This window comes from Toxorhynchites rutilus, chromosome 3 (assembly GCF_029784135.1).
Source record: "Toxorhynchites rutilus septentrionalis strain SRP chromosome 3, ASM2978413v1, whole genome shotgun sequence".
NCBI classification, from domain to species: Eukaryota; Metazoa; Arthropoda; class Insecta; order Diptera; family Culicidae; genus Toxorhynchites; species Toxorhynchites rutilus.
This window is the reverse complement of record NC_073746.1, coordinates 95,391,434-95,535,612: the sequence shown is the minus strand read 5'-3', so window position 1 is coordinate 95,535,612 and position 144,179 is coordinate 95,391,434. Positions and strand designations below refer to the sequence as shown.

At 38.6% G+C, this 144,179-nt stretch overlaps 1 protein-coding gene and 2 pseudogenes across 1 annotated transcript; 2 read left to right on the top strand and 1 right to left on the bottom strand.

Annotated features, from left to right (window-relative positions):
- The first annotated feature begins 7,515 nt into the window (after positions 1 to 7,515).
- On the top strand, positions 7,516 to 7,644 carry LOC129780783 (U4 spliceosomal RNA; annotated as a pseudogene).
- Positions 7,645 to 13,680: 6,036 nt separating this feature from the next.
- On the top strand, positions 13,681 to 13,809 carry LOC129780782 (U4 spliceosomal RNA; annotated as a pseudogene).
- Positions 13,810 to 32,882: 19,073 nt separating this feature from the next.
- LOC129778788 (LIM/homeobox protein Lhx9-like) lies at positions 32,883 to 124,338 on the bottom strand. Its single transcript, XM_055785898.1, has 7 exons — positions 123,705 to 124,338; positions 85,548 to 86,069; positions 85,343 to 85,477; positions 69,879 to 70,079; positions 69,485 to 69,711; positions 37,277 to 37,515; positions 32,883 to 34,154 (listed from the first exon to the last, which is right to left on the bottom strand). Exons 2-7 carry the CDS (start codon positions 85,724 to 85,726, stop codon positions 33,924 to 33,926), a joined length of 1,212 nt encoding a protein of 403 aa, XP_055641873.1. The 5' UTR covers positions 85,727 to 86,069; positions 123,705 to 124,338; the 3' UTR covers positions 32,883 to 33,923.
- Positions 124,339 to 144,179: the final 19,841 nt, after the last annotated feature.

Genomic DNA, 144,179 nt, shown 5'->3' with positions numbered 1-144,179 from the left:
CCTGAACGAGCATCACGCGGATGGGAAGTACGTCTTCTGGCCGGACAAGGCGTCTTCCCATTACGCCAAGAAGACGCTGGCGTATCTTGAGGAGAAAAAGATACCGTTCATGCCGAAAGATCGTAACCCAACAAACTTGCCCCAGTGCCGCCCAATAGAGGATTTCTTTGGCTCACTCAGTGCCCTAGTGTATAAAAACAATTGGAGAGCCAAGGACACGAAGCAACTGACTACAAGAATCCGGAATTGTATCCGGAAAATGGACGTAAGTGCCGTACAACGTTCTTGTGAGAGCATCGCGACAAAGTTGCGTCGAACAGCAGACCACGGCCCTTACTCAAACATTCACTGACATTTTTTTGAAGAAAATACATTATGTTATAAATAAAAAATACTGAAATCGATGAAAAAAAAAATTTTTTTTTATATGTGATTGAAAAAAATCCCATTTTTTATTTAACACCCGTTAGTGGCAAGTTCAATTTTTGGATTTTCGTTTTACACCCTAAACTCTTTTGTCAATCTTAGTGCCTCCTCACAATGAAACACATGTCCTAATACATTGTATAAAACAAACGTTTCAATCTATCTGTTCAACTTTGCATTCGGTATCTTGTTTAGTTACAAATACATAATCATAAGATTATAGTGAATGTGATTCTACGAAATGCCCGGAGAACATTTCACCTTGTTCCCGTAACACAGGTCTTGAATGGCGTTAACGTTCCCTGTGGAACTTTTGCCATCTCAACGTATGCATTAACTAACGTCATTTATTAATACTTATTTGAGATTTCTGAAACCAAATAACACGCCTTGAATGTATTCCGAGGAGCAACCTCTCGGAACAGTGCAAGTCGAAGGAAATTTCTCTGACGAAAAATCCCCCGTCCAGAACGGGAATCGAACCCGAACACCCGGCATGATAATATGAGATGCTAACCACTCGGCCACGGGTGCACAACCGAAGTACATACCAAGTACATACCATGAAATTTCAGCCACATTTGCCACTGAAATAATGTCTGACTCGAAAACATTAAAATTGAGAAATGTTCCATTCATTTAGCGTTTTTCATCCTTTCTCGTACACTAATTCTGTAAAGGTTTAGCATATCATATTATTCATTAATATTTTTTTGAATTTTCGAACTAATCCAATTAGTATTTGACAAAAAATGTTTCATCCAGTCACGCCTTGAATCTTCCATTCATCTTTCCGCCTGATTTTCTTTCTCCTTGACGATAAGTGTTTAAAGCAAATCGTTTTCGTGCTCCCATTAACTGTTTTATCGTCTGCACCAGTTTTTTTTCAATTGTGGAAAGAGGACTGTGGCAGTAATTTGTCATAATTCATTCGATTTCAGAATCCTTCCTGTCGGAAATGTTTTACGCTTGGTGCAATCAGTACTGGCTGAAGACGAGTCTTAACATCTGATCAGAAAGTTTAACTGTTCGAACTCACCATTTCAATGAAAACAAAATATTTAGATTTGCGCCCGCGAGCGGACACATAGCGAACCCAAATGTCGTAAATTGAATTATTCGGTATTTGGCTAATTGGCTTACTTTTCGACGAATGTGGTTTTTCGTTGGAATTCTGCGGAGAAAAAAAACCAACATCTCTGCTTCTCGTGTTTGCTTCCGATCCCAAGGTTCAACTCATATGTTGTTTTTGTGCCCTCTACGAACCTCCATTTTGATTTCTTCGCAAGAAACCCGTTCCTGGTTCGTCTGCCGAACCCTATAGGTTATAATTCTGCTATCTAACAATTATGTAAATATGGGCAAAAAATACAACCGAAACAAAGGAATCTCGCCTGCCGAAAGCGAGTAAAAAACGCGGATTGGAAGCAACGAAATCCGTGTGTAATCTTCATTTGTTCTCTCAGATTTCCTCCGACCATTTCCTTTCGTTGGTGTTCGGGCTCCCGCAGCAGAAACGTGAAGAAGAGTCGTGTATCGTGCACTTCTTCTCGTTTCCAGTGGCTACCATGTATCGCGATTTCTTGGAGTTTTTTTTTTCTGGCTACAGAGCGTCGGAACGTTGGCAGGAGGAAGGAAGCACTTTCGAACTTTTGCGGATAACCATAATTCTCTATTGTCTTGAGATCTGGAGGATTTAGAGCGCTGCTGCTGCTGGTTTGCTCCTGTTGGCCCTACGTAGGGACCATACGAACAACGTACGAAGGTATGCAAGAGATCGAACGGTCGGTCTGCCTTAATTGGATGCAAATTCCATTTTGAATTTTTAGGCACGAAAATGTTCGACCTTATAGCTAATCGATTCGGTTATGACGATAACAGTAGCACAATTTGGCGAGCAAAGCGGAAGAAGGTATTTCTCGCGAATGGTGTATGTTTTTCTTTTGTTATTGTTACTGTTGTTTTCAAGATCGCTTCGGTTGACCGTAAGTTGGTTCCCAGAAGGGTTTCGAACATGAACGATTTCTCATGAAATTGTTTCAGAAATAAATATTGAACAGTTTTGTCTTGGGTTAAGCCTATATTCGAAGTAATTTCGTACGTCTGAATTGAAGTGTCTTGTTAATATAAGAAATTACTCTTATCTGGAAAACATTTTTGACCAAACGACTGGAGAATTCATCAAAACAGTGTGTCTACATACGTCCGGTCAAAGTTAACCCATGTTGTTGCCTCTTGAACCCATTCGTCGTCCAACGCAATTTGGTTGTGTTTTTTGCGGGTCCAAATTGAGCCAAATATAGAGGAGATGTGTCTGAAACGCGCCTGCCGGGCAATTTGACCCGCCTGATTTTCTCGTAAACCTGCTAGAATAGAAATGCAATGGATATAGGCAATCGTGCTAGTCAATGATAGAATCCCACCATGCAAGTTTTACATTTGTAACATGTTTTAAAAGAATAAAAAAATAGTTTTTTTGGAAGCGATTTTCGACGTAATTTTCTACATCATTTCTGTAAGGTTTTTGTTGCTTGCAACCGATTCAGAGGCGATAACTGTGGGTCATATTTATTGAGTCGAGTTCCCAGTGAATATCTCAGATGAAGAAAATGGTAAGAAAGGATTCTTTTCTCTCTCAATTTGATATTTCCGTATGGCATACCCTCGATCGGGGCAATTTGCTCGCTTTCGGCCGTAAACATTCTCACGAGAGAAATAGCTTGTATGTGAGGGATGCCAGATGATTTTTTCAAATATCTCTGCATGGCACGAATAAATGTCTTCAAATGTAATAAAAAATGAGCAAACCATCAGGATATTTCTAAATCATGTTCGATAAATCACTCAAATAATTGATTTCACATACTTTGAAATGACCTCAGTATCTATCTATCTATATATATATATATATATATATATATATATATATATAAAAATGGAGTGATGTCTGTCTGTCTGTCTGATTCTTATAGACTCGGAAACTACTGAACCGATCGACATGAAAATTGGTATGTAGGGGTTTTTGGGGCCGGGGAAGGTTTTCGTGATATTTTGAGACCCCTCCCCCCTCTCTAAGGGGGGCTGCCATACAAATGAAACACAAATTTCTGCATTACTCGGAAATTAACCAAGCAAACGAAACCAAAGTTGGCATGTGAAAGTTTTAGGGTGCAATAAATGTTTCTATGATGGTTAGACAGTCCTTCCCCCACTCAAAGGGGGGGCTGCCATACAAATGAAACACAAATTTCTGCATTACTCGAGAATTAATCAAGCAAATGAAACCAAATTTGGCATGTGGAGGTTTTAGGATGCAATAAATGTTTCTATGGTAATAAGATACTCCTTCCCCCTCTCTTAGAGGGGGCTGCCATACAAATGAAACACAATTTTTTGCATTACTCGGAAATTAATCAATCAAACGAAACCAAAGTTGGCATGTGAAAGTTTTAGGGTACAATAAATGTTTCTATGATGGTTAGACAGTCCTTCCCCCACTCAAAGGGGGGGCTGCCATACAAATGAAACACAAATTTCTGCATTACTCGAGAATTAATCAAGCAAATGAAACCAAATTTGGCATTTTAGGATGCAATAAATGTTTCTATGGTGTTAAGATACTCCTTCCTCCTCTCTTAGAGGGGGCTGCCGTACAAATGAAACACAAATTATTGCATTACCCGAGAATTAATCAAGCAAATTAAACCAAATTAGGCATATGGAAACTTTAGGGTGCAATGAATGTTTCTATGGTGGTTAGATACCCCTCCCCCCTCTCTTAGGGGTGGCTGCCATACAAATAAAACACAAATTTCTGCATTACTCGAGAATTAATCAAGTAAATGGGCGGGACGAAGTTTGCCGGGTTAGCTAGTATATATATAAATGGATTTCTGTCTGTTTGTCTGTCTGTCTGATTCTTATGGACTCGGAAGCTACTGAACCGATCAACATGAAAATCGGTATGGGGCTGTCCACATACCACGTGGACAACTTTAGGGGGGAGGGGGTAAGAAAATCTCCACGCATATCCACGGAGAGGCGGGAGGGGGTATACACTGAGTCCACGTGGACAGGTAGATTATTTTGTTTGAATGTGAAGGTTTTACGGGGCACGAAACGTTTCTATGGTGAATACACTTATCCCCCCTTCTAAGGGGGGCTGCCATACAAACGAAACACAAACTTCGAGAACTAATCAAGCACAATTTGGGATGTGAGGGTTTGTGGATATGAGAAATTTTTCTATGATGGTATTACACCCCTCCATACATGACAATTGAAAATTTTCGGAAAACTCTGAAGGAAAAAGGGAAAATTCGGAAAATTAAATTCCCATATGTTTTACAATTACATAGTGACAAGTGCCGTTAGTCCATTTGATGTTTGCGCTAACGAAATTGATCTTTGTTCGAAACTGGAAATGGATTTTAATGTGATGAAACACACTCCTATATCTTCTTCTATCTATACAAAAAAAAAGGATCGCCGGATGTCAATAAACAAATTTTGGGCGGGACGAAGTTTGCCGGGTCAGCTAGTGTTTTCATAAAATTAAATGTCTTGAAAACGAAAACATGTCTTCACATCTGGCATCTATATAATGTGCTCAGAGAATGCAGGAAAACAAGAGCGCGGACTGGAGAATTAATGCACGAATACTGGGAGAACACGCTCATCGGAGGAACGGTTTCTTCTCTTCGCTGGTGGGCATGAATGGAATAGATTGATGGAATCTCTCATTCATACAAGCTGTTTCTCTGCGTTTTATAGTCTCTGAGAGAAACAACTCGTGGCCATATTATATTTCTGCTGGGCTATTTTGCACCGTATGATTGGAAATTTAGAATTTGGGCGCCTTACAAAATAAAATTCGTAGCACTTTTGTTATTCAGTATTTAAAATACAGAACGATTACAGATGACTGAGGGATAACTAATCTACGTACTGACGTAGTTGTTATCCTCAATTTTAAGAGCACGGTCAAGATAAATCCATTCTCGCTTAGAGGGTGCGTATTACGTACTTCTCCTATATTAGAAAGATTTGAAAAATATTGTCCATTTTTATAGCTGTAAAAAACTGAAATAAGCGATTTTGTATTCCCTCTTGATATTGTTGACCACTACCGTTCTATGCATAGTTGTCCCATGTTCCAAAATCAGCTACTGAGAAAAACGCAATCAAAATTTTCTAGTATATTTGTCTACTAAAAGCTTCAAGCATTTCAATTTAGCAATATACCGGGTTTTTCAATAGCAGTAAACTATGGTTTAATGAAATGTGAAAGACTTCTCATTTGAATCAATCAAGCTTGATTACGGGTTTCATAATTCATAGTGGAACAGATATGTTGGGGGGAAAGAAATCCATTATTTTTTCGGTGGATTGCTGTAATAATCGATATTTCGCGTTGTATAAGTGTGATGAACTGAACAGTTTCGTGATTACTTGTAACTTACAATGAGTGGTACAAATAATTCAGTTGAACGTGCGTCGAAAATTGCCATCAACAAAGAGGAAATACGCAATAAAGGTCTTCGTAGCCACATTGATTGCGCGTTCAGGGCCCTCAATTGACCATCTTTGCGTTGCAATAGAAAAACTACGTACACGCAACAATCATCAGTGATATGGAGATCGATTCACGGTCGGAGTCCTGGCCTCTCTCCGTCTATACAAGCTCTGCCTGCAACAATAAATATCGAACAGTTGGGTATTAATAACACAACATATCAACTGTCTGCGGTTTAATATATAATTTGAAGATGCGGTAAACATGTAATATATACCGTAATGCTTTTGAATCCGGACAGCTTTTTAGTCCCGACTCTTTTGACGTAGGATTACGTCTTTCGGGATCATATTACGATCGATTTTCATATTGAAAAACGAAAATCGATCGTATTGTGAAAAAAGTCAAATTTAAAATGTTTACTGTCCAGATATTTCATGATGGATCGATGAGATTTTTGCGTCAATCGATTTCGACACTCCATAAAATTTTTACATTGAATAAAATAGTATGTTTCATGAAACTAACTTCCAAAAATTGAACAATCTTCATCGTTATCCAAACGGAAATTCCGTGTTCTTATTGTTCGAAATCTTCCTATTGTTTTCACAATTATTGGTCAGTCATTTCCTGATAGATTTTCGATAGTTTTGCATCAATCGATTTCGGTACTTCAAAACAATTCATTACAGTAAAAATGAATAAAATAATATATTTTAAGAAACTATGAATATCTCATAGGAATATTTTTCTAGGAAGCACAAACCCGCCCAATTCCAGCTTCACCTATCCGGCAAAACGATCCAACACTATGTTTTTAAAATACCTGGGTGTATATTTTGATTCTAAGTGTACCTGGGGGAGACACATTGCGTATTTGAAACAGAAATGCCAGCAAAGAATCAATTTTCTCCAAACAATAACCGGAACATGGTGGGGTGCCCATCCAGGAGACCTTATTCAGTTGTACAAAACAACGATATTATCAGTGTTGGAATATGGCAGTTTTTGCTTCCGATCAGCTGCCAGGATTCATATTCTCAAGCTGGAGAGGATACAATATCGTTGCTTGCGTATAGCCATGGGGTGTTTGCATTCGACACATACGATGAGTCTCGAAGTTTTGGCAGGAGTACCCCCGCTTACTCTTCGGTTCACAGAATTATCCTACAGATTTCTCATCCGTTGCAAGATCATGAATCCATTGGTGATTGATAACTTCGAAAATCTACTCCAACTGACTCCTCAGTCAAGTTTTATGTCTTTATACCATGAGTACCTTACCCACGACGTGCACCCTTCACCAGGCATCTCCAACCAAGTTTGCTTCCCATACTTCTGCAATTCCTCTGTCATTTTTGATCTGTCCATGCGACAAAAAATCCATGGAATCCCAGATCACCTACGCTCCGATTCTATTCCGCCGATATTTTCGGCAGAATATGGGAAAGTTGGATCTGATAAAATGTTCTTTACTGACGGTGTCGCCGCACGGATCATGCCTTTAGAGCGTGATTCATGGCGAGAACGATAGAGCGGATGCTTAGATCGCGCTCTATCCTAAATACACAGAATAGCTTGCGCAGTGGCTTTATCGTAACTAATGAGGTTTTTCCGAAGTGCGATTATTGCTAGCTGAAAACCTAAATATCATAAAACTCCTCCGGCCAGCGATAACCCGCCGGGAAGGAGAACAAAACAAAAATAAGCAAAACGACGTAATGTGTTTACGATCAGAGCCTATCTCCGATCGTAAATACCGAAGGACGGGAGAAATCCCAAAAAGAGAGCACTATGGGTGCTATAAACGGAGCCTATCTCCGAGCTAGGACAATAAGTAATAAAACGGAGAGGAAAAGATAACACGCCTGCGAGCGTGTTAATAATCATCCCTCGTTCGCCCGTCTGGCTTAGAATAAATAATTGTAATTTTCTCTCTCTTATGCTACGCCCTTCTGGGGTAGATAAGAAGGCAATGTCTGTAACAAATTAATGTATATAAGAGAAAACTTGAACAGAATAAACGCACTCTCAACTGGACACTCTCAACCATACCACGGACGTAGGAGCGTCGTGGCGAAGTACCGAACCCCTCTTTTTTGTCATAAACGTATCACAACCCTGGACATCGCCCGAGCATCCTGGACACCATCGGGAGCACCCTGGACATCATCGCCGGCAGATCCCAGCGCAACAAGCGCTGGTAAGTATTGAACACCCCTCCTCCAAAGATCCGAAATTCCAACCACCCTTCCTCTCCCTTTTCCTTCCCTTGGCTCCGCCCGGCCAAACTCCCAAGTGACGCGGTACTACCGGATCGCACCAGTAGGCGCATACTCGTTATGCGCTCTACGTGATCTGGCCTACCACATAGCGTCCAGTAAAGGGCTTTCCCTTCGTGTCATCAGCACGATCTCGAACTGCAGCCACATTTGGTGGCTCCAGAGAGGATCTTTCCTCCAGCGTAATCAGCACGATACCCTGCAGCCACATTTGGTGGCTCCAGAGAGGATCTTTCCTCCAGCGTAATCAGCACGATACCCTGCAGCCACATTTGGTGGCTCCAGAGAGGAGTCTTTTCCTAAAGACACTGTACGAACTCACAACACGCTCGGTTGAGTTGAGAATCCTGTTAAATTGATTTGCGCCCGTCGTTGAACGGAGAGGTTCGGTCTTGTAAAAGACGAACAAGGTGAGGTTGTCTGTGGACATCACCATTTAGCCAAGAGGCAAATTGCGCATTTCAAGAAACAGAAATTAGGTCCTGAAAGACGGACAAATTAGGCCGTAGAAATCGGCATCTTGTTGAAACAAGTCCAGCTTTATAAACAGACCGATCGCCAGTCAGGCATAGTTGGACGAAGGCAACCAGGCGCCTCGTCAACATCAACTGTAATCCGGTCACGAGGGCCGGAAGACGAATATTGTGCAACGTTTGAAATCAGCGTAGGCAACTAGGCGCCACGCTTGGTTTAAGACAAGGCGAAGGCAACCAGGCGCCTCGCCACTTGCGCATTATAACACAGTTTAAACATCGAGTGACGGCAACCAGGCTCCTCACTCAGGAATAATGATATCAAGCTTTACGAGATCATCACGCCCGTGCTGTGATGCATGTGGCAAGAAAATTGAACTAGACAATCTGGTCCAATGCAGACAGTGCAAAAGGAATTATCATCATTCCTGTGTAGGACATACACCCACTGAAGAGGAAACCTATTTAGTATGCTCGCTTTGTTCCCCTACCAAAACAAACGAAAGTGAGGGAAAGGCACAGGCACCTGCAGCGTCTCATCCCTCAACTAATTCGAGGGAACAAAAACAGATAGAGGAGCTGACGAGTCTAGTTACACAACTAACAGAGATGCATGTTAGCGAACGCAACAACATGCTAAATCTAAGAGGTGAAATAGTAACAATGCAGGCATCACTCAACGCTTTAGTCGTGGGCGCAACGACAATAGCAACACAGCGACAAACAGAATTACCATGCTCTCCGGCGCAAGCGCAGTCAACTGAACCCCTAATCAATATCTCCGGGCAACAACGTGACCGAGCAACGATTCAAACACCACTACCAATGAGATCCGGTCCATCAATTGGCTGGGAGCAGAGTGCAATGATGCCAGCTCCACAGCATGGAGATTTTACGATTCTAATGAAGAGGCAAGCTTTGACTCCCTTGCCAAAATTCAGCGGGTCGCCCAAAGATTGGGCTAAATTCAAAAGGATCTACGAAGTCAGCACGAGAGAATGTGCGTTTTCCAATCATGAAAATCTCTCCAGACTTGAAGCTGCCCTTGAAGGACGCGCAGCTAGAAGCGTGCAGCAACTATTTATAAACTCGGAAAATGTTCCGAGTATAATAGAGAGACTAGAGGAAAATTTCGGAAACCCTAAATTCATATATGAGGAACTACTGCACGATCTACAGAAGCTTAAAAGAGAAAGTAGATCAATAATAATCGAAATGTCAGATGCTTTAGAAAATATGGTGGCAAACATGACGATCATAAATCAAAGAGGTTACCTACTAGATGCGAGGTTAATAGAAGACCTAGTTAAGAGACTACCTTATAACCTGCAAATAGAATGGACACGCCATAGAACGACGACTGGTGATGCCCCATCTTTAGAAGAAATGAGTAACTGGCTGAAACCTCACGCCAAAATAATGAGGAATATGGCTTCTCCTCTACCTTCTACAGATAGAAGCCAGATACATGTCCATCAAGAGATGCCACGCATGAAATGTCCGGTTTGCTCGAATAACCATAAAATCTTCGATTGCACGGAATTTAAGAACTCCAACATCCAAAAAAGATGTCGATTGGCAGTACAATGTAAAATATGTTTCGGATGTCTAGGCACCGGACATATGGTTAAAGATTGCAGACGATCTAGGAGGTGCGGCTTGAGTGGATGTAACAAGCACCACCACAGAATGTTACACTCGAATCCAGACATGGAACCAACACCTCGTAATACGTCCGCTACAGTTCCGCTTGAAGCCAACTGCAATATTCACAAGTCCTCAGCAAACGAGATATACTACCAGGTGATTCCAGTAACACTTCAACACGGAAGGCATTCAGTCGATACATATGCCTTCCTAGACACAGGGTCTTCCCTGACATTGCTAGATGAGGAAATGGCAAACTCCTTGGACCTATACGGCAGAGAAGAACCACTACAATTAAAATGGACACAGGACGTGTCTCGAAACGAGCTGAACAGTAGAAAAGTACAAGTTCGCATTCAGGGGTCGTCCAGAAGGTCGTACCGACTTGACGGTGTAAGAACCATTAAAAACTTACAACTTCCGACTCAGACAATGAACTACAAAGCAATGGCTACAAAATATCCGCATTTGGAAAACCTTCCGATCGAAAGCTACGAGCTTGCAAGGCCAACAATTCTCATAGGGCTGAATCAAAGCCATTTGCTTACCGCCATGGAAACAAGAAGGGGAAGTGACAATGACCCAATAGCAGTCCGAAGTAAGCTTGGATGGTTTATTTTCGGTAATGTCAGATCAATTTATCAAAACGATCATGAACTATTGCAACACGATAAAGAACTACGAGATATGATGGCTGCGCACTTCTCAATCGATGAATTTAGCATCAGACAACCAATAAGAGTCAACGACAACCCCTTGCCCTTAGAACCGGTCAACAAGTATACCACCGCGAGTTCTAACAACGTAATGCTGATAACCTCGACCGAAGATAAATCAAAAAAATCAACGCGAAAAAAAAGACGTAGAAATAAGACTACAACAAAAGGCATTTCTAAATCTTGGTTCAACATCTCACGTATATTGAAAATAATGATGTTGTTCGTAATGTCGTTCACGTTGATCAACGCTATATCCATAAAACCCGTTGACAAAGACGGTCTAATGTTCGACCACGAAGGAACGTGCTTATTACATAGAGGCATATGGCAAACAAATATACAAACCAACGTAGTGCCCGATGAAGACATTGAAGTAATTAACTCGATACGGAATAATGTGACAGTAGCGATGAAAGACATGGAGTTTGTCATCGAAGACTCTCTCCTAGAGCAAATTGCAACATCTGTTGAACGTTTATGCGATGATGCGATTGATGAGATCAAGCAGACAACGAGAACTAAACGAAGCAAAGGGTTCTTCGGTTTTTTGGCGGACTTAATATTTGGTAGCGACGATATGGAAAACGAGCTACAGGCAATGAGGGTTCATGAAGACGAAAAAATTCACCAAATATCGGAGTCAATGGTAAAAATGAATACCAAGGCGTCCAAAATGGGAGAACAGCTTAACGAGAGATACTATAAATTGTACAAAGACATGACTCAATTAAAACAATTATATTCTGCGGATAAGGTTCAAAGGTTACGAACAACGATGTTAGAAACCACGATATTGGCACGAGAAGTTATCGATGGAACATTGAATAGATATAGGAAAGTTCGAACGTTTCCTTTGTCCGTCGACGAACTAGCCCAAACCAGAAAAAACATTTCACAAGCGTTGCCAACTGGTTACATTGTCCTGGATCACCCATCAGCCGTAAAATACAACACGCGTGTAGTCAACGGCTCCCTCATAATTACCATGACGAGTGTTGTCATCAACAAAGTTGAGTTCGAGGTATTTAAGATAATACCGATCCCACGGGCTGAGAATGGCTCAATTATTGTAACAGAACATGATCGCATCGCGGTAGGCCACAACCAAGACTTCTTCTACCCATCGATCGAACTAACAAAACTGAATGATACGCATTTAATTACGGTTCAACCAGAACTGAGTAAGGAAGTGGATTGCGTAGCGGCTGTCATACTGCATATCGCAAGTACCCGCAAATGTGCAACAAAACTGTTAACCACGCCTTACGCTATGATGGAGACACTGTCCACTCCTAATACCGTTTTATACTATGCATCCGATACAAAGGCAATAGTTATACATTACGACAACGTGGTAATGTCACCACCTTATGAGGCAGCAGTAGTAACTCTCCAGCCAGATTGCCGTATACAATCCAACAACAAAACGATACATGCAAGTTTAAATGGCATGAACAAGAAGATTGCAACATACTTCAAATCTAAATACCAGGTGGCCGATCACCTATTGGACGAATTCAATGACGCCGTAAAAGATGTGGTGGAGCCGAAGCCCGATAATCCCTACGATAACAACGCTATGATAACCGTGTACAACGGTTTGGATCCCTTCCATCCGAAATCGAAGTATCTTTGGAGGAACGCCGCCCTTTTCGTAAGCATACTAATGATTATAATCGGGATCATTTATCTACGTTGCTGCAGACGAAGATGCTGCACCAGATCCAGAGCCACAGCAGGACCCGATGTCCATATCCGAATGGACAACCTATTGAACCGGCAACAATTAGAAGACACAGCGCTTTAAAACCAAGCATTGGAGGGACGTTCAATGAAGCAAGGCGGCATGCCGAAGAATTGAAGAGAAAAAGTGATTTAAAACTCTGTTAGACCATAAGTACACAAAATGTAAAATAGAAGAAAATAATTGAATATGAAATAATTGTAGTCAAAATGAGGAATCTGACAATGAATAAGAAATATAAGCAACAAAGGGTTGCATAAACTGACGAGAAGATATGTCGTCTAATGTAATAGTAAAAAAAAATATAATTTGTTCAGTGAAAGAAGCAATTAGGCGCCGTTGTATGGCTATTAAAGTACATAAAGTTGAAGACTCTTCTATGGATAGAAGAAGTATTGAATTTGAAAATTGAATACTCCTGCGAGAGTAAAATGAAGTGTAACACAAAGCTAAAATGAATAGGATTTGCATTGTAAATGAATCTGAAGGCAAAGTGGCTAATAAATTGTAACGAAGCAAAGAATGAATTTATAACACACCATGTATGAAGAATAAACGGAAGTCATCCGCTCATAGCAAACGAATTGCATTGTATAACTTCAGGTTAGGAAATTGAACGTAAGAAAAACATAATATTGAAAAGAGAATATAAGATGAAACAATTGCGAATTATACAGTAATAAAAGATACAGCATCAGAAGCATAGAAGAAAAAATTATTAGAAACAGATGCGGCGTAGCTCAATTGGTAAATCTGCCTTACGCGATTTACGAGGGCCGGTATGTCGCCGCACGGATCATGCCTTTAGAGCGTGATTCATGGCGAGAACGATAGAGCGGATGCTTAGATCGCGCTCTATCCTAAATACACAGAATAGCTTGCGCAGTGGCTTTATCGTAACTAATGAGGTTTTTCCGAAGTGCGATTATTGCTAGCTGAAAACCTAAATATCATAAAACTCCTCCGGCCAGCGATAACCCGCCGGGAAGGAGAACAAAACAAAAATAAGCAAAACGACGTAATGTGTTTACGATCAGAGCCTATCTCCGATCGTAAATACCGAAGGACGGGAGAAATCCCAAAAAGAGAGCACTATGGGTGCTATAAACGGAGCCTATCTCCGAGCTAGGACAATAAGTAATAAAACGGAGAGGAAAAGATAACACGCCTGCGAGCGTGTTAATAATCATCCCTCGTTCGCCCGTCTGGCTTAGAATAAATAATTGTAATTTTCTCTCTCTTATGCTACGCCCTTCTGGGGTAGATAAGAAGGCAATGTCTGTAACAAATTAATGTATATAAGAGAAAACTTGAACAGAATAAACGCACTCTCAACTGGACACTCTCAACCATACCACGGACGTAGGAGCGTCGTGGCGAAGTACCGAACCCCTCTTTTTTGTCATAAACGTATCACAACCCTGGACATCGCCCGAGCATCCTGGACACCATCGGGAGCACCCTGGACATCATCGCCGGCAGATCCCAGCGCAACAAGCGCTGGTAAGTATTGAACACCCCTCCTCCAAAGATCCGAAATTCCAACCACCCTTCCTCTCCCTTTTCCTTCCCTTGGCTCCGCCCGGCCAAACTCCCAAGTGACGCGGTACTACCGGATCGCACCAGTAGGCGCATACTCGTTATGCGCTCTACGTGATCTGGCCTACCACATAGCGTCCAGTAAAGGGCTTTCCCTTCGTGTCATCAGCACGATCTCGAACTGCAGCCACATTTGGTGGCTCCAGAGAGGATCTTTCCTCCAGCGTAATCAGCACGATACCCTGCAGCCACATTTGGTGGCTCCAGAGAGGATCTTTCCTCCAGCGTAATCAGCACGATACCCTGCAGCCACAGACGGTTCATTCATAAACGGGTCCACTGGCTTCGGCATCTTCAATGAAAATTCCAGTGCCTCTTTCAAACTCAAAGATCCTTGTTCCGTGTATGTCGCTGAACTGGGTGCGATATATTACGCATTAGGGATCATTGAAACATTGCCCATCGACCACTATTTTATTTTTTCAGACAGTCTCAGCTCAATAGAGGCAATCCGCTCAATGAAAGTTGATAAACGCTCATCTTATTTCCTAACAAGAATAAGACAACTATTGAGTGTTTTGGTCGAAAAATTATTCAAGATTACCTTAGCATGGGTTCCCTCTCATTGCACGATTCCGGGGAATGAGAAAGCGGACTCGCTAGCTAAGGTGGGCGCTTTAGAAGGCACACTTTTTGAAAGGCAAATTGCTTATAATGAATTTTTCCACATTCCTCGTCAGTATACGCTCGTAAGTTGGCAGCGCATGTGGAGTGGTGATGAGTTCGGTCGTTGGTTACACACGATTATCCCTAAGGTCTCGACGAGTGCATGGTTCAAGGGATTGAATGTAGGTCGTGATTTCATTCGCTTGATATCTCGGCTTATGTCCAATCACTACAACCTAAACGCGCATCTCTATCGCATTGGGCTCGCAGCAAACAATCTTTGTGATTGTGGCGATGGCTACCACGACATCGAGCATGCTGTCTGGTCGTGTATTCGGTTCCATGCTGCTCGCTCTCAGCTCTCTAGAGCACTGAGAGCACAAGGCAGACAATCGGATATCCCCGTCCGGGATATCTTAGGTAGCCGGGATCCTGATCTTCTGCTTCATCTATACCATCTATACCAAAATCATCGATGTCAACGTTTAATGATGTTTCCTTCGTTGTGTCCCTGTTTCATATCCCTCCTATTCGATCTAAAAACTTTTACTTAGTCGCGGCAATACATACACACACTCTTTGCAGATGCACGGGCCGAAGGTTGTGCAGTCCACTGATCATTCAACAAGAGCCAAAGGTTGTACCAAAGGTCATGACAACTCTACACGAGCTGATGATTGCGCCGGCTAGTGACCATTCTATCCTGGATTCCTCGAGTCGAGAAAGATGCACCACGCTAGATATGAGGTACAGACTAGGGGGGCGTTGCTGATTAATGGTCAGCTGCATCCCAATAGGAAGTATCCCGTGTCGGGCACACGTACAGAGCATCGAAGACTGCAACATACCAATTATGAGAACACTTGTAATACTAACCTCGAGCCAACCGCGAGTAATCGGTTACATATTACTAACATAGTTGTAAGACAAAAATTGTCAAAATATTGGACTCCCGGCCCCGTCAGGCTAACGCCACATGTGCCTTAATAAAATATATATTTTGGAAAAAAAAAGAAACTATCAAACAATATAAAAATCTCAAGCATTATCTAAATGGAAATCACGCGTTCTGATTGGTCGATTCGCAATCAAAACCAAGGTGCCTGGGGAGATCGGCATTGCAAACACATACAAGTTGTGGGAACATTTGTCCCCACCGGAATGTGTTGGCCCGGGCGAGTCAAACTTCGCTGTCCATTGCGCAATTTTCGCAATGCGAATGATACTGTTTTAATAAAAAAAGTGAGAAAATTATTCATGTAAACAACTTTATTTACGTTAATTCATATTAGTCATAAATATTTCTATTAAATTATTTTTACGTTCAGTTATATTAGGTTGGGGAAAAAGTAATCATGGTTGAGTAAAATTCAAAACTATTTTAAATATACTTCGGATTGTCCGATTTGGGTCAAATATGCACCGTTTTGTTGTAAAATATATTGCCATTCTAAAGGTAGTTTATAATGTTTCTATCATAGAAGTCTTGGTCCTCATTGATGAAAAAACCTAGCAATAGATTTTTACAATCTTCTTTTGATCGCAATTTTTTATCACGCTGGAAATTTTGCAATGCGAGAAAAAGGTGATAGTCACTTGGTGTCTGGTCCGGACTATATGATGAATGCATTAAAACATCCCAATTAAGCCCTCGGAATTGTGTGACTTTGCGTTGTCCTGATGGAACACAACGTTTCTGGGTCTGAGCCTAGGGGCACGGACGGGATCTTGACATAAGACCAGGGATGCCAACCTTCCTGATTTTTCAGGATTTCAGGACGCTCCCTGATATTCTGACGAACACTCAATTTGTCCTGATTTTTCTGAAATGATCTTGATTTTTACTGATTTTGTACTCTTTACATTATTCGTAATAAATATAATGGTTTCCATGCCAAAGTTTTCTTTCATGATAGTTCTCCGGTTCGCACTTGTATATATCACATCCGGCGATCCTTTTATTGGTATAGATAGAAGAAGATATAGGAGTGCGTTTCATCACATCAAAATCCATTTCCAGTTTCGAACAAAGATCAATTTCGCTAGCGCAAACATCAAATGGACTAACTTGTCACTATGTAATTGTAGAACATATGGGAATTTAATTTTCCGAATTTTACCTTTTTCCTCCAGAGTTTACCGAAAATTTTCAATTGTCATGGTTGGAGGGGTGTCATACCATCATAGAAACATTTCTCATACCCAAAAACCCTCACATCCCAAATTGTGCTTGATTAGTTCTCGAGTTATGCAGAAGTTTGTGTTTCGTTTGTATGGCAGCCCCCCTTAGAGAGGGGGGTTGAGTGTATTTACCATAGATACATTTCGCGCCCCGTAAAACCCTCACATGCCAAGTTTAGCTCCATTCGCTTGATTAGTTTTCGAGTTATGAAGAAATTTGTATTTCATTTGTATGACAGCCCACCCTTAGAGAGCTGGTGGAGTGTCTCACCACCGTAAAGACATTTATTGCACCCTAAAACTTCCACATGCCAAATTTGTTTTCATTAATGGATACCTGTACCACCATAAAAACTTTTATTGCACTCTAATACCTCAATATGCCCAATTTGGTTTCATTTGCTTGAATGATTCTCGAGTAATGTAGAAATTTGTGTTTCATTTGTATGGCAGCCCCCCCTTAGAGAGGGGGAGTGGAGAGTCTAACCACCATAGAAACATTTATTGCACTCTGACATCTTCACATGCCTAATTTGGTTTCATTTGCTTGATTTATTCTCGAGTAATGCAGAAATTTGTGTTTCATTTGTATGGCAGCCCCCCCAAGCGAGGGGGGTGGGGTATCTAACCACCATAAAACATTTATTGCACTCTAATACCTCAATATGCCTAATTTGGTTTCATTTGCTTGAATAATTATCGAGTAATGCAGGAATTTGTGTTTCATTTGTATGGCAGCCCCCCCCCTTAGAGAAGGGGTTGGAGAGTCTTACCACCATAGAAACATTTATTGCACCCTAATACCTCAATATGGCCAATTTGGTTTCATTTGCTTGAATAATTCTCGAGTAATGCAGAAATTTGTGTTTCATTTGTATGGCAGCCCCCCTTAGAGAGGGGGGAGGGGTCTCAAATTATCACGAAAACCTTCCCCGGCCCCAAAAACCCCTACATACCAATTTTCATGTTGAACGGTTCAGTAGTTTCCGAGTCCATAAGAATCAGACATACAGACAGCCAGAAATCCATTTTTATTTTATAAGATACATTAAGGTAAATTGTCTAGACGAAAATCTGTTATTACCCTTTTTTTATCTCTACCTTTTCCAAAATTACTCAAGAGAAATTTTTTGAATCCACAGTCAATATAAAATGATCTCATATATAATTTGTTCATCTGATTCAAAGTAGAATCAACTTTAATGATGGGACTATTATAAGTATATCTATAGCAGTACTAAATATCATAAAAATTAGGAAAAATTCAACAAGTTTTCCACTGCTGATATACCTTCCCCATTTGTCGAGTAAAGATTCATTCATCTGAATTCAATGAAAATTTGAATATTGATTTCTCTGCAACTCTGCACTGTAGTGATGCTGTAGGTTTTTCGGATTCATAACAGGCTTATTAATTCTTTTACATATCCGGTCTTCGCCCGAAGGAAGATATCCTCTGTTTGTAGTGAGATTTGGAATGGATTCTATCTTATGAGCTACTACCAAGCAACCTGTTTCTCACATGCATGGCCCCCAGCAGTCTTCGACGAGGAAGCAACCATGTTCTGGGAGGATAGAATATTTAAACTGTGTGAAAGATGGTGAAAGATTGTGTGACAGAACTATGGATATAAAATTAAATTATAATGCTTTGATTGAAAATGATGTTTTTGTTTTCCCAAAAATCGACATTAACTTTTCGGACAACCCAATATGAGCTATCCTGATTTATCCTGATTTTTATTTTCATTATCCCTGATTTTTTAAAATTATAGTTGGCATCCTTGCATAGGACTGTGATAGTGTGTAGTAATTTCATTTGAATTGAGTTTTTTCATTGTTCAAAATATGTATTTTTTTCTCTTTTGATACATCAAATGATAAAACCGTTTCCTGTATGAACTTGTATCCTTTACGGGTTAGATGAGATAACGTGGTAGAATCCGGAACCACATTCTGTTCAAAAACGTACACAAAATACCATTAAAGCTAACCCTTTTCTTCTATTTATTCAATTATGCACAAGAAGACAAAGAGTCATCATGTATCATTTTTAAACACAAGTCTAAATTAAGATTTCCATAAATATAAGCCTAAGTCAAATAAATCTATGACTACAGAAATATATTGTAGATAAAAATAGCATTTTTTTCTTCGTCGCCACGTTGTCCGGAACATTGTTTGTGATAACTTTATAGCCAGGTGATGTATACTGTGTATTCTATGGTCATCAGTACTTTTTGGGAAGTTCGTGTGGCTGCTGTAGTTAATTCATCTCAATGGGTGCTAAGTTCTGCTAGTTCTGCTTTTTACATTACCAAACAACATACTCGTAATTATGACATCCTGGACCACAATTACATAAATTGTTTGTAGCAAGACCTACACGAAAAATACGCGAATTGAGCACGAATTAATTGCGCAACATACTATAGAGTAGTGCGGGGCAAAAGTGCGCATTGGCCTTTTTGAAGCAAACGAGCATGAAAACTCGACAACAGTGTATTCGTTTGACACATTATTACACCAGCAGCTCACACATATAAACAAGATTCGTTTCATGAAAGTGACAAAAAGTAACGAGGTAAAAAGAGTTTTGCGATGTTTTTTTCAGTTTTGGAGATGACGATTTACTCACCTCAAATAATTGGAAAGTTCGAAGCTACACTGTCAAGGAAACCTTCATTCTATAGTAGATGATAGTGCGTATTCGCTCTTGTGAAAAAGTACAAGAGCTTTTTTTCAAAATTCGATTATTTCAAAAATTGCTTGTGGGGCAAAGGTGCGCAGTGGCTGTGGGGCAAAAGTTCGTAGCAGAGTTTTGCTCTGAAAAAAAATTATATGTTTTCAACCAAATTTTTAATGGGACCCACAAGAAGAAAACTGATTTGAAGAAATGCACTCCAGAAATGCTCAAATGGCCCGATAGAGTCTTCGGAAGGGAGTCTCGAAGCGTCAGATTGCGGCAGACCCCGATATTTCTGAATCAGCTCTGAGGAAGAGGCTCATATCAGTGAGTAATTTATTATTTGAATCTTCTTTTTTTGGCATTTCAACTTCTGCTGGGTTGTGCCAGCGAGCAGCTAGGGCGGTTCAGACAAGTATTTACGAGTGAGCAGTCTGAGGATTTGGCGGACCACTGAAAAGCACTAGACAAAACTTTCTATGGTATGACTCTCAAAGATTTACGGCGTCTGGCGTTTGATTTTGCGGAAGCCAACAACCTCCAGCACGAATTCAACCAAGTTGCAAAACTGGCAGGAAGAGATTGGCATTCTTGCTTCATGAGGAACCATCGTCTGTCTCTTCGAACCCCACATCAGCACTACAAGGCAAAGCATCGGAATCCTCAGAACCGAAATCCAAGATGAGAAATAAAAATAAACAATTGCTTAAAAATAATTCAAAATGAATTTCAAATGAAAAATGTTTTTATTTTCACCATGCATTCGCGAGTATAGATTACGTACATGAAAATAATTTCTGTAGGAACTTGAGTGTTCGAAATGATTTATATCAATATATCAATTGTGGGTGGGACGAAGCTCGCCGGGTCAGCTAGTTTGTTAATAAAAACAAATATTTTTTCAAATGTTGGACATTTCCGGATATCTTATATTGTTAGTCTCCTCCTTCCCAAAAATTTCCACGTGGTATGTTCGACCATCACACCAATTTTCTCAACCCATAAAACCATAGAACACACCCCTCCTGCTTACTGGACGGTACCTACACTCCAGTAATGATGTTTCTCCTGCTTCTGATAATAAAGTATTTATTTTTGGTATAAGTTATCTCAGAAATTCAATTCAATAAGTGCGCACTTTTGTCCCGTACGATGCGCACCTTTGCCCCCACTATGGGGCACAGGTGCGCATTTGTCTTTTTGTATTAAAATATGTATTTGTCAAATTACAAACACAACTCGAGAAATGCTTGTACTACGTTTCGAAGGTAATATATAAAGTTACAATTGTGTAAACAAACGGAATTTTATTTGCTTTCATTTCAAGAGTTATTGAACGACAACAGTTAGGTGCGCACCTTTGTCCCGCATAACTTTACAATAACTGATAAATGCCTATTATCGGTAAGTGGAAAATAATTCATTATACGCATCAACTCACATTGTGAGCTAACGCCCGAATTTAGGCAAAAATATTGCTCGTTACGTCGGGTAGATAAGCGAGTGTTAAGTGCAATCGAAAGAAAACATACCCATTTTAATCGTCAAATTGATAACTTTTTTACTATATTCATTGTTTATGTTTTAATTAAAAAAAATTCTGCATAAATTTCCTGTCTAATGGTACATAACATAACATATGTCGCACATGATTATTTTGAATAATATGCGTTTGAAAACTCGTAATGAATCGTTACATTTTTCGTAGAGTTACCCCCCTATGAAGAAATCAAAGACATCGTCCTATGTCAATTTTTTTTTTCAAATTAAATAAATTGTTGCAGTATCGGAGCCATAAACACCATTCACAATTTCAACGGCCTGGCTTGCATTTTCGCCTCTATAAAAAAAAGTGTAAAATGTACCGAATTTTCTCTTTGTTGACCTGCATTGTTACCACCCTGCAACTCACAACTGAATGGCACAATAAAAGCAATATTTTTTTTAGTATGAGATATCACCTTTAGAGTCAGTTCCGCCAGCTTTTCGAAAATTTTCATGGCATACAGTGGTGACGACCCATGCAAAATGGTTCCGAAATGTTATTTTGTAAATTAAAAAATTCACAAAGTATTCTGGTCGGGAAGTGTTGGAGCTGTGAAGTGGTCCGCGTGTCGAAGGATGTCTCGATCGATAATATTCCTATACACCCATACCTCGCTATACGGCCGCTCTTTATACGGTATTTCGCTATAACGGCCCTCTTCAATTCAGGCACATTTTCGATTTACGGCCTGGAATGTTTCGTTATAGTGGCCAAAAAAAAATCGAGAATTGGTTGAAAAATCACTTATGTACAGAAGTGGAAAAATATTTGGCAGACAATAAATTAAGCAACATACAAATTAGATATGTATACATTAGGGTGCGAATGAATGTATGGGAAAAAATGGACCCTAAAATTTAAAAAAATTACCCGGGTATTTTCGGTGATATTCCGGTTTTCAAAAAACTCAAATTTTAACGTTTGTGACACCAGTAAATGAAGTCCGAATGAGCTAATATTTTGCATAGGGTATATTATTGTGCAAATCAATATTTCGTTGCAAGTTCCGAATGAAAAATCGAAATAACTATTTTTGTTGGCGCCCAAAACCAAACTTTTCGTTTCGTATTCAGAAAAAAAACCCAGAGTCCCAACCCAAGTCCCAGAGTGCTGATTTTTGACCAAAAAAAAATGACAGATGACAATAGATCTCGACGTTGCATGTAATTATAAGACATTTTTTTTATTTAAATCGTTTATTTTTACAGGCTTAGTTACATAAGTTCAAAGGAGCCGAACTCCTTACTTCTTAAGACATTTGGCATAAACAATTTTTTCCCGAAAACCCCGATTTCCTTTACTGCCACCTCGGGTGATTTTTCTATTTTCAAAAAACTCAAACTTGCGCCACTCTCCCTTAAGCCCGATTGAGCTGATATTTTGCATAGGGTATTTTTTCGAGGTGGTGAACATTTTTTATGAAGTAACTTCTTGAACAGACGAAGGAAAGTCGCGTCCAAGTTCCGTTATCGGTTACCGCGTGATTGTTGTTTTTTTTTGCCGCTGAAGAGTTCATTTCGCAATCTGGATAGTGAGTGAAGTGCCCTGCCTGCAAGTGGATAGAGGCTTTCATCCTCGGAAAGCCAAGCATTGGTTTTTGTTTTATCGCTGCTTCGCCGACATTGGAGATTTCGCCGAGTCATCGTGCCAACAGTGACAGTGCGGGTAAGCTTTCACCGACGACTGTGTGTAGTGGCGTCGTAGGCACATTCCCACCACCAACGAGCTTTCAGCACGCTCCCGTTCATCTGCACTGGAGTGCGTTCATAGGTGAATAACATTAAATATACTGAGAGAAAATATTTAATAATTATAAGTTTTTTTTTTGTTTTTGTGAATTATTTTATTGTGAAATATTGTTTAAAAAAAATACTTAGAATATAAGTGAAAATTTAAAATGGCAGAGAGTGGGGGACCTTCGGATATGGAGGTCTCTGACTCTAGTTCCCTCCTAACGGATAAAAAAAAGTCACTCAAACGTGTTCCAAATACGGAGGATACTTCTTCTGGGGACGAGTCAGCTAACCCTACCAAGCCTCCCTCCAAAAAACTAGCAAATCTCCCATCTGCCCTTAACGATCCCACTCTACCTTCAACCTCGTCTTCTCCCTCTGTTCTTCCCGCTCCTTCTCAACCTTCGTCTTCCCACTCTCAATCCCCGTCCTCGCCTTCCCCCCCTGTTATTCCCACTCCTCGTGTAAAGGTCTATCCAGAAGATGCGCCCGGAACTGGTCCCTGGGTTGTTTTCTTCAGGCCTAAGCCAAATGGAAAGGCGTTGAGAGTCATGCAGATCGCGAAAGATCTGGCAAGGTATACCTCCGTTTCGGAAATTTCGAAGGTTAGACCAAACAAATTGCGAGTTGTCGTGAATGATCGAAAAGACGAAAACAAGATTGTTGTCGATCAGCATTTTACAATTGAGTATCGTGTCTACATTCCCTCTCACATAGTCGAAATTGAGGGTGTGATAACCGAAACGGGCTTGACGTGCGAATACATTACGAGTGAAGATACCGGCCGTTTTAAAAAACTGCCCTCGACGACTGTTAAGATCTTGGGTTGCCGCCAGCTCGGAACAGTCTCCCATGAAGGAGAAGAAAAGAAATTTACGCCGTCCAACTCGTTTCGAGTCACCTTCGCTGGTTCAGCTCTCCCTGACTACGTGATGGTAGATAAATTGAGGTTAGCCGTGCGACTTTTTATTCCAAAGCCAATGACTTGTCTAAAGTGCAAGTCAGTTGGTCACACGGCTGCTTATTGTGCCAATAAAGAACGATGTGCCACTTGCGGAGAACAACATGAGGGGAAATCCTGCAGTGCGACTGAGCATAAGTGTCCATATTGCGGGGGATCCCCACACGTGCTCTCAGCTTGTGAAACATACAAGGTTCGCTGGGAGAAACAGAAGCGCTCTTTGAGGAAACGCTCTAAACGCACTTTCGCAGAAATTTTGAAGGGCGCTTCTCCACTGGCTCAAGAACAACAACCAATCAATACACACAATGTCTTCGCTACGTTGCCAGTTGACGAAATGGAAGCGGATACAGCTAACGGGGGCACGCCGTTTATTTCTCAAGGGAATCCCCGGCGCAAAAATGTGACCACTCCCAAAGTTCAAGGACAAGTCCCTCCGGTGATACCCCCTGTTAGCTTGCCCAAAAAATCGAGTGCAGCGGATAAGCAAAATCAGGTCCCTCTTGGCCTCCGTGGTAATAGTTCACCTTCGAACGACCCAGCACTCGAGGGGACATCAAAAACCCCAACTGTCCCTGTTCTTCCGTCAAGTTCAACTTCCCAATCGGGATTTATAAAGTTGTCTGACCTTGTGGATCAAATCTTCACGTGTTTTAATGTTTCCGACACCATCAGAACCATTGTCACCGCAATGCTTCCAGTACTAAAGACAATTTTGCAGCAATTGATGCAAACATGGCCCCTCTTTGCAATGATTATCTCTCTTGATGTCTAATTTAAATAGAGAGGTCGGAGATATCACTGTTTTACAGTGGAATTGTCGTAGTCTTATCCCTAAATTGGATACATTCAAATTTCTAATTCATAAACTCAATTGTGATGTTTTTGCTCTATCCGAAACCTGGCTCTCTTCTCAAAATGATCTCTCTTTCCACGATTTTAATATAATACGCTTGGACCGCGATGACAGATACGGAGGCGTACTATTGGGGATCAATAAGTGTCACTCATTTTTTAGAATTGACCTTCCACCTATTGGAGGGATCGAAGCTGTTGCTTGTCATGCAAACATCAGAGGCAAAGACCTCTGTATAGTCAGCTTGTATTGGCTTCCGAGAGCTGCGGTTAGCCGCAAGCAACTTGTTGACATGTGCTCACTCCTTCCTGAGCCACGATTAATCTTGGGAGACTTCAACTCTCACGGAACTGCTTGGGGGGAACCGTACGACGATAATCGTTCATCGTTGATATATGACCTTTGTAACAGCTTCAATATGACCGTTTTGAACACTGGGGAAACAACACGTGTACCTAAACCTCCTGCTAACCCAAGTGCTCTTGACCTCTCGCTTTGCTCGAATTCACTATCGTTAGATTGCAAGTGGAATGTAATCCAGGATCCCAACGGTAGTGACCACTTGCCAATCAAAATTTCTATCACCAATGGGTTGAATTCTTCAGAATCAATAAACATGGCATACGACCTCACAAGACACATTGACTGGAAAAAATATGCGGACGCGATTGCTCTAGCCATCAATTCCAGAGATGGTTTGCCTCCATTGGAGGAGTATAACTTCATTTCTCGTTTGATCTATGACAGCGCGGTTCGCGCTCAAACGAAACCCATCCCAGGTTCCACTATTCGTCGAAGGCCTCCCAATCCATGGTGGGATGGCCAGTGTTCCAAGCTTTATGGAGATAAATCGAATGCATTTAAAGCTTTTCGGAAACGTGGAACCATTGAGAATATTCAAACGTATTTGGACCTTGAAAATCAATTTAAAAACTTGATCAAAGGGAAAAAACGTGCTTATTGGCGAAATTTCGTGGGAGGTTTATCACGAGAAACGTCAATGAAAAAATTATGGAAAGTGGCTCGAAACATGCGAAATCGCTCATCAACGAATGAAAGCGAAGAATATTCACATCGATGGATTTTTAATTTTGCACGGAAGGTTTGTCCCGATTCCGCTCCAGTGCAAAGAATTATTCGAGATATACCACAAGATAGGTGCGATCTTGATTCCGAGTTTTCGATGGTAGAATTCTCTCTTGCTCTCCTTTCATGTAACAATTCTGCTCCGGGAGGATCGGATAGAATTAAGTTCAACTTGCTGAAAAATCTCCCTGATGTGGCGAAACATCGCTTGTTGAACTTATTCAATCGGTTTCTGGAGCATAATATTGTTCCAGATGATTGGAGACAAGTACGAGTTATAGCTATTCAAAAACCCGGAAAACCCGCGTCCGACTTCAATTCGTACCGCCCAATAGCAATGCTGTCTTGTATACGGAAATTGTTGGAGAAAATTATCTTGTTTCGCCTTGATCGATGGGTTGAAACGAATGGCCTACTCTCAGATACACAATATGGGTTCCGCAGGGGCAAGGGGACGAATGATTGTCTTGCGTTGCTTTCTTCAGAAATTCAAATGGCTTACGCCGAAAAAAAACAAATGGCTTCAGTATTCTTGGACATAAAGGGGGCCTTTGATTCTGTTTCAATAGAGGTTTTTGTCAGACAAATTACAATCTCGGGGTTTGCCGCCTCTATTGAATAATATGTTATATAACTTGCTTTGTGAGAAACATTTGAACTTTTCTCACGGAGATTCGGCAGTAAGTCGGGTCTCTTACATGGGACTCCCCCAGGGCTCATGTTTAAGCCCCCTTTTGTACAACTTCTACGTAAGCGACATTGACAATTGCCTTACACAAAATTGCAGCCTAAGACAACTTGCAGATGATGGAGTGGTGTCTGTCGTAGGATCAAACGAATCCGACCTGCAAGAATCCTTAAAAGATACTTTGAACAATTTTTCAACCTGGGCCATTGGGCTAGGGATCGAATTCTCCACGGAGAAAACAGAGATGGTGGTTTTTTCTAGGAAGCATAAACCAGCAAAACCAAAGCTTCAACTTTTGGGTAAACCGATCACTCATGCTATGTCATTCAAGTATCTTGGGGTCTGGTTCGACTCTAAATGTACTTGGGGGGGCCATATTAGGTATCTGAGTAAAAAATGTCAACAAAGAATAAACTTTCTCCGTACAATTACCGGCACCTGGTGGGGAGCCCATCCCGAAGATCTTATAATGTTGTATCGAACAACTATTCTCTCAGTGATGGAGTATGGCAGTTTCTGTTTTCAATCAGCTGCCAAAACACACCTCATTAAACTCGAGCGAATTCAGTATCTTTGTCTCCGTATCGCGTTGGGATGTATGCCCTCAACGCATACCATGAGTCTCGAGGTTTTGGCAGGCCTACTCCCACTAAAAGATCGCTTCAATTTATTATCTCTTCGGTTCCTCATCCGGTGTAAGGTTATGAACCCATTGGTGATCGGAAATTTTGAGCAGCTGATCGAGCTAAATTTTCATTCTGGATTCATGAGCTCATATCATGAATTCGTCTCCATGCAGGTTAATCCTTCTTCGTATATTCCCAACCGTGTTTGTTTTTCTGACTACATCAATTCCTCTGTGCATTTTGATCTGTCCATGAAGCAGGATATCCATGGAACATCAGATTATCTTCGATCGAGGATCGTTCCAACGATCTTCGATGCAAAGTATGGGGATATCAATTGTGATAATATGTACTTTACTGATGGGTCCTCTATGAATGAGTCCACAGGATTTGGAGTGTTCAACGAATTTTTTAGCACCTCACACAGTCTTCAGAATCCTTGCTCAGTGTATATTGCTGAATTGGCAGCGATACACTGGGCGCTGGACAGCGTCGCCTCACGACCTGTTGAACACTATTACATTGTAACGGATAGTCTTAGCTCTGTCGAAGCTATCCGTTCAGTGAGGCCGGAAAAGCACTCGCCGTACTTCCTTGAGAGAATACGAGAAATTTTGAGTGCTTTATCCAGACGCTGTTATGTCATTACCTTTGTCTGGGTCCCTTCACATTGCTCAATTCCGGGTAATGAGAGGGCTGACTCATTAGCAAAGGTAGGTGCAATTGAAGGCGATATTTATCAGCGTCAAATCGCCTTCAATGAATTTTATTCTTTAGTCCGCAAAAATACCATAGTTAACTGGCAACGCAAATGGAACGAAGATGAATTGGGTCGGTGGCTCCACTCAATTATCCCTAAGGTTAGCCTCAAACCATGGTTCAAAAGTCTGAACTTGAGTCGGGACTTTATTCGCACCTTCTCCCGACTCATGTCCAATCACTGTTCGTTAGATGCGCTACTCTTTCGTATTAATCTTGCCGACAACAATCTTTGTGTTTGTGGCCAAGGTTACCACGACATCGAGCACGTTGTTTGGTCGTGCGAGCTGTATCTCGTCGCCAGATCGAATTTAGTAGTCACCCTTCGGGCCCGAGGTAGGCATCCCATTATGCCGGTGAGAGACGTGTTGGCTCGGTTAGACCTTGATTACATGTCCCAAATATATGTATTCCTTAAAGCTATCGATCTTCGTGTGTGATTGTCCTTATACCCTTAGTTTTTCCTTTTCCTTTTCCTTTGTGAGAGATCGGATCCCTTCTTAAGAATAAGATGAAATGTAAATACATATTAGATATAAGATAGGTTTAAGAATTGAGTGTGATGAGTGTGATTGAGAGTGTGAGTGTGATCATTGTCAACATATCCTCATATCCCCTCCTTTTCCTGAAGAAAATATGTCACCCTTCTAAACTCGAGTTGACCGCGAGTAATCGGTTTCCTATATTATTAACATTAGAATTAAGGAAAAATGTATATATACTAGTAACAATACAGTAAGGAGTTCGGCTCCTTTAAACCTATGTAACTGAGCCTGTAAAAATAAACGATTTAAATAAACTTCTTGAAAATCGAGATGACCACATTCATGGCACCCTAGTATGCATACACATATTCCATGAAACATGAAGTTGTTTCATTTTTGTTTATAGATTATTGTTGGTTTTTATGTATGTATGTTGTATATATTATATGTTTGTTTCGTTTGTATTGATTTTTGATTTAAATGAATTTAACTTTTGATTAAAATGAAATAAAAATAAAAAGATGCATTTTATATCTTAAATGAACCGATCTGATTGAATTTGTATGAATTTGTATTAGAATAATTAAGGAATCAATTATTCTAATACAAAAACATACGGCTTTTTGCTTTGTGGCCGAATTTCGTGGAACGTATCTAGAGTTAACACACAGTGCAGCAATCGGTACTGTACGATTCTGTCAGCACGCATCCTGGAATAACGACCCGTTATAAAAACCAGACCCCTGCCACATGTTACCAGAAGGAGATAACGAAAGAGATACGATAAGAACGAGACGAGATAATGTGTAAAAATGAGATAATACTAGAGCCAGGCTTTGTAAGACTCTAGCATAGATATAATGACCAGTCCCTTTTTAGTGTTCAATAAACGAAGAGCCTCGCTCTCGTCAAAATAAAGGTATGCGAGGTATGGGTGTAATTCAAAGTTTGAATACTTTAAAAGTGTATTAATTAGCATTTACACGAATGTTTGGTCTGTCGCCGGAAATGAAGTTTATTCAAAATATGTCATTTCATATTGGCTCAGATTTCATAGTGGATAAGAATCGTGCTGTTGTTGTACCCGTTTCGTTTACTACAGAGAGCTCAATCATTTTTCAACAGTATTACATCACAGAGAACGGTAATTACAATCCTGCGAATCTGCTGTGATGTTTCGATCTCATACCAACTGGTTTGGATAGTTTTTCTTCAACAGATAACTTATCAGCGGATAGACGTACTTCAAATAGCTAGGCTTGTTTCTGAAAATACTTGTTCGACTATTCTTGAGATTTATTTTTAGTGTTTTATATTCTTTTTAACAAAAATGTAATAAGACTGCCCGCAGTTGTAAAACAGATGTGTTCGATGCCTAATGAAAATGTATTGACCAAATTTTCGAAGATGTAAGTTACCACCCAGGCACGGTACACCGATAGCGGGGAACATCGCGACCCAGTGCACCGAGTCGCTAACACATTTTCTGCAACCATCAGCATAAGTAACAAATATATCAAAAACATAGTGTAAGCACATTTTAGGCCCAACCATGAAAACAGTGTTCAATTAAAGAAATAATAAATCAGTTCACATTTTGACTCCGTTCAGGACGGCTCTGCTTTTTTAAAAAGCCATCCGAACGTCACGTAACATAATTTGTATCATTTTCTGGAAGGCTAGTTGAAGAAGATGATGGCAAACTAAATGCATTGATCACTACAATGCGCTTATAGCAGATTGTATAGAGAGAATAAATTCAAAGATTGTTCATAATTACCTAATACGAGGGTTCAAAAAATAGGTTTCAGTGCCTCTGAAATCGTGAAAAAATAAAGTTAGGACAAAAAACAAGGTGATTTTCGTAATCTACGTTTTATTTTCTATTTTTCTACATAATCGCCGTAACGTTCGAGACATGTTTCATAGCGTGGCACGAGTTTTTCTATTCCGAACGCGAAGTGCGTAGCGTCCAACTTTTTGAAGTACGATGTAACTGCGTCACGAATTTCTTCTGTGTTATCGAATCGTTGACCGCCGAACGCCTGTTTCATCACCGTACTATTGTGAAGTTCTGGACCGATTAAGAACCGCGATTAAGAGAAAAAAGGCCAGGTTTATTGACGAAAGGAGTGTTCCTCATCCACGATAATGCGCGGCCCCATTCTGCTCGCGTAACTCAAGAGCAATTGAAAAAATTCACATGGTCTGTGTTCGAGCATCCTCCTTACTTCCCAGACCTCGCCCCTAGCGACTATCACTTATTCCCGGTGATGAAACAGGCGTTCGGCGGTCAACGATTCGATAACACTGAAGAAATTCGTGACGCAGTTGCATCGTACTTCAAAAAGTTAGACGCTACGCACTTCGCGTTCGGAATAGAAAAACTCATGCCACGCTATGAAAAATGCCTCGAACGTTGCGGCGATTATGTAGAAAAATAGAAAATAAAACGTAGATTACGAAAATCACCTTGTTTTTTGTCCTAACTTTATTTATTCGCGATTCCTGAGGCACTGAAACTTATTTTTTGAACGACCTTTGTAAAGGTGGGACCAGAATGCCGCGCTATGCGTCGCGTTGCGACAATTGTGATTTGACACTTCATTTTAAATATGTGTGTTTCCGTTTAGTCGAACACAATAATGCGTTGCGTCATTAGCATCGTTGTACTAAACGTTAACATTTGTTCTAAACTGCTTGCGCCAAATTCGCGATGACAGTGGCATAGTGTCGACGTCTGGTGACAACTTCAAATTAGGGCCATAATTTGGGTCCCAAACTAATTAGTGTAATCTCCATCAGATTAGAAGACACGAAGCCGGTTTTTAAAATCTTAAATTTGAATGAAAATTTTCACATGTTATTTGATTACTTGAAACACGTGTTTCTGACTTTCATTCAACCATATGGCTAAACAATTCCAACATTGTTGCTGATTTTTTTCATCATAATATAGGCTTGTCTTCATAAAAAAAATTCGAATGAGACTTTTTCACCACCTGCAAACAAAAATGTTTTTCATTTAACTAGAATACTATTTTGATATAGAAAAGCAAATTTTCATTTATAATTTTAATTTTGAAAATGTGTTCATTCCGACTGAAAATCAGCTATTCTTTCACTCTCCTCTAAACTAGTAAACGAAGCTCAATGCCGCCAGCGCGGATATGTCAATGTGTAATTTTTAAAAACAGTCAACTGATCCGTGGACACAACAAGAATAAGATTTTCATACGAATTTTATTTTGTTTTTGTTGACATGAAAAGTGGTGACGCGAATGCTAGATTGTGACTGCAAATCAACAGACTGCGTCGGGATAATGTTTTAGTACAAAACGCAAGCAATGACTGCTGATGAGAAGCAACGCACAACGCGGCATTCTGTTTCCACCTTAACAGTCCAAAAATACATCAAATCGCCATTTTCTTTTACAAGAAATCGAAATTACTTTTTGATCAATCCACTATGTGCTGATGAAGTTCATCAACTCAGTTTAAAAATTAACAAGATTGATTGACACTAAGCAACGGTGATGTGAGTAATCGCGCATGCTTCAAATTGTTCCTGCCCGCGCCGGCAGCCAATGAATAACTAATCTAATTTAGCGCAACCTGACAAGATCCAAACAGAACTCACGATTCGTTGTGCGGTGCAGTAGTCCTAACGTCAAATTGCCAGCGATTCGCGTTCCGCCGCGAGGCACACGTATGCTGGCTCGGCTGCCTTCCAGTGCGCTATCTCAATTGAAATGACATTATTCACACTTCGAGTGAGCTCTCGATATTCGCTGCTATAAGATAATTGGACTTTAATTGGATAATAAGATTTAATCTGCCCCTTCTTGGCCTATCGGCGGCTGACGCCGTATGCCTCGGGGGTCAACATATTTACTCCAGCTCTCGTCGTGTAATGAATATCATTAAAATGGTTTTCAAACCACGGTGTGTACGGTGTTGGTCTCCGGGGGTGTCCGCCTCCATCGGCGAACTATCGCCATCTTGTAGTAGCTGCAGTTTGCAGTTGTCGTCATTTGTTCATACACCTCCTACCTGCCGGCAAACATTACCGGCTACCGGTCTTCCAGCAAGGCACCAGCTCTCGAGCAATTAGCTGCTGCTGAGTCACAGAGGACAGAAAATAATTAAATTTACAGCTGAAAAGGAGCAGCGACGCATACATATCTAAGGGACTTGTGATACGGCCCTTCCGCAGGTGGCACTGCAATAACAACGCATAAATATTTTAATAACAACGTACAAGGATAGTGTTTATAAATTAATTTGTTCGGGTAATTTGTACATGCCGTAATGAATCGCAATTTTTCATTCAATGAAAAAAAAGTAAAATAGTTTACACATCGCTTATCCCTACGAAGTCTGCTGAGTTGAGAACTGCAGAGAGCGGAGAAAAAAATCATACAATTTATGTACACACAGTAGCTGGAATCAAGGGTGAGCAGGAACAAACGCCTCATTTTCGCGTTACCTCAATTTACGTTCAGTTGAAAAACAAGTGCAAATAAGATGTGGCATTAAACTGATTACACCCATATATTAATGTTTCATTCTTGTTTGCCTACTGTATCGTACACTAATTAATTGCTCTACAGCATATTTACATGGGCAGTCAACACTAGCGATAGAGTGGGTGTGAGAAATTGGTACATTAGCACTTTCCTACTGATTGAATGCGTTTGTCACTTTTTGACTTTTGTGAATGGTGGCTGCTGTTTGAATAATTATCCAGAAGATTTGTTTGTTGTAGGCAAAAATATATATTTTTTTTTGCTCTGGTCCTAAACAGCCACCATCGTAAATGGATTAATTTGCATCGGTGCTCTCTACACGGTAATTATTGTAACTTGTAACTCGTGTGAAATACTTTGTATTGATAGCGTGACTGTCAGACATAATGTCACAACTAGATCGTGTCTCTGCGTGTCGTAAACTACTTGACAACTAGTAATTAGTGTCGATGGTAATCACCTGCTAATTCTATTGCACTTCCCTCGCCTCGTTTGTAGCCTCTTTTTCTTCGCTTTTATCTTCCGGAATACACCCCTTACTGATTTGATTCGTTATAAATATTGCTCCAAGTGGACGTCAGTTCGCCCCCACAGTTTTCCATACTTCCGTCCGCGATTCCGGATTCAGCTTGGTCACTCGCTGCTCGCTGCTCTTGAGTCATCGCTGTCACTCGCGGTTGATGGTTGATGGTCTGTTGCTCGTGAGACTGGCGAGACTGATCCTGGGACAGTTTGATCACATTCGTTAGAATCATGTTCTTGATCATCAAATTGTGTCAGTACAGTTCGGCGAAGGTCATATTGTGCATCTCTTCTAGGGCCTGGCTGGAGGATATGTCCCCATCGCTGCCGCCATTATTGCTTGGGATGTTCGGATTGTGCAGGTGATGCAGGCTTGCATTCGCGATCGACGGTAAAGCGCCCAGCGGTTGGCCCGGGTTCAGCAGGCTCCCGTCCTGGCGCATAACGTTCCGGCGCCATTTTGCCCGTGCGTTCTGGAACCACACCTGAAAAAGTAGTCGAAATTTTATTTTCGTTATTTTATCTTTTATGTTTGAATATCTAAAAAACAATATTGATTTTGTTGATGAGCGAGATTACCAATCCAGACACCCTTCAACCTAATATCATCATCATCGCGTGGTAACAATGCACAATGCACAATGGTCCAGGAGATGTATTTAAGTGGAAATTAGCATTTAGAGCTCGACAGTTATTCTCTAGACAAAAACTGTTTTCGACAAAGTTGTTACATACAATCATTTTTTTTATGTTATAGAAAATAGGGTGACCAAAATTGTCGATGAAATAAAAAATCTAACTTTCTTATTTTTAGGTAAAAAAAGATACCTAAAAAGAGGTAAACATAGTTCGACAATATTGTAGTCCCAGTTATTTGAGACATCTTTGTAGAACAAAGTTTTTTTTCTATCTCTTGAAATAACCGATATACCGCCTTTTTTATAAGTTGCGTTAGGGTCACCATGAAAAAAAACTGTTGATTTTCTATTCGACTCCGTTGAATTTACCTTTTACTATAAATTTCCTAGTATTTCTAACAAAACTCATCATTACAATATCATATTATTTTCAGACACAATTCTCGTTCAAGATTTTTCAACCACTTGCAAATAACATGTTTCTCCGTTACATGGAATAAATGTTTTATACTGAATATATAAAAGAATAAAGGCAGCCCCATATCGGACAATTTCTTCCTCGAGTTTTGCTCTTATCAACACATCCGGCGATTCTTTTTTTGGTATAGATAGAAGAAGGTATAGGAGTGCGTTTCATCACATTAAAATCTATTTCCAGTTTCGAACAAAGATCAATTTCGCTAGCGCAAACATCAAATGGACTAACAGCACTTGCACTATGCACTATGTAATTGTAGAACATATGGGAATTTAATTTTCCGAATTTTCCCTTTTTCCTTCAGAGTTTTCCGAAAATTTTCAATCGTCATGTTTGGTTGGAATATTTTTGGTTGAATTATGTATAATATTTTTATGGAACCCCCTCTCCATCCCAAATTAGGCTTGATTAGTTCTCGAGTTATGCAGAAGTTTGTGTTTCGTTTGTATGGCAGCCGCCTTAGAGAGGGGGAGGAGTGTATTCACCATAGAAACGTTTCGTGCCCCGTAAAACCTCCACATGCCAAATGTGGCTCCATTTGATTGATTAGTTTTCGAGTTATGCAGAAATTTGTGTTTCATTTGTATGGCAGCCCCCCCTTAGAGAGGGGGGAAGGGTCTCAAACTATCACGAAAACCTTCCCCGGCCCCAAAAACCCCTACATACCAATTTTCATATTGATCGGTTTAGTAGTTTCCGAGTCCATAAGAATCAGACAGACAGACAGACAGACAGACAGACAGAAAACCATTTTTATATATATTGATTCTACATACAAACTGTCTTCGATAGACTTTCAGAGCTTACTAATATAAACATTTTGCGATGCAGAACTTGTCAATATCTCAACTTCACTCAAAGTTATTGATATTTCTTCTCAAAAAATACACTCTCTTCAATTACTTGCCATTCTTTCTGGGGCAAACATAAAAAATGTTTGTTGACGGAATTTGAAAGAACACATTTCGCTCTATACAATATGTGTTTTTCAAAGATATGTTATTTGTTGTATTTGAGTAAAATGAAATTGAAATCATGAGTTTTTGGGTGACAACCCATCAATAATTTTGAGCAGGATAAAGATATTGACAAATTCTGCATGGCAAAATGTTGGTATTGATAGGCTCTAATAGTGGAACGGAGACACTATCGAGCTCTAAATGCTAATTTCCACTTAAATGCATCTCCTGGACCATTATGTATTGTGGTATCAAATTATGATTCATTAATCGTTAATTTAAAAATGACAATACAGAAACACAAGATTCAAAATTCGATTTTTTTCGAAAGATGTATAGTATTGAATAAGTTCATTTTATTGAAACTTTAGTTCTTGGGCCAAGTTTTTCCAACTTTAAATCGTCAAAACATTGCAGAAATACGAAAAGCGTATGGAAATTTTATATGGAATGAATCCACTTCTAGAGTAGAACGAAATCAATTATACCTTGGTTATTTGAAAGGAAGAATAAAATTAATTGATCCTGAAGTAAAAGTAAAAGCACTGTTTATTAAAAATTTGTTGTACAATACAGATCAAAATGGAAATTTGGAACAAGAGAATTACTTGTTAGATTTCCGGATTCCGCAACGTTTGACGAGAAATGCCAGGGAATGGATTTCTACAGCTAGAGATATCCGATGTATCAAAACAACTCAACAAAACAATTATATATGCGTTTTGCTAATTCTAATAATTGTGTTCCAAAAATTGAAAACAAAATTGATTCTGATTAGGATTTGGGTATGGGAGAACATTCTGGTTCGTCAATAATCTGGTTCCAACTGGTGAAAAACTTTTAACTTTCAATATTCGAAGAAATCCCCCATTATGTGCTAAATGTGGAGGGGTCGACATTATAAACCACCAGCTAAAAATATGTCGCAGTTCAAAGGAAGTATGGGTCTGGTGCTGTCAGGGCATTCGAACACGAATCGGTATAATATGAAGATATTCTCTCATGAAGGATATGTTCAAAATCCCAACAGCGGAAATCTGCCTAATGGTTAACAGTGAGAATGATTTCGTTTAATTTAAAGTATTTTGGTGCCAGTTTATTAATGTTTAAAAAACAGTTAAAAGAGATAAGATGGAAGTTTATAAACTTTTTTTTTTTCAAAAGAATTCGGAGCCAAACATGTGCTGACTTTTTTTTAATTGCAAACACAAAATTTTGAAATTGAGCTGGAGCAATCAGTAGTCAAATAAAGATTTGATTAATGTATTCAATAGAATGCAGTGGAACTTATTATGAGCGGATTATAAATTAATAGTGTTTATTCAGATAACGTTATAAATTTTCTCCTAAAACTTGAGCTAAAATTTGGTTTTCAGTGCATAACTTCATGGAATGGGTTATATTTCTTCAACGCATGCCCGCCACATAACCACATGCACGATTCAATATTTTTAAGGAAATTTCTCAATGTATTTTTCTTTTTACTACACCTCGTATAGCAGCACTAATTAGAACATTTTGGGTTTGCTCACCTGCAGCACCCGCTTGGAGAGTCCCGTTTTCTGCGCCAGCTGCTTCAGGTCCTTGGCGTCCGGATTTTGGTTGATCGCAAAGTAGGACTTCATCGTCCGGAGCTGGTGATGTTTGAACGAGGTTCGCATCCGTTTGGTCCGACAGTTGGGGGTGAGTGTGCCACCGGAACCAGGCGATTGGCTTCCGTCGTACGAGGACAGATCCAGATTGCTTGCGTTCAGCTCTTTGTGCAGCAGGTCTGTGGGGATGGGCCGAGAGGGCGGAAAATATGCTTAGTGATTCGGTAAATAAGAAACAAGAAAAACAAAACAAAAATGCTGAAGTGCTGCTTTGAGTGGCGGAAACATGTACGGTTCAAGCACAATTGCCAAGTGGCCGCCAGAATAGTGGGACGAAACCATTTATTTGCGCTACACTCTTCCACTTTATGTTGAGCACAATTCAAGTATACAGAAAACAAATAATAAGCAAGAGATTCAACACTGTCGAAGTGAACGCGTGAATTTACGATCGAACAGAGGCACCGTTCGTTTCGAAGAAGAGAAGCGGTTATCGCCATTATTTGTGTTAATTGTTGCAGTTAAATTATTCTAGGAAAACATCTATTGTGTTCGCACTCTTTCACAAGTTGGCCAACATTACCAAAGTTGTACAACTAAATGAACATGGCCCTTCTCATTATCGGTAGGAAAATATTGCGTGTGATAAAAATAATGACTAATGTTGCCATTGCAAATAAGTTGATAAACATTTGCCGGAGCTTAAGTGTTTTTGTTTCGTTATACATCTGGTTATTCATTATTTATCAATAAGCACAATCATTATGAGTACTGTTCAAGAATACATCAAACATCAAATACTGTTGAAGCTGAAAGTGATGTCGTGTTTAGGTCTGGTATAATACTTAATAAGGCGCACTCGCAGCAATCAGTTGTATATTAATTTATTATTGATGAAGTTGTACACAGCTCGTAATTCTGACACGATCTTTCGTTACGATCTCCTATTTTCACTACCCCCAGGGGGATGATGCCGCTGTTTTCCCTATCGAGAACGCTTAGCAGATCAACTGAGGGTTTAGATGATTTATTGCAGCAACTACCGATTCGCTTATTTTTGCTATTACGTTTTCTTTGTTGGTTCAATTTGTGTTGGCTTGAGGGTGGGGTGGAGAACCATCAAAGACACGAGCAGAAGAAACTCGAGCGTCTTTCGCTGTACCGAATTTGTCGTTGACGACTGCCTCCTGTTGGCTGTTATGCATTCTATGATCGTCCGTCGTGAAAGCTCTGCAATTGATCGGAAAAAAATTATTGCCATCAATGAGGGTGAGATTGGGTCAAAAGCGGAAAAAGTTACTACAACCAAACACACAGCAAAACCTTCCTGGCCGTCAATCCGGCCTTGGCGATGGTTTGGGCCGGCTCACCACGCTTGGACCACGACTTTTTTCGCTTTAGGTTGTCGTACGTGATCTACTTTTCATCACCAGTCACCATCTTCTTCAAAAATGGGTCGAGTTCGTTCCGTTTCAGCATTGCATCGCAGGCGTTGATTCGGTCTAAAAGATTTTTTTGCGTCAACTCGTGTGGCACCAACGCTGTGCTGTGCGAATTGTTACAGTATCGGGTCCATAAACTACACGAATTTTTTCGGCCACCTTCGTTGCAGTTTTACCTCGCAGGTAGTAAAAACGTAAAATATGGCGAATTCCTTGCTTGGTGGCCTCCATCTTTGACGCGCTATAACTTGAGACTGAAAAGGACAATGACAACACTGTCAAAACGACACTTGTAGCACAGATTGTCGTCTTTAAATAGCCGTATAGTATGACCCGATGCGATAAGTACAACACAAGATATGTTTAAGTGTTGCCATATATTGACAATATACGACATTTCTTTTTCCCCAACCCAATATCATTGATTGGCATAGATATTGTGAGATGTACACAGGGCTTAACATCATTGTCCATTCCCCTCAAATAGATGTTACACAATGTATTCGGGAACAATGTTTCGACGCAATGTTAATTGACTTCCTTTGTGTGGCGGTCAGTTTTACATGCGGAACACGAGAGGTAAGTTCACATGGAGTGATCGTCTCTCTGTGTAAAGCTTTCTGGTGAAGTACAAGATGGCTGGCTACAGGACATTCTTCCGTGACAATGCCATTATTCACAGTTATTATGAATTTGACGATGCTGGTGGAATCTACGTAAAAATTCGCATTCACTGTGCTTTAGTAGGAAAAAGATAAACAGTGTTATTTATTTATTGTAAAGCTAGCCGATGACGCAGATTTTTTCATCTGATCGTCTTAGATTGAACATGAGAAAGCAGTACTACACGCTATTTCTGAATACCAAAAAAACTTTCATTCAAACTGATTCGAATGCTATATGAATAAAATTGGTGAGTTGGAAAAAAAATATTGAGATCAAGCCATAACTAATATTGGATCGTTATTTTGGAAAATCTGTGAATCTGTGTGAAAACCATAAAAATCTGTAATCTTTATCTACAGATTCTTGGTTGGTACGCATATGTGCGTAAAATCAGCAATAGGCATGAATGATATTCACTTGTTGTGTTGTACTTACTAGCATGCTCGCAACTGTGGTTTCGCTCCATTCCATTTTTGTTTTTCGCCTCTAGCCTTGAGAAAAGGGCCCTTGTGGAAAGAAACTCCTTCTTGAGAAAAACAATCCGATCCCGCCCGACACTCTCCGGCAACGATGTTGCTTCGATGATCACCACACGAGAAGTGGTGTGGTTTCAAATTGCGAATGGCTTCTTCTTCTTGAATGGCGTTAACGTTCTCTGTGGAACTTTTGCCGTCTCAACGAATGCATTAACTAGCGTCATTTATTAATACTTAGTTGAGATTTCTTAAGCCAAATAATAACACGCCTTCAATGTATTCCGAGGGGCAAGCTCTAGAATACGCGTGACCACAGTGCAAGTCGAAGGAAATTTGCGAGGGGCAAGCTCTAGAATACGCGTGACCACAGTGCAAGTCGAAGGAAATTTGCGAATTGCGAATGGCTTATTTATACCAAATAAGTTGAAAACGGACAGAAACGAATCTGTTAGTTGCTCTTTTTTGACGCAATTTGCTCGTTTTTAAGCACACCAATCGGTAGAACAAAAGTATGAGAAAATGGGAATGCTTCAAGTTTAAGTTTAAACTTGTTTAATGAACTATTTAGGAAAATGGTTTATCAATCAATATACATTTAATTTTTTTATTTCGTTTAAATCAAAAATACACACATAACAAGTTCATACATTGATTTACACGATGAAATACCCAAAACAATGTTTATCGTGTAAATCAACATTTCGCTCGAAGTTCCACATGAAAAATCAAGATGATCATTTGCATTGGCACTCTACACCCATACGTTTTGTCTCCTATTCCGAAAAAAAGACTCAAAAGTCTCAGTGTCGATTTTTGACAAAAAAAAATTAGAGATTACAGTAGATCTCGACGTTTCCTGCAATTATAAGACATTTGGCATCAAAAATAAATTCAAAAATACAATATTCATCGACAACGAAAAAAAAGTTTTTTACCGTTATAGCGAATCATTTTAGGCCGTAAATCGAAAACGTGCCTTAAGTGAAGAGGGCCGTTATCTCTGCAGTCCCTATAAAACTGCGTATTTCATTAATTTGAAAATCCAAGATGGCGGCCGCTACTAAATGACGGAGTACATATTTTCTCAAAACATCTTCAATATGGGTTTTTCCAAAACCCCATCAATATGGGACTAGTAGAATACAGTTGTTTATGAGAAATGCAAATCCAAAATGGCCGCCATCACAAATTGGCGTCTTATATATATATTTTCAAAACTCCATCAATATGGGTATCAAATGAAAGAGCTTGACTAGTAGGATACAGTTATTTGTGAAAAATGTAAATACAAGATGGCGGCCGCTACAAAATGGCAGATCACATATTTTCTCAGAACTCCATCAATATGGGTATCAAATAAAAGGGCTGTATTGGTAGAACACACTTTGTAATGAAAAATGCAAATCTAAAATGGTGGCCACTACAAAATGGTGTCATATATATTTTTTTTCAAAATCATATTAATATGGGTATCAAATGAAAGGGCTAGGCCTAGTGGAATACAGTTATTTGTGAAAAAAGCAAATCTTAAATGGCGGCTGCTACAAAATGGCGGATTACATATTTTCTCAGAATCCCATAAATATGAGTATCAAATAAAAGGGCTTGATTAGTAAATCACATTTATTTATAAAAAAATGCAAATCCAAAATGGCTGCCCCAAAAAATGGCACAATATATAATCTAAAATGGTGGCCGCTAAAAAATGGCGTATTACATATTTTCTCAGAATCCCATAAATATGAGTATCAAATAAAACCTCATCAATATGAATATCTAATGGAAGGGCTTGACTAGTAGAACATAGTTATTTATAAAAAAATCAAATCCAAAATGAGCACCACTACAAAACGGTGAAACGGTGATTTTTTTTTCAATACCCCATCATATGAAAGTACAATTAGAACGTAGCATATCATGAAAAATTCAAATCCAAGGTGGCCGCAGTCCCCAAACAAGCAATTACTTTTTCAAATGGTTTCATTCACCTTGACCTGTTTGTATGTATATTTGAATGTCTGTGAGGTAGGTACCATGTATTTTTTGCAATTCTCTCAATGTCGGTATTTTGATAATTGATAATAGAATAATATAATAGAATACAGTACATCATAAAAATATTCCGACTAAAAACGTACTACTAAAAACTAGAAAACAAAATAAATTAAAAAAAACTTTTTAAGTCAAACGGTTTATTTGTGATTATGCATAATAGTAATACAGATAATGTACAAAAAGCTAGAAAATAATTAGGCAAGTAGCAGTTAGCAGTTTTCATACCCCTTCCTTCATTAATGAAGGACATTGATAAGACTAAAATAAAATCGTATAAAAAATTTAAGCGATCTCGAACACGCTATCAGCAGTTTGTAATTTCATATCTCTGTATTATTTGTACTTTTAGTGCGATGTACTACTTGAAGTAGATCTAACGCAGAATTATTTGCAAATCAAAAGATTATCTCAGGATAACGTTTTGACCTGACTGTTTTCATGGTTGCTGTAAATCACCTGATAAGGGTCTTGATGCATAGGCCTTATAAACGTAGGATTTAAGGTAAAAAATTTCCATTGAATTACCTTTTGTAGATTTTTTTTCATCTCCATCCTGAATAAATCCCTTTTTTAATGAATGAAAAAACGAACCAGGCACACCACGTATAACTGTCCACTGTTGTATGTCCACCTGTAAAAATGCTTTTGATTTTTCTTAAAAATCGGCACGAACTTTCCAGACAACCCAATAAAAACATTCGTCAGAATCAAAATTGTCATTTTCCACGCCAATGGATGCCGCTTGAACAAGTTTGAACCCTGCAGGCAGTGAACGAAGCGAGTGATTTATTTCTATTTAATGATCACTACTGACCGATTAGCAGTCCCCAGGCTAAGCCACAACTGCGGTCGCCCGTCTTCGTTCAAACGAGCGAGTTTTTCCCGCCCAGGAAAAGGGCTGCTCCCTACGGTGTCCCGTGGGTGTGTGTGTACGAGCCCACGGCAGCTCGAAATGCTAATGATCACTCCGAGGCCAACGTGGTCAATCAAGATGCATGTAGAGAGTGGAAGAGAGTTAGTGTTGCACGCCACGATTCGGGCCCCGTGTTGATGCAGCTGGGAGTCCCAGCCACCCCCGGCGAGGAAACCCACGATCGGTGTGAACGATATATATATTTATTTATTTCATCACCAATCGCTTTCCGATCAGGAGCGAAAAATGCTGATTTGAGGCTGCCAAGAAGCAAGTGCCGCCGCCGCTCTGCCCCCGGGTTACAATTAATTTAATTTGCCATGATAGCGGGTTGCACAAATGAAATTAGTGCAGCAAAAGGTGAATTTAATTACGTCTGAATATGGTGTTAGTGGGGCTAAAATTGCATCCGTACACAGGTAGCGAATCGGAACCTACGCTGTTAGAGAGTGTAGAGCTTGTAGGTTAATTTGTTTAACGCAAATTAAGCGATATAAGGTGCGTGTATGCAAAACAGAAAGACGTTCGGAGAAGCAGCACCTTGAGAATGTGCCAGCAGTCGATGATTTTTCCTAGTTGAGATAATTATTTCATAACCGGACGTAATTAGGGGAGAGTGTTTGGGAAAGTAATTAAATCCAGTAATGTTTTTGAGTATCATGGTGTTCAAAGTCAGTCAATGGGACAACATTTTCATTAACAGTTTGCTCGTGCGAGTGCCACGTATTCGCAATTCTCACGGATATTTTTTCGTGCTGAACTAGTGTTAATTTAACACGCAGCGGAAATTCGATCCGATCCATTCTTGGCTTCAACAGCGTGATGACTTATCTTCGCCATCGAAGTGTCACGTATTTGTGCGCCACCATGAAAACATTTCATTCTGTTACGTGATTTTACACCAGGTTTGGCTCACACCGATATAAGTCACCCCATTGTGTTGCTTTAATTAGAAGCCAGCTTTGGTATGAAAATCCGGGAAAGTTGTCGCGCTGCAATATGGTATGAATTTGCAGCCGTAATCGCTTCCCCGATCAGCTTCAAACAATTCAGCGAGTCTCGAGGGGTAAAAATCCGATGCCCCTCAGCCCCGCTGCCAGCAAGAAAAATAAAACGAAATTCTCGGGGGATGCAATCAGTGCGAGATTTATTACAATTTTTACTCTTGGTATTTCAATCACGTCGTCGAAAAAAAAAGAGGAAAAAAATGACTCTGCGCTGGACAGGGAATCGTGTTGCGGTCACATTTTAACTGCCCGTGTTTCACTTGCCGGAGCAACTCATTTCGCGTGTTCGGTGGCATTTCATGTCCATCCGGCGATTTATGGCCATGCAGTACCGACCACCATCATTCTGCCGCTGTGGTGGAGCCAAGGAAAGCATTCTGTAGCCGGCCGGTCGATGGGTTTGCCCAGATTTGGCAAATAAAGTGGTAAGCCGTTTAGGAACAATTAGAAAAACACGAATTCTTCTCATGACAGGCCTCCCGGGACACTACGAGGAACCACAACGGCTCATGAGGGATTTGGGAAAATACTGTTCGACTCAATCCTATGGGGACTGATGACGACTTCGTGCTGTACGTGTACTTTAGAAAGTAAGCATAAGCTGAATGCATTGAAATATTGATCGGATTGATTGATCCGTCAATTGAAAACCAAACAGAATCCTTTGACTTCAGAAAGCAAACCAAAAGGCAATCAATTTAAGAACACTGCGTTATGCAAGGAACACGACCTCCAAATTGGCTTCTATCCCGGGTACAGGACACAAAAGCGGATGAAGCAAATCAACTCAGCACAAAAATAAACGCTTACATTCTACCCTTTTGTTTCTGCGCTGCACCCCGAGAGCAGATGCTTCTGGATTCGAAGCAGCACTCTCGACCCTTATTTTATGTTCTTTTATGCACAACATAAACACTTTACATCGTCACTGGGTGCAGAGCATTTTGTAAGTGCACATCTTGGGTTATTGTTTTTGTTCTCTGGCTGCCAACGACAACAACACGGTCGGTCGAATGGAGGTGAAAGCTGAAGAGATGCATCGGCTCTTCTCCAGCGGTTGCTACATGGTGGTTATTCGCAGCGTAGTTCTCGCAATGCATTTCCGAGGGCCACGCAGGAATGTGTCAACGCAGCGCAGGGGCACAAAAAGTACTCTCACAGCATGAAGCGTCTTATCGGCAGAACATTATCAGCAAAAGTCACGTAAGTAATATGTTTTTCGCACAGGCATAAAACTAAGATTTTTTTTGTTCGTCTGGTGTAGCCGTCGACTGGGGTGGTTCAGTTTGTTCGTTGTGTGAACGGATTCTTTCAGCAATCTTTCGGCGTGAATAATTACTATTCATAATTTATCGTCGTTGAAAAAGACTGACTTGGTTTACCTCTATTGGAGGACTATAACTTCCTTTCTCGTTGGATCTATGACAGCGCGATTCGCGCTCAAACGAACCCCACCTAAGGGTCCACTATTCGTCGAAGATCTCCCACTCCATGGTGGAATAGTCAATGTTCCAAGCTTTATCAGGGTAAATGGAACGCATTTAACCCTTTTGGATACGAGCGTCGTCTATAGACGACATCAGGGTGATACTGCACATCGCTCACACCAGCGCGATATGTATACTTTTCGGTACAGTGCTCCGTTCAGCGGTAGCACTCTTTTTTAAACGTATTTAGACCTTGAAAATTAGTTTAAAAACTTGATCAAAGGGAAAACGTGCTTATTGGCGAAATTTCGTGGGAGGTTTGTCACGAGAAACGTCAATTAAAAAAATATGGAAAGTGGCTCGAAACATGAGAAATCGCTCTTCAACGAATAAAAGCGAAAAATAATTACATCGATGGATTTCTAATGTTGCATGGAAAGTTTATCCCGATACCGTTTCCGTGTAATAAATTGTTCGAGATATACCATAAGATAGGTGTGATCTTGATTCCGAGTTTTCGATGGTAGAATCCTCTCTTGCTCTCCTTCCATGTAACAATTCAACTCCAGAATCGGATAAAATTAAGTTCAACTTGTTGAAAAACCTCCTTGATGTAGCGAAACATCGTTTGTTGAATTTATTTAATCAGTTTCTGAAGTTAATGCTGTTCCAGATGATTCGAAACAAGTACGAGTTATAGCTGTTCAAAAACCCGGAAAGCTCGCGTCCGACTTCAACTCGTACCGCCCAATAGCAATGCTATCTTGTAGGGGAAGACGGGGTAAGACTGCCCGGCGGGGTAAGACAGACCACTTCTAGTTTTATAAGAAATCCTCAGTATTTTGGCAAATATGCTACGCACTTGAGCGCACGAAATATGAAACTTTGTTTACAAACAAAGTTCTCGTCCATTGTGGTTGCAAACGATCTAATTTTCAAGGTAACCAAAAAAAGGATTTCTCCAGCAAAAACTGTATATTCCGTTAGTTGCCAGTATCCCAGTCCTACAGTAGATTGTTCCGGTGCTACCTGCGTGAAAAGGTATGTAAAATCTATATATATAAATCTCGTGTCACGAAGGCCTGTCGTCGAAAATTGCGACAAAATCGCTGAATTAGCCGAGAAAAACCGGCATAGTAGCAGCCGTAGCATCGGCCAAGAGCTGGGGATAAGTCATCAAACCGTTATTAACCATTTGAAGAAGCTTGGATTCACAAAGAAGCTCGATGTATGGGTGCCACACACGTTGACACAAAAAAACATCTTTCATCATCACCGTATCGACGCATGTGAATCGCTGCTGAATCGTAACAAAATCGACCCGTTTCCGAAGCGGATGGTGACTGGCGAAAAAGTGGGTCACTTACGACAACGTGAAGCACAAACGGTCGTGGTCGAAGCCCGCTGAAGCGGCTCAGACGGTGGCCAAGCCCTCATTAACGGCCAAGAAGGTTCTGCTGTGTGTTTGGTGGGATTGTCAAGGAATAATCTATTATGAGCTGCTTCGCTATGGCCAAACGCTCAATTCGGACCTGTACTGCCAACAACTGGACCGCTTGAAGGTAGCACTCATGAAGAACAGGCCATCTTGGATAAACAGAGGCCGCATTGTCTTCCATCAGGACAACGCCAGGCCACACACTTCTTTGGTGTCGCGCCAGAAGCTCCGGGAGCTCGGATGGGAGGTTCTTTTGCATCCGCCGTATAGTCCGGACCTGGCTGGCATCACTGTGAGTCGATAACAACGTAACTATATGAGCTCGCTTAAACTAACCGAATAACCGTGTCAATTGAAATATACTATTCGCGCGTGATATTCGGAAAGGAAGAAAAAGTGCTACAGGTCACGGGAATTGTGCAAGCAGGTGTAGATCAGTTGAGTGATTGATTAAATTTACGATCATAAGTTGTAGTGATACTGCACGAAAAGTTGTGACACAATAGAGCTAGAAACGGGGGAGGTGGGGCTGGTACCATCTACCGTTTGCTCTATGCCCATTGTTAGTGGATCTGCTCGATAAATCGCAAAAGGCCTTTTGGTACTACTATCATATCTCGCACATATCAACGGTGTATGTGTGTGTGCAGATAATAGTAAACAACTGCTCGGCTTGTCATTGCTATTGGTTTCCTGCTAAAGTGATTAAATAGATTTGGCTATTTTGTGAACAGGTTGAATACAACAAAATTATGGATATAGAAGAGGGAAATATGCAGAGTATATCGGATGACGATATACTTTCCTGCTCGTCGTCCATCCTGAATACGCCTCAAAAGGAGAAGAAAGGAGATGATGCTGATAAAACTGTAAGTGACTCTGATAATAACAATTTACAAATCACTATAATCTCGAAACCACCATTGGAGGTTGCGACTACTCTACTCAGGCAGGACCAAAAAGGCACTAAACTGAAGAGTGAGTCAATAAAACCTCTAAGTGGGGCTGGGAAGAAGCGATTCAAACGCTTTATTGAAAGCGGGATCACTCCTGATGAGGCACGGCGGTTGGCTATGCTACCTTTGGTGACACCAAACTCGAACCCAACCAAGCGCTATCATAATAGTGATAGCAGCGGCGATAATCCGCGCCCTAAAAAACAGGGTCGTGTCCCGGGATCTAAACTGTCTCTTGATGGGGGATCAGTCCAACATCGCTTGAATCCGACTAAAGCAAAATCCCCTGAACAGCCCCAAAGAACAGAGGGTAAGGACAAGCCATCGTATAGGGATGTGATCAACAGTGTTAAGGTAGGCATACTTCCAAAGAACTACCCTAACTCAGAGTTAACAATGCAGCAGCTTCTTGCAACGCAAAAAGCAGTTCTCAACAAAGTAGTAGAACAGCGAAAAGAAAAGGTGAAGCCAAAGTTTGGGAATTGCTTGTTTAGGCCAGGATATTTGATTTTGATTTGTAAAAACCAGGAAACATATGACTGGATCAAAGGTGTGATCTCTAGAATAGTTCCATGGGTGGGGGCAGAGCTTATTGCAGTTGATGAAGATCAAATCCCTCAACCGGAGACGTTAGTTGGCTTTTTTCCGATGAGCGCAGAAGACAGCAATGAAGAAATTCTTGCTCTTCTAGAGGCTCAGAATGAAAATTTAGTTGTTGATAGCTGGCGAATATTTATGAGGAAAATAATCAACAAGCGCCATGTAGAACTTGTTTTTAGTGTCGATCGGATATCGATGCAGTCACTGAAAAAAGCGATTTTGTCCTAGACTATAAATTTGGGAATGCTCCTATTAGGAAAAAAATCCCTAAAAGAAATGAACTGGAAAAAATGGAGGTTGATCGAAATTTAGAGGCCACCAGTGTAAAAAAGACCTGCGAAACTGGAGAACACGAAGTGGGTGAGAACACCACTGTCCATTATATTCCAGGACCAAGCGGTGTCCAGCGTGCTGGAAAGACTCAATATAACACTGATGAGGCTAACAGTATTGCAAGAACCTGTGCTACAACTGGAGACGATGAGGTGGATGGAAATGACACTACATCACATGTCGCAGGGCAGATCAGGGTCAAAAGTACTGGACGGACTATCTCGAAGAACAATTCGGAAGCCAAAAATCGGATGATCAATGACTGCAATGATTTTTCTGGGGAACAGAAAGAAGTACCCAATGATCAAATACATGATCATCACATTCAATAGTCACGACAATATAAAGTTCATCCAAATAAATCTCCATCATGCAAAGGGTGCAAGCGCTGTACTTTGCAAGAGATTTATACAAAGCAAACTAGATATTGCTTTTATCCAGGAGCCATGGACAAATAACGGAAAAATATTGGGTATTGAAACTAAATCGTGTAAGTTGATATATGATGAAACACAGCAGTCCCCAAGATCTGCTATCCTTGTGAACGGGTACGTTAAAATGTTACCTATTACAGAATTTATACAACGAGATATTGTAGCGGTTGTTTGTGAAATTCCTACTACTCGTGGAAGAACAGAAATCTGCGTGGCGTCTGCATATTTTCCAGGAGACGTAGACGAAGTGCCTCCCCCTGGAGTCCAAGCATTTGTATCTTTTTGTAGATCTCAAAATAAAGCATCATCATCGGGTGCGATTCAAGCGCACATCATACGATATGGAACAGTACAGACATTAACACAAGAGGTGAGTGTTTATTACAATATTTGACAACCAATAATATAAATATTTGTAATGAAGGTACCAACTGTACTTTTATGAACTCCATAAGGCAGGAAGTTTTGGATTTGACATTTTGCAGTAATACTCTCTCTGAAAACATATTTAATTGGCATGTTTCTGAAGAAATATCGCTGTCCGATCACAAACACATAATGTTTGACTATAAAGTGAATAACATTATTAGAGAAACTTTCAGGGATCCCAGAAAATCAAACTGGGAACTTTACTATTCCTATCTATCGGTGGGGGGTAGCTTCCCAGAAAAAAGTGAGGAACTCGAAAAAACCTCTATTTATGTTACAACAAAAATAATTCAAGCTTACAATAAGAGCTGCCCAGTCAAGGTATGATCAACAGACAGAGAGGCTGGAAAATTTAAGAAAAAACGCTCGAAAAATGTTTAACCGAGCAAAGCGTACCTCGCAATGGGATGAATATAGGAAAGCACTCACTGCCTATAATAAAGAGATCAGAAGATCTAAACGTAAAAATTGGAGGCACACCTGTGAAAACATTGAAAGTACTCCAGCCGTTGCAAGATTACAAAAAGTTTTGGCAAAAGATCATTCTAATGGTTTAGGAACTCTAAAAAAAGAGGACGGAAAGTTCACTTCTAATGCATCGGAGACCTTGAGTTTAATGATGCAAGTTCATTTTCCAGGATCGCTACCGGTCTTGAGTGATAGGACGACTTCCATAGATCCACATACTGATTTGCAACAGAATCACACTTTACCGTCTGAAGATTTCAATGATAATACCAGTAACCTGGGCATAAAATGATCAGTGCAGAAAAGCAAGATCTAGCGAGTTGTATTTTCACTCATGCAAGAGTCGAATGGGCAATAAATTCATTTGATCCTTTTAAATCACCGGGAAGCGATGAGATCCGTCCTGTGATGATCCAGAAAAGTGGAGGAACTGTAGTGCCCTGCTTAACAGAAATGTTCAAAGCTAGCTTACGATTGAACTATATACCAAAGAATTGGCGACAAATTCGGGTTGTTTTTATTCCCAAAGCTAATAAAAAAGATAAAAAAAAGTCCAAAATCGTTTAGGCCTATTAGTCTTTCGTCATTTATGCTGAAATTAATGGAGAAACTAATTGATGACTATATCAAATCGCAATACTTGAAATCGACACCACTCAGTAAACTTCAATTTGCATACCAGCCAGGAAAATCAACAGTAACAGCACTTCATACACTAGTAACGAAAATTGAAAAAACACTTGAAGTCAAAGAGTTGCTACTAGCCGCGTTCTTAGATATTGAAGGAGCGTTTGACAATGCATCCCACAATTCAATGAGAAATGCTATGATACAGCGTAATTTCGATGAAACTGTTGTAGAATGGATATTTCAAATGCTACAAAAAAGAGAAATAACGTGTAATCAGGGAGGGGCCACAGTTACAATAAGAACTGTGAAAGGATGCCCACAAGGAGGGGTCCTTTCACCTCTGTTATGGTCATTGGTAGTAGATAACCTACTGGCATTCCTTGAAAGGATAGGATTTGAAATCATAGGCTTTGCAGATGATATTGTAATTGTAGTTCGTGGGAAATATGAGCATGTAATCAGAGACAGATTGCAATATGCTCTAAACTTAACTATAGCATGGTGTAATGATGAGGGTTTATCTATAAATCCTCATAAAACTACTGTTGTCCTTTTACACGTAGAAGGAAAATGAAAATACCAGATTTGCATTTGCTGGGAACTAAAATAGTGTTTTCTCCAAAAGTGAAATATTTAGGAGTAACACTTGATAGCAAGCTCAATTGGAACTCGCATTTAGATAAAATAATACATAAGGCTACAAATGCATTATGGATTAGTAAAAGAACATTCGGTAACAAATGGGGACTTAGACCTAAAATGATCTACTGGATCTACACTGCTATAGTGAGACCTAGAATAACATATGCGTCATTAGTTTGGTGGCCAAAAACAAAATCCAAGCATGCTCAGGAAAAGCTAGGAAAATTACAAAGGTTAGCTACAATTTCCATCAAAGGAGCAATTCGTAGTACGCCATCTAAAGCACTAGATGCAATGTTAAATCTACTTCCCTTATATCATCTATTCGTTCAATTGGAGGCGGAAAAAAACGCACTAAGGTTGAAAAGAACAAAACAGTTCTTTGATGGGTCATTTAAGTATTCTAAAGGAATTCAAACTTAATCCGATACTAACTCAGGAGGACTGGATGAACAGGCAATACAACTTTGAACGACTATTCAATGTGACTGAGCCAAGCCGCACTGAATGGGAGTCAGGGGGACCTGATATTCACCCAGGATCTATAATTTTCTACACTGATGGTTCCAGATTAAACGAAAGAGCCGGGGCTGGAATAACCGGCCCTGGAGTGAACATATCAATTTCAATGGGCAAGTGGCCAACTGTATTTCAGGCAGAAGTGCAGGCAATTATTGAATGTGCAACAATTTGTCTAAGGCGCAATTATAGACATGCAAACATATGCATTTTTTCTGACAGTCAAGCTGCATTGAAAGCATTGAAGTCAGTTACCTGTACTTCTAAATTAGTTTGGGAGTGTATTCAACTTCTTCAAGAGGTAAAAAGTGCAGTGAACCTATTCTGGGTTCCAGGGCACTGTGGAGTTGAAGGTAATGAAAAAGCAGATTTGTTAGCTAGATGTGGATCATCGAAACCATTCCTAGGACCAGAACCATTTTGTGGGGCCCCTGAATGTACCCTCAAAATGGAATTAAAGAACTGGGAAAAATCAATGATTGATGGCATCTGGGCACATAGTACAGTAGCTCGACAGGCTAAATCATTTATATCACCAAGTAAAAAAGTAACTGAAAGACTTCTCAGCCTAACAAAAAAAGACCTATGCACTTTCACTGGCCTAGTGACAGGACATTGTCCAAGCAAATACCACCTAAAGAAACTAGGTAAATTAGAAGATGATACCTGTCGTTTCTGTAACCTAGAAAGTGAAAGCTCGGAACATTTATTATGCAATTGCGAAGCACTTTTTCATAGAAGGCGCAATTTCTTTGATAAAGGTTTAATGCAACCTGCAGATGTTTGGATAGCTTCCCCCAATAAGGCAATAATGTTCATTCGTGCTATAATACCTTATTGGGATCATGCCTACAGTCAGCAAGTGGAAATCACTCCAACTAATAGCGATACGACACCCTGATAAGGCTTACAACAAATAGGGGCCCGCCACAATAGATGAAATAACTGGTCGTAGTGGAAAATGTACCCAACAGGAAAAAAAATAGTCCGGACCTTGCACCAAGTGACTACCACCTGTTTTTGTCCATGGCGAACGAGCTAGGTAGTCAGAAGTTAGCCACAAAAGAGGCCTGTGAAAATTGGCTATCCGAGTTTTTTGCCAATAAGGAAGCGAGCTTATTTAACAGGGGTATTATGAAGTTGGCATCTCGTTGGGAACAAGTCATCGAACAAAACGGCGCATATTTGACTTAAAACAGATGATTGTAACTTATTTTATGAACAAATGAAAATCCAAAAAAAATACCGCAGGACTTTTTTGACAGCCTAATATTACCAATTTTTTTTTAATAATATTTGTGTTTCTATATAAACAATATAAACAATACCAAATAGTTGATCAGTCGTTCGTTTTTTAAACAGGACGAATTTAGTTACGTTGTTGAATGCCAGATGGCACTCCGTCCTCTTCATCGAATTTTCACCAGACACATACGCAAGTAACCTTAATTCGACTAAAGCTAAGCACATCGCCAACAAGCTGGAAGCCTTTTTAGATGAGCAAAATGAATTATTGAAATTATTCTAATCACAAACATGCTCGGAATGCAGAATAACAATCACGCTATTGTCATCAATTCTGATAAAAAACCCGGTGGAGAGTAATCGGCTCAATCATTAAGAACATCATTACTCATTTTGAATTCATATTTTTCAACATTTAGTTGGAGGAGACGAAACAAACAAAAAAATCCTATGTGTGTCGATTGATGAATTGACGCAGTCAGGACAATTTCATTCTACGATGTCTTGAGCTGTGCCAATAATTCATGGTCAACATATTCGCAAACGTAAAGAGCGAACGTTTGCTTTTCCTAAAGGGCGAACACGAAATTATTGCGACACCGAAAATGTCATGCCAATTTTCTTATAATCTTCAATCAAACCAAAATTTTAGGGTAGTTTTATACATATATCTACTTCAAAAATCAAAAGAAAAGTTGATCGATGGAGCCTTGAGTGTAAAATTGAACGCATTTTCGCTTGATGCCCTTCATCAAAGTCTTTACAGTGTCATCCGGTACCAGTTTCTCAGTTTTTTTTTTTTCCATTTTCTTAACATGTCCTTCTCGTCTTTGACTGTCTTCTTGCTCTTCCGAAGTTCCCGCTTCATTATTGCCCAGTACTGCTCCACCGGGCCCAGCTCCGGACAGTTTGGCGGGTTCATGTCCTTTGGAACAAATTGGACAGAATTGGCCTCATACCACTCCAGGACACTTTTAGAATAGTGGCATGATGCCAAATCTGGCCAAAATAGCGGAGCTTCGTCATGCTGCTGCAAGAACGGCAAAAGGCGCTTTTCGAGGCACTCATTCTTGTAGATCTCGCCATTTACTGTGCCCTTTGTCACGAAAAGTTCACTCCTTAGTCCGCAAGAGCAGATGGCCTGCCAAACGAGATATTTGGAGGCGAGCTTCGACATTTTCTTCTTCTTAAATTTGTCGTCCACATCGAACTTGTTCTTGCCGATGAAAAACTCCAACCCCGGAATTTGCTTAAAATCGGCTTATATATATGTTTCGTCGTTCATCACACAGCAGCCATATTTTGTCAGCATCTTCTCGTAGAGCTTCCGCGTCCGAGTTTTAGCCGTCGATTGTTGCCGCTCATCGCGGTTTGGGAAGTTCTGTACCTTGTATGTATGTAGTCCAGCTCTCTTCTTTGCATTCTGGACGTAGCTCTGCGACATGCCGATCTTTTTAGCCAAATTACGGCTTGAGACGTTGGGATTTGCTTTGATCATCCGCTTCACCTTTCCCTCCGTCTTTTTGTTCTCTGGTCCCGGTTTTCTTCCAGCTCCTTTGCCGTGGTCCAACGTCGACCACTCCTGGAACCTCTTCAACACTCTGGAGACGGTTGAATGGTGAATGTTCAACATTTTTTCCCAACTGCCGGTGCGACAGGTCAGGAAATTCCAGGTGTTTGGAAAGAATTTGTTTTCTCGACTCGCGTTTGTTAACCTCCATTTTCGTTGAATCGAAAAACACGATTTCGATTTTGACAGCATGTAGACAATACACATCAATGAGAAAGTGTGCAAAATTTGGTTGATTTTTACCCAATGGTAAAAAAGTTATGCCCTGTTGAATGTGTCGCAATAATTTCGTGTTCGCCCTTTATGACACATTCAACAGAAGCGGTTCGAGGAAGAATACATTCACTTGCGAGACGCTATCATGGGTAACACCTACACAGGCTTTGTTCAAACGTATCCACGTGTGTTCAAACAAAAGTAGTGTCGTTTTCAATGAGCTATAATAGAAAATTACACGCATGTCGTCCAGCGTGTTGCTGGATGTATTCGGTTGAATGACAAAAGCGAGGATTGCCTTATACGCATTTTTTTTTGTTTGATTAGTCGACAAAATACGCTCTGAGCAAAAGAATAGAGTAATTTCCTCGGAAATTCTAGATCTATCTACTGATCAACTATCCTCATGTGTTCTAAAATCCGATCGAATCAGAACTACCCGAACGAATCGCAATTCAACCTTGCTATGCAATTCGACATTGAACTATTCCTGTGAAGCGCAAATGGAAAAATATCAACAAATATCATTGACATCCCAAATCGTTGGGTAGTGCCATATTCGCCTCAGCTGAGCAAACATTCAATGCTCATATTAATGTCAAGCTCTGCAGTTCAGTGAAGAGCAATAAATACATTTGCAAGTCTGTGAAAAAAGGAAACAATATGGATGTGTTTCGAATTCAGAATACCGATATGAATACTCCTTGATTGAATCACTTCTACGACATAATGAGGTACCGAATTAGTATGTACATAATCTCCAATGAAGTTGTGATGAAATGAAAATGAAAATGTTTTTTTTTTGTTTTTTGTTCAATTTTTGTTGGTGGTCATCGTCTGAACCGCTCCATTTTCTGAATATCATTGTTCTCATTCCATCTCCACATCCCACTCGGATTCGGGAAATCCATATTCTCACGGTCCAATGCAATACACGATCAAACATTCACGTATCTGTTCGATATTCACGTGGAATCTATCCTTCATAGATCACAATCGATCAATTTTATGGATCGTTAAAACATTTAAACACACTTGCAATACATTAGTTATGTTTTATTCAACAACCAAAATATTCACTAGAATTAATTTAAATGGCAGAACACCGTTTGCCGGGTCAGCTAGTATAATATAAAATGCGTGTATAGTGCAAAATAATGCAGAAGGTGTTCTGGGGGGAAGACAGACCAATTTCGACGGGGCGCCACACGTTGTGATATTGAATGATTTTCATATCAAATAAAATAAGTAAAAAAAAACTTTTCAAGTTAAACGGTTTATTTGTGGTTAAACATAATAATGTACTAAAAGCTAGAAAATAATTAGACAGTTTTCACACCTCTCCTTCATCAGTCTAGGGAATTGGTAAGACTAAAATAAAATCGTGGGACATATGATGAAGTAGCTAATTGTGGATAATGGAAATCCAACGTGCCCCACGATTTTATTTTAGTCTTATCAATTCCCTAGACTAATGAAGGAGAGGTGTGAAAACTGCCTACTGCTACTTGTCTAATTATTTTCTAGCTTTTAGTACATTATTTTGTTTAATCACAATTCAATCGTTTAACTTAAAAAGCTTTTTTAATTATTTTATTTTCTTGCTTTTAGTACATTATCTGTTTCTTAGTATATTTCTCTACAATAAAAACCATTGTACTGTCAGTCAAATAATTTTATTTGATACCGATATTGAGTGGATTGCAGAAAATACATAGTGTGTTCTCCAGGTCAAATTCGTTCGTTTGATACACATATCTCAATCATCCTTTTTTTGAGATTATATGGAATCAGATATTTTGTAGTGGCGGCCAAATTGGATTTTTCAAGATAAGCAGTTTTAAAATGACAGCAGAGATAAAGGTATTTTAGAAAATTCGGTCAGTTACTATTGGTCAAATTTCTATTAATTTGGGACAAGACATACAAACATACATACAAACAGTTCAAGTTAAATAAAACCGTTTAATAAAGTAATTTGCTATTTTGTATATATAGTCCGCCATTTTGTAGTGGCAGCCATTCGGATTTACATTTTTTATAAATAACCGTATTCTACTAGTGAAGCCCTTTCATTTGATACCCATATTAACGTGGTTTTGACATAATATGTAGTCCGCCATTTTGTAGTGACCACCATATTGGATTTACAATTTTCATAAATAACTTTGTTCTACTAGTCAAGCCCTTTCATTTGATACCCATATCAATGAGGTTTTGAGAAAATATATAGTCCGCCATTTTGTAGTGCCAGCCATCTTAGATTTGTTTTTTCATAAATAACAGCCATCTTTGCATTTTTCATAAATAACTGCGTTCTACTAGTCAAGCACTTTCATTTGATACCCATATTGATGGGGTTTTGGAAAACCCATATCGATGAGGTTTTGAGAAAATATGTGATCCGCCATTTTGTAGTGGCCGGCATCTTGAATTTCCAAGATCATGAAATACGCAGTTTTATAATGACTACAGAGATAAAGGTGTGTTCCAAAGTGCAGATCAATCGGTGAACAGAAAGGGGGTAAAATTTATATTAATGTGGGTCAGCGTTATAGACAAACATGTTACAAACATACAAACATACAAATATACAAACATTCAAATATACAAACATAAAAAAATACAAACATACAAACATACAAACATACAAACAGATTACAGGGCAAGCTAAATAAAACCGTTTAATAAAATACCATCTTTTTGCTCGTCTCTTTACACACAAATGCCTCGAAAGTACATAAAGAAGTCGTCGCGGATGCAATGGACGTTGGATAAGCTGAATCCATATTCAGCTTATCCAACGTCCATTGCATCCGTCCATTGCATAGAATTGAATAGAATTGCATTAGCCATCTAAAGCGGCAGTGGATAACGGCATGTCCATCAGAACAGCTTCATTCAGTTTTGGAATTTCTAGAACCACAAACAAATCAAAGGCAATAAATCATCGACGATGGAGCTCGGATCTATTGATCCAGTTTTTACCACTACTCAAGAACAAGAACTGGTGGAGCATTTGCTGAAGAATCGATTCTACGCCATAACAATGCGAGATGTCAAGAAACTGACATTCGAGCTGCCTGAACGAAACAACATATCGAATCGGAACTAGAAATGCTTACTTCGGGGTCATTCTGACTTCACGTGAACAGATTTTGAAAGATTTTAGATTATCTACGTTCTTATAGATTCCGAAAATTTGGCAAATTTTTCACAAATATTTTCAAAACTCTGCACATGGAATATGAATGGCCTATCCAGAAGTTTGTGTGTAGTTCGAGAAGAACCCTAAACATTAAGTACCTTAGACAACACTGTTCCTGTAATTTTTACTAGACTAAACTTTTTGAAAATAGCATCGCTCCGTCTTATCTCGTAATGGTCCGTTTTACCCCGTGGGTGGTCCTTCTTACCGCGCCAGCAAAATAAAATGTATTTTTTTTATCATTTCAAAAATAAATAAAAAAAACGCCAAAAAAGTTAAATAATCAACAGTTTTACACTTATAGTAGTATATTATTATATACTCAAAGATATGCAGCACAACAGATAGGAGAAATCCTGAAGGACATCTTACCCCGTCTTCCCCTAAATGAAAATTCTTGGAGAAAATGATTTTATTTCGCCTTGATCGATGGGTTGAAACAAATGGCCTACTCTCAGATACACAGGGGCAAGGGAACGAATGATTGTCTTGCGTTGCTTCCTTCAGAAATTCAAATGGATCACGCAAAAAAAACATATGGCTTCAGTTTTTTTAAAAAACATATGTCTTCAGTATTGAATAACATGTTACATAACTTGCTTTGTGAGAATCATTTGAGTTTTTCTCACGGAGATTCGGCAGTAAGTTGAGTCTTTTACATGGACTTCCCTCAGGGCTTGTGTTTAAGTCCCCTTTTGTACAACTTCTATGTAAGCTATATTGTCATTTGCCTTACACAAAATTGAAGCCCAAGACAACTTGCAGATGATGGACAGGTTTCTGTCGTAGGATCAAGGACCCTTACAAGATACTTTGAACATTTCTTCAACTTGGGCCATTGGTCTAGGGATTGAATTCTCCACGGAGAAAACAGAGATGGTCGTCTTTTCTAGGAAGCGAAAACCAGCAAAACAAAAACTTCAACGTTTGGCTAAACCGATCACTCATGCTTTGTCATTCAAGTATCTTGGGGTCTGGTTCGACTCCAAGCGTACCTGGGGGGCCCATATGACCAAATGCCAACAAAGAATAAACTTTCTCCTTACAATCACCGGCACCTGGTGGGGAGCCTCTCCCGAAGATCTTATAATGTTGTATCGAACAACTATTCTCTCAGTAATGGAGTATGACAGTGTCTGTTTTCAATCAGCTGCCAAAACACACCTCATTAAACTCGAGCGAATTCAATATCTTTGTCCCCGTATTGCGTTGGGATGTATGCCCTCAACGCATACCATGAGTCTTCAGGTTTTGGCAGGAGTACTCCCACTAAAATATCGCTTCAATTTACTATCTCTTCGGTGGTGATCGGAAATTTTGATCAACTGATCGAGCTAAATTTCCACTCTGGATTTATGAGTTCATAACATGAATTCATCTCCATGCAGGTTGATCCTTCTTCGTATATTCCCAACCGCGTTTGTTTTCCTGACTACATCAATTCCTATGTACATTTTGATCTGTTCATGAGGGAGAAAATCCATGGAATTCCAGATTATCATCGATCGGGGATCGTTCCTACGATCTTCAATGCAAAGTATGGGCGTATCAATTGTGATGATATGTACTTCACTGATGGGTCCTCTATGAATGAGTCCACAGGATTTGGAGTGTTCAATGAATTTTTTAGCACCCCACACAGTCTTCAGTATCCTTGCTCAGTGTATATTGCTGAATTGGCAGCAATTCACTGGGCGCTGGACAGCGTTGCCTCATAACCTGTTGAACACTATTACATTGTAACGGATAGTCTTAGCTATCCGTTCAGTAAGGCAGGAAAAGCATTCGCCATACATCCTTGAGAGAATATGAGAATTTTGAGTGCCTTAACCAGATGCTGTTATGTCATTACCAGTGTCTGGGTTCCTTCACATTGCTCAATTCCGGGTAATGAGAGGGCTGACTCATTAGCAAAGGTGGGTGCGATTGAAGGTGACATTTATAAGTGTCAAAACGCCTTCAATGAATTTTATTCTTTAGTCCGTAAAAATACCATCGCTAACTGGCAACGTAAGTGGAACGAAGATGAATTGGGCCGGTGGCTTCAATCGATTATCCCTAAAGTTAGCCTCAAACCATGGTTCAAAAGTCTGGACTTGAGTCGGAACTTTATTCGCACCTTCTCTCGATTCATGTCCAATCACTGTTCGTTAGACGCGCTACTTTTTCGTTTTAATCTTGCCAATAGCAATATCTGTGCTTGTGGCTAAGGTTAACACGACATCGAACACGTTGTTTGGTCGTGCGAGATGTATCTTGTTGCCAGATCGAATTTAGAGAACTCTCTTCGGGCCAGAGGAAGGCAGCCCAATGTACCGGTGAGAGAGGTGTTTGCTCGGTTAGACCTTGATTACATGTCCCAAATATATGTCTTCCTAAAAGTTATCGATCTTCGTTTGTGATCGTCCTTATATCCTTATATTATCCTTTTCCTTAATCCATCAATGAACAGCTTTCTCGGAAAATATGATTTTTTTTCATTTAAATTACGTATAATTTGCAACTGGCCCCACTCCCGTTTTAAATTTTTGCTATTTTCATTCGTTTTTATTAAGATGTCGATTTTGTCTGAAAACAGTATTTTTGTATTCTACCAAAAATCGACTTCTACTCAATAACTGATGATAACAATGATCAACATATTCTGTAGAATGGTTGATGTAGAGTTTGAATGAAGTTCTGTAGCGATTTGAAATCAAAGAAGCGTGCGTGATCTTGAAAATATATGGAAATTTTTAGGGTGTAAATATTGCCTAAATATGCCTAGGCAATGTTACACTTCTTCGCAAAGTACGCTGTTCCGAAAAATATGTTATGAAGTTTTTAGGAGTCTATTGCAGCGTAAATATTTGGCATGTTATGAATTTCACGAATCAATAAAACCTGTTCAACAATTTTTTGCATGTCTTCAGTCTATTTGCACATAACTTAAAGTCTGCTTCATTTAATATTGGAACAAATTCTTTTGCTCATTGTGGCGCTCCTAGTGGACGGATTTGGAAACTTTTTTCACCCACGTGTCGGGAAATTCATTACCTTACACCATGTATTTATGTCATAACACCAAACGATAGCATTTTGTAGACAACCGCCAAGGAAGCCGAACGGAGAGATAAAATTGTGCACAGTTTTCTTGAAAATTCATTGTTGTCGGCATCTAAGCTAGCTAAACAGCTTAAAATGCCCAGAAATACCGTATGGCGTGTTATCAAGCAGTACAAGGAAACATTGACGACGGCTCGGAAGCCGCATTCGAAGCGTCGGAGTGGAACTGTCGACCGGAAACTGCGTGGGAAAGTCATCAAGGCCGTCAAGAGGAATCCCAATCTTTCAGACCGCGATTTGGCCAATAAGTTCCAGGCCGCTCACAGTACGGTGCGACGAATTAGTCTCCGGGAAGGAATAAGGTCATTCCGAGCCAGCAAACAGCCAAATCGGACGCTGAAGCAGAACAATGTGGCCAGAATTCGTGCTCGAAAGCTGTACGACCAAGTGCTGACCAAGTTCGACGGATGTATTCTGATGGACGATGAGACCTACGTGAAGGCGGACTTTGGGCAAATCCCAGGTTAAAAATTTTATTTGCCGACGGCTCGGGGGATGTACCTGCAAAATTTAAGTTCGTGTTTGCGGATAAATTCGCCCGCAAGTACATGATTTGGCAGGGGATATGCAGTTGTGGACAGAAAACCAAAGTCTTTCTCACTGACAAGACAATGACATCAGAAGTCTACAAAAAAGAGTGCCTACAGAAACGGATTCTGCCGTTTATTCGTGCCCACGACCGTCCAGTAATGTTTTGGCCGGACCTCGCAAGCTGCCATTACAGCAAAACGGTTATGGAATGGTACGCAACGAACGGGGTCAGCGTAATACCGAAGGACCTCAATCCCCCAAACTGCCCCCAGTTCCGGCCGATAGAGAAATACTGGGCAATCACGAAGCGGAGGCTTAAGGCAAAGGGAAAACTTGTTAGGAACATGACTCAAATGGAGAACTGATGGAATCAAATCGCCAAAACGGTGGTCGAAAAGGGTGTGCGCCGCCTAATGTGCCGTATTACGGGAAAAGTACGAGAATTTCTTCGAAACAGCAATGAATAATTTTTTTAATTTTTTTTTATGAAAGAGTAAAGAAAATGCTACATTTGTATGAAAAACAAATTATGAATTCGTTAATAAATGACTGAACTACACGCAATTGTTTGTGTTCCAATATTAAATGAAGCAGACATTAGTTTTTTATGGTGTCTCTTTTTGGACCTCTTGGCGATTCGATCTATTGCAGCGTAAATATTTGGCATGCTATGAATTTCACGAATCAATAAAACCTGTTCAACAATTTTTTGCATGTCTTCAGTCTATTTGCACATAACTTAGTTTTTTATGGTGTCTCTTTTTGGACCTCTTGGCGATTCGATGGCAGCAGAAGCGATTGATGCGACTAGGATTCTACTATTAGAGTGGCATGGATGCCATGATAAATGCTTTGAGCGAATGCAGAAGTCATTTTCTCAATTCCATATTTTGGAAAATCACAAGCGTATAATATAAATTCTGTAAGTTGTGACAATTGTGTTTTAGTTGATTCCAATCATACCGTTTGAAAAAATCTTCAGAGGCAGAAAGAATTTGAAAATTATGCATCCATGTTATTCAGTCTTTTTCTCCAAAATATATATAATATTTTATTAAGACACATATGGCGTTAGCCCGACGGGGCCGGGAGTTCGATATTTTGACAATTTTTGTCTTACGACTATGTTAGTAATATGTAACCGATTACTCGAGGTTGTATTATTCAGTCTCGATGCTGATTCAATTTTCAGGATCATGAAAATTGTCTACAATTCTAAATAAATGAAAACGCTAGAAGACAAAAAGCGGCGCTTGGGTCTTTCAATTTAAATTCAACACAACCGTCGAATTGAGATGGAAAAATTGAAAAGATTTAAAATTATCTTTTAGTTTTTTTCAAAAATATTTCATGTTTATGAAGCTGTTCAAAACAGAATACATAATAATGATAGCAACTATTTAGGAAGTTAGATTTAAGATGCTTTAACACGAGCTTTGTTGAATAAAAAAATATAACGATGGGTAAGTCAAGTCAATACTCTAAATCAGGGGTTTTCAAACTATTTAGGGCAAGAGACCCCTTTTCCAGAATGAATGTCATACCTCAGACCCCTATAGCCTAATATCTTTGAAAATGCTATCTTTCGTTTTTTTTACTGAATAACTATCAATTTCAAAACGTCCGTACCACGCAAGGCAAAAGGTTCCATTCACATTCGCGACATTCTTCCGAAAAAAGGAAGTAATGTGACATACCAGAAAAAATATTCTCTCATCATATTCAACAAAATAAATAGACATTTATTTTAGTAAATATCAAGTGTAATTAATAATCATTCATACAAATCACTTACACACTATAAAATGTGGAAAATGTGAATATTCTTTTCTGCTTAAATTTTGTTTTGTCAGAAAGACCGATATTATTGATACTGTTTCAATCAAGTTGAGATCTTCACTCTGCAGCTGGAACATAAATTTTAAAAAGCTGAAATTCTTGCTAAGCAAGAATCTCTTGGTGGTTAGCGAACTCCAGCGTGTAGATATAACCGAGTAAAGATTTCTCATATGGCTGAGCAAATAATCGAGAGTTCAAAGAATTGCTTCGAAGCTTATTAATAGCACTTATAACATATTGTAAAGACTTATGCGATTTAGGTCTCAGAATTTTTGCTACTGAATGTTGTCTGTGAATCAAGCAGTTAATGACCAGTACCACTCGCAGTTGGAACTTTGAGTGAGCTGTAAAACCACGATGGCGACCGACCATAGATGGTGCACCATCAGTCACAATGTTCTTCCATGGAATAGCTTTGTCGGTAATTGTACCGTTCCATGGCCTGAAAGACGGATTCTCCTCTGGTATCAGTCTTCATAAATGTAGCAAAACTAATTTCTTGGCACATATTTTCACCCTTAATGTATCGAACATACCCTAACAACAGAGCTCCATTGCTGGGTAATTGGACTAAAGATTCCACCATGTGGAATCTCTTACTTTGTAAACTAATTGTAAATCAAAAATTAAAGTGATAAAATTAAATATATAATGCAAAAAAAAAAAGCTGAGTAATGTAGACTCGTCCAGCTGGAGAGGAAATCTGTTGGTCTATAATAAATTAAGTAACATTTTTCCCTCGTCGCGACCCATCTGAAGTTTCCTGAGATATTTTGACGTAGGACTACGTCTAACCGGAAGATATAGGGGGTGAAATGGAAATCTAGGCACTGAACAAGTAGGAAAAAATGCAAGATTTGGACCGCTTATAACTCGAGCATTTCTCAATAGATCGCAAAGGTTTTTGCATCAATTGATAGGAAATATATCTACACATCTATCATAACGAATAACATTTCATTTTTCTTGAGATAAATAATTGAATAATTGTGAAATATCAAGCATTGTCAAAATGCTCTATGTGCCCATTTTTGATTGGTCCATTTTGTGCTCCTCAAATCGTACCGATCAAAACGGGCAACCAGATCAGCAGCGAAATAGAATGAAGCACGATTGGAAAGGAAAAAGAAAAAAATGAACGAAACATTGGTCGCAGTCTCACACATGCGTAATTCTCGAGCCAGCCAGTTGGCTTAAAAATCCCCGCTCCGCTGCCGTAACGATCATTCTCATTCAAACCGTACACCACATCGGTTCGCATCACAACACATCAACAAACCAACCCAAGCAGCCATGTCTGAACATGGTAAAGGAGGAAAAGTGAAGGGAAAGGCAAAATCCCGCTCGAACCGTGTTGATCTGGAGTTCCCCGCTAGGCCGAGCGCGTTAGTACCAGTGCACCAGTCCACCTAGCCGGCGTTACATAGTTTCGGTCGCCGAAGTGATCGAGTTGGCTGGTAAAGCAGCTCGCGACGATAAGAAAACCCGCATTCAGAACAGAACACATTCGGTTCGGTGGACATCAAGACAACAGGCAGTTGCAGCGAGTGGCGAGTGGCAAACGCAATCGCAAACGGCATCAGGTAGCAGTAGAAAAAAGTTTGTTCTTTATACAAACTGCTTTGGTGGCAAATCCAGAACAAGGCGGCATCGAGGGCGTTCGAAATGGTTTTTTTCAAAACCACGAGTACTAAGTTTTCTAAATTGGAACCATTCCATAACACAAGGCGCTTTTCAGGGCCATTAAACCTTCCAAAAAAGAGTTTAGGAAATACAGTTCAATGCTTTCTAAAACATTATCCAAAATAATAATAAAACACAAATTGATTTTTTCATAATTTGTTTGCCAGGATCTGATGAGTATGTGAATTTGGCAGTTGTTCTGAGCTTATTGATAGTTGGGGACTTTCCTGATTATTAAATTTTCACCAATTCTTAAATTGTTTCCAGATTGAAAGTTGAAAGTCGACACTGTCCACTGTCATCGCAAAAGTTCAATTACAGGTTAAAATCGCCTCCAATGCGACACTGAGTGGTGCTTCGGCACGTCGCATTGAATGTAATTTACTGTACAACATGTCACAAAGCTGGATGGGACATCTTGTTGGAATTTTCCAACTGTGAAAGCTGTGGCGAGTGGCAACAAATCGCTAAACAGGAAGGTTTAGCCGAACAAGATGGGGATATCGAGTGATAACAAAACAATAAACTCTTTTGATTGAAGATAATTTTGTGATCCCTTTTTAGCCTGCATGTGAATCCAACGAGCGAACAAATCGTAATGAATGTATTTTTTGCCATCGCTCCCTTTTAACGCTCATTCGTTCGTCTCGTTGGACTCGCCCCTCTGGCTGAGTCTGCTGATTTGTCTCTATCCTGTGAGTGTGTACCGCAAGAGTATAAAACACGCGGACCCCAAAAAAATATCTTATTTTCTTTCAAACCGTAAACCCGTGTGGTTGTACGGCATCGGCATCGTGGACGTAACAAAGGAGGACAAGTTAAGGGAAAGGCAAAGTCTCACTCGAACCGTGCAGGTCTCCAGTTCCCTGTTGGTCGCATTCACTGATTGCTCCGCAAGGGTAACGGATTGGTGCCGGAGCACCAGTATACCTAACAGCGGTTATAGAGTTTCGGCCGTCGGAGTGCTCGAGTTGGCTTGCAAAGCTGCTCACGACAATCAGAAAACCCGCATCAAGAACAGAGCAGCTTCGGTTCGGCGCTCATCAAGGCAATAATTATTTTCAGTGAGTGGCAAAGTGTTTCTCCTGCACGTCGCATTAAATGTAATTTACTGAACAACATGTCACAAGCTGGATGGGAAGAAATTTTCCAACTGTGAAAGCTGTGGCGAGTGGCAAACGCAATAGCTAAACAGTAAGGTTTAACCGAACAAGATGGGAATATCGAGTGATAAAAATAACACAACACCGAAGGTTCTTTTCAGAACCACAACATGTTCATAAAGAGTAAACAGTAAACTAATCCATTTTTCAGGTAGATAGGTAGGAGAAGAAAATAAAACAATATATTTAAAATATATATTTAACAAAAGCTGTCCCCTTTGTATAGTCCTACGTCACTCCGGTTATGTCCCCGACATTACCCACCCATCTTTTTTATGCGTGTACACTATCTTTTTTTGCCTGTACACTATCTTTCGTACTCAACTTTGACGAAAAAGCATGCAATTTTACAAAACAAAGAGGAACGAAAAAACGGTTTTTTCAAGAATAAGTGAACAAATTTCATCTCGATTTATTTCTAACTAAAAAAGTAAAACGAATCAAAAGCCTTTACAAAAGTCGCAAGCGTAGTAATCAGTCTTGCAATCGGTGCAGGCGGAATGGGTCCAATTTTTACATATGAATCATTGGGGTGCCAAATTACCCACATACCGAATTTTCACTTTGGAATGAAATCTATGAAATTTGTGATTAAAATCTCTATACACTTACTCAATTCGTTGAAAAACATCAATTTCTTGATCCAAATCAGCTTTAATATTCAAAATCGGCTCACTATTCGATTTTTAATGATTTTTCAAAAGACGCACATGAACAATTTTCGAGATTTCAAAAACAACAAAACTTGATTTTTTGTTTAAAACACAGATATTTTGGGTTTTTGGCATCTGACGTTTGTTACTACATTACCAGAACATTTTTTTTATTCACCACCAGAGTGCGCGCATTACCGCCGGAGATTCGGGTGGGTACCAAATTACCCACGGGGTACCGAATTTGTACCAGTTCCTCTATTGATTGTGTTAGTTAGTGTGTTGTGTTCATAGTATTCTCGGTTAAAGATAGAAGGCGCTTTATATTTTTATTTTTTCTTGAAAGCTGATCTGAAAGCTTTTACATAACAAATCCAGGAATCAAAGATGTGTCTTTTTTCGTTTTTGAATTATGATCCAAAAAACTTGTTTTCAGTGTTCGTTCAATATTCCCATGCAACTAGACTAGATATATGCAACTAGAATACAATTTTTTCGCAATTGTAATATTTTTTCAAAAAAAAAGCAAATAGCTCATTGGCTTTAGTATTATATGTCGATTATCTAAAATGTGTCGCGTGAACCTAGTGTTAAAAGGGGTCGATCTACACACCTCGTCAACCCCCAAAATCAATTTCCGTTTATGTCGACCCCTTTGAAACCGAAATTAACCCCAGGGGGTCGATATCGACCACTTTGATAAACCCTGCTCTAAATAGTTAGAATTGGCCCATTAATATATACTTAGTTTCTATGACAAAAAAAAACCGGAAGTGGGTTATATCTGTGATATAACTACAAGGTTAACGTAGGACTATCGTTGGCTAAGGTAATCATATCATATTATGTAATCAGGTAACATAAAATTCAACTCTTTCGAACTTGTTGGTGGTCCCGAAACGAACCGATGGAATTTGAGTGCCCTTGTAAAAGCAACTGAAGATGTTTGATACATGATTCATTTTTGTTTTCGTGAGAATGACACGAGATTTTTCATGATCACTCCATGCGCAGAATAGAAACTGAGGGCGTCACTTCACGGTGAAATCGAAATAAAGTCTATATAACCTTGCATAAAATTCATTTCGTTTTTATCGTGAAGTGTCAATTTTTCATGATTGTTCCATGCGAAAGTAGAAGAACAGAAACTGATTCTATTGGCAAATTTACGTTAGATTTACAACCAGATGGCGCAGCGAGTGAAATGATGATGTTTTGTTTTTTCGGTCGTTCAAATTCGTTCAGAACTTATTTTCAAATGTTCCGGTTTCACGTATTATTTCTACACTAAAAAGGTTAGAAAATCGCCATTTTATAATGTGGTATGTATATTTTTTAAAATGGCTTGGTATAAGTGTTGTAACTTATTTTTTTCAACTAGATAAACGATGAGTAGCATGTATTGCGTTAAAAATACTGCAAATCCTTCTTGTGTTGGCTCTTACATTATCAATGATATAATCCAACTTAATATGATATCGATTTCATCACCATTATCCACAGTATTCATAACCTGTATGCATTATCAAACTCAAAATTTTCGAAGATTATCAACGATTTTGGTCCAATCGCGTGTTGAAATCATCGTAAATATACAAAGCCCCAACTTTCTTACCATATACTGAAGACATTCAATGGTTGAAATGAATCTAAATAGAAATAAAATGAATAATCACGACCGAATCTTGCTTTTCAGTGCGTAGAATAAACAAACATCATCACTTTTGTGGTTCTGAACTCTAATGTACGTGAGTAAATTTGTCAATTGGATTGCATCACGGGAACACCAAGTCGAATGCGTAAATGTGAATATTCCTTCGCTTCACACGCAAACAATTTTTCATTACTGTTCCATGCGAAAGCAGAACAGAAACTGATGCGAGTAAAAGTACTCACGCCTTGCATGTGTCCGCTATGGTTTCCTAAACACTAATGCAAGCGAGCAAAAGAAGTCACAGCTTGCATGTATTCGCTATGACGGTTCCTCAAGGTGCCTAGATTTTGCGTCCGTGTTCGGGAGCACATTGCGATCACCAATCATCATCAATGAGCAATGATGATTTCAATAGCTTGCTTTCAAAGCAATTTGTAAGCTATTGAAACGATTTTTTGGACTAATAAGTGACAATCATATAACTCGTTGACATTTTATCTTTGGGATGAAGTGATTATTATACCGCTCCATTCAGCCGGTAAAGAGGTATTAATGTGCGAAACCTTGCACTCCAGCGTCACTCTCCCGTTTTCGAAACTTTGAACTTACACCCCGGTACAGAAATGACAGACGTAGTCCTACGTCAAAATAAGTCTTTCTAAAAGTTGTTTCAGTTAATGGAGGTTATGGCTATCTGATGCAGATAACAGACAGTTATGACTAGCCTACATAGCTATATCAGACAATCCCAAAACGCATTGTTTCCAACAATTTTTGACATGGTTGAACAACCCTAACCCGTTGAAGACTCCTGTCAGTTGAGTCAAGCTGCGAAAGTTAACTCACCTAATCGCAATGGCGTACCAGCATCCAGCGAGTCAGGCTGCGAGGGTGGTTGATTTTGAAGTGACTGCTGTTGCTGCTGCTGCTGATGGTGTTGGGGGTCTAACAGTTGCGGCGTAGGTTTTCGCTTTCGGGGTCGTCCTTTGTGGGACTGTTGCTGCTGCTGTGCCTGCACCGGTTGGTGTCCGCCGCCGCCGGGGTAAAACTGTGGTGAAATTGTTTCTGGTTCACTGGTTGGTGTGGTTAGGAAATGGTAAGTGCGGTGTGTTGTGTTAGCGAGATTTGAAGAACGATAATTGCACGATCAGAGAAGAATTTGGGAACTAACATTATATCTTGTTGTTTGCTCTTTGGGAGGGTTGAATTCTGGTAATTAAAAATTTTACAGCAAGTTTACCTGAGCACGTCGGTGTCATAATGTTCGCCGCAGAAGACTCGCCCGTCGCGAATCCCAGCCGTATCGCCTCCCCGCAGCACTTGGCCACATATCGCACACGAAAAGCAGTTCACGTGGAAAATCAAATCTTTGGCACGCATCACCAGCTCGGATGCACTGATGCCTGATCCGCAACGGGCACATCGACGCGAGGAGAAGTGTCTGGAAGTAAGGTAAAATTTATTGAAAATCATGTAACGATACTCCACTGCTTCTGCATTATAAGCTACTGAAAAGCCGTTATGACCAACGTATCTAAAAGTTTCTACTCGTTCACCACACCGTTCGTTAGTTGAGTTGTAAAGTCACACACGCCAATTAATAGCGCATCAGAATTCTCCGAACCGAACAAATCTCTTCCTTGCCAAACATGATGTGTCGTCTACCGTTAGATTGGATCTCTCTGATGGACCCCCACCAGACAAAGGGACTCGACATGGAGTTCTCAAAGTATGGAACCCCCACCCATCAGCTGATGTATATTCATGCATTGGATGCATCACAAACATTTCATCGCTGCTGCTGCTGGATTGAGTTTCGTTTTCATGGAAATGTCAGTTCCATTGTAAACCGGTGAACAGCGTTTTTGCAAACAATGAAATCATGCATGGAAGGCGGACGTGCACACACATATACGCTCATTTGAGCCATCTCTGGAGAAAAAAGGGCAAAACTCGAAAAGCTCACGTATTATCTGGACTTGTGCGGGGTGGAAATTTCGCTGCCCTCCCAGACAACTTTGGAAGGTGATTCAGTGGAAAGCTGGAACGAACGAACAAACTAACGAACGACCAACCACTCGGTAGATATCGTGCCAACAATACCGGGGAACTGTGAAGATATTTCAGCTTAGCACAGAACCCACCGCCACGTTCCACAGTAGTCCACCTCATAAACAACCTTCAGGTTTCGAAAAGGATGTAATCGTGCGCTGACGGGGAGGGCATTGTGAGGATCCAAGATGAAGACAAAATGTGTGTTTTCATCGTTTGAAGCTTTGTACAGTGGGCTGCTGGCGAGGGTGTTGCCAGATTGATTGGGATGAATGCCTTCGAGGTTCTTTATGGTGAGGACGTGACTACTCAAGATTTTGGTAAAAGTAAAGCTTTATTTTCATTTACTTAGTTACCATTGGTACAAGGAAACATATTACAAAGCAGAAAATTCTTAACCAAATCATTTCAATTAGCAACTATTTTTTAAGTTTTTTTATTTCGCCCTTAGGGTCATAACCTATTGTTGGGCCCAAAGCTATGGTTGGGAGGTATTATAGAGTTTGCCACTCAGAATATGTTTAAGGCGTATTATAATGACGCAAGTAATACTACGTTGAAACGGTGGAGGTCCTCTAGGAACGTTAGTGCCATCCTAGAAAAAAAGACAATTAATTTTTCAACATTTTTATTTACAACAGATAACGGACTGGGTCTACTGACTAACAAGAATGAAACGGAATTCGATTGAGTACACATCATTTTTAAAACAAATTAAACTTACAATTAAATAAAATTAAGTCTTGTGTTTTACCCTGTCGTCTCTATTGGTTAAAATTGGCTAGACCACCTAATGGAGATTTGTTCGAGAATTCTGGCAACATCCGCGTTCGCGTAGCATCCCCACCGAACGGAAGCAGACGTGCCGAGTGAGAATCGTTACCAGCACGAGTGCGCGATGAAAACGTTTTGTTTTCAACAGCCCCAAAGAGATGAATCTTTCCCCCGTGGATTCTCCCACGGGCCAGTTCGTTCCTCTGCTCATCCTCCCCGTGGGCGCATCTCTTTTTTTCGCATTCGAATATAAACGCTTTTGTGTCATCCACAAAAGGAGATATGGCCGGGGTTTGTGATGGCGATGGGCGTTAGCAGTATGTGCCCCGGGGGGGGGGGGGGGGGGCGACAAGGGTTGACGATTCGCGGAAAGCATATAGTAGTCACATTTTGCATTGAATTGAATTCGGTTCGAATCGAAATGATGCCGATTGAATGGGATCCCGGCAGACACATGGCGAATGAAGATTTCCGCTTTACGGTAGCGTCCGCGCGCTTCGCCAGTTCTCAGTGCCAGGCTTCGCGGATTGAATTGGACCAGTTTCCTAACGACCTTCTCCGGGAACAAAAAGGGAGAACTGGTTTCGGATCGAGCCAAAACCGGACACATTTGGAAACCGCTACCGAGGGCACTTTGTATGCTCCTCATGAATCCTTAAACAATTTTATTTTATTGTTTTCCAAATTTATACAGCATCGACGATGTTTACTTTTTTTTGTTGCTTGGTTCGATTTTCTTCTCTGCGCATTCGCGTATCTGCCAATCGATTGGCAGAATGGCAGAAGAAATGGTTCCCCGTTAAGCGACCGAAGGGAAGAGGTTCGGTCCGACGGCGAAAACAATGTTAAATACCTTCTCGCTAGCAGAAGCGCAACGGACGAAAACAAAGCGACGGCAGGGAATCACATTGGTGCACGTACATGAAATTTTCAAGATGGCAACAGTTTCTATGCGTACACCGGGCGGAGGTAGGGCGGTAGAGATCCCGGCTGCTGTAAACTTGTTCTCTGCCATGAGCCCTCGAGCCCCGGCTCGCGTCTGAGTAACGGCAACTATTTTGCAGCATCGCAGATGCGTGCACTTGGGGTATGATCTGAACGGTGGTTTCTCCGCGAGCGTTCGACGTGCGATGGCAGAAAGACAATGGAAGCTGGGTACTGCGTCGGAAGAATTTCCATGAGCTGTTATTGCGATGTTATGGTAATCAAAGTGCGAATACTATCGATACTATTCAATCATGACGAAGGGACTGAATAATAGCAAACAGTTGTGGTGGTTTATACCAGTTGAGTTATGATTAGGCTGGCCAAACTTACCGTTTTGAACAGGACAGTACTGTTTTATCGGCCCTTTTTTTTATTGTTGTCAATTTGTACCGTATTTTAAGTAGGTAAATATAAATGTTCATTGAAAGAGATTTTTTTTCAATAAATTGTTTTCCAATGAACATCTCCAACATGCAATCGAGTGCTTGGATCGATATTGAAAGCTTCGCTGTGGAAGTTTATAAATACTTCAATATTCACGCGGTTCTTGAAGTACAATTGAAAATATTTTGTGGTTATATCGGTGAACGTTATGCTGTTGGATATCCTATCGAGAGAATTCTTATAATTTTTTACGTATTTCGTTCTAATTTCCCATCACAAGAAAAAAAATTACCAGTAATTTATTTGAAAACCCATGCCTTAAAATAATCCAGAGAGCAATTCCAAATGAAATCGACAAATGACAAAACATGAGTATTTTTTTGTTTCGAATGAAAGTTTGTATTCCGTTTGGGTTGAAGGAAATATGAGTTTTCCACATCAATTGGGATTTTTTTGACTCAAGCGTAACTTTTGAAAAGGGCGTATCGATTTTAGTAGGAGAAATCTTTGATAATTTATATCTCAAAAACTATGAGTCGTACCGAAATAGTTATTGAGTATTGATGTCTAAACATGAAAAAAATATACACTGAGATTGTGCTCTTTTTTTATTTGCAAAAAAAAACTTTAATTTGCAACATCCAAAATACATATTTTTAATTTTTTTTTAATTTTTTCATATAAAATAGAAGTCATGTAGAAAATTTAAAAAATGGGTCCAAGATTGTAAAACTATTTTTGACGAACTCGAATACAGCAAAAAAAATTCATAAAAATTCGATGTTCTATATCATCGAATTTTTATGAATTTTCGAAACTTCGAATTTTCGTATGTTAACAATCATTTTTAGCCACAAATTATGATTCCTGATGTGATTTAAAACAAAAAAAGCTCATTAAAAATCTCCTTCTAAATGTAGCCATTCTCGAGATATTTTGAAACATATTTCTAATTTATTATCTTTTTTATAGGAAATATTCCCTTTTAATATATTTGTCGTGTTATACCGTCATGTTTATGAAATTTTATGAATTTGCTTATAATTTCCAACAACTTTTCCAAATACATCATCATGGTTAAATATATGTTTAGGAGTTACGTTGAAAATCATTTGAACACATGTGGGGTTAATATAAAACGTAGCGATATTAAAAAATGTTTTTTTATCTTAATACAAACTTTTAACATGTTATACATGTTGCGCCAACGAAACACAACATTTATAAAATGAAAAAATTTAATTCTCTACAATTTGGTCAAATAATTCCTATGTTTATCGGAGTTTAAGAGATACTAATAAGAATACTAGAATTTTTAACATTTATTTTTATCAACTAACAATTTTGTTGTATATAATTTAATTTTTTCATTATTTTCTTAAATATAAGATATAAGAATAATAATATACACATTATGATAACTTGCTGTATTGTCGTTAGAGTACAACTTTGCTACTACTTCGGATACTATTATCGGATACAGGTACAAAAGAATGATACCTGATCATATTCTTCTCGTGACATATATGAAAATGACAATTTTGTAAGATAGTCTTCTTATCGCTTGCTAGCCCAGTCAAATAACGTTTTTGCACTCGTAATCGGATGTTCATGCTGCCTAGCCAAACTAGCTCTTGTTGCCATCCGTTTTAATGTACCACTAATTGCATCACAAGGTCCTTTGCCGTGTGATGTTGCAAAAAAATGCCATTCAGCGTCAATATCGTATTTCGATTTAAACTGACATAAACTCGCAAAATTTTTCCTATTTTTATACTGGAATGCAGCACCATCCGACATGAATTTTATTCTTTTTACCTGCATTTGTTGTTTCAAAAATGTTACCAATTTAGAAATAAATACTTGCACAGCTATTGTGTCATGACTTAAAACTTCAGATATAACTACAAAGCTTAAATTTGCCAGAGAACCTTTGGATGGATTGTTGCTTGCGAATGGATGGATTGTTGCTTGATCAATGTTCCAGTGATGACTTTGAACTTCATCTTGAAGCACAAATGAATAATTTTCGGAAAAATCGCAAATCACAACAACCTCATTTTCTTGCAAATTAGCTTTTATATTGTTAAGAAATGTGGACTGTGTGGTTTTAATGTAATCATGAGTAAGTAATTTTTCTATTTTTTCGCAAAAATACGATACAAATTCTTCCACCGGTTTTACAAGAGTTTCTATGTCGCATCGATCAGTAGAAATCCATTGTGCATAAGTGATTTCAATTAAATTGCGTTCCTGAAGCTCATCTAGAAACCAATTTTCATACTCGTCTATTGTTGGGCACTTTTTACATTCACGAAGGTAACAGTGTTTTAACCTATTTGATATGTTACATAGTTTTTTTTCCATATATTCTTTGCATTCAATGTTGAAGGAATATTTTTTGAGACTATGAAGCATAAGATTTACATTTTCATGGAATGTACAAACACAAACGTTATGATTTCCTAAACTACTCAGCAATTTACAATGCTTCGGACGCATTGATGCAAAAGAGCTAAATTCAATTTTGCAATTTGGATTAAGTTCCTTATATCTGTTGAAAGTTTCCCGTAATGATGTTATTAATAACCTTTTTTGGATGTGTTGACGCTTCCCATCTTTGGCTACAGAAACATAGCCTCTTTCTCCAGGTAATGATCGACTGATATCGTCGTCATTTTTAAAATTTCGAAACGTGATTTTTAACATCTTCACTTAAATTTGGTCCATATTTGCTATGCGGTGTCGACAATACACCTTTTTCATTTGTCAGTTTTTTGGCTTGAATTGCCATATATTTATTAACGCCAAATTCTTCTTCCATTTTTTGCACGGACCAAGACTTAGGCAAACCTGTTAAAATTCAAACTTTTTCTGATCTTGTTGTCTCTGTGTGGTCAAATTTCTCTTTGAGCTGATTGATAATCTCATCAAATTCTTTTGCCTTTTTGTTTAAAGTTCGACTCTTCGTCTTCTTCATGTGAAAAGCAAAATAGATTTCTTTTAATACCTCTAGAAATATCTTTGAATTTTTATTCGGGGTAACTAGCCTGTCCAAGTCTTTCCGTCATTATTGGTGAAATGTTAATACCGGCGATTCTCTTGTTGAAAAGCTAAATGTTGTACGCTCGGGAATACTCTGGTATATTGCTGTTTTGGGAATCTTGCGAAGATGCTGAAACGACTATTGATGGTACTTCTTCTAAAGTATTTCCTACTGTAAAATACATACTGTAAAATACATACTGTAAAATACATACTGTAAAATACATACATACATGTGATTTGCTCCTCAGAATTACACTGCTTTGGTTTGGAAGAGTATACAGATAAACGGCATGATCCGCAAATTTTGAAAGATGTATCTAAAAGGATATTGCATCCCATTGACTTAAGTTTCTCAATCATTGACACGGTTAAGAAACGTTTTTCAGATGAACATTTCTTACCGTTTTTTTGGAAACAGTCTACAACACGAAAACAAAATGTTGTAGTCCATTGTGGTATACTGTTATTCACTCTACAAGGAAGATTGTTCGACTGATGAACGATGTTTGAATATGAGTAACTTTATATACATTATCGAGGTACCTTAAAGGTACCTGACTTTATATACCTGTACAAAGGTAGCTTAAAGATACCTGACTTTATATACCTATACAGAGGTAGCTTAGAGATACCTGACTTCAGGTATAATCTAGGCATAACGTAAACAAGTTAATTATATTTGTACCCATAACGTCCGGTTGAATCAACAAGATGTATTTGTTGTTGGGATTTCAATTCTACTGTTCGTGTTTTGATTGTGTAACACGAATAATATGTTAAAAGATTGTATTAGGTTAAAAAGGGATTTTTTAATGTCGCTACGTTTTGTGTTAACCCACATGTCTTCAAATGTTTTTCTACGTAACTCCTAAACATATATTTTTACCATAATGATGTATTTGGAACAGTTGTTGGAAATTATAAGCAAATTCATAAAATGTCATGAGCATGACGGTATAACACGACAAACATATTAAAAGGGAATATTCACTACAAAAAAGACAATAAATTAAAAATATTTTTAAAAATATATCGAGAATGGCTACATTTAGAAGGAGATTTATAATGAGCTTTTTGATTTAAATCACATCAGAAATCATAATTTGTGGCTAAAAATGATTGTTAACATACAAAAATTCGAAGTTTCGGAAATTCATAAAAATTCGATGTGTTTTTTTGTAAATGAAAAAAAGAGTACAGGGAAACTTCGATATAACGTACCCTCGTTATAACGTACCCTCGATATAACGTCACTCGATATAACGTACATTTCACCTCGATATAACGTACACATTTCCAAAGTGTAAAGAAAAAAAAAAATAATATTTTTTTACCTGACAAACAATGAATTATCTGTATTGTGATGCTAAAACAAGTTTTGTACTTCCAATCAATCCCGAAATACAGCTGGTTTTGTTATTCCGGATTCTAAATGAATCAAGCTTGAATCAACAGTTCGAAGGGAAACATCGTGAGAAAGGCTGGCTTCGTCTTCTGATTGAAGTTATTCATTAACTTTACTAAAACAGCAACACATTAATGTATTATAGACTACGTTTGTGAGTACTTTATTATGCTTCGATATAACGTACAATTCGATACAACGTACAATTTTGAAAGTGAAATGTACGTTATATCGAAGATTACCTGTACTAATTTTTTTTCTCAGTGTATATTTTTTCCTTTTTTAGACATCAATACGCTATAACTCTTTCTAAGACACTATTTCGGAACGACTCATAGTTTTTTAGATATAAATTATCAAAGGTTTCTCCTACTACAATCGATACGCCCTTTTCAAAAGTTACGCTTGAGTCAAAAAATTCCCAATTGCTGTGGAAAACTCATATTTCCTCCAACCCAAACGGAATACAAAATTTCATTGGAATCAAAAATACATGTTTTTAAAATCTGCATTTTTTGGACGATTTCATTTGGAATTGCAGCAGAGACAAGTTAGTGACCTTCCAAACATTTATTTGTCTTATTCAAAGATGTGATGTATTGCTACTGAAGCTGCTGGCAATGTTGATGATTTTATTAGAATTCTTCAACACAGAAAGAAAGAAGTATTTTCGACTAGCAAAGCGTTCTTAAAGTTGTAGTTGATTCAGGTGAAATATAGGAGTCTAATTCTCTTAAAACTTTGGGGTACATTGAAGAATGGAATTTTTTCTACGATGAATAATATGGAAAAGTCAGAAGATAATTACCAAAAAGAACCTTGATCACAATCATGACAACAATTATGATAAAATTTATAAAATTCATAATATCCTTCGGAAAGTTTCTTCATCAACTAAATATTCCTTCGTTGTAGAGAACAAAGCAAGCACATCTATGAATGTTTGATTGTTTGATCGTTTTAAGGATTGTATAGTTAATTACGGGCACTGTCATCCGGAGGAAATTTGATCACCGGGGTGAAATTGATCACACGTATAAATGGAAACAATGTGAAAATTTTGAAAGTATTATTTAATTAAATTTAAAACTGTTTTATATTACACGTTCAATAATCAACTGTAGGCTCTTTTCGTCAGTGGTTCTCACGGAATCGCTTATCAAATTGCATAACATATTCACTTCTTGTGAGCAGCATTTTCGTTCCCATTTTTAAGCATGGTAAAGAAACATATTTTTATCAATTCAAAATTAAAATAATAGACGCTAAACTCATTAATTTACAGTTGATTCTTCATGAGGTGTAATACTAATCAGCTAGTTACAATTACTATTAAAACATGTGAGCAAAATCAATTCTACCAAAAATAAAGTGACCAGATGGTCAAAGGTCTAACGCGGGACACCAAACACAAAGAAACTGCGTTCTGGAAACATAAGCTGAAGTAACAAATAGTTTAAGAAGTCCAATTTATTGGTGGACTTCTTGACATGATAAATACTTTTATCGCAACAAATTCCAAAAAGCTTTCAAATCAAACATATTTTTCGGGTCTGCGTATTTAAGTACCAATTGTAAGTTAAGTACTAAGTACCAATTGTAAGTTAATTCCAAGTACCAAATTGTAAGTTAATTCTTTATTTTTAAGTACCAATTGTAAGTTAATTCTAAGTACCAAGTACCAATTGTACCAATTGTAAGTTAATTCCAATAAAGTACCAATTGTAAGTTAATTAAGTACCAATAAGTACCAATTGTAAGTTAATTCTTTATTTTTGAGACTTTCAGTCTCATGGGCCGGTTCGTATCAGAGTATGCGACATACTGACGTTGTCGCTGTATATCCAAATTTTTATTGCAAATATAAACAAAATTGAGGAAACATTTTAAAAAATCAAGTCTTCGAGCTTTTCCAGTTTTTTTTAATTTTTCAGCTTTTCACGGTTTTTTTTGTTCAAAATTTTTCAGCTTTTTCAAAAATTTGGTTGACATCTCTGGAACCAATCGAACCAATCGACCGATTGCTGTCAAATTTTGACACGTATTCATTGAAAGATGGTGCTTTGTGATAGTCAAGTAGATTTTTGCAAGAGGCGCCATCTAGACGTCAACCTTATGAACTTTTTAGCCGTATTGTTATATGGGGGTCACTCTACGAAAAATGTAACGAAAAAATTAAGGGATTTCAAATGCATATTACGCAAAATCGTTGTTACGATACATTTCATACTACTTACTATTTGATAGAACATTTATTTAACTTTTTTTTTTCAATTAAAACACAAATAGTTAAGATAGACAAGTAAACAAGTAAATAATTTACCGAATAAAGTAGGTATGTTTCTTAGATTTTACTCGCAGTTTGCGCTGTGGGGGAAGAGCAAGAAAACAACATCTTTGCATACAATTCACGAACGGTACAAAAAACTAGTTTGCCAAAAAGATTGAACGATCGGTAGTTCGCCATACGAATTGATTGCGAATGAACTGGAACTTACGAAGTGTAGCTGAACTGAATACATGAGGAAAGTATATTGCGCTGGATGGAACGGAAGAATATAATAAAAACGCTTAGAAAAAACAAAAAACGATAGCAATATTCTCATTCACTAGCAAAGCAAATGTAACGCGTGGCTTATCTTGTTAATGTATGCTCAATTTTAAATTTATAATTAGGATTTGGATTTCATCATTACAACTAAATTTGATTCTCGGTAAAGCTGTGAATTTTCAATTTATTGCATTTTTTCAATTCATGTGTTATATTTATATAGTTTCCTATCTAAACCAGTCTTCAGAAAACATACGCTGCGCTGCACTTGAGTTTAATTTTCATCAGCGCGCGTTCATAACAAACGTCTTGGTACGCGCGTCAAACTGTCTTGGTACGAAGTGTAAAAAAACACGAGTGCGCCGAATGAACACAGCGCAGAATTCAGATACTAAACATCGCTTCTTACTTGTGTGATGCGCGCCTCATTTTATACACATACATCAAATTCTAGCGCCCGTTTTGTCTTTGCTTGTTTTAAGCAAAACATAGAAACCTCCATACCAACCATATGCGCTGATGTGAAGAAAAATAACTCAACGGAGACAGCAAAACAGATTCAAGTGCGGTGTAAAATAGGTATTGAAATACGGCGCAAAATTCGATGCTGAACACGGTGCAAACTAAGTGCAAAAACGAAGCTGACAATAAAATATTTTATCTGTGTTTCGGAGCGTGCTCATTCGTTAGAGTGCATGTGTACACAACTAGTGAGACCTGTTACACATCAGCACCGCGACTGATCTACACCGGGCATCAAAGTTAACTGCTTTGTCTATCTCTACTCTATGGCCTGATTTTCTTATTCGTTCATACATGTTTTTTCGAGACGGTCAAGGTGAGTCGATGCGTATTAAGAATTATTCCTCATTTGCCTATTTTTTTATCCAATTTGTTTATTTATTTAGGCTCATTAACATTTTAGCTGTAACAGAGCCGGGTTTTAACCGAGTACATGTCACATGTTTTTGTTGTATCTATAAATAGCACATAGGCGTAAGAGTATTCCTTCTGTTCTTCCATTGTTTAGTTAGACCACCGGACAGCGGAGACAGTTGATATGATCATTGTTGTGTTATTAATAGATCAACAGCCCGATGTTTCTTGCAGAGCAGAGCAGATGTATGGATGAATAGATCTTATTTCGACCGTGGATGATTGTTGCTTGGACGTAGTTATTTTGTAACAACACAAAAACGGTCATTGAGGGCCCTGATTTTGGAACTCACGATTGATCGCTTACTAAGTGAACGCAAAACCAATGTGGCTACGAAGACCCCCATTTGCCTATAGTAAGAGCTTATCAGAATCAATGGAGAGGATATGGGAATGTTTTATTCATGTGTAATATAATCAAGTATATACTTGATTATTTATTGGTTTATGCGATAGAGAGATGTGTAAAGATTTATTCACATGAAATTTTTGATAAATTGACTCAGTAGAACTGAAAATACCGTGTACGACAGTTTGAAAAACAAATTGATTCGATAAAAACGCGTTTGATGTTTTGTGTCAAGGCTCATAAAGACAAAAGTTACGAATCGTTCATTCTGAGAGTACGCAGAGCCCTTTTTTGAAATCGATGGAAAACATTTAAATTCATTTTTTTTGTCAAAGTAACAAATGCTCCCGTGGCCGAGTTGTTACCGTCCCACATTATCAAACCGGGATTTCGGATTCAATTCTCGTTCTGGCCGGGGGGATTTCTCGTCGAAGAAATTTCTTCCGAATTGTACTGTAGTCACGCGTATTCTAGAGCTTGCCACTCAGAACACATCCAAGGCGCGTTATCCGGCATAGAAAACTCAACTAAGTACTACTAATAAAAATGACGCAAGTAATTCCTACGTTGAGAAGGCAAAAGTTCCACTGGGAAACTTTGTGCAATCAAAGAAGAACAAAATATCCTTGTTTTCGAAACTGCATTTGGATTTGCGGTGCAATGTTTATTTATTGAATTATTCGTCATACAGGAATGTTTTAGGAACCAAATGAAAGCTAGGTGATAATGTGAATTGGATTTTCTGTTGAGTGGGTTAGCAAAATTGTGTTATTTCTCAAAATCTTTTAAAAACGGAGGAATCGATTTTTTATTTCTTCCCGGAATTGTTGTTCACTACACCTACACTAGGGTGGCAATGGATGTATGGAAAAAAATTCATCATCGAATTTCAAGAACCAACCATGTACATTTTGTTTATTGGCCTAAAAAACGACCTGTGCAAAGTTTCAGCTCAATCGGACATGATTTGCTTCAAAGCGCTCAAAGTTTCGATCCTCGAAAATCTTCCATGAGGTAAGTGAAAGAAATTTGGAAAATCTAAAATTTTGTTGCGGTGCCAAATGACTTAAAAAACGTCGTTCAAACGTCGAGATCTGGTGGCATCTCAAAAAATCGACCTTTCGGGAGCCTGAGTGGCAATGAAGGTATGGAAAAAATAATGATCGAACTTAAAGAACCGACCATGTAAATATTGTTTATTGGCTCAAAAAATGACCTGTGCAAAATTTCAGCTAAATCGGCTATGATTTTTTGGCTACTCAGGCTAAGTCCCAAAAAGTCGATTTTCGGCCAAAAATTTTTTATCGAGATAACACCAGATCTCGTTTCATGCGTTTTTCATGCATTTTTAAGTCATTTGGCATCGAGAAAAAAAATTGTTTTTCTAATTTTCCTTCACCTCCCCCCTTGGAAGATTTTCGAGGATAAAAAAAACCAAAATTTTGAGAGCTTTGAGGCATCCCTAAATCATGTCCGATTGAGTTGAAATTTTGCACAGGTCATGTTTTTGGGCCAATAAACAAAGTGTACATGGTCGGTTCTCTGAACTCGATAATTATTTTTTCCATACCTTCATTGCCACTCAGTCATTTAGCATCGAAAAAAAGTTTTCGATTTTCCAAATTTCCTTTACTCGCCCCTTGGAAGATTTTCGAGGATCAAAAATCAAAACTTTGAGCGCTTTGAGATATCCCTAAATCATGTCCGATTGAGCTGAAACTTTGCACAGGTTATTTTTGGGGCCAATAAACAAAGTGTACATGGTCGGTTTTTGAAATTTGACATGACCATTTTCGCTGCCACCCTGACCTTCACACACCAAGACAAAAATATGTACGTAAAATATTCTAATAAAATATGAAATTTAATTTTGACAAAAATTTTATTTTCGAGATGACGTTTCATACAATTTTAAAACATTTTACTTTTTTTTTTCGAAAACCCCGATTTCTTTTACTCCCCCTTGGGTGATTTTTTCGATTTTCAAAAAAAAAACTCAAAGCAAAGCGGTCAAATTGCGCCACTCTCCCTTAAGTTCGATTGATCTGATATTTTGCATAGAGTCTTTTTTTGAGTGGTGAACATTTTTTTATGGGGTAACTGATTTGCACGATAATATACCCTATGAAAAATGTTAACTCATTCAGACTTAATTTACTGTCACAAACGTTAAAATTGAGTTTTCGGGAAGTTTCGGGAATTGGCAACACTGATATCATGTGAGTCCATCTGACGGTTCCATCGTAAAGTTTGACATTTTTGACGATATACGTACTCAGAACATTTTGTCATACGGACGCTATTTGTTTATTTTATATTTAGTTGAAAGTTTGGTCTCGACAAAAAATGGAACTGAATCGTGAACATTTTCGTGCGATGATTTTTTACGACTTTCGACGTGGATTATCACAACAAGAGTGCGTCAATCAACTTAATTTGACTTTTGGCGATGAAGCTCCGACAAAAACCACTGTGTATCGCTGGTATAGTGAATTCAATCGTGGTCGTAGTTCGCTGTCCGACGAGTTTCGTGAAGGTCGTCCAAAATCGACTGTAGTGCCAGAAAACATCGATGCTGTGCACGAAATGATTAAGTAAGATCGTCATGTAACCTATTGTGAGATTGAGGCATCCCTAAGCATTAGTTCCACCAGCATATATGCGATTTTACATGAACACTTAGTTGTGCGAAAATTATGTTCACGTTGGATCCCACATAATTTGACAATCGCTCAAAAAAAAAGGCTCGTGTCGATTGAAATAAATGCTTTGAAAATTGGTTTAAGCGCATGCAAAAGTGTATCGATCATCGTGGCGAGTACTTTGAAAAACAATAAAAATATATTCGCAGCTTAACTATTTGTTTTTGTTCCTATTCCCGAAATATAAATAGTGACCCTCATATTGATGAAAAAGTTAGGTAATTGTATCAAAAAAAAATTAATGTAAACACTATACACGTGTAGACCGGAGAGCTATTATGACAGTTGTCACTCCCTAACAGAAAACTTTAAAAGAGATCCAAATATGTTTTTTGTGGATAATTTTTACTCTGATAAAGTAAAAAGTATAAAAATCATGAGAAATCAGAATCATTTCAGAAAAATCAGACAAAAATCAGTGTTTGTCAGGATATCAGGGAACATCCCAAAAAGTCTGAGAAATCCTGAAAAATGAAAAAAGTTAGCATCTCTGGGTGTGTCTAGTTAGGATGGTTAGTGATCGAGAAGCTCAATTCTGAATTTCTTCAATCACCCCTTGAGTTTATTAAGCACCGAGTAGTATAGCCCAAATTCCAATTCTGATTATTGGAGTGTTCCATTTCTAAATTATCTCAACTTTACTAAGGATCCAAAAGCTCTGAATATTATTCTATATGTAAAACAGAAGATTCTTAATAGTAGTACATGATGATAATAGACATTCTCAACTCTGCACTTAACGATCCTGTTGTGTTGTGTTTTACTGTTCGCTCAACACACGCTTCAAACCATCAGTCATCGTTGTTTTTTCAGGGAAACATAATTATGGTTCTCAAGTGCATCTCCAAGCAAATATTGGTAGTGAAGAAAGACGGTAGACGCTGGTCGCTGGTACAACCCAGCTACACATGTATTTGCACAGGTCATAAAAGTGGCAATTTATCGCACGGCGGCTATTGCTATTCCTCCCTGCCAGAGGGGAGGAGTAATATCCCGCCGGAATAGCTCGATAACAATTAGTTGATACGTAAAACACGCGAACGAGACGCGGTTTTGCGTTGAAAACAACAAAAACATATGGGTATTATGCTCAGAGCGGAATAAGTGGGGCGGGATCGGAATCAACAACATTCGGTATGGCCATAGTTTCAAAAAAAAAAAACGTCGACAAACAAAAACAGAAAAATGCGCAGAAAGAACTATAATAACAATGCAAGTTGCAATTTTTTTCGCGAGGAGCACCATAATTAGCGATAATTGTAAGGCGTGTGCAAATGGCGCATGAAAATGCGTGCAGTTATCGTTTGTTATCTTGCGCGTTATTTGCGCCGACCGGCTCCGGTAGCCATGAGACCACACCAGCAATTACTATTTTCATACCAACGGTTATGGCATATTTGGAACGCTCCATCATCCATCATTTCGTTTAGACGGAACAGGTATAAAGTGACCCTCCGGGGAGCGTAGTTTGGGGGAAGCGTTGGATTTTACTGCTGGTCGCGATTTGAGAACTCACCTGTAGTAATCATCTTTGCAGTATATGTTGTCCTCGCGTGCGTAGCAGCTCAGTTCCGTTTCCAGGTTGGCTAGGCACTTGCAGCATCGCAGGCACTGGTTGTGCCAGGCGCGGTCAGCTACTAGGAGGTAGTACCTATGCAAGACGAGAGGGGCGAGACCAATATATGTAAGATGAGAACGAAACACACAAAGTTGTCACCTACCGATCTCTTATGGGGACTCCACATCCGGCACATTTTTCAGGTGTCACCGCTTCGGTCGCAATGAGATCCTTTAGCATTTTCTCTCCGTTTTCGTTGGCGTCCCGCTCCTGGTCGCCACTGGTGTCGGTAAGGCCGTAGCCTGCTCCACGAGCGATCTCCGGGACCCAAAGATGGACCATCAATTAAGCGCGAAACTGTGTCAATTAATTATCGGACGATTGATGCTAGGTTGCGGCGTTCGTTTTTTGTTGTTGTGTTTTTGTCCCGTCCAGTTGGCGGGACGGTGGCAAAGGGTGAGTCTGGGAATGTCGCAGTTGTGTCTGAGCCGTGTGCGGAATGGTGCTGTTGCTGGTCAAGACAGCTGATGGTCTTCGAGCGGTTGGTGGAATGTCCGTCGGCTTCCGTTGGAGGTGATTGGTGATGTCAACAATGTTGTCGGAAAGCTGCCGGATGATGGTGAGACTTTTTCGTCGTCGTTACATAAATCCTCGGATGTTGACGATTGGGCAAACATGCTGTATGCTGCAAAGGATTTTGAATGACAACAGAATGATTGTGATATAGAGATTTAAAAAAAAAACCTACACAGTTTGTCAATTATGATATGGGATTTTAGCTGTACTCAACTATTATCTATAATAAGTTTTCTTTTCCACCTGATCAAACAGTTTCGGGAGTAATGTTTGAACTCAGAATTTGATGACCGTATTCAACCCGTATATCACAACCAAGAAGTTTGACTCTTCTGCAAACTGACCACGATGAACTGATCGCGGGTCAATTTTCTCGAAAATCAATCACCGTATTCACCTGATTTAGTTCATTGTAACTTTTTGCTTTTTCTTTAATTTAAGGCCAGATTAAAGGGACATTTTTGATGCCATTAGGGACATTGAAACGTCTTTAACCGAACGCTGAATTATCAAAAAAAATGAGCTAAAGCACACATTTGAATCGCTTTTAAATCAGTGTACAAAATTTATCGAAGGTAAAGGTCACTGTTTCCAATAACAGCAAAAATGAAAATATCGTTGAAATTTTTTTTTTCTTTTTACTAAGAGGCTTGAATCATCATGAACACATTGTGTATATGTAATGAGGATATCTAGTAAGAATTGTTGCGAATTTCATTATCTAAGGTCAAGAGCGGCTATTGTGCGATCATTAATAATTACATTGGCGGTAGAGTGATGAGTATCAGCAGATTTTTTTTTTAATTCGTTTATTTTTACAGGCTCAGTTACATAGATTTAAAGGAGCCACGCTCTTAACTATATTTTTACTATAAAATATTAACATGTTTCCTTAATTCTATGGTTAATAAAATAGGAAACCGATTACTCGCGGTCGACTCGAGTTTAGAAGGGTGACACATTTTCATTAGGAAAATGATGGGATGTAAGGATATTGTAGCAATGTTCACACTCACACTCACATTCTCATTCACACTCACACTTCACACTCAATTCTTAAAACTATTCTTACATCTAATATGTATTCATGATTTAACTTATTCTAATGTTAGTAGGAAGGGAACCGATAGCTCGCGAAGGACGAAAAGAAGGGGTAAAGGATGTAAGAACAATCACACTCGAAGATCGATAGCTTTAAGGAAAACATATATTTGGGACATATAATCAGGATCTAGCCGAGCCAACACATCTCTCACCGGCACATTGGGCTTCTTTCCTCGAGCCCGAAGGGAGTTTTCTAAATTCCATCTGGCGACAAGATACAACTCGCACGACCAAACAACGTGTTCGATGTCGAGGTAACCATGGCCACAAACGCAGAGATTGCTGTCGGCAAGATTAAAACGAAAAAGTAGCGCGTTGCCAGTTAGCGATTGTATTTTTACGGACTAAAGAGTAAAATTCATTGAAGGCGATTTGACGCTGATAAATATCGCCTTCAATCGCTCCCACCTTTGCTAATGAGTCAGCCCTCTCATTACCCGGAATTGAGCAATGTGAAGGGACCCAGACAAAGGTGATGACATAACAGCGTCTGGATAAAGCACTCAAAATATCTCGTATTTTCTCAAGGAAGTACGGCGAGTGCTTTTCCGGCCTCACTGAACGGATAGCTTCGACAGAGCTAAGACTATCCGTTACAATGTAATAGTGTTCAACAGGTCGTGAGAGTATCAGCAGATACTGATAATAAAATTATTTTTATATCAATGATGTGCAGAGATTCGGAAGCATGGCATTATTATTACAATTTTGCACGATCATTATGAAAACAAATATGAACGAAATATGAAGAAATGTCATTTTTGATGACCGCGCCCTTTCGCTATCAAACGAAACAAGAAAAACTATTGAAATTTATCAGAAAATATGTTAAAATGTGTGTAGACTTCTAGAAAAAAAAATATTCAAATTATATGTTCAGGTAAAAACAAAAAATAATAACATACATGAACACTTTTAAACTAATCTTAGAAACTTAATGTTGATAAATTTGTTGTGATTTTGAAACAGAGTTACTTTATTTACTCTAGGCACTGTTAAATTTAATGGTTCGAATATAGAGTATAGAGTTGCCATTCGCTAAACTCTAAACGGTTTGAATCCATGAAAACCGGAAGAGCTTCCTTTTCTCCTATACATTTGTTCTGCCGATTTGTTTGCTAACCCTACCAGTATTTCGAATGCTTATGACCCGAACATTTCTTAACAGATCAGAAAGTTGTTTGCATCAAGTGATAGGAAATATTTCTGCGCGTCTATCACAATTAATAAAATGTTATTTTTCATGAGATGAACAATTGAATAACTGTAAAATGTCAAGCGTTATCTAAACGCCCTAACTGCCAAGTTTTGATTGGCCCGATTTACGGTTTCCCCAAACACAGACTTCGAAATCGATGTACCTGTGGAAAACCACGCTGCAAATACACATGCAAGCAAGGACTTCAAAATCAATGTGCCTGGGGGAATCCGCTTCATCAAATTTATTCGTAACGAAGAACATAATCTAGTACAAAAATTTCGATGCATTCTAAAATAATATTCGAAGTGGTAAACAAGTGAATTGCATAATATAATTGCGTAGTTCTACGTCGAAAATATGCGGTCGTGTCCTAGATACAACCCCTTACAATTTTTTCTTACTCCTTCGCAATTTTTAATGTTTACAGTTATTCGAATGCTTATCCAACTTATTTGAGACATTTTCATTAACTGATTTACTATTGGTTTCGGTCAGGATTCTTAAGACACGTATCCGTCATTTTGTTTCACTTTTGACGATAATGCCGCATAATCACTGGTAGAATAAATTAAATTGTTTTACCATTCACTTGCCGGCGACAATCGCGAAAGTCCGCCACAATTATTTGTTGTATCAGGAGACTTCGATTCTGTGCAACGAATATCAATGCAAGATAGTCAATATACATACTATGGGTAGTGTTGCCACACGTACATATTTATCTGGAAAGGTACAGGTTTTTTTGGTACAGATTCTGTACGGTACAGAGTACAGATTTTCGTCAAAAAGTACAGATTGGTATAGATTTTTTCCGCGTGTGAAATTTCTTACATTCGAACAAAGCAACATTAAGGTACATGACGACTTTTACGCCGCAGTATCGCTAGAAGCCATTTTTTTTAAATTTTAATTCATGATAGTACGCGATCTAGATTCAAAAAAAAATATGTATAAGCACCATAGAACACACGAAGGACTTGCAAATGTAAATGTAGTATTCGTAGTAAATAAATGAGTATTTTTTCATGCTAAATATCTACAAAACGAATATTTTCGATGGTACAGTTTTTTGGAAGAAAAGGTACAGATGAGAAAGATTTTTAACCCCTCTGGTACAGATTAAAATGTGTCAACACTGAACTGACTATGAGTTTGAGACAACTTCAGGCGTTAGTTCCACCAGTATACAGTAGTGGACAAAACAAATGATACACTTTCGCCAAAAATACATTTTGTTGTTTCTAAACCAATAACGTTGGTATATATGGAAAAAAAGGAGTACTTTATGTTGGACAAACAGTGTCCAAGAAAAAAATCTAGAATATGATTATCATAGTTAGTATTAAAAATTGTTATGCTCATCAAAGTGGATTTCGACATTGACAAAATAGATAATACACTCCGATAACACATACGATTGAAAGCAAGGTGTTTCCTACCGGAAAATTAACACAAAGTACGCTATACGCACGGATTATTCGACTGGCAAACAAAATCCGAAGTTCGAGGAATATCGTGAAAATAAGGAATCTCAATGTTAGCTGAACTGAACGCCGTTGGCTCAAAGAAAGTGGGTTGAAAAGCTGTTTGCTAGTTGAGCGCCCTTTCATTAACAAGCGAAAAAAGAAAAAAAAAACTATTGAATTTTTCAGAAAACAAGTTGGAATATCTGTAGACTTCTAGACTAAGACTAATTTTATACGAATTTATGTTGAATTTTATATAAACCATAAGGCCTATGCAAGACTCTTTCATTATGTTTTATTCCAATTAGTGTGGTTCGTGTTAGTTCTACTCTATTCTGTTGACATTATGTGGCTAGTATACCTTCAATTGTTTTCATTCCAAATCTATTTTCAATCTTTGTTATGTTTAGATTTAATTGCAGAGGAATCAATATTCGAAAACTTTCTGGTTTCATAGTCCATCTAAATACAAGTAGGGCGCTCAAGAGAAACGGCCATGGCAATATGATAAGTAATGGCGACGGCGCTCACGGAGAATTGATCCATATCTTTCACATGGATGATCTTACGGTCATCGCTCAGCGTCAGCGTCTGGTTGTAGTTATCCGGGTTGTCGAAGGATTGCCGCTATGTCCATCAGCTAAGCGATCAGCGATTTTTCCATTACAAATAAAATACAATTTTTTGTACATCGAATGGACGCATAAAGATGGGAGGTACATCAGATGAAAGTGCTCAAGTGTTGGAATATTTTACGAACAAATGTTTTATGTGTGTATGAATGAAGTGGAAAAAATATCGGGAAGACGTTAAGTTTGTGTTTGTGTAAGTTTGTTGAAGTTTGAGTTTTTGAAAACCGAAAAATCACATGAAATAGGGGTTCAAATTCTTGTTTATACCATGTGTCTTCAAATTCCGTGAATCGTCTAGATTTACTGTTATCTGAAACAAAACTTGTCATCAATCGATTTATCAGATAAGAAGCGACAAAAAGTCAATTTTAACGAAATTTTGTTTTTCGAGATAACAGTAAATCTCGACGTTTCTTGTAATTTTGAGACAATTAGCATCAAAAATTTTTATTTGAAAACTCCGATCTCGTGTCCTCCCCTATTGGGCGATTTGTCGTTTTCCAAAAACTATACTTTAACGTCTTTGCGACACTAGTAAATAATGTCCGATTGAGCTGAAATTTTGCATTGGGTAGTTTATTGTGCAGATTAACATTTTTGGAATTCTCAAAAATGTTAATGGTAACTCGTATGAAAAATCGAGTTGACCATTCAATGGCTCCCTAAACCATAAGTTCTGCCTCGTATCCCGAAAAAACGAAAAAAAGTCCCAGAAAGTCGTTTTTTGATCAACACAAATTTTGAGGTGACAGTAAATCTCGATGTTTCATGCAATTTGAAGATATTTGGCATCGTTTTTTTTAAATCCCGATTTTATGTACTCTCCTATCTTATTTTTCTAATGCTACCTGGCGTAGCGCGATTGCACTTGAACAAAAAACGCGAGATATCGATCGCTTCAGTCTTCTACCGGGGAAATTATGGAATTCTGTTACTCTAGCCTAAAACAAGATCCGGTTTGTCTATTAAACGTTGTTAGCAGGATTGTATGCATTCATTCGAGTATGAGTATCTTTTTTTTTTTTCATTTGACATTAAACTTCGAAAATTTGTTAGTGTCATTCTGCAAGAAAACAAAGTAACGTGTTTGTTCACCTTATTAAGCCTTTGCAGTCGGAATGATTTTACCTTGAAATGGATCATCTTATCTTTCCATACTAATGATATTTTGTCAACACTGAATACCGTAACCTATTATTCATAGAAGCTCCGAATACATACGTGAGAAAGTTCACTAGACATTAGAATTCGTCTAGAAAAAAATGTAAACTATTAATTTTTTTTTTAAATAAAATATAACGTTTATTTCAAAAATATAAAAGAGTATTTACATCAAAAAAAATAATTTTCGCATCTTAAGTAGAATGCAAGTGCGCCAACATCAATTCTTCCATTAATTTCATTAACATAATTGATGAACAGAATTAAAATTTTCAATATTTGACTTCGTTTGGTAGTTGCTATGTTCAGTAGTGCTGGTCGCATTAGTTCTTCGAAAGAAAGACGTTGCCATCCCTCGAGTATTCCTGTTATTCTCTGTTGTACGTAAGCCCAAGCAGGTGCTACCCGGAAACAGTCACTAAATTTGTGTTGCAACGTTTCAATCGCAGTATTACAGTGCAGACAGTGTTCATCATTCGCTCTTTGAATCCTTTTCATTAATTGCCTATGTTCTGTCTTCTCATTTACGAACAGATACAAACTGCTTCGCTGGCTCGACGATAGTTGTTTCGTTAGAATATTCTTCCAAACTCTTTTCCAATTTGTTCCCGGATTTCTCCGTTCAACACGAGGTGTTTCTATTCGCTCCAGAAAGATTCGGTGGATTTGTTCACTAGATGGATTCGCTCTAACAAGTGGGGGGAGAAGGGGGATTTGTTGGGAAATTATCTTGAAGCAGGGAAGGTCTGCGGGGGGAAGAATAGCCTGGTTCAGAAGGGATTGGTAATAGGGGAGGGAGCCACTTGCCTGTATGTGACGATTCAAGAGCAACGCTTTGCATTTGAAGACTGGTAGCTGCAGTTTCAGTCCACCATATTCGGTATCACGCGCTAGTTGCTCCATCGGAACTCGCGCCGGAAGTCCACGCCACAGGAATGACCCCATAAGCGACGTTATTTTCGCCGTGTGAACGCAATACGGCGCAAGAATTGAGGAACTATTAATCGCTAATTAAAGTATTTAGCATGATTCTTTGTGTGGCGGCTGAGAGCAGACAAACGACCGCAAAGTGTTGAAAAAGTCGTGTTTCGTTCCGATTGAAGAACATTTGCATTGGAAGAAAAAAGCGATCGAAGCACATCGTTCGATTTTTATAACGTTCCTAGCTGACCCGGCAAACTTCATCCTTCCCAAAATTTGTTTTTTTGTTATCAATACCTTCAAACATTCACGTTTTCTCACTATGAACAACTCCATGAGTCCAATGGCAGAACTATTCATTGATTGATCTTCTAATCGACCCCGTTGAATTTATCTTTTACTATAAAATTTCTAGTTTTTCTAACAAAACTCATCATTATAATATCAAATTATTTTCAGACACAATTCTCGTTCAAAATTCTTCCAAATAACATGTTTCTCCGTTACATGAAATAAATGTTTTATACAGAAAATATGATGATAGAATAAAGACAGTCTTAAATCGGACAATTCCTTCCTCGAGGTCTGCTCTTATCAACACATCCGGCGATCCTTGTTTTTTGGTATAGATAGAAGAAGATATTGTGCTCCCGTGGCCGAGTGGTTAGCGTCATAACTAACATGCCGGGTGTTCGGGTTCGATTCCCGTTCTGGTCGGGGGAATTTTTCGTCAAAGAAATTTCCTCCGACTTGCACTGTGATCACGCGTATTCTAGAGCTTGCCACTCAGAATGCATTCAAGGCGTGTTATTTGGCATAGACATCTCAACTAAGTACTAATAAAAAAAATGACGCAAGTAATACTACGTTGAGACGGCGAAGTTCCTCTAGGAACGTTAGTGCCATTGAAGTAGAAGAAGAAGAAGATATAGGAGTGCGTTTCATCACATTAAAATCCATTTCCAGTTTCGAACAAAGATCAATTTCGCGCAAACATCAAATGAACTAACAGCACTTGTCACTATGTAATTGTAGAACATATGGGAATTTAATTTTCCGAATTTTCCCTTCTTCCTTTAGAGTCTTCTGAAAATTTTCAATTGTTATGTTTGGTTGGAATATTTTTGGTTGAAATATGTGTAATATTTTTATGGGACCCCCTCTCCATTCCAGAGGAGGGAGGGGTGTCATACCAGCATAGAAACATTTCTCATACCCTAAAGCCCTCACATCCCGAATTGTGCTTGAGTTTGTGTTTCGTTTGTATGGTAGCCCCCCGTTAGAGAGGGTGGTGGAGAGTCTAACCACCATAGAGACATTTATTGCACCCTAAAACCTTCACATGCAAAATTTGGTTTCATTTTCTTGATTATTTCTCGAGTAATGCAGAAATATGTTTTATTTCTACGGCAGCTCCACCCCCCACCCCCCCTAAAAGAGGGGGGAGGAGTATCTAACCACCGTAAAAACATAAAAACATTTATTGCACCCTAAAACCTCCACATGCCAAATTTGGTTTCATTTGCTTGATTAATTCTCGAGTAATGCAGAAATTTGTGTTTCATTTGTATGGCAGCCCCCCCCCCTTAGAGAGGGGGGTGGAGAGTGTAACCACCATAGAATCATTTATTGCCCCCTTAAACCTCCGTATGCCAAATTTCATTTCATTTTCTTGATTAACTCCCGAAAAATGTAGAAATTTGTGTTTCATTTGTATGGCAGCCCCCCCTTAGAGAGAGGGGAGGGGCGAAAGCGTTACGCCGGAGACCGAGATTTTGAGTGTTAATAGCTCCTAAACAACTGAACGAAATGGTATGATAAACACTTCATTCGAAAGATAAAATGTCTACGCGTTCTATACTTGTTACTTTCTGATCCAAAAACTTGTTTCAATAGTCTTAAATTTGCTTTCAAAATAGGCTATTGAAATCACCAATCGGTATATAAGCGAGCGCCGCTCGGAAATCCACTCAGTTCTAATTGAACAGCGATTGGAGCATGTTGTCGCTGTTGTGGTGAAGCTCTTCATTTATCATGAACGCGCGGATGAACGGTGGCACCAAGAGCCTGTTTGTGCACCTTTGGCCAGAAGGGAATCCATCAGGAGGAGAGTGATGCTACAAACGGTTCCCCGGGAAGATCTCGAAGCAGCCGCTACACACACACATACACGCACGGAATTCTTTCCGTTTGGATCGAGAAAGATCCGGAAAATAATCTGCCAGTTCCTCTAGGAATTTAAAAATACATTCATGTGAAAGAGTTTATTTGAATGTTTTCTATCCATGTAACACTGTGACCAAATATGTTTCAATCAAGTGCTATTAACAGATGGTTATCGAGTTAGCATTAACCACTGGTGGGCTTCCAGTATCGAGGAAAATGTGGAAATATCTAATCGTTACTGAAAATAATCTGTCAGTTCCTCTGGGAATTTAAAAATACATTCATGTGAAAGAGTTTATTTGAATGTTTTCTATCCATGTAACACTGTGACCAAATACATTTGGTTTTGTGATTTTTCAATCAATTGCAATTAACAGGTTAGCTTCTGAAGATTATTCTTCCCCATCAGTCGCCGAAAATTCCGAGCTCAGAGAGTTCATTCCCCTCTAGTTTGCCTTCCAAATTGCCATCGTAAAACACGCCTTCTCTCTATTCAATCACGCACAAAAAGCATACTTAAGCGATATTCTGGTGGTGAGACGCATTCATTTTTCGTGAGGACATCGACAAGACAACATCGTTGCTGAGGATGCTGGACGGAGAAGGATCGAGATCTGCCCTGAAACTGTAAGGGAGCACAGAGAAGCCGATCCTTCAGGAGAAGAGAAGGTGACCATCGAAGCAGCCGCTACACACACACACATACACGCACGGAATTCCTTCTGTTTGGATGCCATTCAGCATCGAGAAAGATCCGGAAAATAATCTGCCAGTTCCTCTGGGAATTTAAAAATACATTCATGTGAAAGAGTTTATTTGAATGTTTTCTATCCATGTAACACTGTGACCAAATATGTTTCAATCAAGTGCTATTAACAGATGGTTATCGAATTAGCATTAACCACTGGTGGACTTCCAGTATCGAGGAAAATGTGGAAATATCTAATCGTTACTGAAAATAATCTGCCAGTTCCTCTGGGAATTTAAAATTACATTCATATGAAAGAGTTTATTTTAATGTTTTCTATCCATATAACACTGTGACCAAATACATTAGGTTTTGTGATTTTTCAATCAATCGCAATCAACAGGATAGCTTCTGAAGATTATTCTTCCCCATCAGTAGGATATTTCCGTAACCAATATTGGATGCATAAAACCTTGTGCCTCCAACGTAACGCTCTCGTTTTCGAAGTTCTCCAAATATTCAGTCATTCTGAATGAATTCAGATTCAACTTCATACAAATGATCTCTAAATCAACGATAGTCCTACGTCACCTTTGCGGTTATATCATAGATATAACCCACTTCCTGTTTTTTCATGAAAAATACCAAAAAATTTAAAAAAATACACTGGAAAAAATGATTTTAAAAACTGAAATTCACTTTTCTCAAAAATATATTTTTGTAAAATTAAAAAAAAAATATAACTATGCAATTACCTACAGGTCTTCCATACATCGAAAAATGAACACTTTTACAGGGAAATAGTTCTTCTAACAACTTTTTTATGTTTTCTTTGGAAAACTTACAATCAATCCTAATTTTGTTCGTAGTCAAGATTACTACATCGCTATTCGACAATGTTGTAGATTTTATTGATGTATGGAGTTTTGTCGTGAACGTGAACGTGACGTGAATACTCTATCTTTTGTAGTTTCTAGAATATATGGCTTCTTTGTATGGAAAATCCTGAAAAAATTATGTTTTACTCGTAACATTTCTGTGTGTAGATTCTTGCATTTAACCATTCGAAATAGAAAAAAGTTTGCTAAACATGTCAATCGCGTCAATATAATAATTTTTCAAAAAAATTAAAAAAAACAAATCTACAAAAAAAAACTCACCTAGAACTATAAGACCTACAGAATTTTTGTGGTAGAATGGAATATAGGAAATTGTTAAATCTGTCACAAAACATGAAATTCATTTTCCTCAAAAACATATTTTGTTAAAATTCTGAACAAAAATTATATGCATAGTCCACACAATTTAAAAAAATCAACCATACATCGGAAGAAGGACACTGTTACATGAAAAGAGTTTTTCTAACAACAACTTTTTCATGTTTTCTTTGATAAATTACTATGAATGTTAGTAAAATTTTTTGTGCCAATGTGCCAATGAAAATGGTCATCTCTAATTTCAAAAAGTTACCTCATAAAAAATGTTCACCACGTCGAAAAAACAGCCTGTGCCAAATATTAGCTCGATCGGACCTAAGGGAGAGGGGCGCAAAGCGTTCAAAGTTTGAATTTTTTGAAAATCGGAAAATCACCTAAGGGGGGAGTAAAGGAAATCGGGGTTTTCGAAAAAAAAATTTGATGCCAAATGTCTTGAAATTGCATGAAACGTCGAGATCTAGTGGCATCTCGAAAAAAAAATTGTCAAAAATCTACACTCTTGGACTTAGTTTTTTTCTTGGGATACCAAACGAAACGTATGGTTTTGGGTACCAATAAAAATAATTATCTCGATTTTTCATTCGTAACTCTCTGCGAAATGTTGATTTGCACGATAATATACCCTTTGCAAAATATTAGCTCATTCGAATTTCATTTATTAGTGTCACAGACGTAAAAATTTGAGCTTTTGTAAAGAACGAAAGATCACCGAAAATCGAGGTTTTCAAAAAGATTTTTTAGTGCCAAATGTCTAAAAATTGCGTGACTCGTCGACATATCTCGAGTAAAAAAAAATGTCAAAAATTTTTGTTTTTGCATTTGGTCGTTTTTCCGTCTGAAAAGTCGATTTTTAAAATTTTTTGAGATAACTGTAAATCTTCATTGTCATGCAATTTTAAGACATTTGGCATGAAAACCCCGATTTCCGGTAATTTTTCAGTTTTCAAAAAACTCAAATTTTAACGTCTGCAACACTAATAAATGAACTTCGAATGAGATAATATTTTGCATAGGGTATATTATCGTGCAAATCAATATTTCGTAATAAGACCTACACGATAAAGACGTGAATTGAGCCCAAATTGATTGAACGTTTAGGATAATAATGTAGAATAATCTTCTTAGTTGAATCTGCCAACTTATAAATGCCTATTGGTCCGAAAAATGGAGAATAACTCGCGCATCCACTCACAATGTGTGATAACGCCCGTATGTAAGCAACAAAATTTGCTCGTTGCGTTGTGGGGGAAAATAAGTGGCTAGTAGAATCGAAATAACATATTCATTTCAATCGTCAAATTGTTTACTTCTTTACTGTATTCACTGTTGATGTTCGAGCAAAAAAAAAAAATTGCTGGATAAATTTCCTGTCTAATGGCATACAACGTAACATATATAACGTTATACAATAACGATTCTGCGTAATAGGCGTTTGAAAACTCTCAATGAATCGTTACATTTTTCGTAGAGTGACCCCCCTGTATAGAAATCAAAGACATAGTCCTATTTCCATTGTAGGAAAATCTCAATCGATCGATTCGAGAAATTCCCATTCATCATCAGCCTCACAGCTCGCTTTTAATTTTCTACATCACAAATCACCGATTCGTGTCTCCCCGAACACGATTGATGAGCTGTCTTCCCCTGAGAAGTTGATACAAAACACGTAAAAGCCCGTCAACATGGCTCATCTCTCCCATCACATCAAAGCACCTGGATTCGCCGCCGGGCCGCTTACCAGTGCACGAATCAAAACACCGCCCCCTGGTGGTGGTGGTGCTGCTGCTGCTACTTTTGATAGCGATCCTCCCCAATAACATGTGATCACGGCCGATATCAACATGCAGTGCGACAAGCCGATTCACCATCCGCCACCACCGCCGTTTATTGCGAATATCTCGAGCGTTGTCGACAGATTAATGATCGCCGAAGAAGCCTCGCATCCGTGCGCGCGCTGCTCGCGAGGAGAAAATGATTGACATCAAATTACTTTTTCCCGCAATTAAAAATAATTTTTGTGACTTTATAAGGTACGGCCGGAATGTAGTAGCAGCTATGTCCGGATTTATTGCGGGCGATCAATCGCAAGCGAATCAATCGATCGGATTTGTCGGCAATCGCCAGATAGAAACCGACCGGGCTAGATCAAAGGGACAGCAAATCGATGCCATCGGTCAAGAATGTATGCGCTACACATCGTGAACTTTAGGAATTTCTTTCGAGAACGAAAAAAGGGGAGAAAATTGAATTTACTGAAATATATGCAAACGCGAGGATTATGTAATTAATAAGCAAAAAACCAGTATCACATTCATGTTTCGATTCACCCGCGAGGCGATACTGAAATATGAACGAAATTGATCAAGACGTTTAATTTCGTGTAAAATTACTTGTTTATATTCTTTGAACACCTGAACCCGTCGGAGAAACCCCGTTGGCGGTACAAGCAAAAAATAACTGGTTCCTAATCAGATAATTACCGCTCCTAGCAATTAAGCTCCACTGTCCCGATGTTTCATTAAGAAAATCATAATTTATTTACTTGATTTGGAAGTTGCCCCCCTGGTGTCTGTGGCTCTTCTCGCCACGGAACAAGAAGCGGCCATCCGTCTTACTTCCTGGAATAAGAGCACAATACGAACAAAAAGCTTAACCATTGGGAGCAACGAGAAATTCGTATAGCCACTCGATTACAGCGTATGGTTTGTCCACGTACCGTGTTCCTCTTGCCGCAGGGCTTCCCGACAGTCCCGACCGACACCTTGTAGTATTTAATTCAACCGGTCGGAACCAACGAGGAAAGTAAGAACGGAGCGCAAAAAGGCTGAAGAATCTACCAGCAGTAGTGTGGAGCCAAAAGGAGAGAGAGAGAGCGGACAGAGCAACCCCTCGCTTGGAGCACTTAATCGGGAACCCGGCCCGTTTGCACTTGTTCCTCCCTATGCTAGGCTCCTTATGAATTGTGTAAGATGATAAACTTGGAGAGAAAGGAGCAGCAGCAGAATAAAGTGTACACGACACTAACACAGAACAAACATTAAAAATTCATCATCGTAAAACATACAATTATGAAAATTAAACCATTAATTTCAGTTTAATTAATTGATATCATATCATTAAGGAATTATAAATAAATTGAAGTGATACGAGCCTGGGTAGGTTAACTTGCGCTAGGTATCCGTTTCGCTCTGTTGTTCTTCCAATGTTGCGCAACGGTATGCTTGTACATGACGTACATGTTCTCAACAGCGGCGCGGTGGGTTGCAAGCAGTGTATTTTCACACATTACATCGAATGACACACGGGTTGTAATGGAAAGACAATAACTGGAAAACTCGCAGCAAGTCGCAGGTCAGTCTAGCAGACGACGAACCTGCTACTACTAATTGCTATTTTTATTGCACATTACAGTTATTAGGGCTGAATAATATGAGCTTGAGCTTGAGCTTGGGTAGACTGTACAATTCGTAGTTGCTCTCCGTGATTGACCTGAACCAACCAAATTGCACAAAGAACACACAGAATGACGCTTGGGACTAGCAAATCATTCTCGTTGTGCAATTCTCGGTGATTCGAGCTTTGAATGGTCAATAACGACGCCGGCCACGTCCTTACAGTCACCAGGGGAAGGGAAGGAATGTTAGTATGATATTCGCCGCCCGAAGGCCAGAAGGGTCGCCTCTATAGCGTGGTTCCCTAGCGTTTATCATGGAAGGGATAGTTGTTAGTGGGAATGGTTAAGAACAATCAGGATTCACTGTGGTAAGTGATGTGATTATGTAAACGGAAACTATCGACCATTCGACGAAACGAAAATCCAAAAATCTCATGTGACACTGCCACGTAGATTATCTTTATGTATCCTAAAAAGGAAAAGTTGTAAAATTCATTGGATCATCTATATATTCTACTATTCATCGCACGTATTTTTAATTGAAATTCTGGGAAACCTGAGAAGGTAGTCGATGAAACTTCTCTAAAACACGAAAATTTAAAGAACAATACACAAAACAAAACTCAAGCCACTGAATTCCAATAATTGACGCAAAAAATATGAGACGTAAATGACAAATTTAAAACATAAAATCCCAATAACAAGTATGTATTTCTCGAGGCAATTATGAATTTTCGACAATCGAATATATACTTATCATTATTAAAGTGTCTTAGAAATCTTTGGATGCATGTGTACAAAATATTTATATCGTTCAAAGTTCATCCCACTAGCCAACTATAATTCAAACACAGCACCACGATAAAAACTTTCCCAAGCTTAGAACCTCGTTAACCCTTTCCCGTATTATTTAACACGTCACACATCAAGTGATTTCACTAGCCTGCTGAGTGTTCTAGCGCCCTATGTTATGCAAGTACCCACGAGTGAGACTCGATATTGTACGGGAAAGGGTTAATGTACGGCTGGATACAAATCCATGGAGCGTATTTTGTCTGCCATATGGCAACAGAACCCCTGCATTTACATGTATTGTAGTATGTGTATGAGAATGGAAATAATTGAAAACTTAGCTCCAGCACCAACTCATCATGTTGCACTTCCTGCAATTTCTCTTATGGTGGTATTCACTCACATGGTTTCACTACGATACGCACACCATCACGCACCTCGATTAGCACGAAGTAAAACACATATACAGAACTGCACGAACATGCTTCAACCGGTTCGACAGATGATTACATCAGCGGTCTTCGTCATGAAAAAAAAACTTGAAATTCGGAATCATTTTATGAAATTCCACATGACGACACTACACTATTGCAGGAAAAGACACTTCCTACTTAAGTAGTAGATTTCCTGTAAGTGGAACCACACTTTTTCACCGGAGAACGCTATATTTCCACAGCAAAAACGGAGCTACCGAAAACACGTCTGCTCACGACGAATGACCAAGATTCTCTACATTTATTAGGGCTGAATAATATGTCACATTTTCCATCGGATCTGTATCGGTCAATACAGTTGTTTGTTTGAGGAAATTGGTCGCAATTCTTGGGTATGAGTCTACAACAGAAATTAGTTGTTGGTGGGATTTTGCTTTCCTTGAGAACCACAGGATTCTCAGTCGAAATACGAGGGATGGATGCCTGAGTCGAGCTCAGGTATAGGAAAACCATTCTTCAGAAGCACTATTTTCTTAGTTTGTCTTTACTCCGATTGCGTAAGACAAGTTTTTCGGCTAAAAACGAAAAGTAACAAAATTGTTTTCCTGAAGGAATAGTTTCAAGTTCAGAAACAAATGATAATCTATAGTATTTGAGAATAAGGATGAAGTTTCTACTAGGGGGAGAATGTTAAGGACCAAAAACCAAATCACACAGACAATTCAATATACATTGAGAAAAAGAGTTGGAAGTGGTCCAAAATATTCATCCATTCAAATTTATGAGAGAAAAAAAAGTTTATTTTTCAAGACTTTTGTGGATTAAGATACAATTTTTTCAACTAAACCAATAACGAATTCAAAAACTGAACAAAAAAACCCGCGTGTACTTTTTAAATTCAATTGACATTCATTCTTGTATTCAAAACAAAGATAAAAATTTAAATAGATTAATTCAAGGTGAAAGTATGAAGTTCATGTCTTGCAATCAGGAATATCTAGACCATTCGATCCACTATTTATGACTTCGTTGTAGCTGACTGAAGAAGATAGAGAATTTTTATCAAAATTACTATTCAGTCTCAACCACTTTCATTTGGAAAATTAGGAAAATAAGTATAGATAACGTTCAAATAGAAGCATCCATTGAAATATTGATTAATGACCATTGGTGAGAGTTCACAGAAGCTATCATTAACAATGTTGACATAACTGGGGACAAGTATCTGCATACTCTGATTCAATCTGGATTTTGAAAATTGTTGTAGACCAGGGTTTCTCAAAGTGGGGTCGGATTCGGTTTCCCAGGGGTCGACAGGAACGAACATTGATTTTGTCCCCTATAAAATACCACAAGTTCTTATTTCAAATATTTAAGATGCTCCATGCTCCAAGTTGTGTCACGTGAATAAGATTGACCAGGGTTGCCACATTCGATCCTGTAAAATTTTCTGAAGAAAAATCTGAGTATCTGTATTTTTAGCAAAAAAATCTGTATCGAAAAATTAACGGAAAAAATAGAAAGAAATTTTTTTTTCATTTTGAATTTGTTGTTCTTATTAATGGTTTGCTTAAGTCGTCTCAATACAACAAAATAAATCATAAAAAAAACTCATATAAAATTGTATGATGTTTATACATGGTTTTGTTGAACTTTGCTTTTCTTAAATTTTCCGTCAATTTCATCCTTGATGCCAGTGTTGCCACATGTACAGATATTTCTGTAATACTACAGATTTTCAGTTTGTTTTTTGACCACGAATCTGTAAATACAGATTACATTATTGGATATCCATGCAGATTTTATACAGACTTTTTAACAAAATAAAGCAACAATTAACAATCAGACAATTCGAACAGTACTGAAATGAACTATTTTTGCTATTGTCAAATGTGTCAAATATAGTAATGATAGAAATCGTATTTTTTCTCAAATAATGCGAAAAAAACAAAAGTTTGGAACCGTCTCGCTACAGAAACTATGAACGCAATTATCAAATCGAAATTACTTATTAAAACCCGAGGGGGAAGTGCCTCATTACAGTTATCAAACGACATCGTGGTCAAATCCTGCAAGATATCGAAACACCACGAGCAAAGTGAATACATTAACTGTTTCCGTCAGTTTTCCCTTAAAATGTTTTTTAATGACATAATTTTCTATGTATCTAAAACTCTCAATCTAAGATATTTCACATTTTTGATCAAATTAGACCTCTGTGCCGGAGTGAATTGCACAGTAAACTTTTTGCATAGACGTGAAAATTGAAAAATAGTATCAATAAAAAATTGGCAAGCTATACCAGTGATCACGAACTTCGAAATATGGATAAGTAGAAAATATACACTTTACGACAAATATGCAATTATTCCTTTGTACTTGAATCTAATGAAAAAGTTTTATCAGATGCAAAATCCGTTATACAGATTCCAATACAGATTTTTTATTTTCACTACAGATAAAAAAGACTTTTTTGTTCGGAAAAACAGATTTCAATGTGGCAACTTTGTTTGACGCTTCTCTTTGAGCCGTTACACTTTGCATTCAAAATAGAGTTAATTATTGTGGAAGCCAACCGTGTCCCAAAAACATCCTTAGCAGGAATGGAGAAGTGAGGTAACATTTCATATGGTTCAACATTTTTATAATTCAAAGTTACATATATTCATTACTCAACGATAAAAAAAACAAAGTTTATTAGTAAGAAGGTAGAAAGAGAAAAAAAACTGTAATTAATTTAACGTTCAAGTTTGAATTTGAAAAAAAATATCTTTAAATTCTGTATCTTTACAGAAAATCTGCAAATCTGTATATACAAATCCTGTATCTGAAATTTGACGAATACAGATACAGAATATTCTGTATATGTGGCAACTCTGAGAATGACTAATATATTAGTAGAAACTATTATTGCAGTACATTTTGAAAACTCAACAAGACGATGAGTGTGCACATGATAAAAATAAAAAAGTACAAAAAGTACGAGATGAAAAATTCCGCAGTTGAAAAAACGTGAACAGGTTCGTGCAAGATAATGTATTTGAGCGTACGAGTCCTTCAGGCATGTTTAACATTTCTCCTTATTCTAACATATACGTGATTTACCACGAAGGAAGTCATCATTAAATTCATGTCGAAACATGCTCCTAATATTCTACTGTATAACAAGCCTGCCCTTAGGTTGCAAGTTCATATGCGATCTGAAATACGTTGGAATGTTTGAATGATAATGTACTCAACTTCTAATTTAATTCAAGAGATTACAAGTTATTAACATAGCTAAATGAAGTGAACTAGAATAAAGTAATTGAAAAAGAATTTACAAAATGCTTGGTCATCTATGTACATGGCGTAACAATTTTTTTTATTTATTTCAGGAAACTTGAGATGAGTCGCGAAGAAGGAAAAATGTTATTCAATCTATATATATATATATATATATATATATATATATATATATATATATATATATATAAAATGGATTCCTGTCTATCTGTCCATCTGTCTGTCTATCTGATTCTTATGGACTCGGAAACTACTGAACCGATCGATATGTAGGGGTTTTTGGGGCCGAGGAAGGTTTTCATCATAGTTTGAGCTGCCATACAAATGAAACACAAATTTCTGCATTATTCGAGAATTAATCATGCAAATGAAACCAAATTAGGCATATGGAGGTTTTAAGGTGCAATAACTGTTTTTACAGTGGTTAGACACTCCACCCCCTCTCTAAGGGGGAACTGCCCTATAAATGAAAGACTAATTTCTGTATAACTCGAAAACTATTGATGTAAATGGAGCCAAATTTGGCATGCGAAGGTTTTAGGGGACACGAAACGTTTCTTGGTGAATAGACACTCCTCCCATCTCTCAGAGGGGTGGTGGGGGACTGCCATACAAATGAAGCCTAAATTTCTGCATAATTCAAGAACTAATCAAGCAAACGGAACCAAATTTGGCATGTTGATGTTCTAGGGGGCAATAAACATTTCTAAGGTGGTTTAACACTTCTTCCGTCTTTCTAAGAAGGGGGGGGGGAGGCTGGTCTGCCATACAAATGAAACACAAATTTCTGCATAACTCGAGAATTAATTAAGAAAATGGAGCCAAATTTGGCATGTGAAGGTTTTAGGGGACACGAAAAATTAAATTCCCATATGTTCTACAATTACAAAGTGACAAGCGTTGTTAGTTCATTTGATGTTTGCGCTAACGAAATATCTTTATCTTCTTCTATCTATACCAATAAAAATGGATTGCCGAATATGTTGATGAGAGCATAATTCGAGGAAGGAATTATCCGATTTAGGGCTGTCTTTATTCTATCATATTTTCTGTGTCAAACATTTATTCCATGTAACGGAGAAACATGTTATTTGCAAGTGGTTGAAAAGTCTTGAACGAGAATTGTGTCAGAAACTAATCTGATATTATAATGATGAGTTTTGGTAGAAGTACTGGGAATTTTATAGTAAAAGGTAAATTTAACAGGGTCGATTAGAAGCTCAATCAATGAACAATTCTGCGATTTAACCCATGAACTTGCGCTTAGTAAAAAACGTGAATGTTCGAAGGTATTGATAACAAAAAACAAATTTTGGGCGGGACGAAGTTTGCCGGGTCAGCTAGTATTGGATAAAACGATTCTTTTAAGTCTTGCCAGATGAGTCATTGCTGATTTTGAATATCAAAAAAGTGTTTCCATTGGAATTTCATCATTTTCGAAATAATCACTTAATTACGCTGAATGGGAGTGAGAATGGATCAAGCACAAAATTGAACATATACAACTAAGTTGCAAGTACACCAATACACTCACAATAAGTAGCAATTTCCCAAATTCAAGACTCAAATTTTCAATGAAAATTTTGATATGGATGCAATTTCGTTCAATCGAATCTCTGCACGGGTTGGAAAACTTCGTTGCTTCGGGTTGGTTCGAGAACAACTGTATATTTTATCCAAATTACTTTATTGAAGCTTGATGTTTATTTACTTCACGTTTACTGCCGAACTTTTAATATGAACGTGAACAAAAACGTTCTATTCACCACGATTTTTTGAGCTGTTTGTTCGCAATGTAAAATAACCAGTTCTTGATGACGCTGTAGTTACAAATCTGTGTCTGTGGCCAAGGCTATCACGATATTGATCACATGGTAGTTTGGTAGTGCGTTTATCGTGAATTTGGAAAAAAACAAGAAGCGGGTTATATCTGTGATATAACCGCAAGGTAGAAGTCGGACTACCATTGGCTCGGTAATCATTTGTTTGAAATTGCATCAGAATCAATCCTTAATTAATGAACTAATGAATATTTTGAAATATTGTTGAATTTTTTTTTCTTTTTAGTATAGAATTGTTTTTTTAACATAAAATTCAACTCTCTCGAACTTGTTGGTGGTCCCGGAACGAACCGATGAAATTTGAGTGGCCTTGTAAAAGCAACTGAAGAGGTTTGACGCGTGATTCATGTTTGTCTTCGTGAGAATAACACGAGATTTTTCATGATTACTCCATGCGCAGAATAGAAACTTAGGGCGCCATTTCATGCTGAAAACGAAATAAAGTCTATATAACCTTGCATAAAATTCATTTCGATTTAATCGCGATGTGGCAATTTTTCATGACTGTTCCATGCGAAAACAGAACAGAAACTGATGCTATTGGATTGCATCACGAGAACACCAATTCGAGAGCGTAAATGGTTGCGAATATTCCTTCGCTCGCATTCACACGCAAGTAATTTTTCATGTCTATTCCATGCGAAAGCAGAACAGAAATTGATGCGAGTAAAAGTACTCACGCCTTGCATGTGTCCGCTATGGTTCCCCAAAACCAATGCAAGCGAGCAAAAGAAATCACAACTTGCATGTATTCGCTATGACGGTTTCTCCAGGTGCCTAGATTTTGCGTCCGTGTTCGGGAACACATTGCGATCACCAATCATCATCAATGGGCTAGATTGACTTCAATAGCTTGCTTTTAAAGCAATTTTTAAGCTATTGAAATGATTTTTTGACCAATAAGTGACAATCATATGACTCGTTGACATTTTATTTTTAGGATGAAATGATTATTATACCACTCCATTCAGCCGGTAAAGAGGTATTATCGTTCAAAACCTTGCAGTCCAGCATCACTCTCTCTCTTTCGAAACTCTGAACGTACATCCCGGTACAGAAATGAAAGACGTAGTCCTACGTCAAAACTCCCTTTGATTCCGAAGAAGACAACCTAATGTGCCTAATGAGAGATGTTTTGGCTTCTCAATTACATGTCTTGAAGCTATTGATATTTGTATGTTATCATATAGTCTCAAACTTCTTGTATCCTTTCCTTTTCCTGATGAAAATATACTCACTCTACTAACCTCGAGAGTTCCGCGAGTAGGGGAAAAGGGGTGGAATTTGGACCACCTAAGCAATTCACATAATATTTCCAAATCAATACGGTCTAAATAAAAAATGTCACATTGTATACTGAGCTATACTTGTTTTCTCTCAATCAATAATGTTTAATCATTATATCAAGCTTCAAATTACCAAATATATCATAAAATAAAACAGATAATTTTTGGACATTAAAATTTGATGCGGGGGTGATTTGGACCATCTGTGGGGTGATTTGGTCCAGTGTGTGTTTCATCGAAAAAAACATACTTATGTTTATGTAAAGTATTTTGGGATAATGTTACAATCAGTAACAGTGTTCTGGGATCGATATCAGGTGTCTTGGCCAGATTCCAGACCAGAAAAATTGGATTGAGACCATCTCGAATTCTGCATGGGTCTTTTCACTTTTCGAGCATTTTCAAACACTTTCGATGCTTGGTCAAAGAAAATCCGTTCTTGATGGCCTGCGTTGCTCTTTCAAGCTCTCTCTATTTTCAACGTTGTCTGTCCATCCTTTTTTTGTAATTCAGCGGCATCTGGAATCAATTAGACCAAAGAAAAGCCTCAAACCTGTAGGACCAATGCACCCCACGGAAACGTGTCCATGTCACCCCACACAACATGCAAACATTGAAATGCAATTAATTCCATTTATTGTTATCAAACTTACAGTTTCGCTGCATCAAATTGTTTCTCTTTTGTAGATGAACAGAACCTTACTGCACAATACACTAAAAGTTTGTTTAATCAGCGGGAAAAACCTTAAAACCACGATCGGAAAATTCACATTTTTCGACAATCAAAGTGCTTGCTGTGTTCATGCTACCATTTCCTTCCACCTGTCGAATTTTACCAAAGTTTTTTTTACGTTAGTTACATACGGTTCAACAATAGATGAAGAAGACAGATGACATTATAAAAAATCCAAGTTGAGCCGTATTTTTTGAGATAAAGGGGTGGTCCAAATCACCCCGTGTTACCCTAATCGTTTTTATATCCTATTAACAACATAAAAAATATAAATGTGAACATCCAATAGGAATAAGAATAGAATTGAAGTTTGGATCCATTCTATGATCCTAGAAATTCAGCACTGCTAACCGAGAACAGTTCAATCTCGCGATGACAACATTCTCACACCCAACCTGCCCTCAAACATTGCGACCTCATCAAGCATCCCATGCTAATCATTGATCAATGATGGTTGCTGAACCAGGTTGCCTAAGGCGTTCGAGCATGTACAATGAGCAACAAGCAACAAGTAACAACTAAATCTCGCACACACCCTCGCAGTCATTAAAACCGCTTAATTCAGCGGAAAATTTGCATGAAATTAGCATAAACGAAACGTTCCCGTTCCACCCAGCTCCACTGCGCACACTGCCCCTCCCGTTGCCACACTGTTGCTTGTGTTCCACATGTTGCTTCCCGTTTTCGGACCCCGGAGCGAATTATTCATGCAAACTTGTTGTTGTCCGCTGCCGCTGTCGCAAGAGGCCTGTCGCGGGTTTGACATAATTCAATTATGCATTCGCTGGGTAACGAGCTGGTTATGAATGAAATCTTTATTAAATAGATTTACTTACGACCTGCCGGCGGTGGGTGATGGCGCGAGATTGCAGCATGTACGTGTCAAAGCTGCTGTTGTCTTGCTTGGTCTAGTTTTTTTTGCGTGCATGTTTTATATTATTGTTTCATTGCATTTGGTTTCATTCTGACGACAAGCCACCACCGACGACGGGTCATGACACCCAGTAGTACTTATGGTTATCGTACATGGTAGCATTCGAATAATGACTTTAGCTTACAGTGACGCGGGTCTTGGTTGTTCGTATTTAGTAGAATGTATCGACTTTGAAACCTTACATTTCTGTCGCAATCATATCTTGTTTACCCAAGTAACCTCTTAGTATTTCTCAGTTTAACAATTATTTTGCGATGTCAGGCGAATTGCAACAATGAAATTAAATGCATTATGAAGCTGTCTGCATCCATCATTCATTTTGAACCGTGGTATCTTGACGTGATGAGCGCGTTTCGTAGCCCATTAAAAGTTGAGAGATTGGCGTCAAAAAAAGCTATGTGTGACATGCCGTGAAATAAACCCACACTGTCACCGAATGCAGCGCGGTGGAACTGAGTATTTCCGAGGGATATTTCGTGGGAGGAACATGAACTTAGGGGTAATTTAATGAATTGCTTAGCCCAAGCGAACACAAAAGTCTCCTCTGAATGTTGAATGATTTAGTTGACAGTTGTGTTTCATAAATATTTCATGTACGGGTGCATCTCTTTTTTCCCTTTCATGGTAATTGGCTTAAATTACTATTGCAAGTTAATGTTTACTGCAGTTGAAATTGGAATGAAGTATTGAAGGCATTTCACCTTACTTCTTTTTGTTTTCTGTTCATCGATAAACTTACTATGAAAGGCTGATCTTTAATATCAAAATTTCCAACAACATCGAACCAACACTCCCGCGTCCTGCGTTCACTTACAGCACTCGTGTCGCAAACAGGGTTACCATATCTACAGAATAAACTGTATTTCTACAGATTTTTTAGGCTTTTTTAAACCAAGAATGTAGATACAGATTAGAGATTTTTTGGGTTTCATACAGAACATACAGATTTTTTAAAAATAACGTTCCAACAATATTTAGTTATGTCTTGATGATAATAATATTTTTTCCTATCTCACCTATCTTTTCATATACACTGATACAAACGCGTGTGGTATTGATTAGCGTTACAATAAATAAAAAAATATTGTTTATCCTTTTCTTACTAACAAAGAACTAAAGAAAATGTAAATTTCAAAAAGGGCGCTTATATTGTCATGAAAATCCGTTTGCATTGAAATTTCTTTTTTATAATTTGAAAATATCTAAAATAACGATCTAGACCTTTTGACGCAGGCTAACTTTTTCGGGCAACATTTGGGAAGTACAAATAAAAAAAAAGACGGTCGTGTGACAAAAATTGTCAAATTTTGAGTGCTTTATGCTCAGACATTTTATGATAGATTCATGACATTTTTTTCACCAATTTATTTGAGCACTCTGTAATAATCTATTGCAATACAATTTTAAAATTCTCTCTAGTCAACATGTTAAAATAGCATTGAAAATATGGCTCTAATTTACCATAAATTTGTGTAGACCGCAAGGCGTTTCCCCAATACGGACTATAAAATCGATCTAGTCCGTATTAAAAATAAAACACAATGCGGTCTACACATTTATAGTTATTTTATATATATATATATATATATATATATATATATATATATATATATATATATATATATATATATATATATATATATATATATATATATATATATATATATATATATATATATATATATATATATATATATATATATATATATATATATAGCTCAAAGCGAAAAGAAGGAATTAACTCAGGTCAAGAAATATTGAAGCTCAAATCATCGAAAATGTCGAAGTCACCCGCAACAGGGTTGCCACATTTAATTCTGTAAAATTTTCTGAAAAAAATATGTATATTTGTATTTTTAGCAAACAAAATCTGTATCAAAAATGTGTATCATAAAACTAACGGAAAAAAGGAAAAGAAGGGTCATTTTTATTTAGAACTAGCTGACCCGCCAAAAATTGTTTTTTTGTTATCAATACCTTCAAACATTCACGTTTTCTTACTATGAGCAAGTTCGTGGGTCCAATCGCAGATCTGTTCATTGATTGATCTTCTATTCGTCTCCGTTGAATTTATTTTTTACTATAAAATTCCTAGTATTTCTCACAAAACTTATCATTATAATATCAGATTATTTTCAGACACAATTCTCGTTCGAGATTTTTCAACCACTTGTAAATAACATGTTTCTCCGTTACATGGAATGATTTTTTTTTATACAGGAAATATGATAGAATGAAGACAGCCCTAAATCGGTCAATTCCTTCCTCGAGTTCTGCTCTTATCAACACATCTGGCGATACTTTTTTTTTGTTATAGATAGAAGAGGATATAGGAGTGCGTTTTATCACATTAAAATTCATTTACCGTTTCGCTAGCGCAAACATCAAATGGACTAACAGCACATGTCACTATGTAATTGCAGAACATTAGTGGAATTTAAATTTTCCGAATTTTCCCTTTTTCCTTCAGAGTTTTCCGAAAATTTTCAATTGTAATGTTTGGCTGGAATATTTTTGGTTGAAATATGTGTAATATTTTTATGGGACCCCCTCTCCATTCGAGAGGAGGGAGGAGTGTCATACCACCATAGAAACATTTCTCATACCCAAAAACTCTCACATCCCAAATTGTGCTTGATTAGCTTTCGAGTTATGCAGAAATTTGTGTTTCATTTGTATGACAGCCCCCCTTAGAGAGGGGGGAGGAGTATCTAACCACCGTAAAAACATTTGTTGTACCCTAAAACCTCCATATGCCTAATTTGGTTTCATTTGCTTAGTTAATTCTCGAGTAATGCAGAAATTTGTGTTTCATTTGTATTACACTTGGTTGAAAAATTACAAAATCAAATGTATTTGATCGCTGTGTTACATGGTTAGTAAACATTAAAATAAACTCTTTCACATGAATGTATTTTTAAATTCCCAGAGGAACTGGCAGATTATTTTCCAGAAATGATTAGATCTTTCCGGAACTTTCTCGATGCTGAATGGCATCCAAACGGAAAGAATTCCGCGCGTGTATGTGTGTGTGCAGCGATGTCTTCCCGGGGAACCGTTTGTGGCATCACTCTCCTCCTGATGGATTTCCTTCTGGCCTAAGGTGCACAAACAGGCTCTTGGTGACACCGTTCATCCGCGCTTTCATGATAAACGAAGAGCTTCACCACAACAGCGACAACATGCTCCAATCGCTGTTCAATTAAAACTGAGTGGATTTTCGAGCGGCGCTCGCTTATATACCTATTGGTGATTTCAATAGCCTGTTTCGAGAACAATTTTAAGGCTATTGAAACAAGTTTTTGGATCAAAAAGTAACAAGTATATAACGCGTAGACATTTTATCTTTCGAATGAAGTGTTTTACCATTTCGTTCAGTTGTTCGGGAGCTATTAACGCTCAAAATCTCGGTCTCCAGCGTTACGCTTTCGGTTTCGAAACTTTGATTTTACACCCCGGTATAGAAATGAAAGACGTAGTCCTACGTCAAAAAGATTTTTTAATGCCCAAAATACAGATTTAATCATGGCAACCCTGGTCGCAAGTATCTACATTCTACTTCTTTTTACGGCATCTTTCTGCACCGAATTTGCCTTTTCAGTAGAACAAAAAAAAAACAACACAAAACGTATTTCTTTAGAAATGTTATTCATTTTCAAATGAATATAATTTTTGGCACGATTATCGAATTACCGAACTTTGTTTTCAAAAAAAGCCGTCCTTCAGACACGCGTTCCTTTGACACAATTGGATCGGTGTTGCCCTATACCGTTCTGAATCATATTTCGGACAGCTTCATATTTCGGACACTTTGTAGTAATATCTCGAAATGCTTAATGCCCTGATGATATAACTATAGAGCTAACATCCCAATTGAATCTTTAGAGTAACCCCTTGGTTTCACTTTCGTTTTAAATAAAAATTACATTTGAATTATAACATAGTAGGTAAAAATCTAACGTTTGACGTTCGCTTAGCGTGTGCATGTAGAATTTAACCGTTCATCATTTTTAAATTTCTCTCGTGTTTCGTCAGTTCTCATCATGGTTATCAATTTACTGATATTGCTTGGTAAGTGTTTCACAGTTGATTATTAAAAATAACCAAGCAAAATGAAATTTTTCTTCAAAAAATTACCAAATAAAATATCCGAAATTTGAATCGAACTTTTTCCCTACGATTCATATTTCGGTCACTTGAAATTGGTGATACTACAATGTGAGTTTTCAGGCTTATTATGGATGCAAAGGCTAGATTCATATAATGCACCAACATATTTTTTGACGTAGGACTACGTCTTTCATTTCTATACCGGGGTGTAAAATCAAAGTTTCGAAAACGAAAGCGTTACGCCGGAGACCGAGATTTTGAGCGTTAATAGCTCCTAAACAACTGAACGAAATGGTATGATAAACACTTCATTCGAAAGATAAAATGTCTACGCGTTATATACTTGTTACTTTTTGATCCAAAAACTTGTTTCAATAGTCGTAAAATTGCTTTCAAAACAGGCTATTGAAATCACCAATCGGTATATAAGCGAGCGCCACTCAAAAATCCACTCAGTTCTAATTGAACAGCGATTGGAGCATGTTGTCGCTGTTGCGGTGAAGCTCTTTATTTATCATGAAAGCGCGGATGAACGGTGTCACCAAGAGCCTGTTTGTGCACCCTAGGCCAGAAGGGAATCTATCAGGAGGAGAGTGATGCCACAAACGGTTCCCTGGGAAGACATCGCTACACACACATACACGCGCGGCTATTAACAGGTGGTTATCGAGTTGGCATTAACCACTGGTGGGCTTCCAGTATCGAGGAAAATGTGGAAATATCTAATCGTTACTGAGAATAATCTGCCAGTTCCTCTGGGAATTTTCAAAATATATTCATGTGAAAGAGTTTAATTGAATGTTTTCTATCCATGTAACACTGTGACCAAATATGTTTCAATCAAGTGCTATTAACAGGTGGTTATCGAGTTGGCATTAACCACTGGTGGGCTTCCAGTATCGAGGAAAATGTGGAAATATCTAATCGTTACTGAAAATAATCTGCCAGTTCCTTCGGGAATTTTCAAAATATATTCATGTGAAAGAGTTTAATTGAATGTTTTCTATCCATGTAACACTGTGACCAAATACATTTGGTTTTGTGGTTTTTCAATCAATCGCAATTAACAGGATAGCTTCAGAAGATTATTCTTCCCCATCAGTAGGATATTTCCGTATCCAATATTGTATGCGCCCGCAATCGATTATTGCTCAGTCGCCGAAAGTTCCGAGCTCAGAGAGTTCATTCCCCTCTAGTTTGCCTTCCAAATTGCCATCGTAAACCACACCTTCTCTCGGTTCAATCACACACAAAAAGCATACTTAAGCGATATTCTGGTGGTGAGACACATTCATTTTTCGTGAGGACATCGACAAAACAACATCGTTGCCTAACGTGCTGGAGGAGGTGGACGGCGAAGGATCGACACATACACGCGCAGAACTCTTTCCGTTAGGATGCCATTCAGCATCGAGAAAGTTCCGGAAAGATCTAATCATTGCTGGAAAATAATCTGCCAGTTCCTTTGGGAATTTTCAAAATATATTCATGTGAAAGAGTTTAATTCAATGTTTTTTATCCATGTAACACTGTGACCAAATATGTTTCAATCAAGTGCTATTAACAGGTGGTTATCGAGTTGGTATTAACCACTGGTGGGTTTCCAGTATCGAGGAAAATGTGGAAATAACTAATCGTTACTGAAAATAATCTGCCAGTTCCTCTGGGAATTTTCAAAATATATTCATGTGAAAGAGTTTAATTGAATGTTTTCTATCCATGTAACACTGTGACCAAATATGTTTCAATCAAGTGCTATTAACAGGTGGTTATCGAGTTGGCATTAACCACTGGTGGGCTTCCAGTATCGAGGAAAATGTGGAAATGTCTAATCGTTACTGAAAATAATCTGCCAGTTCCTTTGGGAATTTTCAAAATATATTCATGTGAAAGAATTTAATTGAATGTTTTCTATCCATGTGACCAAATATGTTTCAATCAAGTGCTATTAACAGGTGGTTATCGAGTTGGCATTAACCACTGGTGGGCTTCCAGTATCGAGGAAAATGTGGAAATATCTAATCGTTACTGAAAATAATCTGCCAGTTGCTTTGGGAATTTTCAAAATATATTCATGTGAAAGAGTTTAATTGAATGTTTTCTATCCATGTAACACTGTGACCAAATACATTTGGTTTTGTGGTTTTTCAATCAATCGCAATCAACAGGATAGCTTCTGAAGATTATTCTTCCCCATCAGTAGGATATTTCCGTATCCAATATTGGATGCATAAAACCTTGTGCCTCCAACGTAACGCTCTCGTTTTCGAAGTTCTCCAAATATTCATTCATTCAGAATGAATTCAGATTCAACTTCATACAAATGATCTCTATATCAACGAGAGTCCTACGTCACCCTTGCGGTTATACCATAGATATAACCCACTTCCTGTTTTGAAATCTTGTATAAATAATACACATGTCTTTCAACTACAGACCAGCAGATAGATATGAGCGACTCTGGATAATTAGTGGACAATATGCAACTAGATGAACTTCTAACAGAAAAAAGTTCCCCCTACTTTCACATATTTGCAATGTCGATTCCCCCCAGGCAGCTTGGTTTTGATGTCTCTGTTAGGGAATACATTTAGGTAGGAACAAAAGCTTCCCCTATTTTCATGTATTGGAAATGTCGATTTCCCCCAGGCAGCTTGGTTTTGATGTCTCCGTTAGAGAACACATTTCGATAGGAGCAAAATCTCTTCCTACTTATGTATTTGCAATGCCGATTTCCCCCAGGTAGCTTGGTTTTGACGTCTCTGTTAGGGACCCGCCGCATGTGTCGTCAATATCGATAAATCAGAAGTGGGTATATCCGTTCGGATAGGGGCTGAGATTTTTCAATTGTTCGATAGTTAGTTTCATGACATATATTATTTTCTTCAATATAAAAAATTGTTATGGAGTGCCGAAATCGATTAACTCATAAATTTCATCAATCCATCATGAAATGACTGAGCAATAAGCGTTTGAAATTGGACAAAACCTCTCGTTGGCAATACAAATAGCAATAAAAATAAATTGAAACGGTTGGAAATTGCCCGGAAACATGGCAACAAAAGTACTTTGGACCGACGAATCAAAATGAGCTTTTCAACAAGAAGCAGCACGAAAAAGTGTGGCGGAAGGATGATGAAGGATTGCAGGAACGTCATTTGCAGGCTACAGCCAAGCACGGAGAAGGCAATGTAGGCTGGTATTGGAAATCTGGTCCGAATTCACAGAATCATGACAGCAGATGTCTACATTGACATCCTTAAGGACAACCTGAAGGACTCACTTCGAAAAACTGGCCTATGAAACAGCTTCGTTTTCCAACAGGACAACGGCCCAAAATATACTGCTAAGGAGACCAAAGACTATTTCCGTTCACGCAAAATAAAACCCCTTATATGCTCACCACAAAGTTCTGATACCCTTATTTCATGGCTCTCCAGAAGGCGTGGAACGAAATCGACTCTCAGCACCTCCAGAACTTGGTCGTTAGTATGCTCAAACGACTTCAAAGATCATTGAAGCTTCAGAAAGCCACACCAAATAAAGATGCTTTAAACTTTTTTAATTTTTTTGTGTGATTTGTTCTTTCTCAAACTCGCGCTTTTATACTTATGACGTAGAACTACGTATTTCATTAAGGGTGTCAAATCAGAAAACAGGTCACGATTTTATGATAACGTTAATAAATATTTTTGCCGCAAACGGATTTTGACGGTTTACATACCAAACGAATCGGAAATTCCCTAAGTTTTTCATGCTATATATTACGGTGTGTAAACGGTTTAAATTGACGAAAACTAGAAGCTTTTTAATTTTCCCATACATTTGGTCTGCTCATTTGTGAGCTTCCCTACCCATGCCGTCAATAACGAGCTACTTATCCGCGATCAACGAAGGGGAATGATTTAAAGTCTCCGTGAAGAAGAAGATAAAGAACGAAGGGGAATATTTGTCTAGAGCATAAATGCTGAGGATAACTTTCAGTATGGTTCTAGATAGGAAGCAATGTTCTTCCTTGTTTTGCGTCATCACAAGTCTTCGTTTTGAATTGATCTGTGGACGCGATCAAATTACTTACTCGCTAATGTCTCTGGCATTGCAATCATTACATCTGACGCCATTCCATTAAGGTTCTGAACTACACAATTGTGTGGGGAATCATCAAACTAGGCTACCATCGGATCACCAAGAAAATAATTGTTCTGGAATTTTGTGTGTGATTTGGTTCCGCATGACTGTAGCAAAACTATCTCCACCAAGGATGAAAGCAAAGCTCTTAATTCATCTTAATTCAAACAACATAGACACAAGTATAAATTGTATGTTCATACAAACTAATTTGCGAGTACTTGTTCTTTATGTACATCGCCTCCACTTTTGCATGTATATGAGGGTGCCAATGAAAATTGTCATTTCTAATTTCTAAAATTTTCCTCATAAAAAATGTTCACCACCTCTAAAAAACACGCTATACCAAATATTAGCTCAATCCGGACTTAAGGGAGAGTGGCGCAAAGCGGTCAAAGTTTGAGTTTTTTGAAAATCGAAAAATCACCCAAGAGGGGAGGATATCGGGGTTTTAGAAAAAAAAAGTTGATGCCAAATGTCTTAGAACTGCATGAAACGTTGAGATCTAGTGTCATCTCGAAAATTTTTTTTTGTCAAAAATCGACTCTGTGAGACTTTTTTTCGGAATACGAGACAAAACTTATGGTTTTGGGTACCAATAAAAATAGCTATCTCGATTTTTCGTTCGGAACTTGCTACGAAATGTTGATTCGCACGATAATATACCCTTTGCACTATTTCATGTTTGTCGGGTCGATCGTCTAAAAATAATAGCTGAACGTAGCAATATGAAACGTTCACAGAAGTTTTGAGGATATACTAGGCTAAACAAAATTTTGCGAAGATTATGACTCACTACAATATCTACAATATTAGAGAAGATTATCTGAAAAACTTGGTTTAGACACTTTTCTGAAATCGATGCAAAAAAATTAAGGATTTTTTTCTTCGAAGCAACAAATGAACCATGTGCAGAATTTATTGAAGTTTTCAAAACTGCCTTACCGTTTGCGGTGCGATTATTTATCATTAATCACGAAAGGGAAATTTTTGATTCAAATAAAAATATCTCTGTATTGATAGGTCCTATAGGGACGTTAATGAAACGAAAGCTAGTTGTTAGGATTAATTGGATTTAATATTGACTTAATTGGCAACAATTATGTTAGTCCATAAAGTCTTTGAAAAAAAAGAAAAAAATCTGTTTTTTATTTCTTCCCAATATGTTCTTAAAATATTTCAAAACTCAAAGTTTAAGCTTTAAAATGATGTACATCCAATCTTCATGTGTTAATTCATAACAAAGTTACAGCATTTCAAAAAAACACCTGAAAATTTCGACTTCACACTTTGTTCTTTTGGTTTTTTTGTCGAGTTTGGTAATTTAAAATACCACTATTTTCAATAAATGAAACATCCAGGCATCTAACATTTCCATTGCATTTTTTTTATCCCATTTATTTATTTAAGGCTCATTAGCATTTTAGCTGTAACAGAGCCGAATTTCAATCGTGTACATGTCACATGGTTATCATATCTATAATTAGCACATTACACAGTTGCCATTCGCCAGTATTCCTTCTATAACATTACATATGGTACATTCACACAGTAGCCATTTAGGCGTAAGAGTATTCTTTCTGTTCTTCCATTATCCAGTTGGACCACCGGACAGCGGAGACAGTTGATTGATCATTGTTGAGTTATTTATAGAACAGTAGCCCGATGTGTCTGGCAGAGCAGAGCAGTTGTATGGATGAATCGATCATATTCCGACCGTGGATCGATCTCCATCGCTGATGATTGTTGCGTGGACGTAGCTATTCTGTAACAACACAAAGATGGTCAATGAGGGCCCTGAGTTTTGAACTCACGATCGATCGCTTACTAAGCGAACGCGCAAACAATGTGGCTACGGAGACCCCCACCATTGCATTTCGTCATTATACTCTTCCATTTTACTTTGGATGTTCGTTGCTCTCTCACGTTGCATGAATCAATCTTATTCATTAAAAAGAAATTTGAAAAAATCATTATCTTTTTTTTTTTTGATTTTCTCCTTATTTAAGTTTGTGTCCCATTCGGGTAAATTATAGATATGTGTGAACTTTATATTTGAATATTTTTACTTTAAGGGTGAATGTGTTCAAATGTGAATTTGGATATTTTTACTTTTGGGTGAATGTGTTTTGGGACATGAAATCCCAGATTATCTACGCTCCGATTCTATTCCGCCGATATTTTCGGTAGAATATGGGAAAGTTAGATCTGTTCTTTACTGACGGTTCATACATAAACGGGTGCACTGGCTTCGGCATCTTCAATGAAAATTCCAGTGCCTCTTTCAAACTCAAAGATCCTTCTTCCGTGTATGTCACTGAACTGGGTGCGATATACTACGCACTAGGGATCATTGAAACATTGTCCATCGACCATTATTTTATTTTTTCAGACAGTCTCAGCTCAATAGAGGCAATCCGCTCAATGAAAGTTGATAAACGCTCATCTTATTTCCTAACAAGAATAAGACATCTATTGACATCTAATCATACCTTAGCATGGGTTCCCTCTCATTGCTCGATTCCGGGGAATGAGAAAGCGGACTCGCTAGTTAAGGTGGGTGCATCAGAAGGCACACTTTTTGAAAGGCAAATTGCTTATAATGAATTTTTCCATATTCCTCGTCAGCACACGCTCGTAAGTTGGCGGCGCATGTGGAGTAAAGATGAGTTCGGTCGTTGGTTACACACGATTATCCCTTGTAATACTAACCTCGAGCCAACCGCGAGTAATCGGTTACATATTACTAACATAGTTGTAAGCAAACATTGTCGAAATATTGAACTCCCGGCCCCGTTAGGCTGCCTTAATAAAAATATATATATTTTGGATAAAAAAATGTTCTGGGTGAAAAGAATTTTGGGTTTTGCACTGCGTTTCATAACTATAGAACTACTACAAATTTCTGAGTTTCCAGAGATATGTAAGAAGTCGGTTGAATTGATGTATACAACGTAGAATACAATAAATATCTTCATTTATAAGACTGTCCACTTGAACTTTATTGTTGTGTTCAGGCGAAAAACATTTAAAAAACTAAAATTCTAGTGTTTCATAACTATAGAACCAGTTTAAAAAAACTCACTCCTCTACAAAATTAACGTCAATTCCACATGAATTATAATGAGTTTCTAATTCGTAGGTCATCTGTAGTTCTTAATCAGTTCAAATAATCCATTCGGTGTGGTTTCGCCCAAGCTGCGCCATGTTGTAGTGTGTATCTCGTTCTACGCAGAGGATACTGCCCGTTTGAGCTTTTGAAATCACTCATACTGCTTGTAAGCTGCATCTACTATTCGTACAATCGCTTCTCATACGTTCTTGACAGCCCCTATTCATTAAACCATGTTTTGTTGCGAAAACAGAAGTAAATGATTCTAAAGTACTTCGTTGAATTTCTGACCGTTCATTCGTGTTGACAATGCTTTCTAAACCAGGCCTTTTTGAGGAAATTCTTCCCAAACCGAGGTCTTTCCCGACTCAATCTTATTTTGTCGAAGATGCCGGACACATTCACTTCGCAAAATTTCAGCCTCTAAGACAAATTTTATTATAAAAAAGACCTAGACTATCAATTCTATCACGAAGAAAATCAACGTTTACTTAAGGGGTCCGTTTTTACCACCACTTTCCCCTCATAGCCATGAAAATAAGTCTGAGAAAAAAAAGGTTTCTTTAAGTCTTCCAAAACCACTTAATTATAAATAAATTCTTCCAGTATATCAACTTCAGTTAAACACCTGTGAGCTTATTTACTGTTTGCGGACAATCAAATTGATTATTCAGTTGTCTGTTTAGAACAGCCGAAGAACACAATTAAATTGCTTTGAATAAATGGAGAATCTGATGTGAAATATTTTCGAATTCTATTCCTCCAGAATCACTGACAATGACTAGTAATTTTACATTTGTTTCAATCTGAAAAATTCACATTTGTTTCAATCGAACTGAGGAAAAAATTAACCTTATATATCAGATAACGAGAATATCAGTATTTGTTTTCTATTCACAATTTACCTGTATGTCAAGAGGTTTTCGGTTTGATCGCATTTCTGACGTAACTTCCTCTGCTTCATTTATATATTTTCCAATAAAGTCTGCTTCATTTAATATTGGAACAAATTCTTTTGCTCATTGTGGCGCTCCTAGTGGACGGATTTGGAAACTTTTTTCACCCACGTGTCGGGAAATTCATTACCTTTCACCATGTATTTATGTCATAACACCAAACGATAGCATTTTGTAAACAACCGCCAAGGAAGCCGAACGGAGAGATAAAATTGTGCACAGTTTTCTTGAAAATCCATTGTTGTCGGCATCTAAGCTAGCTAAACAGCTTAAAATGCCCAGAAATACCGTATGGCGTGTTATCAAGCAGTACAAGGAAACATTGACGACGGCTCGGAAGCCGCATTCGAAGCGTCGGAGTGGAACTGTCGACCGGAAACTGCGTGGGAAAGTCATCAAGGCCGTCAAGAGGAATTCCAATCTTTCAGACCGCGATTTGGCCAATAAGTTCCAGGCCGCTCACAGTACGGTGCGACGAATTCGTCTCCCGGAAGGAATAAGGTCATTCCGAGCCAGCAAACAGCCAAATCGGACGCTGAAGCAGAACAATGTGGCCAGAATCCGTGCTCGAAAGCTGTACGACCAAGTGCTGATCAAGTTCGACGGATGTATTCTGATGGACGATGAGAGCTACGTGAAGGCGGACTTTGGGCAAATCCCAGGTCAAAAATTTTATTTGGCGACGGCTCGGGGGGATGTACCTGCAAAATTTAAGTTCGTGTTTGCGGAAAAATTCGCCCGCAAGTACATGATTTGGCAGGGGATATGCAGTTGTGGACAGAAAACCAAAGTCTTTCTCACTGACAAGACAATGACATCAGAAGTCTACAAAAAAGAGTGCCTACAGAAACGGATTCTGCCGTTTATTCGTGCCCACGACCGTCCAGTAATGTTTTGGCCGGACCTCGCAAGCTGCCATTACAGCAAAACGGTTATGGAATGGTACGCAACGAACGGGGTCAGCGTAATACCGAAGGACATCAACCCCCCAAACTGCCCCCAGTTCCGGCCGATAGAGAAATACTGGGCAATCACGAAGCGGAGGCTTAAGGCAAAGGGAAAACTTGTTAGGAACATGACTCAAATGAAGAACTGGTGGAATCAAATCGCCAAAACGGTGGACGAAAAGGGTGTGCGCCGCCTAATGTGCCGTATTACGGGAAAAGTACGAGAATTTCTTCGAAACAGCAATGAATAATTTTTTAAATTTTTTTTTATGAAAGAGTAAAGGAAATGCTACATTTGTATGAAAAACAAATTATGAATTCGTTAATAAATGACTGAACTACACGCAATTGTTTGTGTTCCAATATTAAATGAAGCAGACTTTATAAAAATTACCAGACTATATTGAATCTCACAAAAATATATCTTGGACCAATTTCAACACAATAAATCACGTGTAAATTCAATTTAACATTGGAAGCAAGCAATTGTAGAGGCTTACTCCCCAAACTGTGCTGATAGAGTGCAGAATAAAATAGTAGAACACTGTTCGAAACGAACTGTAACTGCGAGTCATTACTTGGTGAAAATTCAGTCGATTCACAACGAAATGTTACACATTGAGAATCAGTGAGTTTTATTCACAATCAAAAATTGAAGATTACCGAAAATTATTGAACTTTTATTAGTTGATGATTGTGTGAAAACATAATTGATTGGTTGCAGGTTCATCCGTACAAAATTCACCTAGAAAAATAAACAAATGAACGAAGGCGGTATTTTCTTCACAAATACATTTGCTGTGTTACAACCCGTGTTTTCGAATGAAATTTTAGTAACATAATCCACGCCGATTCTTAATATTTCTGATATTTCGTATATAAAATCGGTGTTGGTACGGCAAGCAGGCATAAAACACAACTCCACGGGCTACATTTCTCTTCGGAAAAACAAAGCACATTGAGTTAACGAATTGAACCATCTAAATCGGAGCCCTTCCAGCACAGTAAGTAATGTTTACTCCACGACATTTCTGCGAGTGTACACACCATTCGAAGCGAGTCCTCAGCTCCCGGTGTTTTCCGTGAACAAACACTACGCTTTTGCTGAGATGTTGTTAAACAATTAAACGCACCAGATTAGCACTTCCGCCCTGGGACGCAGGATTTGTGTAAATAATTGTGAGAGGAGCGAGAGTGCGATGGACGCGCATATGGGGGTATAATTATGGTGATTACCATCACATCTTCATGGTGCCGGCGAGCGCCGCCGTCAACAGCTCCCGCCAACTGCTGAATCGAATCGGGTTCGGGTTTGGAGGGCTCTCCGGGTTGTGCACTAGTTGATGATTTTGTTGTTTGTGGTCGTGTAATTAGTATCCTTAACGACGACGACGACTACGACGACCACGCCAAACTCGTTTGTCCTTAATCCCTGCCTCACACTGTGTTAGGCCTTGATGCCTTGGGTCCCCGAGTGGGGGAAATGAGATCTGCGATGTAGGTCAAGACACACACCAGCCGTTCTAGCTTTTGAGGTAATTTAATTATCACTCGCGCCACGGGTCTGCCAAAATGAGCACTTTTACTTCACTGAGCGACACACAGAGGGTGACCGGAATTGGTCAAGCAGTGTCGAATCACGACGTTGGCCGTCCGGTTGGTGCGCGACGAAAAGCCACAACTGGTATCACTGACAGTGACTTCCGTCCAACGTACTTTGAGTTCTTTTTTTCTCATCGAACGATTCGCCAAACACACAAAAATGCAGACAAACCGAAGGCAAAATCTCAACTATTTCATACATCCTCAAATATTTTTTTATCATCATAATATTCAAACTTCCCCGGCTGGCGCGTGTCTGTAGAGTACTCACTCCTAGAGTCACTGCTATCGGGAGAGAAGTTTTGAATAACAGCTTTTCCACGATGTGAGAAAAAGAGAGAACGCATCACCACTACCACCACTAGAACAAAACGGTGAAACCTTTTTCGGCCGGGGGTTGGAACGGGGAGGGCAGTCCTTCCGAGCGGCGGTGGTGTGTGATGGGTGGTGGGAGGAAAAACAGCGACTCCGATTGAAACATCGAAATATGAGCACGAGCAGCATTGGCAGCATAAGACACCACCAGAAAAAAAAAACAAGGAAGAAGGAAAGGAAAACGAAGAAAAAAAATGAGAGAACTTCGAAGCGAACCCTGACAGGCAGCCAGTAACAATAGTGCGGATTCTGCGAAAAACGTAATCATGTTTATGCGGTTCATCGTGATGGTCGTGGGTGTTGTGGAGGGGAAGCACGAGAGATAGCAAAAAAAAACACAACGTGAGAACTTTCGACTGCGCCGCGAGGGTGGAAAAGAATATGTTCGAGGGCGGAGGGGTTATTGATGAGCTGCCAGCGATGGTAAGATAACACCCGATCGGGGGTTCCGACGCTAGCATCAAGTATGGTTGCTCGTACCACGAGTCGTCATGCTTCGTAAGGGTTTTATGTAGATTGCATGAAAATGCGAATTGCTTTCGTGTACTCAGTATTATTATTATGGTTATATTTGGTATTGTTCAACTACGTCGAGTAGAAATGCACAAAATTATGAGGATTTATTTTATGTCGACAAAGACGCACGACGTATTTCTTTAAGAATAAATCAACTAAATGGAATAAAATGCCCAGGTACACCCAGGTATTTTACGCGGGGGACACGTACCTCGTAAAAAACCGCGTTAATTGGAAAATCCGCGTAAAAAACTATGTTACCTAATGATAGATACCAAATGGGACTAACCATGTATCGCTAAAATATTTTGTAGCGCAAGTTAATTGCGCTTTCTATCTGTTCCAAATATTTAATTTGGAATTCTATTATTCACGTCCTCTGTATTGTTTTTTTGTCATACCCATTATAAAATTGTTTCAATACAAAACGTAGAACGGAAGTAAGAAGTGTAGTGTTGTATTGCTGTTGGACCGTCCAGAGCTAAGTAGACAAGGAAAGACATTCACGAATCGCTGCCCGTAATAACCCCGTCCCGTTGTACCGCCCGGTGAGTTCCCCATTACCCAACACCTAAAATCCACGTGATAAGGTGCGGCACTGATTTCCTTCATAAAAGAAAATCCGCATAAAAAAAACCTCGTGAAAACACCGCGTAAAAAACTGGGTGTACTTTAAAAAGTATTTCAAAGTTTTGATCGTTTTAATGCTCGATCCCATTACGATTTTATAGCAATAAAGGTAAGCAAAGTTGTACAAACTACTTTCACGAATTGACCTGCAAGGTATTTCAAGATTTACTGTATTAGGCATCGCATTTTTTTACTATTCATCATCTTTATCTCTATCTTTAAATCACTTCTTTGCTGTACATCTGACTTGCAGCCTACATGAATAAAATTATACACACATGAATTAAACAAAAATTAAAATAAATGTTCAGTGCTCTTCGCGCGAACAAATTAAAAATGTTCACGCGCCTTTGTGGAACAGCAAATGTCCAACAAATGATACACAGAGCGAGTAGGGTAAATGATCTTGGTTTGTCCGATTTGGGGTGTTTTTACGCAACTAGTAAACGCAAATCGATTTTTCTTCATGAAAATCACATATAATCGAAACGAGTTTGGGTTTTGTTGAAAAGCCCCAAGTCTCTAGTTGCGTTGGCGTAGGCGTTGAAATGATGCAAATTTTTATGTTTTCCAACCATTTTCCGCAAAAAGGAATTATGATCATGGTTTGACCACCTCTAATCATGGTTTGTCCAAGAAATGATCATCGTTTGTTCGGCTTTAGAAATCACCATATTTGAATGAAAGCATTCGAATTCTCAAGTAGATGTTGCATTAATCATTGCTTGAGTTTACTGTCATCATATTGATCTATCATAATTTAGGCTTCCTTCAAAATATCGCGTTTTCTTGGGCATTTTAAAAGTGTTCACCTTAAGATACTCAACATAGAGAAACTTCATTTCTGCTATACGAAGCTATGCGAAGGACACTGCAGCGCGCCAAGCGGTTGCCATAGAAATCATGTGGACAAAACAACATTAGTTAATTGGACAACTCATGATCAGTATTGAGTTCATCAATATGCGTTAATTTAATGGTTTAGCTATGTAAATCTGATACAAATGGTGTGCAAGAATGGTGTTTACAATATTTGTAAGTGTTATAATCCAGAAAAGGTCTGAATACGTGCGAAATAATCATCTGGTGATCGATTAAAAGTTAGCTCAAATGAGAGGCGCATTAACAATAGATGGTGTATTTTAAAACCTTTAAAACATGTGATTCCGTAAAAATATACCATAAAACTACTGTAAATCATGGAAAAAGCAATTTTATTTATATGTTTCGAAACATTCGAATAACTGATTTGACAATAGGTGTGCTGAATTAGAGCATTCAAAAAAGTGGACAAACCATGATCATAATTTCGACTGGACAAACCAAAATCATTTACTTTACTATCGTTCTGAATCATATTTCGGACACTTTGTTCTAATATCTTGAAATGCTTAATGCACTTATGACATAACTATAAAATTAATATCACAATTGCTTCTTTAGAGTAATTCCTTGGTTTCACTATCATTTCATATGAGAACCACATTTGAATTATAACATAATCGGTAAAAATCTGACAACACTACTCATTATCGTTTGTGTTTGACGTTTGCTTAGCGTGAGCACGTAGAATTTACTATTTAAATTTCTCCCGTGTTTCATCAGTTCTCATCATCGTTTACAGTTTACTGTGATTGCATGGTAAGTGTTTCGCAGTTGACAGGCGATGTATGCGGTGCGATACCGCAAAAGGAAGAGACAGGAGTTTCTATGGGATGTGGAGCAGGTGGAGCCTAATCGCTTATGGAAGTGTGTTAAAAGCGGTGGAAGCGTCGCAAAAAAATCACTTTTATATTCACCCAAACTATGTAGGCGGTGTGTTTTATACATGTTTCAGGCATGCTGAAACGATCTCAGCAGTCTTGTTAGCCCACCCAATTTGTCAGACCAAGCGTGTGCAGTCAAGAAGTTTTTTCTAAGCACGTGGCAAATTAATTTTCAGTGATTCATCACAGTGTTACATTGAGTTTTCGTTTACGTTCGATATCTTTTAAAGTGAAACCCCAAATGGCGACGGTAGCAACACGTAAATATAATCTGTTTCTTTAACTATTATTGGGACATGCCGCAATCACTGTGAAAATAAACGCTTCTTTGTTAAGGTAGTTTTGTTCCTTAAGAAAAAAAAAAGATACTAAAATTTCTAATCTTTCGGTAAAAAAAGTTCCGCGGAGTTCCGCTCCAAAACAACCCTTTACTTTTCAGTCATTATACCCTTGATATTCTGCAAGTGATTCTTGTTGCTCAAGTCTGCTCTTCTGACCACAGTTTACGTTTTTTAGATGATATTTCTACAATCAAGAATAAGCAAATTCTCGAACAATGGCTCCCAGTTGACCACTCCCAAAGAAAAGATCGTTTGTTCACCTTTTTGTTGAGTTTTTATGATACGGATGATTTCTCTAAAGAATTTAAAGAAGAGCTTTTGCTGCCAATGTACCAAACTGTTCGAGTGGAAATCAGGAGAAAACACTGACGGCGGCACAAGCACTGGCTCCATATGTTGATTTAGATCTCTCTGAAAGAAAGTACAATGTACTTCGAAGTACTTTGAATGAAATACATCCAAATTTGCTACCAAGTCTTTATACATTGAAACAAGAAAAAGCAAAAAATAACTCCTAAATTGATCTCTGCGACCGAGACGTCTTCTGAAGTAGATTTACAAGATCTTATGAATTGCACCTCCGCTAGCATCGGCAAAGAAATTCCGCTAATGACTTCAACTTCAATCAATCTCGTCTGTAAATGGGATTTTGACGGCAGTTCAGGGCATAGTGCATACAAGCAAAAGTTTACGGAAGCTGGAAGTTCAGATGAAAGTTTGTTAGTCGTTGCACTTAAAACTGATCGACTCCGCAAATAACGCTATCATCTGGATGAATCCTCGGCCAAGTTCAACATCGTACTGTAGACCGCTTAAATTAGTGTTCACGAAGGAAGACCCACAAGCTATTCTTGGCATTCAGTCAGAAATGGAGAAGAAAATTAAAGCGTTACAGATTTTCATCATCAACAACGATAGCGCTCAGATCGTTGTAAGTTTTGAATTCCATCTTACTATGATAGATGGAGGGGGGCAAATGTACTTTCCGGAAATAAAGCTTCTGCAAAATGCTTAATTTGTGGATCTTTTCCGAAAGAGATGAATACATCGAAGGCTGTTGAGACAGTACCAAATACCGAAACATACAAGCTAGGCCTGTCACCACTGCATTGCAAGATGAAATGTTTTGAATGCGAAATTCACATCGGTTACAGGTTAGCATTACAAAATGTTTAATAGCGTATAAATAAAAACTATCATTCATTTCAACAGATTGCCATTCAAAACCTGGCAAGTGAAAACTGCTGAACATAAGCAAGAGTATGAAAGCAGCCGAAAGACACGCCGAAACCGTGGTATGGTTCAAGCAATGGCGGCAACAATGCACGAAAATTTTTCTCGGATCCACAAACCATCTCGAAAATAACAGGGGTAAGTGTGGAGCTGATAACGAATTTCGCTACAATTCTCCGTATAATATCGTCGGGGCGAAAAATTGAAATGTCCAAATACCAGAAACGATTGTCGGATACAAGAGATCTCTATATAAGCCTGTACGGATGGTATTTTATGCCTGTAACTTTGCATAAGTTATTGGTACACAGTTCAGATATTATGGAAGCATTTGATCTGCCTATTGGCCAGTTATCGGAAGAGGCTTCAGAAGCTACACATAGGCTGATCAGGGAGAACAAGTTGAACCATACAAGGAAAGCATCAAGAATTTACGGTAATAAGGACTTGATGAACTATATGCTGCTTTCTTCTGACCGTTCCATAACAGGGAAGAGAAAAACTATAGCGAATAATCATCATACGGATGTCAATGACATTTCTTCTTTTTTTGCTGATACAGTTGAATTTGATTCTGTTTGTCTTTTTAATGAAACTGAATAATTTACAAAATAATCGAAATATGTAAGAAAAGGAATAAGAAATAAGATTTCTCATCACATTAATTAAAAGAGGTGTACTTATTCATAAACTAACAAATATGACAAAATAGAGAAAAAAAGTCACAGGAAGGTTGTGTCCGAGACACGACCGCCTAGTTGACGTAGGATTCCGTTAGGCTATCTGTTGATTTTGGATATGTTTGAAGAATTACATCGTTGAACTCTTTGATAATTATTTGGTTTTAATGTCTGTGTTGCATTTCGGTGGGAACAAAAGCTCCCCTACTTTCATGTATTTGCAATGCCCTTTTCCCCCAGGCAGCTTGGTTTTGATGTCTCTGTTATGGAACATATTTCGGTGGGAGCAAAAGCTCCACCATTTTCATGTATTTGCAATGTCGATTTCCCCCAGGCAGCTTGGTTTTGGTGTCTCTGTTAGGGACCCGCCGCATGTTTCGTCAATTTCGACCACATAAGTGGATATTTCCGTTAGGATAGTGGTTGAGATTTTTCAATTGTTCGATAGTTAGTTTCATGACATATATTATTTTCTTCAATATAAAAAATTGTTATGGAGTGCCGAAGTCGATTGACGCAGAAATTTCATCAATCCATCATGATGAATCCATCTGGTCGGGGGAATTTTTCGTCAAAGAAATTTCCTCCGACTTGCACTGTGATCACGCGTATTCTAGAGCTTGCCACTCAGAATGCATTCAAGGCGTGTTATGTTATTTGGCATAGAAATCTCAACTAAGTACTAATAAAAATGACGCAAGTAATACTACGTTGAGACGGCGAAGTTCTTCTAGGAACGTTAGTGCCATTGAAGAAGAAGAAGAAGATCATGAAATGACTGAGCAATAAGCGTTTGAAATCGGACAACTTTCACGATGTGCTCGATTTTCGATTTTCAATTTGTACCCCAATATGTTCCCGAAAGACGTAATCCTACGTCAAAACAGTACGTTTTCCAATAAGAATTATGTGAATTACGTTGGTAATGGGTTTATTTTTCTATCGCCGCATGAATCATGAATTGTTAATATATTGGATCAAACTGAAAAACGATTTCATTAAAAATTATATTATTTAGCATTTTGATGTTTATTTAAAATTATATTTGAAGTAACTTTTATCGATGTCTGGTCAACGAATATTCGCTCGATTAATCGAATACTTATAGACATTTCCTCGAATGAATCGTTTATTGCAATATGCCCCTACGAAAATTTGAGACATTTCTAGACCTGATATGATGGTGCCCTGTTAGTTGTTAGTAGACAATGTAAAAATAAACAGTATTTTTGATCATAGTTTTATATAGTTTTTGTGGTAAGTGGAAAACAGTAAAATAAACTCTTTTGTTTCAAAACAAATTGATAGTCCTGAGAAGGACTGGAATGGTTAAATGGGTTGTACGGAATCTGCTGCGTTTCAGTCGGATGTAGCAGTTTAGTTTTGGGAGCGGTAGCTTTTACGGATTCGCTGATGCTTTCCTTGACCTTTGCGCCATCGGCTTCTGTGCGTCGATTTGCGAGGGTTTGATTGGCACCACCACGACGAGCTAAACGACGGATAGCGGGTGTGATACGATGCGATGCAATGCACTTCGCTCCTCTGCCTTCTTTGCCGCATCCAATTGTGGATGTGAAGAGGAGCGCACCAGCAATGCACACTAGATTTAATTCGATGCTCTCCGCTGCTTCCTCTTCTTTGCTCCCTTTGCCGCTTCGCATCCATCGTTGGTTGCCGATGGCTTCCTCTCCTTTGCCGCACCGTATGGTGTTGGTTGTTTTGTAGAGCACTGCACACTAGAAACCCAGATGTTTGCCGATCTGAGCGTTGAACGAGAATGAGAAATCCAAAAATGCTACCGTCCTTTTATATCAGTTGGTATGTGAGAAATAGGCGCCCCCCACTCGCTCGCCATGCAAATATTTGACTTATCGGGGAACGAAAGAAGCGAAGCAGGCGAAAAAGAAATGACGTCAATTTCGACCAATCAGTACCGTTTGAATAGGGGTTGGATTTTTCAATTGTTCGATAGTTATTTACATGATATATATTATTTTATTCAAGGTGAAAAATTGTTATAGAGTGCCGCTATGTTTTGATGTAAAAATCTCATCAATCCGTCATGAAATGACTGAGCAATAAGCGTTTGAAATTGGACATTTTTCACGATGCGATCGATATTCGTTTTTCAATTTGTACCCCAATATGTTCCCGAAAGACGTAATCCTACGTCAAAAATACCTTTAAGGAAAATTCTAAAATAATAAATAAATGATAAATAGTGTAGAGTTTCTCCTGCTATACAATACATGTATGGAATGTAAAAATTAAATGTGACCCTAGAATAGAAAACATTTAAAAATTTAAAAATCCCCACAGTGGCGTTTGCGTAACTTTGCCATCGGATGAAGAATAAAAGATTATATTATTTGTGTATTATCCAAACAGGAGAAATATTCCGGAAAGCATTTTATTTCTTCATAACATTTTTAATTTGGCGTTTAAGATACTTTTGCGATTATGTACAAAACGTTAGTCTTTTATGCAAACAAAATCGTATAAAGCATCAATCTTTTATGCAAAGAGTAAGAATATATAAATCAAACATTGCCCTAGAGTAAAATGTATTTAATTGTTAAAAATGAAGCATTAGCAACTTAGACAAAAAAAAGCATAAAAAAATGAAAAATCACCATGGTGGCGTTTGAGATATAAAAGATTGTGTGTTATTAGCCTTTTATATGAACAGGAGAAGCATTCCAGAGAACAATTTAATTTTATGTCACTATTGTTATACTATACACTATTAATTTGGCGCTTAAGACACTTTTGCGATTACGTATAATACTTAAGTCTTTAATGCAAATAGTAGATTTCATCATAACTAACATTTTTTTCCATTATATCTATCCGAAAAAATGACTATAAGGGTTGTTTTGATTTTTGTCCCGCATCCCATATATTCAACGCACCGCGCCGGGTGCTGGAGAGGCTAATCACCCTCGATTTGATAGAATGGTGGAGTTTTTGAACGGTTTTATTCAGCTGTAACATGTTTGTATGTTTGTATGTAACCTGTTTGTCTATTGGCGATCTAACGCAAAACGTAAACGATCGGTGAGACATCTTGATTTTGTTTTTGAACTAAGAAAATGATGCTAATGTAACCTAAAACTAAAAAACAAATCACGTATATTTTACTTCCGGGCTTTCCAAGGTAGTTCTCACATGCAGGAATCGTGCATTTTTCTACTTGTGTTTGATTGTGCTCTCGAATTTCTTTCTTTAATTCAACCATTGTCAACATTTTCATAGTTTTCACTACTGAAAGAGGTAAATAAATAACATGATATATATATATATATATATATAATTGCGCAGAATTAAATTTCTTACAAACTCATCGCAATCAAATAATCTTTTATTATTATAACATTGTAATTTATAGAAAGAACTACAAAGCTTCCATAAGCTCACATGGCAAAATTTAAAACAATCATCACTTTCACCGCAGCGCCGCCTAGGTGTAGATTTGTACGTTAGATCGCCAATAGCGCTGTACCACATTAAAAGACATTTGACCCCCTTCCTGTTGACCGATTGATCTGCGATTTGGGACACACCGTTGTCTCTGCAGTCATTATAAAACTGCGTATTTCATGATCTTGAACATCCAAGATGGCGGCCGCTACGAAATGGCGGATTACAGATTTGAAAGGGTTAACTAGTAGAACACAGTTATTTATGATCCAAATACAAAATCCAAAATGACCGCCACCAGAAAATGGCGCCCACAGAAACAAAATAATCAAGTACTTTTTTGAACGGTTTCATTCAACTTGACCTGTTTGTGTGTCTGTAGAGTTGTCCCACATTAATGGATTTTTTTCATCGTTCCTTCTGACTAATTGATCTGAAGTTTGGAACACACCTTTATCCCTGCTGTCAATATAATACTGCGTATTCCATTATCTTGAAAAATCCAATTCAACCGCCGCTATAAAATGGCCTTGGTTTAGTCCTACGTCTCTCCGGTTATGTCCCCGACATTACCCACCCGTATTTTTTTGTTACGTGATCCAATGACTGGATGGATGATGCTTATCAGGCTTACATATGACATCTTCTAATTAAATATAGCTGTAATTATTACTTTCGGATAAATGTCGCGTTCGGGTGAATGTTCGTTCATTCGGGTAGATGTTTAATTCGGGTACCCGTCGCATTCGGGTATTTGATACATTCGGGTGATTGGAATTCGGGTGAATGTTTTTCGTGTACATGTGTCACTTGAAATATACGAAAAAAAGTTGCTTTACTAACAACATTTTTTCAAGTGTTTTGATACGCATTCTAATGTGATAAAAAATGCAAACAACTTGTCAAATTATTCGAATGGATGTGCTTTACCAATCTCATAGCTTGATTACACATTTCAGGTTAAATACATTGAGATAGGGAGAGGTAAAAGACATGATTTATTAAATTAGCTGACATTTTATTTTTAATAGAAGATTAAAAAACTATTTCCGTCGATTCCCGGGCTCTAACAACGTTCAAGATATTCTTTAGTATGATTCAGGACCCGAAATCTTCGAAGATGAATTCTCTCAGTAGCTTCGCTTCGACTAGGACTAGGACGGCATTTTCCATCAACGTAATTGGAATTGACCAAAAAATGAATTGGCGAGTGTTGAGAGCGGGGATGTCTGATGAATGATTATTCTAATTGACGTGACTAACGTCCACATTAATACTTCCCACTAACACGAATCTCTTTACCCGCGTACACAATCTTATTTTTACGTCCATATAAAGTGAACTGATAACTTGATTTCTGTTGCGAAAAAGTAGTTACGCCATTAATGGACGGTTTATTGTCTACGCATCGTAAACTCAAACCAACGGACTTAGACAGTTATCAGATATGCTATAAAGGTCCTCACGTTAGTATTTGTAATTAACGTGCAGTTTGGGAGGAATTCTGAACAAAATTTTGATTCACTTTGTCTCCGAGTTTAATTTTGTGAAAAAACATACGTCAATTCCTTTCAAAAGAGTTGTTAGTTTATTTATTGTGCTTAAATATGATAATTTCAGCTGTCCAGTTTCTATAAGACCATTTCAAAATTCATAAGTATTATCAATAAAAAAACTCAAAACGATCGGCTGATTTACATGTCAATAATTGGTAACTTTGCCATTTCGACTAATAACCTTGAATATTCGTGTTGGAATACTAAAGGGTGTGTCACATCAAATTGCATCACGGAAAAAACGCTGTAGAAATTCGCCCAGTAGACCGATCCTTTTGAAAATTTTAGACAGTAAAATAAAAACTATTAAACAACTTTTGGCATTTTCTTTTTATTCATACTTCGAGCCCAAGCCCGTATGCTCGCACCTTCCTCTTTACCCCGTCCATAAGGTTCTGTACAACGTCAGGTTGTAGTTTTTTTTGAACAGAAATCCATTTTCTCTTGAAGTCCGCCTCCGATTTGACAACTTTTGGGTTCTTCCGGAGGGCCTGCTTCATAATCGCCCAATATTTCTCTATTGGGCGAAGCTCCGGCGCGTTGGGCGGGTTCATTTCCTTTGACACGAAGGTGACCCCGTTGGCATCGTACCACTCCAACACATCCATTGAATAGTGGCACGAAGCGAGATCCGGCCAGAAGATGGTCGGGCCCTCGAGCTGCTTCAATAGTGGTAGTAAGCGCTTCTGTAGGCACTCCTTAAGGTAAACCTGCCCGTTTACCGTGCCGGTCATCACGAAGGGGGCGCTCCGCTTTCCGCAAGAGCAGATCGCTTGCCACACCATGTACTTTTTGGCAAACTTGGATAGTTTCTGCTTGCGAATCTCCTCCGGAACGCTGAATTTGTCCTCTGCGGAGAAGAACAACAGGCCCGGTAGCTGACGAAAGTCCGCTTTGACGTAGGTTTCGTCGTCCATTACCAGGCAATGCGGCTTCGTCAGCATTTCGGTGTACAGCTTCCGGGCTCGCGTCTTCCCCACCATGTTTTGCCTTTCGTCGCGGTTAGGAGCCTTCTGAACCTTGTATGTACGCAGGCCCTCCCGCTGCTTGGTCCGCTGGACGAATGAACTTGACAAATTCAGCTTATTGGCGACATCCCGGACCGAACTTCTCGGATCACGTCTAAACTGCTTAACTACGCGCTTGTGATCTTTTTCACTGACGGAGCATCCATTTTTGCCGTTCTTCACCTTCCGGTCGATGGTTAGGTTCTCGAAGTATCGTTTTAGTACTCTGCTGACCGTGAATTGGACGATTCCCAGCATCTTACCGATGTCCCGATGTGACAACTCCGGATTCTAGAAATGAGTGCACAGGATTAATTCACGACGCTCTTTTTCGTTCGACGACATTTTTCCAAATTTACGAAAAATTGACAGTGAAGCATGGCCAACGTGATCTATACACTCTTATCTGATTATAAGCGAAAGCTGAAGATATAACTCCTAAAAATTAAATTTCTACAGCGTTTGTTCCGTGATGCAATTTGATGTGACACACCCTTTATTTACCAAATTCTGCTGAACGGATTTCTCGATATTTTTTCATTTTTCCGAAATTGCGATCATGAGCTTTTCAGTCGTGGTGTACCGTTTTCCCTTAGTGCAGATTCTGCGTATAATGTGCGCTACACATATAACGTCACCGTCACTGTCTCGTCAACGATTCTCTTGGACTTATTTTGCCTACGTCAAAGTTGCCGGTGATGGTGTATGTGAATGCTACCATACGATTTCCATGAGAGAATATTTGACATTTCATTCCGTTACGTTGACTTCACGGTGACGGGACGGTATATGTGTAGCGCACTTAAGGATCCCCACTAAGATCTTCAACAGGATTCAAGTCGGGAGAGCGAGCCAGCTAGTCCAAAAAATTAAATTTTTGCTCATTTATCCATTGCTTAGTTTACTTGCTGGTATGAATAGTAGCATTGTTTTGCTGGAATGTGATTTTTTATGACGATATCCACGCAAAACAATAAGAGTGAGTATTCCAGAACATGTGTGTAATCCTTGAAAGATGCGAAAGCTATCATGAGCTTTCCGGAATCCTGCCCAAACCATTCACAAGCCTCCATCAAAATTCCTGTTTGAAAAATAATGTTCCTTCTTCCGTAAAACACGCCAGTACCTGTGAAACCATGAGGGCCATCCAAATAGAACTTGTTTTCGTCAGTGAAGATAACCTATACATTGAAGAACTTTTCGTTATAGTATATAGCGAAATGCTCGTGCACCCGTGGCCAAGTGGTTAGCGTCTCACATTGTCATACCGGGTGTTGGGGTTCGATTCCCGTTCTGGCCGGGGAGATTTTTCGTCAGAGAAATTTCCTTCGACTTGCACTGTGGTCACGCGTATTCTAGAGCTTGCCCCTCGGATTACATTCAAGGCGTGTTATTTGGCTCAAGAAATCTGAACTAAGTATTAATGAATGACGCTAGTTAATGCATATGTTGAGACGGCAAAAGTTCCACAGGGAACGTTAACGCCATTCAACAATATAGCGAAATGTATTCTATTGGGAACATTCTTTGTCACAACATACCATGTCCCGCTGTCGGTTCATATGAGCTTTGGCAAAACTCAGACATCTTCCGATGTGAGATGGTGTAAGATGAGAAGCTTTAACCTTTGAAGCCCTCTTTGTGTGAGGATTTTTTTACCAAAATTTGACGAATTGTCACCCGAGCAGCTGAGTAGTTGAAATATTGCTTTATTTGCACATGCGATTTTGAGGTATTCGAACCTGGAATCTGAACCTAGCTATTTCCCGCTCATCCCAGTTAGAGAGCTTCGATTTACGTGGAGCTCTCTCCTTCTTACCGTATCCTTGAGGATTCGTCAAATAATTCAGCACTTCTTGATGGGATCGTCCAATCCGACGAGAAATTTCTCTGATACCAACATTTTCTTGGTGAAATGCATCGATATGTCTTTCTTCTCTCTTCGTGATGACTTTTCCCTTCGGCATTTTCCAGATTTTATTGATCAAAACAACTCACACAACGGAAAATGCAACTGGTCTTATAGAAACTTGACACTTGAAAATACATGAACATTCGTTTACGCTCAGCGCTTACATACACACATGTGAAAATCATGCAGTGTATGGTAGTCACCAATACCTACACACTAGAATATAAATAGAAGCATTGTTTGTTTATAATGACACAAAGCAGCAAGATCTTCACCTGGTCTTATAGAAGTTGGACAGAGTATAGTCTTAGAGTGAGACAGCAACTAAACGCCCGAATGACTGTTGAGTCATGTTGACGAAGCAACTGCTGGAAGAAGCCAAAACTCAATCCCAATTGAAAACGAAGGGGATTTTCTTCATAGTGTCCTGACTATCCTCAGTTTAATATGACTTTGCCGAGCCCTGATATTTGTCTTAAGAGTGTCTGAAAAAAATTCTGGCCAATTTCCACCTAAACAATGATATGATCGAAAAGAAGAAAAAATGGTATGACGCGTTCAAGTCAAGTTAAGACGCCAGACTGTATTAATTACGCGGATGATTTTATTTTCCGTTTTGATGTTTCGGATCACTGTGCGCCCTAGCGGTGATATTATGAACCAAACCATTGTCATTCCTTTATAGCCAGGGATCATAGGATCAGCTTTGCTGAAGACAACATGTTTCTAGAAAGCATTCCTGAAGAGTTATTAATTTTTCCCGTTATAAGTCTTACTCCTGCGTGCTCTAGCGGTGATATTGTGAACAGAACCATTGTCTACCCACAATGACCAGAGATCCTAGGAACAATTTTACTAAAGACACCATGCTTCTAGAAAGCATCTCATAGGGGGTATTAATTTCCCCCGAAATGAGGGGTTTCGGACTACTATGTATCGGCCCACGAACCTCCTGTTTAACAGTGATAGACGACGGAATAGGATTTGGTCACCCCGAATATTCTGCTACTTACAGCTCCAAATGTCGAGCTTCCAAACCTCGTTCCGATCCGTGTTTCGTCTTGATAGTGATATTATTACACCATGCAATCTTTTTAGGGTAGCGATAGCTAGTCTCGTGACTGAGCTGCCGTCTTGGATGTTACTGGAGAGAAACCATATTTTATTCATCAATTCTTCAGTCGTTTCTTCTGGAGAACAGACGTACAGTGGTTTTGAGCCAATACGTTTATAGCGGCATCGACTCACTTTATTAGGAGCTGTTAAGAAAATTTTGTTAGCTCCACTACGCGACTAGCCTTACTAGCTCCCAGACTGCTTGTCTAATGGCTCATCTTCAGTATATGCGCACCTAACCTTCCAGAGACTGTTCGCTATCCCGACCAGCGATTCGTCCAATTTCTATTAGCTAGGCTGTGAACGTTAACAGACTCGGATTGATCGATGTAAGTATCATATTGAACAATGTTTTTTTTATTCTTTATTATAGAGACTTTCAGCCGTAGGCTGGTTCATCTCTTATTGAACAATGTGAAAGTCCCTACGACACACTTTATGTAGTCACGAATAACAATATTAAGGTTTTCGTAACACTTCAGCTGCCGCTTCAACAATCCCGCAGAAGAAAATGTTGATATCCTACATCATAATCGAAATGTATATTAATGAGCTCAGAATATTTATCCGAAGTCTCAAAGCTGTTCCTGGAGCTATGCTGCCATTGATTAATGTTTCATGAAAATAAATAGAAACAAAACGTTCCAATAAATGACCCATATAATTTCAACATCAAGTGCGATCTGCACGCTGCCTTCTTCCTCGGAACGAAACGAGTCTCTATCGCAAAAATGTGCATTACAACCACTAGTTTTCTCATTTTTTACGTTCACTCGACTCGAAACCCTCTCTCTCCCCATGTTGGGGAACCATCAGCCACTTGCCATACCCGGAGCTGATAAATGTGCTGCGAAATGTGCAGTCGCAAGTGCGTGCCAGTGTAGAATTTATTCCCGCTCTATAAGGCACAGCTAAAAAACCCATTTCCAAGAATCTTAATTAATTGTTTTTAATTTGAGACAACGTCTTGAATAAATAAAAAAATCGTACTCCACACGATTCCTCACGTCGCATGTCTTGGTTCTGTGCTCTCTGTTCATGCCACACCGAATGAGATCTAATTCCGGTAAATCACGCACCACCTTTTTTTTGTAGCCCGTTATCCGTTGGACACCAACAATACCAGTCAAATCGTAGCCCTAACGATGGCAGCCGACAGTTGACAGAGATTCCCGAAATGTCAGCGCCGCGAAGCCAATTTGTAGTGTGTGACAACACTTTAAACTGCCGGGGGAAGATTCGCGACGAGACGCAGACCCAGACCAGTCTGCGTGTCGACGACGAGGGGATCAGGATCAGGAACACGGATCAGATAGCACGGCAGAATAATGAAAGTACTTTAAATTTGACACATTTCCAGAACTTTAATCGCCCATACCGGCGGTGCGACGGCGCGCGGTGAGCAAATGTTGAAGATGAACGCAACCTAGCGGAACGGTCTGAAACTGGGAAGAAAATCACTGGGGATAGGCAATGAAAATAATTATCAACATCCGTTTTGCATGTCCCCTTTCTCGGAGCTGTCGTTTGTCAGCTCCACCGATGTTGCCGCCGAGATGAGCGATTGCGAGGGAGGAGGTGTTTCGTCATCTCGGGCAGGGAGAAGTTTTTAGCCGAATTGATAGACGGGAGCAGACACTAATACAGAGAATGAAAAGGATTGCTGTCCGGAGTAAAATGTTTTAAATTTTCAGAGAATAAAATCTGTGGGAATAAAATTGTGCCATATTAGCCGTAATGTTGTGTGAGTTTACCCTTAGGAAAATTCGCGCATGCGAACGAACGATGCTGCCATTCTGTCAGAACTCATCTCTGTCGAAAGGTGGTGTTTTCGTTGTTCCTTATTCCTGTATGGGTTTACAAACTCTGTTTTTTGTGTTATCCTATGAGGTTAACGAAAAATTTAAAAACAAACCTTGAAATGGTTGATCTTTTTCTGATTTAGTCCACTTCACAGATTTATACTTTCTATGCAGTAAATAACTGTATTCACACATTGAAAAATTGAGACATTCCACAACTGATAATGGCTAGTAGTGAAGCGACATAATGACCTAAATTATGAAGTATAATTAGGTGTCTGTGACATTTAAAAGCAATAAACTTTCGCAAAAGTGAAGGTACAGCCGTAAAAAAGCAGAACGATCCATAACTGAACCCATCTTTATTCTCATCTTAATGGGAATAAATGTTTCGTAACGTTTAATAGGACGAAACAATCTCATCACCATTTACCGAAGCTTGTCTCCTTTCACCTGCCTGCCTGGCAGCGACGAGAGCACGACTTATTCAATACGGCACACCTCTTAAACAAGTACTCATTAGCAACCCTAATCGCGTAGCTGTCGGCATTATTTTAAAAATAGAGTTTATCTGTCCGGCGCCAATGCGTCTATCCCACCCTCTGAGCCCATATTTCCGAAATTTATTTTTAGCCCAACTAAATTGAACATAAGCAATTAATGTCTGGTGATTCCACCGGCATTTAGTGGGTAACAGTTGGGTGGAAATTTTTAAGACTTTCGTGAAGACTTCTTTCTAATTTTATCACCGCACTGACCTAAAACCATGTAGGTGTGTACCTGTCGTTTGCAGTTAATTTACGCTTGACAATAAAGTGTTTTTTGGATGACCGATAAAGTCGTCAAAATCATAAAATTATTGCCTTTTCTTTTTTGGCATAAAACGCGTGGACTCATCATTTCCCCCGAGGGGTGCTTGTCGGCTACACAAAGAAATAATTTTTCTGCGTTTTGAATCTTTGATATCCTGGCTTTGCCTAATTTCGTTATCTTGATTTCGATTGACCGCAAGGCGGATTCTTTTTACCCTTCTCCAATTGGCATCAACGGTCTTCAAGAGGAACCTTGATTTTCTATCTTAATCATCGTAGTATGTTGTTTCAGTTAGTAGTTAGTTGAGATTCCGAAGCCAAAATAACATGCCTTGAATGTATACTATCACACTCAAAGTAAACCTGATCGAAATTTCCACTTTTTGCCATGTCATCATTCTAAAATTAATAAAAAATAATCTCGCGAACGTAAGTGAGTACGAAAACCTATTTCTACTGCCAATTTTTCAGTAAGTTATTTTTTGTATTCAGTCTGAGTGAAATCTAATTATCATATTTTGAAGAAATACTTGTGTTTGACAATCTGTTGCAGAGCAATAGAGACATAGACAAAGATGGGGAAGGCCATAACGTCACACAAAAGTTCAGAATAAAACTATGGAGGAGCATTGTCAATACCCTTAGCGAAGAATAATAGCTATTGAAGAAATTTCATAGTCGGATGTGAGAAATATAGATAAAATGAAGTATGACGTTGGCAATGAAATTATTTCGATCACTTTGCTTTTTCATTACTCCGGATATAAATTCAGAATGTAAAAAATGAGTACTGACACTTTAGTGAAAAAAAAACTGGTGGCGGTTGTTTCGTCGCAAAGGACGCAATAGCTAAAGTCGATTGTAAAAATCCCAAAATAAACACAGTAAACTCGGCATTCTCCAGATATCTTACATCGGCGATAATGAATGTACACACAATAAGTTAACTATTCTGAGAGTTCAACGAGATTGACGATTCGGAACAACACACGTACTAGGTCTAGGGCCTTATCACAAACGCCACTTCACGGTAAAAATGAAATAAAGTGTATATAATATATGTGGCGTTCGCAATCAGGCGATATCTTCGGGTGCTTCTTCTATTTTTTAGTTTGATGATGCTCGTTCTGCAATGGTATTATTGAATAAATATTATGCCTTCGTTTCTTGTTCTTATTATACTCTCACAAAAAGAGCGGAAAAGACCGTGATAACGGGTGTTAAATAAAAAATGAGAATTTTTTCAATATCTTTCAGTAACTCAAATAAAGAGCGTAAAGTTTTCTTACTCCAAGAAAATTGCTCTTTGGGCTCCCTAGAAACAGTAGGCGAGTTTGGTTTTGCTAGTTTGAATTTAGTCAAAGCAAAGATGGCGTCGAAACAGCACGTGCTCCGCGAACGCATTGTACGGTTCTACGAAACGCATTTCCAGCAAGGAAAAAAATTCACGGTGGCACATTTTAAAGAAGAAAATGTACCTGTCAGTACGGTATATCGTATTCTGGGTTCCCTGAACGTAGAGGTCGGAAGTGGTCGTCCGGTGACGATAATGACGAATCAGAGGAAGACATCGTTAAAAAGCTGTTTGACAACAAGGACGCAACCAGCCTGCGTGACGCCCGTCGGAAATATGGCTGCTCCCACGTATTGATCCATCCGACCCTCAAGATGGAAGGAATCGTCTGCAGGAAGAAGACGAGGTCGCCGGAGTACACGGAGGAGCAGATTGAGACGGTTAAATCACAGTGTCGGTGGATGACCAAAAAATACCGCGGGACGTCTTTCGTTCTGGACGACGAAAGCTATTTTCCGCTGTCCAAAACGCATATTCCAGGAAATGATAATTACTACTCCAGCGACAAGTCATGCACACCGCCTGAAGTGAAATACAAGTTCAAGCATAAGTTTGAAAAAAAGGTTATGTTGTACATCGCCATTTCCGACCGGGTCATTTCAAAGACTTGGTTTAAGCCGAGCGGTCTGGCAATCAACCAACAAATCTATCGAGAAGAGTGCCTCGATAAAATCCTGCTGCCGTTCCTGAACGAGCATCACGCGGATGGGAAGTACGTCTTCTGGCCGGACAAGGCGTCTTCCCATTACGCCAAGAAGACGCTGGCGTATCTTGAGGAGAAAAAGATACCGTTCGTGCCGAAAGATCGTAATCTAACAAACTTGCTCCAGTGCCGCCAAATAGAGGATTTCTTTGGCTCACTCAGTGCCCTAGTGTATAAAAACAATTGGAGGGCCAAGGACACGAAGCAACTGACTACGAGAATCCGGAATTGTATCCGGAAAATAGACGTAAGTGCCGTACAACGTTCTTGTGAGAGCATCGCGACAAAGTTGCGTCGAACAGCAGACCACGGCCCTTACTCAAACATTCACTGACATCTTTTTGAAGAAAATACATGTTTTTAATAAAAAATACTGAAATCGATGAAAAAAAAATTTTTTTTTATATGTGATTGAAAAAATTCTCATTTTTTATTAACACCCGTTAGTCATATATGTTTTGAAAAAAAAAAATTAAAACTTTAGAATGAACTTCACCCGTTAGTGATTCTTCTTTGGAAGTTCTTTCGCCTTTATTCAGTAATTGGTGGTATTATTTAGTGAGGGATTTCACTATGGAAATGTTCATATAAAAAATCTTTCTTAAGTTTTTTCATTTTGGATGGAAAAAGGTTGCTGATTTGTGTAACGACATCCTTCATTATATGGAGTTCAGCTTTCATGATGTGGCGGTCTCAGTTTTCAACAGCGCTTCAACTATGTCAGGAGGAGTTCAGGTTTTATTGAGAAAGCGAAACAGAAAAAAATCGTGTTCAAGGATTTTTGGACCACTCTTTTAACTTATGAGGACAACTTGCTGGTTTTTTTCTAGCTGGAGATCGTTTCCATTGCGGATTATAAGAGCGGTCAAAATCGTCAAAGAAGTAG

Bases quoted from the DNA above. Each gene is read 5' to 3' on its own strand.
- LOC129778788 (XM_055785898.1), bottom strand. From the start codon at position 85,726: ATGGTCCATCTTTGGGTCCCGGAGATCGCTCGTGGAGCAGGCTACGGC. The intron at 70,080-85,342 runs GTGAGTTCTCAA...CCTTACTTCCAG, and splicing joins TGCAAAGATGATTACTACAG to ACACTTCTCCTCGCGTCGAT. The intron at 37,516-69,484 runs GTGAGTTAACTT...CCATCCCCACAG, and splicing joins TGGTACGCCATTGCGATTAG to ACCTGCTGCACAAAGAGCTG.